This window comes from Camellia sinensis, chromosome 5 (genome assembly GCF_055761805.1).
Source record: "Camellia sinensis isolate YWXY chromosome 5, ASM5576180v1, whole genome shotgun sequence".
Taxonomy (NCBI): domain Eukaryota; kingdom Viridiplantae; phylum Streptophyta; class Magnoliopsida; order Ericales; family Theaceae; genus Camellia; species Camellia sinensis.
Genome location: NC_138965.1, coordinates 176451666 through 176595844, shown reverse-complemented (window position 1 = coordinate 176595844; position 144179 = coordinate 176451666). Strand labels below are relative to the sequence as shown.

At 36.0% G+C, this 144179-nt stretch overlaps 8 protein-coding genes, 1 long non-coding RNA gene and 1 pseudogene across 12 annotated transcripts in view; 6 read left to right on the top strand and 4 right to left on the bottom strand.

Annotated features, from left to right (window-relative positions):
• Positions 1–4093, bottom strand: part of LOC114281328 (protein NPG1-like) — an 8230-nt pseudogene extending 4137 nt beyond the window's left edge. The window contains exons 1-3 of the transcript XR_014330541.1: positions 3818–4093; positions 2423–2672; positions 1082–2290 (exon numbers count right to left, since the gene is read on the bottom strand). The product of XR_014330541.1 is annotated as a protein NPG1-like (transcript). The remainder of the gene's footprint in view (positions 1–1081; positions 2291–2422; positions 2673–3817) is intronic.
• Positions 4094–42250: 38157 nt separating this feature from the next.
• LOC114281688 (protein NRT1/ PTR FAMILY 8.3) lies at positions 42251–48706 on the top strand. The gene is made up of 5 exons (XM_082870519.1): positions 42251–42569; positions 44896–45001; positions 45104–45321; positions 46443–46999; positions 47616–48706. The coding sequence occupies exons 1-5, from the start codon at positions 42495–42497 to the stop codon at positions 48436–48438; spliced, it is 1779 nt and encodes a 592-aa protein (XP_082726645.1). The 5' UTR covers positions 42251–42494; the 3' UTR covers positions 48439–48706.
• Positions 48707–52724: 4018 nt separating this feature from the next.
• On the top strand, positions 52725–60085 carry LOC114281673 (cell division control protein 2 homolog). The gene is made up of 8 exons (XM_082872340.1): positions 52725–52924; positions 53957–54077; positions 54958–55131; positions 56828–56988; positions 57081–57156; positions 57236–57307; positions 57689–57767; positions 59829–60085. The coding sequence occupies exons 1-8, from the start codon at positions 52725–52727 to the stop codon at positions 59855–59857; spliced, it is 912 nt and encodes a 303-aa protein (XP_082728466.1). The 3' UTR covers positions 59858–60085.
• Positions 58421–59548, bottom strand: ATA1 (TAPETUM 1). Its single transcript, XM_028201829.2, has 2 exons — positions 59496–59548; positions 58421–59219 (listed from the first exon to the last, which is right to left on the bottom strand). The coding sequence occupies exons 1-2, from the start codon at positions 59546–59548 to the stop codon at positions 58421–58423; spliced, it is 852 nt and encodes a 283-aa protein (XP_028057630.2).
• A 2526-nt stretch (positions 60086–62611) lies between the features above and the next one.
• On the top strand, positions 62612–62920 carry LOC114281664 (NADH-ubiquinone oxidoreductase B18 subunit). Its single transcript, XM_028224223.2, has one exon. The coding sequence runs from the start codon at positions 62612–62614 to the stop codon at positions 62918–62920; it is 309 nt and encodes a 102-aa protein (XP_028080024.1).
• A 10370-nt stretch (positions 62921–73290) lies between these two features.
• LOC114281660 (uncharacterized) lies at positions 73291–74206 on the top strand. Its single transcript, XR_003635977.2, has 2 exons — positions 73291–73472; positions 73735–74206. It is a non-coding gene; the product is annotated as an uncharacterized LOC114281660 (long non-coding RNA).
• A 4619-nt stretch (positions 74207–78825) lies between these two features.
• LOC114281644 (uncharacterized) lies at positions 78826–85728 on the top strand. The gene is made up of 6 exons (XM_082870518.1): positions 78826–79503; positions 79677–79753; positions 79887–79923; positions 80500–80665; positions 80904–81192; positions 85124–85728. Exons 1-6 carry the CDS (start codon positions 79377–79379, stop codon positions 85433–85435), a joined length of 1008 nt encoding a protein of 335 aa, XP_082726644.1. The 5' UTR covers positions 78826–79376; the 3' UTR covers positions 85436–85728.
• A 1149-nt stretch (positions 85729–86877) lies between these two features.
• LOC114281632 (uncharacterized) lies at positions 86878–93373 on the bottom strand. 2 transcript variants are annotated; one of them, XM_028224186.2, is made up of 7 exons: positions 93030–93373; positions 92359–92405; positions 90566–90725; positions 90258–90456; positions 88294–88423; positions 87561–87737; positions 86878–87454 (listed from the first exon to the last, which is right to left on the bottom strand). In XM_028224186.2, the coding sequence occupies exons 1-7, from the start codon at positions 93193–93195 to the stop codon at positions 87290–87292; spliced, it is 1044 nt and encodes a 347-aa protein (XP_028079987.2). In that variant the 5' UTR covers positions 93196–93373; the 3' UTR covers positions 86878–87289. The 2 variants fall into 2 exon arrangements, with proteins under 2 accessions (XP_028079987.2, XP_028079982.2); XM_028224181.2 differs by having other exon boundaries at positions 90258–90459; positions 93030–93372.
• Positions 93374–96479: 3106 nt separating this feature from the next.
• Positions 96480–103457, top strand: LOC114281614 (uncharacterized protein At4g15970). The gene is made up of 4 exons (XM_028224164.2): positions 96480–97509; positions 100443–100808; positions 102429–102910; positions 103040–103457. The coding sequence occupies exons 1-4, from the start codon at positions 97195–97197 to the stop codon at positions 103101–103103; spliced, it is 1227 nt and encodes a 408-aa protein (XP_028079965.2). The 5' UTR covers positions 96480–97194; the 3' UTR covers positions 103104–103457.
• A 1997-nt stretch (positions 103458–105454) lies between these two features.
• On the bottom strand, positions 105455–137208 carry ARC3 (GTP binding protein). 2 transcript variants are annotated; one of them, XR_014330540.1, is made up of 17 exons: positions 136744–137208; positions 128898–128956; positions 127781–127845; positions 118638–118772; positions 117149–117197; positions 114845–114957; positions 114692–114763; positions 114341–114451; positions 113878–114059; positions 111320–111604; positions 111128–111207; positions 110590–110951; positions 109018–109122; positions 108787–108924; positions 108552–108677; positions 107094–107260; positions 105455–105893 (listed from the first exon to the last, which is right to left on the bottom strand). XR_014330540.1 is itself a non-coding variant. In XM_082870517.1 (16 exons), the coding sequence occupies exons 1-16, from the start codon at positions 137070–137072 to the stop codon at positions 105818–105820; spliced, it is 2328 nt and encodes a 775-aa protein (XP_082726643.1). In that variant the 5' UTR covers positions 137073–137208; the 3' UTR covers positions 105455–105817. The 2 variants fall into 2 exon arrangements, 1 of the variants encoding a protein (XP_082726643.1); XM_082870517.1 differs by lacking the exon at positions 108552–108677.
• Positions 137209–144179: the final 6971 nt, after the last annotated feature.

The following is a 144179-nucleotide window of genomic DNA, read 5'->3' as shown; positions in this document are numbered from 1 at the left end:
TGTGCAAGACTCCAGCCATTTTGGGATCTAGGGACGGTCAGATGTATGCACCGTTAGCTCCACGCAAGAAGGTTGTTTCCATGATTTGAACACATGACACCTAGTCGCCATGGATCAACCTTACCGCTACACCAAGGCCCGCCATTGTATGGAAAAAAAATTGAAAAGATGGAAATGCATTTCACCATTATCTGATTTTAGACCACATTTGCAGTAGATTATACATGCTTTGTAAGGCTAAGCAAAAAACCATACAAAAATCGTAAACCGTTCTTCGGTTTGGTTTGGTATTCTCAATGCACAACTCGGTCCTAATCTTAAAATAGGTGAACTGTACTTAGGAATTCGGTCCACCTTCCATTTTTCCGCCAGTACTGACATTAGCCTTATGGATGAATTACACAAGGACCAAGCCTAAGGCTCCCAACTCAAACATTCCGTTTGGTACTACTATGTGGGTGTTTGGGAAGTAGGTTTTTATGTAGGTTTTTTTAGTTGTAGTATATTATTGGATAAAAAAAAAATTGTGTTTGGGAAGATAGTTGGGTTTTTTTATGGTTGGATGTGATGTTTGTGAGAGAAAAAGTGAAATAATTATGGGGTTGGATGTGATATTTTGTTTGGATTTGTTTTTTTTTTTGTTTTGCAAAAACTTCGTCCTTTAGTGAAAAAAATAAAAAAAAAACCAAACCCAAAACTTGCCAAACACCGCCACTGTTTTAAATGCATGATGAGACGCATACACTGTTTTAAATGCATATATATTCACAAGAGACTTATTAAATTGTTACATCACAAGCAACACAAGCATTTCCGCCTACAATTCTAGAATATTAAATGTACAAATCCTCCATTTTGAGAACCATTATATGTATCATAAAAAAAGCAATAAAATGGTTTGGTGGGCCAGTTTCCATATGGTAATATCACAAGATCATAAAATTGGCATCATCAGATTTGTCACACGACTGGTTACGATAAAATAGATGGAAGTTGCTACATTCTGGTGAGATCCAAAATTACATTTTTCCTATCAAAACGTAGGGAATCAATATGTAAGAATAGAAAAGCAGAATCTAACCTGAGGCTGACTTCGGAGAGGCCCAAATGATTTCCTCTGGGCTTGAACCAATGCCAGGAGATAGCGATAAGTTTCAATTGCATCCATGGGTAATGACTGGGCAATTTTCAACTTTGCTTTCATCCTAAGCAGTGGTCCTTGCTCCCATTTTGAAGTCTCATCTAAAGCAGCATCAGTGACCACTTCAGCCTCTGAAAATCGTTGCTGAGCAGACAAAACCAAGGCAAGCAATCTCCAACCTTTTAGTATGGATCCACCTGTCGCATCAATGAACTGCGTGGAATAGTGCAAAGCTGCATTCAAATTCCGGTGCTCTGCATAATGGACTCCCAACTCAAAAATCAGGTCAGAGTTGTTACACTCGAGATCAATTGCTCCATCTAATGATTTTAATGCTTCAGACTGAAGATGAGACCTCTCAAAGTCTGAAGAAGAGACTTTGGATTGCTTCCCCAAACAAAGACCTAACATGCGAAGACCAACACCTTTTAGGTGTTCATTTACCCCCAACGCATTCACAATAGCCCTTTGTGCATATCCCATGCCCTCAACAGCAAGAAGGGTATACTCACTGCAGATTTTGGCAGCCAACAACAAACATGTTAGATCATCTGGTTTTTCATGATTGTGTAGAGACTTCCTCAATAGATTCAAGGCAACCTTATTTAGTCCTGCTCCACTATAGCAAAATGCCATCACTTTCCAACGGTCGACACGATGAAAGACACCAGGCATGGCCTTTTCAAGTTGTTTCGCTAGAACAGAAGTCTGGCTGCACAAAGACAGCAAATGTGAGGTGCTCCACCACTGATGGATCCCATTCAATCTTACCAAGGTATGACTTCCTCATAAGAATCATCAGAAGTAGAATTGCCTCTTCCAGATTGTTTCTAGGTACATATGATCCATCAATTTGAACAGCTAGACTAGGTGGGCCAGCCTCCACTCCACCGTACAGCAAAAACATGGCAAATCCCTTCTGAATCCTTGCACAGCAGTTATTTTCAAGGTTCCATTGACTAAGGAGGGCTCGTCGGTAAGCGAACATTGCTTCATGATCGCAACCAGCCTGCTTCCAGAGCTCTGGAAGAAGCTCTACAGCATAGCAAACTGTCTCTTGCAACTTGTTGTCCACTAGCACATCTGGTATACCATGATAGAATATCTTCTCCACAGCATCAAGAACACTTTTACACTCATGAGCAGCCTCTGCAAAACCAAACCAAAAGAAAGTTTTGTAGCTAATTACATACAATAAAAGGAAGAGATGGGATCAGAAGAGAACCAAAAGGAAAGTCAATCTCCCCAGGAAATTAATACTCTAGTGAAAAAGCTCCATACCAGTTACTCTACCAAGCTTTTGAAGAGACTTGGCTTTTAAATATATAGCCTCAAGTACCAGGCTAGCAGCATGCTGCGAGATTGTGTGTGTTGAATCAGTGCGCAAACGGCCCTTCTTTGAGGACTGTCTGTGAGCAAGGGGTTGCAACCTCTGTATAGCTGCTTGAAGATCAATACCGTCAAACACACGAAGAGCGCCTTCCACATTTCCCCTTTGATATTCCAGCCTTCCAAGAAGGGCTCGTGCTTCCTGTAATGTTTTTAATAAATGAAACCATAAAGCAACACATTTTATACACACCTTCAAATTTTATCTAGCAAAGCAAATTGGTGGAAGACAAATATCAATACAGAATTTTCATCAATTGCATATTGACTACTATCCTTTCGTATAATTTTCTTGGCTCCAGTCCTTACAAGAAACGTTTCAATCTAGCAAGGTATTTATTTACAAACAAATGATGTACTTTTAAACCTTAATGCCCCCAATAATGAAGTCATTCTTGGAGGTTTTTTTAATTTCTTCCTTTCTTTCAAAGGTACCACAAGGAAAAAAAAAAAAAATCCACAGGAGTACCGATTGAATGATAAGTGAAGACATACTGAACTTAAGATCAAGAAGAAAACTTAAGCCAGGTTAGGGAAAATTGGCGAGACAAGACAATAATCGGGTAACCAAGCCTAAAAAGTTGAATGGTGCTTACATAAATAAGATGACCTGTTAAGGTGTGAAAAAAAGTAATCTGGTTAATTTGGATCATTATAGTACTTCTAAAACTAGAATGCAGGTTGCTAACGAATCCCCTCATACTAAAAGTTATAATGGATGTTACATCCCAAAAGTTACTCGCACTTGACGCGGTAGGAGTGTCAAGTGCAAGTGCGTACCTCTAGGTCAGGCCCATCAAATCTCCAATTGAATGATAAGCAGGCTCAGCATAAGAAGATTTTATTTTTTATATTTTTAATTTATTTTCAGGGATTAACAGGCGTTTCATGTAACATATATTGTCAAAAAGACACTTCATTTTATGGTAATTATGCAGCAAAAGAAACATATAATAACAGTGTTGTTATAAGCAATTCTATAACAAAAAAAATTGAATGGTTATAAGAACCCAAATCGTGCATTCAAAATAAGCCAAATATTCAAAATCTGGACCTCTGACTATCACTCCATCCAAGTTTTTTCTTCTTTTTTTTTTTTTTTTTTTTTTTTGCAGTGTTAAACAGAACAGTACTTACTAATCAAAGAGGTAAATGATAAATGTAACGAAATGGTGTGAGGAATTGTGTTTAGCATACAAGTAAAAGAAAGAAAGAAAGAAAGAAAGAAGGAAGATTTAAGTATTGAGAATGTAGAAGAAAGTAGAAAGATGAAAGTGAAAATTGAACCTCGAAATTGAGGGATAAACCCTCCCGCAATGAAGATTCAGCCTCATGGATATTTCCTTGGTCGAGCTTTGCTTCGACTTGGGTAGTTTTCATGCAGAGTCCATTACCACACACTTCTCGAACCTCCTCCATTCTCTCCTCCTCAAGCTCCGTCCTTCCTTCTCAGGATTCCATTTCTCAACTCTCTTCTCTTTTCTTTCTTTATCAATTTCATTCTCATTTTATTGTATTACTATATCAAAACTCAAAAACATTAGGGTTCATTACACTCGCACATTTGGAAAACACATAGTTAATAATTCACTGAAATAAAATTTCACAATCAAATATATACTGACAATTTTTTTGTGATTCTTTGGCAAATATGAAATTTTTAAAAAAATAATAATAATAATTTATAGCTAAAAGTAAAGGGAAAGAGCTGACAAAATTAATAATTCAGAAGAATAAAGTGAAAAGTGAAATTTCATAGAAATTTTTACTATCATGGTAAAATTTTCCAAACTGAATTGTTTTGCACAAAAGGAGAAATGGGAAGAGAATATGAATAGAGAGAGAGAGAGCAATAATAAAATTAAATTATGAGACAAATTTCACGATTATTCAATAACATACATACATATAATTACATATATTTCTATACATGATGTATGTAAGTGACAGACAAAAAATAAAAAAGCATACTAATGTATGGTAGGACAAAGCCAATGGTAGCATTGTAGGCCACGAGGGAGGTAATGGTTGCGCTGACAATGAGTGGAAGAAGACTAACGACGAGTAACATAGCAACAAAGAAGAGAGAGAGGCAACACACCGAGGAAAAACCTATTGAAAATTTAGGTTTTGGGGGTTATAAGGTCATTTTTTACCATATTTATTAAAATTTATTCTTACTCTTCTAAAATTTTAAACCCTATGAAGTTTAGCTAACATGTAAATATTCGATGTTCTTAAACTCTAACAACATATAGAAGGATGTATCTCTAATTTTTTCTAATTTAAATACAACACACCAAATAATTTGATTTAATTAAAATACAATTCTTACAAAATTATAAGACCCAAATTACCCTATCACATACCCATCTTGATTGTGGTTGTAATATTGGTAAAATAGATGGAACGGAATGCATGTTGGATAACCAAAAGAAAATGGTGTTAATGACGTCAATAAAAGCGAGGTATGCATGATGAAGGCGACGATGTATAGAAGTACTTAAGAAAGAGCACGTGATCTGCATTTTTAGAGATAATGACGATTGAAGAGGTAGAGTGACAATGAAGGGACACGGAGAAAAAAAAAATAGAAAACAAGAAAAATAAATGAATGTCTTTGTAGACAGAAAAAGGAATAGAAGTGTAGTAGATGGAGAAAGTTATATGTTTGAAGGGTAAAAATCTTAAAAGAATATAAAATTTGCTTCGCACTCCATCCTTCCTTATTAGACTTGCGCAATTTGAACTTCTAATTTTTTGCTCAATTCACAAGTCAAAACTCCAAAAGCCCTTCCATACTTATCTTAGAAACCCTAACGTCATACCCTTTCTCATCGCATTGGCCATCCAATTGGCAACATCATTACCACGACTCTCCATCTATCTCCAACTTCTCCCCAACTAACATTATTCTGTCCCTCACTTTTATCCACCACCACGACATCCCTAGCCCCCATTCCTCTAGACTCTAATAACCTCAACCTTGCTTCTTCCAATTCAAAGTCGTTGCCCTTCCTCATTTCAGGCATCACCACCTTATACCCTTCACTTTTCCCTCCTTATGTAGCCCCATTTTTTCCATCTTCAGTGCTTTATCTGTCACACTTTTTGCCTTATTTGCTATTTTTGTCTTAGACCATATAGAGACAAATGTGTTACTTTTTCTCAGTTTTACTATCAAACTCTGGTAATTGGTTCAACCATGAATATTCAAATGACTATTTTTAGGATTTCATGGTGACTAATTAGGTTGTGGTAGACGAGAGTTCTTATTTTGTGGTGTCTAGTTAAATAGTAGTGGAGAGAGGTTCTGTTGGCTACATATTTTGTATAAGCCAATTACAATTCAACGCGTGACAGAATAAGGGTAATACAGGAAGACTATTCAAGTCTTCAATCGTGATCGTACACGTGGCAGTTAGTATTGGTTATTACGAGATCTAAGTAGCATTGGATCAGCAAGGAGATGCAAAGTGATGTGGCTTCAACGGTTACTCACATTCAAATTCAAAATTATGAGGGAAGCCTAACTGCAAGTGATGGCATAATGGAGCTAATTATAAGGCAACATGATCAGCGATCATGGAGGAGCAGGTTTACGGTTGGAAGTACAGTTCGATGGTCATCCTTGAGAAGTATAAATAGCAGAGAAGGCCCCAGAAAAATTCCCCAGACTCAAATCCAAACAAACCAGTTTTATTCTACTTCATTTTTCTTTTCAGTTTTTACATTTCCTGTTCTTTACATTTCTGTACTTTAATTCCTGCATTGCACTTCGTTCATAGAAGTAGTTTCAAGTAGATTGTTGCTGTAAACCTCTACGAGGCTAAATTGGATCATTGTAAGTTTTCATTTTAATGAAATGCTTCAATTGCTCTTCATTGGATTGTCATTTGCTTAATTCTCCTAAATCAAGCCACCAGTAAAAGTCTTCTTCATTGAGGCTAAAAGAACTAAAACACAATCGTCTGATAATTGGTTGGCAATTAATTTTCTGTAAGGACTGATTGATCCTTATTGGTACGCTCATAATTACAATAATCACCTTCGAAAGCCAAAAAGTCAACATATATTTTTGGCACGCCCAGTGGAACGAATTGAAATGGCTAGACGTAGGAAACAAGGAGAAAATGAACGCTTGGAAGAAGGCGTGGAAGGAGAGGTAGAAATACCTAATTCAGAGGATAATGTGATAACACATCTTGTGGAAACACCTATTTTATCAGAACTTATGGTTGAACAGACCAGCACTTCGAAACAAGTATCACATGTTCATAATATTGGACGAAGCCAAGGAATTGAACCATCCACTGTTCCATCTACTCAGCCAATGAATCCATGGGGAGCCTAGTAGATACCATGGGACAGCAATTAATGAACACAATGGAGAGATGGGCAACATCCTTTTTAGATTGACTGAATACCCATCAACCAACAAACACAAGACATATGGAGGAAGTTTCAAATGTCCTTCAACAAAGATTGGCTAGAGATAAACAGCCTATGCAAATTAATGGACATTCCAATGGTCAAACTAGTAGTCAAAACTATGAAAGACCATCACCTCAGTCTTGGTATGAACCTATTTCGAGGCCTATGGCAGGTCAAAATGCCTCAGTATTTAACAGTGAAGCCATGCAAACTGGTGGATCTGGCCCAGGACAAGAAAATGGCATAAGAATGGTTCCAAATTCCATGTTCGAAGCCATACCTGGCACAAGGGGGTTCACTAATCCCTTATTCAAATTTATACCTGGGGGATTAGAAGGTTTTCCTACAAATGGAAAAGACACAACACCTGTTCCAGCACCTTTCGCAGGACAGGCTCAAAAGGGTTACCCACACCCCCAACAGCAATCGGCACCACAGGGACAACCAATCCCAAATATACCACCTTATGGGCCAAGAGGACCACATGCACAAGGTTGTCCACCAAATCTTGTGTTTGTTCCTCTAGTAATGGTTTAACAAGCACAAAATATTGTCCCTAGGGACCAAATTGCTGATATTGTTAGAGAGATGTGTGGACCAATGGCTTGGGGGGTTCAAACTCCTGTGTACAGGAAACCATATCCAGAATGGGTGGATAGGGTACATGAGTATCTAAGAGGATTTAGGATACCAGATTTTGCCATTTTTTATGGGAATGGAAACCAGTCAACAGTGGAGCATGTTGCTAGGTTTACTGCTTAATGTGGTGAATTTACCAATAATGATTACATGAAGTTAAGATTGTTTCCAAATTCTCTTACAGGGGAGCCTTCATATGGTATATTAACCTTACACCTGGCTCCATTCAGACTTGACAACAAATGGAAGAGGCATTTCATGCCCAATTCTTCCAAACGGAGCTAGAAGTGTCCATGGCAGATTTAGCAAGGTTAAGCCAAAGGCCAGATGAAAAGGCTGCTCAATTTATTGCTAGATTTAAAAGAGCACAAAACAAATGCAGGGTCATCCTACCAGAGCCAGAATTCGTGAGATTGGCTCAAAATGTCTTAGAGTTTAGGCTTCGAAAGAAGTTTGACTCAACTGAGTTTAGAGACTTGGTTGAACTAACTTATAAGGTGTCTAGGTATGAAGCATTACTAGAGGAAGAACAAGATCGAAATAATGCATCATACAAGACATATTATAGAGATCCTAATTATGAGATTGATGCAGCAGAGATTGTGGGGAAAGAACCTATGATCTGTGAGGCATTAATTCATAAAGACACAATAATTGACCAGTAATTTAAAAAGAAAGACCTTCATAGGAAATACTCTTTCGATTTAACAAAGGCAGATGATATTTTTGATCGTTTGCTTACTGCAAATTTCCTAAAGTTGCCAAAATGAGTCACAATTTCATCTCCAGAGGGACTTAAAAGGAAAGTGTACTGTAAATGGCATAATTCTTGGTCTCACTCAACTAAAAATTGCATTGTTTTTCGAGACAAGATCCAAGAGCATATTCGAAAAGGAAGTCTAAAATTCCCAGCTAAAACAGAAAAGGCCATAGGGATTGACACTAATCCATTCCCAGAAATCGGAGAAGTGGCAGCCAATGTTGTTGTGCCAAACCTCCAGAACTTGTCCTTGAAAAAATTAGAAGAAGTCAATGTGCAGATACATGTTGCCAGCCAGACAACTGTCAAGAAAGACACTGGAGATCTACCAGTTATTAGTCAAAGTTTCTCAGACCAGAGGGAACACTCTGATGAAGAAGCACTGGATGACGATTCTTTGGAGGCAGTTGTTATGCAAAGAATGTGTCCCAGATGCAGGCTGAGCTACAAGTGGTTGAAAGGGCTTCCGATTGATGGGAAGCAATATTACAAGGATGTGCAGAGGCATCCTAAACCAACCGGTGCTTACAACAAAAGGCCATATCTAACTAGTAGTAAGCAGCAGCCATTAATGGTTGAGCCAACGGCCGCTAGAATGCATTCTAAAGGCAAGAGGCCTTTGTATGAGTCCAGACCACCTAATCATTATAGAATGGAGAACGGTTATCATGAAAGGAGACTGGAGAAGGGTTCAATTTATGGGGTCAAAGTTAGAGATTGGCCTCCTAGACCAGCCTCATGCAAGACAGAAAGTGGCCACCTTCATCGAAGGCCTGAGTTAGGCCCAAAGCAGGGAGTTAGGACCAAGTAGTGGCCTTCACAGCCAGCTTCGAAAATGGCTTCGAAGGAGGAGGGAAACAGTTCAGCAGCTGGATCAATAGGTTCGTGGGTACTTGGAGTTCCAGATTGGTTTGTCATGCAAAACAAACCTAGGGAGATGTCTACCCAAAGGAATGTTGTTGGAAACCAAGGCAGGATGGTCAAACCTCCTTTGGTGGCTCCAAACAATTGGGTATTGCTTAAGCATCCAAAAATAAAAGAACCGAACATGGTCCCAGTGATTTCTAGGTCCCAAAGAAGGAAGATCCAACGAAGGTACACACAGTACCAGAAGGACCTGAAAGAAAGTGGAGAGTGCTCTTCATTGGTCCAACCAAAGAGCCAAGCAGAAATGGAAGAAAATTCAAAGCTAAATCATGATCCAAAATCAACCTTTCAAGACAAAAGGGGATGTAGCAGAGAACAATTGGCCAAAGTTCACTCTAAACTAAAAGCCAAAGAAAAGACCAGTTTGGCAGGATTGAAAAAGGCCCTAATGGAGAATGATAATGAAATAGAGGAAGAAGTTGGCCTAGGCCAAAGAAAAGAAATGGTGGAGGAAGAAATGTTCGAAGCCTTTATGGCTGAACAGACTTTTTTGGTTAAAAAACCGGTAGAGACAGTCCATTCGAAAACAGCTATTGGTACTGAAGTGCCAGAATGCAGTATGGAAGATGTTTCTGAAGCAGCTGAACAAGTCAACCAGGAAATGGAGCAGCTACAGCCAGTCGGCCAATTTGGCTCATTTCCTCCGGTCTCGGTGAATATGGTGCTCATGTTACCACAGGAGTTTCAAGCTGAAGATGACAACCAAGGTCAGGAGATTGACCCAATCCGGTTTCTAGTGAAGACTCGCTAATGAGTATGGTACAAGACGAATCTGAATTGGCCACACCAATGGAAACTGAAGGTGAGAGTGAGGAAGAGGTCAGTATTAACCTCTCATACCCTTTGAAATTCCCTACAATGTCCATGACTCAGTATGTCAAGCCTTTGTATATCAAGGTTTTCTTTGATAGAGTACAGATGAATCGGGTATTGGTGGATAATGGGACAGCAGTAAACTTGCTTCCAAAATCTTCTTTGAAAAAACTAGGAAAGAAGAACCCCAGACTAATCCCAACTAGCACTGCCACTGCTGGCTTCGCTAGTGATAAACAGATGGCCCAAGGTATTTTGCCCATCAACCTGAGTGTGGGAACCAGGGACTGCATGACAACATTCTTCGTTATCGACAGCAATGCTACGTGTAATGCTTTACTTTGAAGAGATTGGATTCACACAAACAAATGTGTGTCTTCCTCTTTACATCAAAAAATCATGATAGCTTTGGGCAATGGAGAGACAGAGGAGATCAATGCAGATCCTTAACCCTTCATAGCCTGTGCAGATTTTGCTGAGGCCAAATTGTATACTGAAGGAGTAGCACCACTCAGTATACTAAGAAAACCTGATGGATCAGCCGAAGTGACGGCTGAGGAGGAATTAGCACACCTGAAGCACTTAGTCCAAGAAAGTGCTGATGAAGAGTTTGTCGTTAAAGATGACAATGATGCCTGGTTGTAGGCAAAGAGATGAAGCCTAAGAAGCCAAGTCTTTGGCTTTAATTAAGTTCTCAATATTGGATGTAAAATCAATAATCCAGAAAGTGCAGGAGCAAAAGAAATAAGCCATGATAATTGGCTGCAAGCAGGAGCAGCAACAGGCCAGAGTTTTGGCCCTTGATAAATACTGTGCATTGGACATTGAAACAAAAGTCCAAGAGATACAGGAAGAAGAAGCCTTATGGACAGACTTTGTCTATGAGGAGGAGGGTAAAGATGTTGAATCAAAGAACCTGGGAGCAAAACAAAGCAAGAAGATTGCTTCGAAGGCAGAAGGAATCAAAAAGGAGCTTCAGTAAGTTCTCAGATACAAGACCCCTTAGAAAAAGTAAATTTAGGGGAGTGTTTTACACAACAGCCCACCTATATAAGTGCTTGGTTGAATGCTTTTTACAGAGACTAGTTGTTGGTTGTTTTGAAGAAATATAAAGATTGTTTTGCATGGTCTTATAATGAACTACCAGGATTGGATAGGTCATTAGTAGAACATAGGCTCCCTATGAGGCCTAATTTCAAGCCATACAAGCAAAAACCAAGAAGAATGAGTCCAGAAGTGATTCAGAAAGTTAAGGAGGAAATTCTTAGACTACTCAAGGCAGGCTTTATTAGAACAATCAGGTATGTTGAATAGCTATCTAATATTGTGCCTGTAGTTAAGAAGAATGGTAAAATGAGGGTATGCATTGATTTCAGAAACTTAAATCTAGCAACTCCAAAAGATGAGTATCCTATGCCTATAGTAGATTTGTTGGTAGACAGTTCAGCATGGCATCAAATTTTATCAATGATGGATGGGCACTCTGGTTATAACCAAATCTGCATTGCAGATGAAGATGTCCACAAGACAGAATTCAGATGTCCTGGGAATATTGGCACATTCGAATGGGTTAAAATTTGCCATTTGGCCTGAAGAATGCTGGGGCTACATATCAGAGGGCTATGAATATTATCTTTCATGACCTCATTGGATGATATTTAGAGTGTTATATTGATGACATTGTAGTAAAATCTCAATCCATGGAGGAGCATTTGTTTCACTTAGAAGCAATTTTTGAAAGAATGAGAAAGTTTAAGTTGAAACTCAATCCTCTTAAGTGTGCTTTTGGCGTATCATCTGGAAACTTCTTGGACTATGTAGTACACAAGAAAGGAATACAGATTGACCAGAATAAAGCCAAAGCCACTGTTGAAGCCAAACCTCCATCAAGTAAGAAAGAATTACAAAAGTTCCTTGGACAGGTTAATTTTTTTCGAAGATTCATTTCCAATACTGCAGGGAAAACTAAAGTTTTTTATTCCTTGTTAAGGCTAAAAGATGAAGAGAAATTTGCGTGGACAGCAGAGTATCAAATTGCTTTCGAAGGAATCAAAGTCTACTTGGCCAACCCTCTAGTGCTGATGCCACCAAAGGGTGATAAGCCCTTAAAGTTGTACATAGCTGCAGCAGAAGATTCATTGGAAGCTTTCTTAGCCCAAGACAATGAAGAAGGCAAAGAACAAGCTGTTTATTACCTTAGTAGGTTTCTAAATTCTTGTGAATGTAAATATTCAGCTGTAGAGAAGCTGTGCCTTGCATTGTATTTTGCTGCAATGAAATTAAGATATTATCTTTTGCCTACAACTGTCTTGGTAATTGCAACCACAGATTTGGTTAAGAATATGTTATCTAGACCTATGTTGAGGGGAAGAATTGGCAAATGGATACTAGCTTTGTCAGAATTTCATCTAGAATATGTTCCCTAAAAGGCAGTAAAAGGACAAGTTTTAGCTAATTTTTTGGCAAACCATCCATGTCAAACAGAAAACCAAGAAATAATGGAACTTGGTATGGTTAGTGTTGAACCATGGCAAATGTGGTTCGATGGATCAAAAGCCAATGGTTTAATTGAAATTGGTATAGTAATCAAGTCACCACAAGGAGTAAAAACTACGCATGGTTTCAGAATGGATGAAATTACTTGTTTCAATAATCAAGCTGAATATGAAGCCTTAATTATGGGACTGAAAATACTTATTGGATTACAAGCTCATGCAGTTGACATATTTGGAGATTCTCAATTGGTAGTTAACCAGGTGAAAGGGATTTTCAAGTGTCAAAGTATAAGTATGTTGCCATACTATATTGTTGCATTACATCTGCTTTCTCAATTTCAGATAGCAAATATAACTCATGTCCCAAGATTCTTGAATAATAAAGCTAATGATGTAGCTCAGAAAGTTTCGAATTTTAAGAGAAAGGATAATACTGGAAGAGACATAAGTCAGACAACATATCAGAAAGTAATACTACCCTTGAATAAAATGAATGTGGTCCTGGAAGTCAATCATAATGACTTACAAGAGCAAGATTTGAGGCATCCAATAATGTAGTATCTGACTGGCCCAACTTCGAAAGCTAGTAGAAAAATTAAATTGCAGTCTATGCAATACATAATATATGGTAATGCTCTCTACAAAAGAGAGGGAGATGGGTTACTGTTGGAATGTTTAGGTCCAAAGGAAGCATTGACAGCTATGGCTGAGGTTCATGAAGGCATCTGTGGTGCTCATCAGCATGGTGTGAAGATGAGATGGTTGCTTCGAAGGCATTCTTACTATTGGCCAACTATCCTTAAAGACTGCATAGAGTATGCAAGAGGTTGCCAGGCATGTCAAAAACATGGCACAATAAGGCACGTGCCCATAACTGACCTGCATGCAGTTGTGAAGCCTTGGCCATTTAAAGGATGGGCTATGGACATGATGGGGAAAATACACCCACCCTTTTTGAAGCATCATTGTTTCATCTTAGTGGTCACTGATTATTTCACTAAGTGGGTCGAAGCTAAGCCATACAAGGCTGTAGACCAGACTGAAGTCATTGGATTCATTAAGGATTTAATCCATAGATTTGGCATCCCACAGACTATAACTGTTGATAATGGGACTGTATTTGATGGGAAAATAGTGAAGTCTTTTGTGGCAGAATTTGGAATTAGCCTTGTTAATTCCACCCCCTATTATGCACAAGCCAATGGTCAAGCTGAATCATCCAAAAAGTCTTTAAAAAAGGGAATACAAAAAGTTGTGGAAGACAATCCAAGGGATTGGCATAACTTATTGTTGGATGCTTTGTGGGCTTATAGAACTTCTCCAAGGTCAAGCACATGAGTCACTCCTTATGCCTTAGTATCTGGGCATGATGCAGTGTTACCTGTGGAAATTAATGTTAAGTCCTTGAGGGTAAGATGCCAAGACCAGTTAGATCTTGAGCAATACCATCAGAGTATGTGCTTGGAGTTAGAAAGTATAGATGAAGCTAGAATTCTGGCATTAAATAGCATTCTTTTTCAAAAGAAGAAAGCAGCCAAAAACTATAATAAGAAAGTCAAACACATTGGCTTTGATGAAGGTGAGTTGGTATGGAAGACAATACTCCCAATAGGGATTAAGAGCCACAAGTTTGGTAAATGGTCACCTAACTGGGAAGGACCATATCAAGTTCATAGAGTCCTGCCTTTTGGAGCATACCATTTGAGAAATTTAAATGGGTATGTACATCCCAAAAAGATTAATGGTAGATATTTGAAGCCTTATTTTCCAACCATCTGAGAAACACAAGGAATAGAATAAATGCTAAGTAAAAGAATATAAGAATATTCAAATGATAAATAAGAATTTATTTTTTCATAAAGAGTTGAATACATTTTACCATAAATTGGCCCAGAAGTCAGTACAATGCCTCAGTTGTTCTTTTACAACAGATGTTCTATTCTTAAATGATGAAAACAACTGGATGGTTGTGGTCATTACTTGTTTTTGATCGGCCAGTCCTTGATTGGTAATCAGTAACTTGGTGTCGGTTCGGACTAAGGCCTGATTAACTGCAGATAGCTCCTCCTCAAGTTGAACTTTCTTCTCTAATAGTTGGGTTCGAAATTGGGAGACAGAGGAATGTTGTTCCTTTAGCTCTGATACTTCAGTATGTACTTTGGAAACAAAGCTTTGGTCTCTTACTAATTTCTCCTCTACAGCCTTGGCAGCGTGGCAAATGTTGATGTAGAAATCGATGGTGGCTGCCACTTGAGATAAATGACTTGAGACAGCCATATCGGATTGCTCAACAATTTTGCAGCTCTGAAGGAAGCCATTTCTTATTATAGGTCTCTCTAAGGCCTCGAAAGGAATCTTCGAAAAAGATTTCAACAGCTCCAGACAGTTGTCCAAGTCCATCAGAGGTGAAGAAGGCTTACTATTGGAGGAAGAGCTCTCAAAAATTTCTAGTAGGGAATTAGCCAAAACTAATGGCTCAGTCTCATCACTAGCCATTGGAGAGGTGGAAGACATGTCAAAGAGACTAGATAGTCTTGCTTCGAAGATGTCTACCTCGTCCATGGACATGAAAGGTGCAAAAAGAGCTTTGGTGGAAGGTACGAAGGACTACATAGGAATATGAGAAATTGGTGGAGCATCTTCAGCAGTCTCTATAGTTCTAGCTACCAATAAATCGAGGGAAGAGGGGCTGGAACTAGGTAGAGGTGATAAACCATGAGTTGAAGGGCTATTAGTACCTTCTATAGAGGAATCAGCTACCATCAAAAAGGAAGTAACAGCTGGAGTTTCCTTAGGAGGAGGAGGAAAAGCAAGGCTCGAAAGGGAATTAAATTGAGATGAATCAAAAGTCAAATGAAGGAGATATGGAATTAAGCCAGAAGGGAAACGAGCAGGAATACTTGGCCTCAAGAAGGGTACAGAGATTGTAGGCCTAGGAAGTGGGAGTATCATCTGAATAGACTTCACATTTTACAATTGATCAACTTCAACCGAAATTGAGGGAGTCCTTATTGGAAGAATAGGCTCAGTAGTTGTTGCTGCAAAAGAAGAAGTACAAAGTAATGTCAAGTCTCAATACCAAGAATTTGACAAGAAAAGAATAGAGGCATGGAAGAAATTACTTGTTTCAAAAGTGATAGCAATGATGGGAGAGCTACGAAGGGAATAGTGCTCAGCAATGTGTTGCCTTCTCGCAGTTTCCCTTTCAATTACATCAACAGCAGCAGCTTCATCTCCTAATAGTTGCTGCTGCCTCCTCTTCTCAGCTCTTTGAAAAATAATTATTTCTCTAGAATGTTCCTCCTCTACTACTTTGGCAACTGTCTCATGAGTAGGGTCTTCAACCAAATCAGAATGAGAGATAGTCATCTTATTTCTCTTTCTTCTCAATAATGGTATTTCCTGCTCTTTATCAATCTCTCTCTCTCTCTTCAATTTGGGATTCAAGCTCTTCGGGAGTAAGTTCATTTTCCACTGCTTTGGCAGCTGTCTCATAAGTAGGGTCTTCGAATGAATCAGATGGAGAAACAGCTACCTTTTTTCTCTTTGTTCTTTATAATAGTATTTCTTGCTCTTTCTTAATCTCTCTCTCTTCAGTCTGAGATTCAGATTCTTCAGGATTGAGTATTAGCTTCCTCTTCTTTTTCTGTTGTTGTTTGTCTTTAAGAGCAGCTAGAGTTTCAGCTCTTTTAGGGGATTCTTCTTATGGAGACCCTGCACCAAGAAGTATGAGTGTAAAGGAAACAAACAAAAGAGTCTAAAAGAAAAGGAACCTGAAAAATACTTACCCTTTTTCGAAGTAGCTCTGGTAACTCTAGCTGGAGAGGGTGAGACTACAGGAACAGTTTGGACAGCTGTGGAAAGAGAGGGTATGTTTTTAACTGTTGTTGGTTTAGCCTTAGAAGACACTCCTAGCCCTATCAGCAAATCGTGAGGGTGTACTGATAGGCGCACTTCCATGTTGGCTGTCCACCAGTTTTGAAATCTTTTCAAAGCCAAGCCAAAGGGAAGGAAGGGGACAAACTTGAACTCACTCAATTCCTTCAACAGTTTAAATGTTGCCTCTTCTAGTTTTAATTTGGGTACTCTCAGGTCTCTGGTTGTAAGATGAACATTCGAGAGGCTGCAAAGTGGAATGAGAATCCCCTGAGTAAACCCAAATTGCCTAGCAAACTGAGAAGGGCAGTATACCTCAGATATACACTTATAAGCTCGAGGGTTTAAGGTACCAATGAACAGCTCCCTCGGTAACAAAATAGAAGCCCACATATCCATATGTGGTGGGGTTGAGCACTTTTTACCATCCAAGAATGTTTGCAGCCAAGCAGGTTCTTTGTTAGCATCAAAGGGGCAGAAGAAGGTGGTAGATGGAGAAATAGGGAGTTGATGAAAAAATGTGAGGTAGCATATTTCTCCCCATAAGTGCTAGGATCCTGAACAAGGAATTTCAAGCATTTGGAATGCAAATCGGTGAAGTAAGCAAAGAGCCAGAGTTGGAGCACCCGAAGGGGACCTCCTTGGTTAATATCAAGAGGTTTCTCACAAAATTGGAAGCAGGCTCTACAAACATGGCCTAAGAGATATGGGGCCAAGGCTATGCGTTTTTTCAAAACAAGGGCCTTCACAAGTGGGGCGAATTCAAGCATAATCCGTTGAGATGATGTACAAAAGAGAAACTTACACAGCCAGTATAAAATAAAGGAAAAAATTTCTCTGTCTCTCACGGGGCCTACCCTGTTGTTTTCAGCCTTTGCAAAGTCACTATAAGAGGAATTTAAGGATGGAAGAGAAAACTTAACAAAAAGGTCCGGGTAATTGGGTGTAAAAGGAGTACCAAGGGGTGAAAGCCCTAGCAGATGGTAGATATCAAGAACGGTGGGGGCCATCATGCCACACCGAAATTGGAAAAGATTAAAAGCCATGTTCCAAAAGCAAAGAGCAGCAGGAATCAAAAAAGGGTCTTCAGGAATGATAAACCTATAAAAACGAAAGGCGTCGAGAATACAGAGCTCTTGCAGGTCATCTTCTCTTGCAGGCACAACTCTATCATACCATTCCTCTCATTCAGCTCTCAATGTCGGCCAGCAACGGTGAGGTCGGGTCATTCTCCAATTTCCCCAGTCGAGCCCTCATTCGTAGAGAAGAAAGTGGTCTTCCAAGCGAGGGTATAAAGCTGGAAGTTGAGCAGAGGCTTCTCGAAAGATGAGATCTAGGACATATTCTTGTTTGTTGCTGTGGCGAGGAACAAAGAGGCGTCCGTCTATGGCACTTGACCCATCAGCTGTTAACTTGGCGATTTCTTCGTCAATACATCTTTTCAAAGCCATGGTTGGGCTTATACGATCACCAACGAGTACTTTCAGAGAAGAAGAATCCACTGGTAGCAAGCAGCAAGAAAGAGAGGGTTAATAGAGGGGAAGGGTTTGTGTGTTAAGCGAGCGAGTGATTTCAAAACACGAAATAAAAGGGTTTTAAAAAAAAAAAAAACCTTTGTGTCTGGAAAATATATCGTGTAATTCGTAAAATACTAAAGGTACAGATATGAGGAGTTTCCTTCAATATTGATACTTTTGGAGGGAAAAACACATCCCAGATATTGATGCTAGCTTCGAAACTAGATTTTGGTGCCAAAATTCAAATAACAACGGCTTTGAAACTGAAAAGCCGGCTTCGAAGCACATTCCATACCTAAGGGTGTAAGAATGCTCAAGTATTTGTTTACTTTAAAGGGATTAAAGAACTGTTTTAGGTTTCTTAATGAGAGTAATGTCCTTCAAAGCAAAACTTGATATCCCTTAAGGATGGGAATTGTTGTTAGAAAAAATCAAAACCAATAGTTGGTTTATATATGTCAGGAAAAATTGCGTTTTTAGACTAAAACAGTGCAGCCCTTGAAAGGGGCTTCCATGTTTTGTAAAGTATGGATTTTTGTTCGAAGCAAAAATGGTCACTTTTAAACTGACTGATCATACTAACCATGACCATATGTTGGTTATGACCAAAACAAGCTTTAGGGGACAAAATTGTTAAATTCGAAGCACTGATTCTAAATGAAAATCAGTAAAATTGTTAAACTGTATTCCATAAATTGGAAAAGTTCGTGTTGATTTTTCAGTGTTTCATTTAAAACGATTGAATCCAGATTCGAAGGATAAGTTTGTTGAGTTCGAAGTCCTAAATTTGCTTGTAAAAACAAACAAAGACAAGATCAAACAATGCCAAACAAAGAGAAGAGACTCAGATGTATTAAAACAAAAGCAATTACATTAAAAGTTCCTCTTTGGGTACAAATTCCAGTTCATAAAAGTAAAGAATAGAATAAATGACGAGATCGTAGAATTTAGTCCAGCTATGGTCAATAAGCTTCTGTTCTTTTTTTATTCTATCCTCTATTTGTTCCAAGCTTGGTTGCTGAAGTTGATGTGCCCTCATTTGATAAAAGAGCTCTTCAGCCTTTATTTCAAATGCTGTCTCTTTTAGCCCTTGTTCCAGCTCATCCATATCCAAGTCATCCCAGTACGCAGAGTCTTTATTCTTGAAATCATTGTATTCCTCGACGAGGTTCTCTACTTCGTATTGGGTATGAACTCGGAGGGATGAAAGTTGGTCCAAAGATTAGGTAGTGGCCAAAGAAGTCCGGTGCCAATGGAGAAGCAATGGGAGTTGGTCCAAAAACATGTGGAGTTCTGCTTAGGCGATGGGCTCGAGGACATGACCCCGAGTCAGAATATCACAAGCCCATTGAAGGCTCTTGAGAGGAACATCATCCTCAAGAACATTGAAAGGCAAGTGAGAAAAGGCTGCAAGCAGAAGTTGGGCTTGCTTTTGTTGAGCTGGAATAGGAGGAGGTAGAGGCTTGTAAGGAGCAAAAACCTTCTCCGCAGAGAGGGTAAGCTTCAATCTCTCTATCCAGGAAGGTTTTTGCGGATGAGGAGGTATAGAGGCTTCCATTTCGAAGGAAGGAGGGAACCGAGGGACATTAACACAATCAAGCCAGTCAAAAGGATGAAGCTTCGCCTTCTTGGCTAAAAATGATGGGTTATACCCCTGTGCCTCTTCTGGGCGAAGGGTAGCTCGTACTATCTTTGTAGGCATGGATGATGTGTACCATGCTACAAGTAGATTGTCCTCTAAACTTCGTCGGCGATTGATGGGCACGTAAGGATAGACCACCGAGCTTCACGCATAGGAAGGAAACTCTAAAGGATCAGTGAACTCGACAAAGTGATGGTTAATCCGTTCCCTCAACTCACATGTCTTAGAGTCCGACCAGCCTCCCTAACCAGAAGCCCCAGAGGAAGAAGAAGCCACGGCCTCATCCCATGCAGAAGATTGTGGATTAGAAGAAGAGCTTCCAATCACTACAAGAAAACGAGGCAAAAACACGGAAGCTTTTGCGACGGCTCGTTTCCCGTCACAAAAAGGACCTTTTGCAACGGCAGATTAACCCGTTACTAAAAAGGTCTTTAGCGACGGCAGTTTTACCGTCGACAATGAACTATACGAGGAGTGTCATAATACGGGAGTATTAGCGATGGCGTTTTCCACCGTCGCAAAAAAAGAAATTTTTTGAGATGGCAGAATGTTGCTGTCGCAAATAGTTAGTCATTTGTGACGGCAAATGTCCATCGCCAAAAAAAAATTATCAAAACGACGCCGGTTTTAGCAATACGTATTTACCAAATGCGACGGTTTAAAATTTACCGTCGCAAAAAAAGTAATAACAAAACTTTTGCCCCGCTCTCCCCAAATTTTTGGCGCTCGGTCATTTCGATAGAAATCCCTAATTCTTTGAAATCCCTAAATCTATTTGGATCGATTTCCCCAAACTTTTGCCCCGCTCTCCCCAAACTTTGAATCATTTGGATCGAAATCCCTAAATCTTCGACTTCGCCTATCAACTGCCACCAGCCATCTTCGACCCAGCTTTCAGAGCTTCTTCTCCGGCGAAGTTCTTCGGCTTTGGTGACCCCTCGACCCAGCCATCTTCGACCCAGCCGTCTTCGTTCAACTTCACTTCGTTCAGGTATCTATTCTTCGGCTTCGGTTGAACTCATTTTTTTTTATTACCTGTGTTTTATATCATGATCCCTTATTGATATGAAAAGAATATGAAGCTCACTGTATATTAACCCTCCATAATTTTTTTTTTCTTTTTTCAAAGTTTCGTTGTTATTTATTTTATTTATTTATTTTTAATTCTTCTTTCTAATATTTTTACTATTCTTTTGTTTTTGTATTTTTTTTAACTTCAACCTACAGTATGTTCTAAGGGTTGGGTTGTTTCGCCCATTAAAGTGGTGCGTGAGTTGGGTTCATAACATCATAAGATAGTTTAGTCTAAAGTTTTATTACTCTTTACAGACAATATAAGAAAAATCACAAGAAATCTTTACCAATGGTGTGAATGTATGAAAATCAAAGTATATATGTATATATTCTTTAAATTTACACCTATATATTTTTGTATGCCATTACACTGAACTTTAAATGAGTAACAGAGACCAATCGGTTGAATGCATTAGACTACATAGATGGGTTTGACTTTTGTTGGTTTCAATATTAGTGATTGAGTTTTTATGCCTATATTATTTTTTATTTAAATATTTTAAAATTAAAGTAGGTATATATATATTTTTAGTATAACATAACACAATTCTAAATGAGTTCTAGGGACGAACTAACTGGATATACATTTAATTGTAACAAGGACATGTTAATAGAGTACATGTGAGAAGTTCTAAATTTGTCGCAAATAGTTAGTAATGATCTTTGAATGTTGTTTATCTGACTTGTATGTTTGGAAATGGTGAATGTTTGTATGTTGGGATATGGAGGCCACGTTGAGGCCATAAGGGCATTGATGTTTATTTTGATAGGATACATTTTAACTAATTTTTTTTAATTTTATTTGAGAATTTCTTGTGGAACCCTCTTGTATAATCGTTTACGAATACTTCAAGCTTTTCAAAAGATGATCTATACTAGTACTCTTCTTTAGCTTGTAGCATAGCTCAAAGCTTTGATGTCATTCCCTTGTAAGGTGAATTGGGTGAAAAATATGTCACTAGCACTATTTTTTTTTTTTTAATGTGATGCCTCATGTCTCGTAATGATGTTGTAATATTTCCATCTAAAATTGAAATTTACATGTAACTCATTTCTGGTGCATTTGCGCAGACATTCTGTTGGAAGACCAGCCCTAGCTAGATCCCTTAATTTGAGATCATCAGTTTTTGATCATCAAATTACAGCCCATTGGTTTTTAGGTTAGCTACAAGATACATATACTTCCATTGTACTTTTTTAAGTTCATTTGCATGTGTCCATGCTTCTCTGTTGGTATTGAAGACATTCAAACTCAAGAAGATCCAATCTTCTTGAGTTGAGCTACAGGATTTTCTCTGTTGGTCTTGAAGACATTAAAGGCCATCTGTAATATCTGTGTATTATTTAAGTTCATTTTAAAATTGATTAACATACTTAATTGACTAAGCATAAAAGAAAGTATTATGTAATAGGTAGTTTCAGAACCTAATAAAAAAAATGAGTTAATATTTTTTTCCTTAATTGATATTCATATTCCGTCTCAAATCAATTCATTTTAGATCCTTAAAATTTAATGAATAGCTATATTCAATGCTATGGAATGGAAGTGTACTACTTGTTTTGAGAGATGAGGGTGTAATACGTAGGTATTATATTTAGAGTTACTTTGATGAGATATTTTTGTGGATGTGTACAGATGATGGATAAGAGTTGGATTGATTTGCCAAATAGGATGTTGAGCGAATACATTAATGAAATTGATGAATTCCTTGTGTTTGCCTACACCAATAGGGTTGAAGGTTCGATGATCAGTTGTCCATGTAGGAAGTGTGAGAATCGATACTATTTTGTATGAGAGGGTGTACGGGAGCATCTGATTTTGAATGGTTTTTTTAAAAAATACAAACATTGGATTAATCATGGGGAATCTTACATATCTCGGCATGGTAATCGAGAGAACGAAACATTAGCTAATTTAGACATTGGGGATGATATGATTGGAATGATACAAGGGGCTATGGGAAATCCACATGCTGGTACAAGTGTTGAGGGTGATGAACCACAGGGGCCTGATCCTCATGCATCTGAACCCCAGCTCGGTCCAAATGCAAAGACTGCAAAGTATTTCAAACTTCTTCAAGATGCACAAAGTGAATTGTATCCGGGTTGTCAGAAGTTCACATCTTTGTCATTCATTGTTCGACTTCTACATTTGAAGGTGCTTAATCAGTGGACAGACAAGTCTATTGACATGTTGCTTGAGTTATTGAATGAGGCGTTCCCGTTGGGTGTGAAACTCCCGGACTCATATTATAAAGCTCAAAAGGTCACAACAGATTTGGGCTTCACGTATGAGACATGGGATGCATGTCCCAACAATTGCATGTTGTTTCGAAACGAGGACGCCAATCTTGATAAATGTGTCATATGCAACAGTTCTAGATGGAAATCAAATGGTGATGGTGGTTCAAATGGTCTTAACAAAGGTGGCAAACAAATAGCTGCAAAACAGATGAGGTATTTTCCTTTAAAGCCAAGGTTGCAGAGGTTGTTTATGTCATCCAAGACGGCCAAGCTCATGAGATGGCATGCAAAGGAACGAACTGATGATGGTGTCTTCAGGCATCCTGCTGACTCCCTTGCATGGAAAGATTTTGATCGTCGGAATATTGACTTTAGTAATGATTGCCGAAGTGTAAGGCTTGGCTTAGCATCTGATGGTTTTAACCTATTCAGGACGATGAACATAGTTCATAGCACTTGGCCTGTTGTGCTCATTCTATACAACTTGCCGCCATGGATGTGCTTGAAGCAACCATTTCTAATTTTATCCATGCTTATTGACGGCCCGAAAGGACCTGGTGAGAAGATTGATGTGTATATGCAACCGTTGATTGAGGAGTTGAAAGAACTATGGAATGAGGGTGTGTCAACATTTGATGCATCAACAAATCAAATGTTTCAAATGCATGCAACTTTACTGTGGACAATTAGTGATCTTCCTGCATACGCAAACTTGTCAGGATGGAGCACTAATTATACATGTCCTTGTTATAATAAGGATACTACATCGTGTTGGTTGAAGCATAGTAGGAAACAATCATACTTGGGTCATCGCAGATTTTTACCTACTGACCATAAATTTCGGAAGGATAAAGTATCATTTGATGGTAGTCGGGAAGTCAGACTCAAACCAAAATTGTTGTCTGGAACTGAGATGTTGCTACAATTAGAATCTGAGGGTATTTTAACCCAATACAAGAGGGAAGACCTTAAGGAGAGGCATAGGAGACAGGTAGAGAAGGAGAAAGTTGGACATCGCACCCATAGCTGGAAGAAAAAGAGTATCTTTTATGAATTGCCATATTGGAAGCACAATCTAATAAGACACAACCTCGATGTGATGCATATAGAGAAAAATGTTTGTGACAATGTGTTGTGGACAATATTAGGGGTTGCAGGAAAATCGAAGGATGGTGTTAATGCTCGGCGTGATTTACAAGATATGAATATTAAAAAACCCCTACATTTGCAGTTAAGAGGGTCGAATAAAGCCTATTTACCACCAGCACAATTCACGATGACCAAGGATGAAAAAGATTTGTTCTTGAAAGTGTTGAAGGAAATAAGAGTTCCGACGGGTATTCATCCAATATATCACGTCGTGTGCGCTCACATGATAGAAGTATTGGAGGTCTTAAGAGCCACGATAGTCATATTCTGATGCAACAACCTAGTCCATTGGCTATTCGAAGATCGTTACAGAAGAATGTAATTGAACCCTTGATTGAATTGAGCAATTTCTTTAGACAATTGTGTTCGAAAATGAATCATGCGACAGATTTGCAATATATTCAAGATCGTATCGCTGTAACACTTTATCATCTAGAGAAAATATTTCCTCCGAGTTTTTTTGATATAATGGAGCACTTGCCTATACATCTAGCTAATGAAGCCTTATTGGGTGGAGCGATTCAGTTTCAATGGATGTATCCAATTGAGAGGTATCTTCTTACTTTGAAGCAATACGTGCGTAATAGAGCTCATCCTGAAAGATCAATTGCTAAAGGATATCTTATGGAAGAATGCATGAATTTTTGTGCACAATATCTCAATGATGTGGAAACCAAATCTAGTCGACCCGTGACGAACTATAGTGGTGCTGATAATTTGGGTCATGCTATTGGTGAAAACACAAGCTTTTATCTTGATAATACTTCTTGGGTATAAGCTCATCGGTACATCTTATTCAATACAAGCGCGGTTCAACCATTCATAAAGTAGGTTAAGTCACTCACTCAATATTTTATTATGTTTTATTGAATTTTCAACAAAATTTTTTGTATTGCTAAAATTTCAATCTACACAGCAAACACCTTGAAGTACTTAAGCTCAAAATGCCTCATGTCGACGATTATCAGCTTCGGCGTGAACATTTTGAAACTTTTCACATTTGGTTCAAGGAACATGTATGTATTTAACTCTATAGATTCTAGTTACTTAAGTCGATCTACATTTTAAATTTTACATTTTCGTGTTAAATAGGTCCAAACTTTGCGAAGGACTATTGATGTCATATTTTCTGAAGAGATTATTCTATTGGCAAATGGTCCTCATAACGTGGCAAGGAGGTTCAACTCGTATATACTGAATGGGTTTCGGTATCGAGTAAAGGCTATGGATGGTCGCCGAGCCACACAAAATTGTGGTGTAGCTTTGAAGGCAGATACCATAAGTTATGTTAGTCGAAAAGACAAGAATCCTCGTGTGGGGTCTGTGTACTATTATGGACAATTGACAGATATTGTTGAGATTCGATATTCCAATGAGAAGGAACATGTGTTGTTTAAGTGTGATTGGATTGACAACATTCACGGAAAGAAAAAAGATGTCTTCAATTTTACGTTGGTGAACTTCAATCATTTGTTGTACCGAGATGATCGAATTACCAATGAACCTTTCATCTTAGCGTCCCAAGCAGAGCAAGTTTGGTATGTTGCAGACCCGTTACAACCAGACTGGTAAGTCGTGGTGAAGATGTCTCAAAGAGGTTTATTTGATATGAGTTCGACTGATCCACAAATCGAGCCATACATGAGCCAACAATTGAAAGAAAATATAATGCTTCGTGATGAAGAAGTTGGTTGGGTGAGGGAAGCCGCAGAAGGGGAAATAATTGATGTTCAAATAGGCTGATATTTAATCAACATTAGTAATTCAATTAAGGCCAAGGTTGTAGTTAATCATCAATTTCTTAATTTACTTTGTCTTTGTAATTGTATTAGTTCAATTAATGTCATATTAGAGTTGATGACAAACCATTGTCTATGTTTCTAATGTCAATTAAAGTTATATTGCTTGCAGATTATTATGGGAAGGAAGACGAAGCCTGACCATCCCCGGCGCATGATGTCTGATGTGCTACATAACAAGACATCAGTAGCACCACCATCAAAGGAGGCATCACATCGGCCACCATCGGAGGGGCCATTAGTGCCACCACCATCCAAGGGGCCATTAGTACCACCGCATCGACCACCATCAGTGGCACCACAGCAGCTACCATGTACTCAGCCTCCACGCCTACCATCGATGCGTCCACCATCAGTGGCACCACAGCAGCTATCATCCCGACTAGAGTCATCAGCTTATGAGCCATCCGTAGGTATATAAATTTGCTTTGATTTGTATGAAAATTATTTAAACATACATTTATTTATGCTCATTATATATAACTTGTTTATTCTCATTGTATTTTGCAGACCCTTCGACTTCTTCACAGCCTACATCAGGTATAAGAATTCGATTTGTATTCACATTATTTAAATTTGCATTTGTTTATTACTATTGCATATTGTTTATTATTTTTGTATCTCGTAGGTCATGTTAGTTCTTCATCAACCTCGACTAGGCGTGGTAGAGGATGTGCCAAGGGCATTAAAGAGTGGGGTACTGGTAAAAAGCTGGACATACAATTTGATGAAAATTACTGCCCAATAGGGGATAACGTCGCTAAGTTAACTACTCAACTTGGCATCATTGTGCGGAATGGTAACATTGTTCCTCTTACTTTTCTTGACTGGAACAATGTGCCTGATGATATTGTTGATTCTATCTGGAAGGATGTGAAGGTAAAAGTATATTTTTGTCCACAAATTCGAATTTCAAAATTGTGTTATTATTATTTACACTTTGAAATTGTGTTTTATAGGACAATTTGAATATATGTCCAGAGGAGTACAAGCCAATCTGCATGAAAAACTGCAACAGCATATGGAAGGATCACAAGAACAAGGTTAAGGCTAAGTATTTCAAGCCTAGAAGTTCTGATCCTAATCTGAAGGATGATGTTCCTTTGCATATTATGCCAAGCCAGTGGGAAGAACTTGTGGAGTATTGGCGTACTTTCGATGCTGAGGTATACAAATAAGTTATATTTATGATATGTAAACATACAAATCATATTTACATACTTACATTTGTTGAACCTGTTATAGAAAATTGCAAGTAGGAACGCTAAAAATCGACGAGCTTACGGCATAGCTCATACCACAGGGCGTACTACTTTCTCTCAGATACAGCATGAGGTTTACATTTTATTGTTTTATTTTTGTATATAAATAAACATTGTATATTTGCAAATTATTTGGATTCTGATTTTCATATTTCTAAAAAAATGTAGATGGCCAATAAGGGGAAGTCTACTGATAAGATGAATGTTTAGCTTATGACACGTAGAGCAGATGACCCAGAGGTTATCCAGACATTGGTAGTTTCCAAACACATTTGATTGTATTTAAAGTTTATTTTTTGTATGTCAACCATCTTAATTTGGCATATACTTGTATGTCTTATTCAATACCGGATGAGTTTAATCGTCAACTCTCTATGCTACCTGAGGATGGTCGGACTTTGGAGGCTAGGAATACCATTTTCCATGAGTTGATAGGTCATGACGAACATGGATATCGTCGCACATGCAGGAGAATTATGCCTCAGAGAGCGGTGTATAAAGATGGTGTTGGGCCATCACAGTCAACACCCCAGCCATCGACTATTGATCAGATCACGCAGCAGGTTCGTGCAGAGCTAAGGGATGAGTTGAGAGAGGAGCTGCGAACAGAGTTCTCTACACATTTACAGCAGATGAGAGCTGAGATGATGGCCTTTGTGTCACAGGGGGCGAGTGTGGATCCCAACAGACAAGTTCGATATAAATTAAATTGTTTGATAGTTCAATTTTTACACAAGATTATGTATAAAATTCGAATATGTTTAACACATTATGCATTGACTATCATAGGTTCCTGATGCATCGAGTGGCCACCGGGCATTTAGGGAATCTGCAGAAGACGAGAATCCATATACACCACCACTAGAAGATCAGGTATAAAATATATCTTTGCATTCTAAGCTAAAATGTATCTTTGCATTCTTTACATTGTAAGTTAAGAGACTTGTGGGAAAAGACGGGACTCAAATCGGGTTCTCGGATTGGGAGTTAGAGCCGGATTTAACACGAAAGTTAGCACACACGACCGCCTAGGCACGAGAGACTTGTGGGTGAAGACGGGGCTCGAATCGGGTTCCCAGTTTGGGAGTTAGAGTCGGATTTCACTTTAGGCAAACTAGTTTCTTAAGAAACTTGAATTCGAGGTATTAATGCCCCAAAATCACCAAACAGCGTCGGTTTAGCGTGAAACTTAGCACACACGACTGCCTAGGCATGAGAGACTTGTGGGAGAAGACGGGCTCGAATCGGGTTCCCGATTTGGGAGTTAGAGCCAGATTTCACTTTAGGCAAACTAGTTCCTTAAGAAACTTAAATTCGAGGTGTTAACACCCGAAAATCACCAAATGGCGTCGGTTTAGCACAAAACTTGGCACACACGACCGCCTAGGCACGAGAGACTTATGGGAGAAGACGGGGCTCGAATCGGGTTCCTGGTTTGGGAGTTAGAGCCGGATTTCACTTTAGGCAAACTAGTTCCTTAAGAAACTTGAATTCGAGGTGTTAACGCCCCAAAATAACCAAACGGCGTTGGTTTAGCACGAAACTTAGCACACAAGACCGCCTAGGCACGAGAGACATGTGGGAGAAGACGGGGCTCGAATTGGGTTCCCGATTTGGGAGTTAGAGTCAGATTTCACTTTAGGCAAACTAATTCTTTAAGAAACTTGAATTCGAGGTGTTAACGCCCCAAAATCACCAAACGGCGTCGTTTTAGCACAAAACTTGGCACACATAACCACCTAGGCACGAGAGACTTGTGGGAGAAGACGGGGCTCGAATCGGGTTCCCGATTTGGGAGTTAGAGCCGGATTTCACTTTAGGCAAACTAGTTCCTTAAGAAACTTGAATCCGAGGTGTTAACGCCCTAAAATCACCAAACGGCGTCGGTTTAGCACGAAACTTGGCACACACAACCGCCTAGGCACGAGAGACTTGTGGGAGAAAACGAGGCTAGAATCAGGTTCCCGGTTAGGGAGTTAGAGCTGGATTTCATTTTAGGCAAACTAGTTCCTTAAGAAACTTGAATTCAAGGTGTTAATGCCCCAAAATCACCAAACGGCGTCGGTTTAGCATGAAACTTGGCACACACAACTGCCTAGGCACGAAAGACTTGTGGGAGATGACGGGGCTCGAATCTGGTTCCCGGTTTGGGAGTTAGAGCCGGATTTCATTTTAGGCAAACTAGTTCCTTAAGAAACTTGAATTCCAAGTGTTAACGCCCCAAAATCAACAAACGGCGTCGGTTTAGCACGAAACTAGGCACACACGACCACCTAGGCACGAGAGACTTATGAGAGAAGACGGGGCTCGAATCGCGTTCCCGGTTTGGGAGTTAGAGTCGGATTTCACTTTAGGCAATCTAGTTCCTTAAGAAACTTGAATTCGAGGTGTTAACACCCCAAAATCACCAAACGGCGTCGGTTTAGCACGAAACTGGGCGCACACGACCGCCTAGGCACGAGATACTTGTGGGAGAAGACGGGGCTCGAATCGGGTTCCTGGCTTGGGAGTTAGAGTCAGATTTCACTTTAGGCAAACAAGTTTCTTAAGAAACTTGAATTCGAGGTGTTAATGCCCCAAAATCACCAAATGGCGCCGGTTTTGCACGAAACTTGGCACACACAACCGCCTAGGCATGAGTGGCTTGTGGGAGAAGACGAGACTCGAATCGGGTTCCCGGTTTGAGAGTTAGAGCTGGATTTCACTTTAGACAAACTAATTCCTTAAGAAACTTGAATTCGAGGTGTTAACGCCCAAAATAACCAAACGGCATCGGTTTAGCACGAAACTTGGCACACACAACCGCCTAGGCACGAGAGACTTGTGGGAGAAGACGGGGCTCGAATCGGGTTCCCGGTTTGGGGGTTAGAGCCGGATTTCACTTTAGGCAAACTAGTTCCTTAAGAAACTTGAATTCGAGGTGTTAACGCCCCAAAATCACCAAACGGCGTCGGTTTAGCACGAAACAAGGCATACACGACTGCCTAGGCACGAGAGACTTGTGGGAGAAGACGGGGCTCGAATTGGGTTCCCGGTTTGGAAGTTAGAGCCGGATTTCACTTTAGGCAAACTAGTTCCTTAAGAAACTTGAATTCGAGGTGTTAACGCCCCAAAATCACCAAACGGCATCGGTTTAGCACGAAACTTGGCACACACGACCGCCTAGGCACGAGAGACTTCTAGGAGAAGACGGGGCTCAAATCGGGTTCCTGGTTTGGGAGTTAGAGCCGGATTTCACTTTAGGTAAAACTAATTCCTTAAGAAACTTGAATTCGAGGTGTTAACGTCCCAAAATCACCAAACGGCGTTGGTTTACCACGAAACTTGGCACACACGACCGCCTATGCACGAGAGACATATGGGATAAGACGGGGCTCGAATCGGGATCCCGATTTGGGAGTTAGAGTGGGATTTCACTTTAGGCAAACTAGTTCCTTAAGAAACTTGAATTCGAGGTGTTAACGCCCCAAAATCACCAAACGACGTCGGTTTAGCATGAAACTTGGCACACACGACCGCCTAGGCACGAGAGACTTGTGAGAGAAAACGGGGCTCTAATCGGGTTCCCGGTTTGGGAGTTAGAGCCGAATTTCACTTTAGACAAACTAGTTCCTTAAGCAACTTGAATTCGAGGTGTTAACGTCCCAAAATCACCAAATGGCGTCGGTTTCGCACAAAACTTGGCACAAACAACCGTCTAGGCACGAGAGACTTGTGGGAGAAGACGGGGCTCGAATCGGGTTCCCGATTTGGGAGTTAGAGCCGGGTTTCACTTTAGGCAACTAGTTCCTTAAGAAACTTGAATTCGAGATGTTAACGCCCCAAAATCACCAAACGGCGTCGGTTTAGCACGAAACATGGCACACACGACTGCCTAAGCACGAGAGACTTGTGGGAGATGACGGGGCTCGAATCGTGTTCCCGGTTTAGGAGTTAGAGCCGAATTTCACTTTAGGCAAACTTGTTCCTTAAGAAACTTGAATTCGAGGTGTTAACGTCTCAAAATCACCAAACGACGTCGGTTTAGTACGAAACTTGGCACACACGACTACCTAGGCATGAGAGACTTGTGGGAGAAGACGGGGCTCGAATCGGGTTCCCGGTTTGGAAGTTAGAGCCGGATTTAACTTTAGGCAAACTAGTTCCTTAAGAAACTTGAATTCGATGTGTTAACGCCCCAAAATCACCAAACGACGTCAGTTTAGTACGAAACTTGGCACACACAACCGTCTAGGCACGAGAGACTTGTGGGAGAAGATTGGGCTCGAATCGGGTTCCTGGTTTGGGAGTTAGAGCCGGATTTAACTTTAGGCAAACTAGTTCCTTAAAAACTTGAATTCGAGGTGTTAACGCCGCAAAATCACCAAACGGCGTCGGTTTAGCACAAAACATGGCACACATGACTGCCTAGGCATGAGAGGCTTATGGGAGAAGACGGGGCTCGAATCGGGTTCCCGGTTTGGGAGTTAAAGCCGGATTTCACTTTAGGCAAACTAGTTCCTTAAGAAACTTGAATTCGAGGTGTTAACGCCCCAAAATCAACAAACGGCGTCGGTTTAACACGAAACTTGGCACACACAACCGCCTAGGTAAGAGAGACTTGTGGGAGAAGACGGGGCTCGAATCGGGTTCCCAGTATGGGAGTTAGAGCCGGATTTCACTTTAAGCAAACTAGTTCCTTAAGAAACTTGAATTTGAGGTGTTAACGCCCCAAAATCACAAAACGGCGCCAGTTTAGCACGAAACATGGCACACACGACTGCCTTGGCATGAGAGACTTGTGGGAGAAGACAAGGCTCAAATCGGGTTCCCGGTTTGGGAGTTAGAGTCGGATTTCACTTTAGGCAAACTAGTTCCTTAAGAAACTTGAATTCGAGGTGTTAACGCCCTAAAATCACCAAACGGCGTCGGTTTAGCACGAAACATGGCACACACGACTGCCTAGGCACGAGACACTTGTGGGAGAAGATGGAGCTCGAATCGGGTTCTCGGTTTGGGAGTTAGAGCCGGATTTCACTTTAGGCAAACTAGTTCCTTAAGAAACTTGAATTCGAGGTGTTAACGCTCCAAAATCACCAAACGACGTCGGTTTAGCACGAAACTTGGCACACACGACCGCCTCGGCACGGGAGACTTGTGGGAGAAGACGGGGCTCGAATCGGGTTCCTGGTTTGGGAGTTAGAGTCGGATTTCACTTTAGGCAAACTAGTTCCTTAAGAAACTTGAATTCGAGGTGTTAAAGCCCCAAAATCACCAAACGGCATCGGTTTAGCACGAAACTTGGCACACACAGCCGCCTAGGCACGAGAGACTTGTGGGAGAAGACGTGGCTCGAATCGGTTTCCCGGTTTGAGAGTTAGAGCCGGATTTCATTTTAGGCAAACTAGTTCCTTAAGAAACTTGAATTCGAGGCGTTAACGCCCCAAAATCACCAAACAGCGTCAATTTAGCATGAAACTTGGCACACACAACCGCCTAGGCACGAGTGACTTGTGGGAGAAGACGGGGCTCGAATCGGGTTCTCGGTTTGGGAGTTAGAGTCGGATTTCACTTTAGGCAAACTAGTTCCTTAAGAAACTTGAATTCGAGGTGTTAATGCCCCAAAATCACCAAACGGCATCGGTTTAGCATGAAACTTGGCACACACGACCGCCTAGGCACGAGAGACTTGTGGGAGAGACGGGGCTCGAATCGGGTTCCCGGTTTGGAAGTTAGAGCTGGATTTCACTTTAGGCAAACTAGTTCCTTAAGAAACTTGAATTCGAGGTGTTAACGCCCCAAAATCACCAAACGGCGTCGGTTTAGCACGAAACTTGGCACACACAACCGCCTAGGCACGAGAGACTTGTGGGAGAAGACGGGGCTCGAATCGGGTTCCCGGTTTGGGAGTTAGAGCTAGATTTCACTTTAGGCAAACTAGTTCCTTAAGAAACTTGAATTCGAGGTGTTAACGCCCCAAAATCACCAAACGACGACGGTTTAGCACGAAACTTGGCACACACGACCGCCTAGGCATAAGAGACTTGTGGGAGAAGACGGGGCTCGAATCGGGTTCCCGGTTTGGGAGTTAGAGTCGGATTTCACTTTAGGCAAACTAGTTCCTTAAGAAACTTGAATTCGAGGTGTTGAAGCCCCAAAATCACCAAACGACGTCGGTTTAGCACGAAACTTGGCACACACAACCGCCTAGGCACGAGAGACTTGTGGGAGAAGACGGGGCTCAAATCGGGTTCCCGGTTTGGGAGTTAGAGCCTAATTTCACTTTATGCAAACTAGTTCTTTAAGAAACTTGAATTCGAGGTGTTAACGCCCCAAAATCACCAAACGGCGTTGGTTTAGCATGAAACTTGGCCCACATGACTGCCTAGGCACGAGAGACTTGTGGGAGAAGACGGGGCTCGAATCGGGTTCCCAGTTTGGGAGTTATAGCCGGATTTCACTTTAGGCAAACTAGTTCCTTAAGAAACTTGAATTCGAGGTGTTAATGCCCCAAAATCACCAAACGGCGTCGGTTTAGCACGAAACTTGGCACACACCACCGCCTAGGCACGATAGACTTGTGGAAGAAAACGGGGCTCGAATCGGGTTCCCGGTTTGGGAGTTAGAGTCGGATTTCGGTCTAGTCAAAATTATTTACTAAACTATCTTTGTAATTATATAGTAGTTAATTTTTTTATATTTTTCTGTAATTAAAATATTAACACCATTATATTGTTATTAATTATTTTTATTTTTATTTTTTTATATATTTCCTGAGTAGCAGCTTGCTTCTTGTGGAATACGGGCGTGTAAAGTTTTTGACCAACTTTTATTTTTGTAACCCACGAAAGAATCAAAACGAAAACTTTTGGTTTTGATTTTGATTTATGTTATTTAAATTTGTGAGCAACATTATGTATGTATTATGCGACATTATGTAGTGGCATAATTTTTATTGTTATGAATTTTTATTTATGTATTGTTATGAATGGAACAACATTATGAATGCTCATCGTGTGCCAACTTTTGTTTATGTATGTATTTATATTATTATGTAATTTTTGAATTTTTTTTAGTTATTTTTCATTTAATACTGGTTATTTTTATATTTTTAATAATTTTAATACAGGGGTTTTTTTTTTTAATTTTTTTTTTGAGAAGGCAGAGCACCCCGTCGCAAAAAGAAAATGGTAGCAAGCTTTTTGCGACGGCACCAATACTGTCGCAAAAGGTAGGAATTAAATTGAAAATAAGGCCTTTAGCGACGGCTCAGGTTGCCGTTGACAATAGTCATTAGCGACGACACTTTTAGCGACAGGATATTGGCCGTTGCAAAAACCTCTTTTAGCGACGGCAATACTGTACTGTCGCAAAAAAACCCAGATTTTCGTGGATTATTGGCGACAGAAATTTCCCGTCGCAAAAAAAAAAATTTCCCGTTGCAAAAACAATGGCGACGACACTTGCCGTCGCTAAAGCCCTTTTGCAACCCCCTTTGTTGCGACCCCCACTTGCCGTTGCAAAAAACCATTTTACCGTCGCAAAAACCTTTAGCGACGGCGTTTGGGGTATTTGTGACGGTGTTTTGCCGTCGCAAAAAATAATTTTTTTTGTAGTAAATGTCCATTTTTACAAAATTTTGGGTTAGAGAATTATGGGTAACGAGTGCGTAATCCAAAGGTTGATAGTTCGCAAAAGCTTCCATGACTTGAATATAGGAAGGTGGGTAAAGGTGACTAATTAATGCATGGAGGTTCTTTTGAGGAGGAACAGCATCATCAGATGACTCTTCGTGTGCTCGATCAATAGAGGAGAAAATTGATTCGGCCATAAAAGATGTATCGGTCTGTTTGAATACTAAGGTGGTCGGGGTATTCAAAAGATTAAAAGAGAGTTTAATGCAAATGATGAATGACGGTTGCATTTCTAGAAGAATACAAAGCCCATGCACGTTCTAAGACGTGGATAAGAGATTTCGATCCACTAATATCACCAAGTATTGGGTATATTAGTGCGGAGGGTAATGTTGGCTATATATTTTGTATAAGCCAATTACAATTCAACGCGTGGCAGAATAAGGGTAATACAGGAAGACTATTCAAGTCTTCGATCATGATCGTACACGTGGCAGTTAGTATTGGTTATTATGAGATCTGAGTAGCATTGGATCAGCAAGGAGATGCAAAGTGATGTGCCTTCAACGGTTACTCACATTCAAATTCAAAAATAGGAGGGGAGCCTAATTGCAAGTGATGGCATAATGGAGCTAATTATAAGGCAACATGATCAGCGATCATGGAGGAGCAGTTCGACGGTTGGAAGTACAGTTCGATGGTCATTCTTGAGAAGTATAAATAACAGAGAAGGCCCCAGAAAAATCCCCCATACTCAAATCCAAAAAAACCAGTTTTATTCTACTTCATTTTTCTTTCCAGTTTTTACATTTCCTGTTCTTTACATTTCTGTACTTTAATTCCTGCACTGCACTTCGTTCATAGGAGTAGTTTCAAGTAGATTGTTGCTGTAAACCTCTACGAGGCTGAATTGGATCATTGTAAGTTTTCATTTTAATGAAATGCTTCAATTGCTCTTCATTTGATTGTCATTTGCTTAATTCTCCTAAATCAAGCCACCAGTAAAAGTCTTCTTCATTGAGGCTGAAAGAACTAAAACACAATCGTCTGATAATTGGTTGGCAATTAAATTTCTGTAAGGACTGATTGATCCTTGCTGGCACGTTCATAATTACAATAATCACCTTCAAAAACCAAAAAGCCAACAGGTTCATAGTGGTGACTTTTCGTGATGATAGTGGTATCCGATAGTAAGAAGGGTTTGCGAAAGTAAGGCCTCATTTGAGAACATGCTATTTTAATAACTTTTAAGGCTAAAATGTGAGGTAAAAAAATCAGTATGTTTGGAACGACTTTTGAATTTTTACAAAAGGATCTACAAAAAGTAGAGAAAAAGAAATTTTTTGACGTTTTCTGTATAGATTGTTGGGTTTTTAATTTTTTTAGTGACTTTTTAACTTTTAGACTAAAATATTGAGTTGCCGAACGAAACTGGGTCACAATAGTGGTGTAATTGGTCCCTGGTGGTAGTGGTTAATTATGATAGCTTTTTGCTAGGGTCTGCAACAACATGAGGTGTTTGGCAAGTTGGATTTTAGCCTGTTTTTTTGGCTAAAATTCACAAAAATATAAAATATGCTAAAATAGTTAATAAGACAAAATGTCACAGCAAATTCATAATTATTTCATTTGTTTTCTCACAAATATTATATCCAACTATAACAAAATTCACCAATCTTCCAAAATATAAAAAATTTAAGGGAGATGCACCAATAAATCCCAAATTAATAACTTATACACTATTTAGTCCCAAATGTTTTCTTATGAACTGAACAGTCCCATTGTAAGCGAATTGACCATTGAGGGCATATACATCGTACGCGTGTGTGGTATAACTGCTGGGCAACGTTGGTAATTTAGTAATGTGAAATTATGGAAAAAGGGCGATCCATCATCAACATCAGTGCTAGACATCATCAAACATCAGGGCCATGATCAACATCATCAACATTAGTTCCATCATCAACATCAGCGACATCCACCACCACCGTATCCACCCTCACGAACGACCACCACCACCGCGGAACCCGTCGCCTCCGCCGCCATCGCTTCCGCGGGACTGGGCTTCGTTGATGATGATGTTACGCCCGTCAAGATCCTGACCGTTCAGAACAGATCCGCGGAACAGATCTGATCTCTGCGACGTGTGGATCAAACAGACCTTCGATTTGATTACTTCACCGAACTGAGAGACAGCGCCATCATCGACATCATCAACATCAGCGCCATCATCAACATCGTCAACATCAGCACCTCCACACCGATCTCTCTCTACTTTCTCTCTGTGTAGAAGCCCTTGAAGATTCTGTTTTGAAGTCTCTGAATCTTTCGAACAATGCCTTGGGCGAGAAGGGTGTTAGGGCATTTGAGAAACTCCTTAAATCACAGAGTATATTGGAGGAACTCTATTTAATCCGTTGGTGATGTATATATATATATATAGAGAGAGAGAGCGAGAGATAGAGGGGTTGTTCAAGTAATCAACAGTGCTCAACAGTGAGGTAAACATCTATATGATGAGGAAAGTCACAAAATGATAAAGGTTAGATATTTACAATTTCTGATCCAACAAAAAAAATATATATTTACAATTTTAAAATTTAAAATTTACTTTTGATTATGTAATAAGAGTGCAGGTCATATATGATTGAGGCTATTTGGAGTTTAGTTATTTTTAGATTTTAAAAAAAAAAAAAATCTGTTTGAGTTGATTATGATGTTGTTGATGTTGGTGATTATGATGTTGTTGATGTTGTTGTTGATTAAAAAGTCCGTTTTAGTAATTGATGTTGTTGGTGATGTTTTTATGATGTAGCGGCCTTTTAGGAAACAAACATTTCACAAAGGGGGTACTATTGTAACCTGCAAAATAATCAAAATTAAATAAACAATATTACCAAAATAAAATAGGACTAAATGGTGCATAAGAAAAAATTTAGAACTAAATGGTTCAACTTTTCAAAAAATAAGATTTATGGATAAATTTTTTAAAATTTAATCTATTAAAATAATCAAAAATTAAAATAACCTATTAAAATAGTAACTTCCCAAATACCCATCGTATAACAATTGGTTGTTGTTGGTTTGAGGGATGGTTTTCGCCATTTGTACGTAATAATAATTTAGTTTATGATGATAAAGTCGTAAGTAAGAAAAAACAATAATAAAAATAATTAATATTTTATTTGAGAATTAAGAAAGGAAATAAAAGAAATGATTATATAAATTCAAAAAGAAAATAAAAAAGAGAAGTAGAGAAAAGATTACAATTTATATCTTATTTGATTTAGTTAAATGGAAATAAAAAAAAATTATTTCTATATTATATTACTAAAATAACATTTTATAGGTATTTCATTTTTTTTTCTAAATTAAAAAGGACAGCTTTAGAATTAAAAAATAATCATAACTTATTGATTTATTTTCTTTCCAATCTATCCATTTCTAAAGATATTCAGGCCTCGTCTGGGAACATGTTATTTTAGTAATTTTTTGATTTTTTGACTAAAATATGAGGTAAAAAAAACTAGTATGTTTGGGGTGACTTTTTGACTTTTTACGAAAAGATGTGTAAAAAATAGAGAGAAAATAAAATTTTTAACTTTTTAGTGTAGGTTATAGGTTTTTTGACTTTTTTAGTAACTTTTTAACTTTTTGACTAAAACGTTAACTTGCCAAATGAGGCCTCAACATGAAAGTAATTTATCACCATTTCTTCACATTTTGTTTGGGATATTCTAAATAATTGCACTTTTTAATTTTTTAAGAAACATGAATTGGATTCGAAGTGATGTGATAGAGAGGTAATGTGACTCAAATAAGATGATGTGAGGCTTAGTTTGGCATAATTCAAAAAAGTCAAAAAGTCAAAAAGTCACTATCCTATTTAAATCATATCATCTTGTTTAAATCGCATCATCTCTCTACCATATCACTTCAAACCCAACCCATATTTCACGCTTTTCGTAAAAAGTCAAAAAGTGCACTTATTTAAATCATCTCAAATAACCTAAGGTAGTAACTTTTTGGATTTTTGACTTTTTTAGGGAATGCCAAACCTAAGTCATTTTTTTTCTCTTTGGCCTTATTTGTGAAGTTGACTATTTTAATTGGTTATTTGACTTTTTAATTATTTTAATCTAACTAAAATAATTGTATTTAGAAAGTTTGCTGATTTTTTTTAGTTGATTTAATGATTGTGAGAGAAAAAATGAAATGATTATGAGTTAGATGTGACATTTTATCTTACTAATTATTTTAACTTATTTTATATTTTTAATAAACTATTTTAGCCCAATTTCTTTCCCAAACACCCCTTTAAATTTAGGGTAAAGCACTAATAAATTCCAAAATATAATCTTATAAATTGTTTAATCCTCTCTTTTTTCTTATGAATTCAAATGTTTCATTAAAATTGAAATTACACAAAAGGATAGTCACTTACATGTTTGAGATTAATTTTTGAGGGATAAAAGTAGATTTCTCCAAATATGAAATTACACATTTAGGCAATCCACACTATAGAGATTTTAGATTTTTCCTCCTTCTGAAATAAATCCGACATTACAAAAAAAAACATAATACTTTAATGTAACATTCCAATAACATAACACTTTAATGTGACGCTAAAAAAAAAAAAAAAAAAAAAAAACTCCTTAGTGTACTTTTTTCAAATGTAACACTCCAATGTAACACATACAAAAATTTCTTAATATACTTTTTCCAAACGTACATTTCAATAAATGTAATTCCAAACATAACACTCCAATATAACACACAAACACTAAAAAATTTCTTAATGTACTTTTTACAAACCTAATAACGTAACACTAAAAAAAAAACTCCCTAAGCCCCGTTTGGGATGAGTGTTTTGGGCTAAAATAGCCATATAAGACAAAATATGTTATTTTAGCCAAATAGGACAAAATGTCACATCCAACCTATAATCATTTTATTTTTTCTCTCACAAAAGTCAAAAAAATCAAAAAACTTATTCCAAACGAGACTTTTTAGCCCCAGGCTAAAATAGTCAAAAAATCAAAAAGTCAACCCACATCCCAAACGAACCCTTAGTGTACTTTTTTCAAATATAACATTCCAATGTAACACACAAAAAAACTTCTTAGTGTGTTTTTCTCAAATATAACACTCTAATATAATACAAAAGAAACTTCATAGTGTATTCAAACGTAACACTCTAACCAATATAATTTCAAATATAACATTCCAACGTAATACACTCCAATTAATACACTAAAATTCTAAAAAACCTCTCAGTGTACTTTTCCTAAACGTAACACTCACAGTTTGAAATTATACATTTGTTCAAAACTTACTAAAGAATTTTTGTAATGTTATTTTGGAATGGTTTGAAAAATCCCACATCCTTTTAAAATGATTTGAAGAATCTCATATCCTTTTTTTAGAGTGTTACATTGAAGTGTTACGTTTAGAAAAAGTATACCAAAGATTTTTTTTTGTGTTACATTTAAGGAGTTTTTTTAGAGTGTTATATTAGAGTGTTACGTATGAAAAAAATATACTGAGGAGTTTTTTTAAAACATTACATTAGCGTGTTACTTTTGAGTATTACATTAGAATGTTACAGTTTGAAATTATACATTTGCTCAAAGTTTACTAAGAAATTTTTATACTCATTTTGATATGTTTTAATAATCTCACATCATTTTAAAATGTTTGAAGAATTACATATTTCAAGTCAATTTTGTACTTCTTTTAAAATGTTTTCCAAATAAAAACGATTTTCATATAAAAATTCATCTAAAATTTGATTATCATAGATTATATATCTTACCTTTTTAGCACAAAAGAAAAAAAAAAAGAATGAAGCATAATAGAAATAAAAATATAATCGTAAATCTAATTTTTAAATAATACATAAAACCTATCTTTCCAAAATCAATGGACTAACTAGTCTATAAAAAAATTCTTAGGACTAAACGAATTACCATTTTTCAAGATGGGATGATTTATAGGTAACAACAATGATTGAGACCCATTTTTTTAGAACTCCACGATCTCCTTTAAATCTCAATAATTGATGGTATAAACTCTACATATACATAAATGAATCTCACACATACATCAATGATTAAAATCTAAAGAAAATTATGGAGTCAAAACAAAAAGAAATCCTAAGGGTGTGTTTGGTAACGTTTACGTTTTCAGTTTATATTTACAAAAATTTTATAAACTGGTTTTTGTTTATTTTTTGAAAAACATAAACTACAAACGCGTTTGGTAATTGACAAAATATTTTAAAAAATTTAAAAATATAAAAAAGAGTGAGAAATGGCAAGTGGCGGCAAGTGGCGGTGGAAAACGGTGGTGGAAAGTGGTGACGGTGGGTGGTGGGTAACTGGTGGTAGCGGGTGGGTGGATGGTGGTGGGTTGGTGGGTGACGATGGTGAGTGGTGGTTGGTAGTGATGGTAGCGGGTGATGATAGCAGGTGGATGGCGAATGGTGGGTGGTGGTGGCGGGTGGTGGTAGTGGTGGGTGGGTGGGTGGTACCAAGTGGGTGGTGGTGGCAGGTAGTGGTGGCACGTGGGTGGCGGATGGCAGGTGGTGATGGGTGGTAGCAGGTGGGTGGTGGGTGGTGATGGCAGGTGGGTGGGTGATGGTAGCGGGTGGTAGGTGGTAGCGAGTGAGTGGTCGTGGTGGTGGTGGCAGATGGGTGGTAGATGGCTGCAGATGGCGGTGGGTGGTGGCGGGTAGGTAGCGAGTGGTGGTGGTAGTGGGTGACGGTGGCGAGTGGTAGGTGGTAGCAAGTGGGTGGTGGCGGGTAGGTAGCGGGTGGTAGTGGTGGTGGTGGTGGTGGTGGTGGGTGGGTGGGTGACGGTGGCGGATGGTAGGTGGTAGCAAGTGGGTGGTAGTGATGGTGGTGGCGGTAGTGGGTGGTGGTGGCAGGTGGGTAGCGGGTGGGTGGTAGGTGGCTGGTGGTGGCAGGTGGTGGATGGTGGTGACAGGTGGGTGGTGAATGGTGGTGGCGAGTGGTGGTAGTGGTGGTGGCGGGTGGTGGGTGGTAGCGGGTGGATGGCAGGTGGGTGGTGGTAGTGGTGGCGAGGGTTAGATGGTGGTGGCGAGTAGGTAATAAGTGGGTGGTGGCTGCTGGCGGCGGCGGGTGGTGGCAAGTGGTGGGGGTAAGTGGTAGGTGGTAGGTGGTAGGTAGTGGTGGCAGAAGACGGTGGTAGAAAATGGTGGCGGCTAGTGGCTAGTGTTGGGTGGTAAAAAAAAAAAAAACTAAAAACTCAAAATGGAAACACATTTTTGTGTTTTCATTTTTTGGCCAAATTTATAAACTGAGACCACTGATTTATAAATCAAAAATTTTACCAAATAAGTTTTTATTTGAATTTTTTAAATTTTATAAATATAAACAGAAAATTAAAAACGTAGGTGTTACCAAAATACACCTAAACATTTTTGTTATAGGTAAATTCCCCTTAAATTTATTAATTCAAAATAAGTAAATAAAATAATTTGTTTTAAATTTCCTGCCAAATCACCCAAAATCCAACCCTGGCCGGCGTAAGAAATGGTGTGCTCCAGCCATAAAACTCGGTTTGTGGCATTCTTTTCAAGAAATATAAATATAAATCTGTACATCTGTACGTATCTCATCGTTTATTTCCTTTAAACTGTTCTTATATCTATCTATATATCTAGAGAGAGAGAGAGAGAGATTGTTGATTCCTGCTCATGGGTACCCAGGAAGATGAGAGATTGGAGGAGAGATTGGAGGAGAGATTGCTCTTGGAAGATGGTCTTCCACAGGTATCTTTCGATCCTTTTGCTCCTATATGCGTGTATATATAATATATACAAGTTGAGGAAGATTTGGACTTTTGATTTTGAACTGTTCCTATTCTGATTTTGAGTTTTTAATTTTGTTTGAGTTATAAAAAAGTTGAGGAAGATTAAGGTTTTAGTTGATGCTAGCTTCCCATTTTATACTTGAGATTGCTAATTGATGTTATGCTTCTCTCTCTTTCTCTATATCTACTTGTGTTTGTATCAAATTCTTATTTTGACTTTTTGCTTTGAGTTTTAAAACAATTGTGGAAGATTAGGGTGTTGGTTGATGTTGACCTTTGATTATATTATTGAGATTGCTTAATTGATTATTAGGTTAATTTATTGGTAAAATTCAGTTTTGGGTATAGGGTTTCTGGAGTGTGATTGGAGTTTAGAAGCTTTGTTTCAAATTTCTACTAGTATTTGAGTGAGTTTATAGCTATACAATGAAAGATATGTTCTTTTCGTAGACCTCAAATCTAAAATTGAAAATTCCAGAGGGAACATCAGTTATAAGGTTAATTCAAACCCAAATCCAGTTCTGCTGGAATGAAATGTGGAGTTCTGAATTATACCCTAAAATTTGAATCTTGTAAACTCATTGGGTTTATATATGTATATATAAATTTGAAGTTGGGAATTGAGGACACAACCTTGGTTTTAACTTTGCCGCATTTATTAGTGTGCAAGATGTTAGCCCATTTTGTTGGTTTGGTATTAAATGTTTAGATAGATTTGCACCCAAGGCTTTTGTCATTTGCAGCAGTTTGGCAATCAACTGTTGTCCTATACTTTAATTACTGATATTTTGAGTACTTTGGCTTCCATCCTGTATTTTAGTTATCATCAATATCACTGTTGATTTTTTGTTAATTGTTACTTGTTAGTGCCATCGTGATAGCTGATTTGCTGCGTTTACAACCTCTTGATCTTGAAATAAACAACACACTTGTTTCGCTGTTGGTCAGTTACAACTGTTTGATGCGGAAGATGCCCATTTTTTTGCATGCAGCAATTATCACCAGAGCTAGGAGATTGATTTTTTTTCTCATACCAAACCTTAAATAGCATCATAATGCATAATAGGGGTGTTCATGAACCAGATTGGTTCGGTTCTAAGGTGAACCCAGAACCAAACTGGTTGTTACGCTTTTTGAAAATTTAAGAATTGAACAAAACCGTGAAACCTTGGGACCCAATCTGATTGCCAAAAAATGGTTCGGTTGGACGGTTCTAGGACTAAAACAATTCATCATTATATTTAGACTATTCATTTTTTTTTTTTTTTTAAAAAAAAAAAAACCACTTCATTCCACCTATAGAAACATTCCAAAAAGTTCACAGGCATACTTCAAATTCTTAGAATATTCTCCAAACCAGTTTTTATAAAATGCATAAAGACACAACAAATTCTTTATATTATATAGTAATTATTGTAGAAATGCAATTTTTAAGAATATAAATAGTTTGAAAATCATATAAACAATAAAAAATAATACAATAAAGTATCTTGTGAATATCATGAATGAAGGTTTTGTCAATGTTGGAATGGGATTGAGATTTTAGGATACTAATAAGAACAAGTGTAAAACCTCTTTGAATGTGCTTTGCAAGCTGTTCCTTGGTCTTAAATGTGTTGGAATCTATGTTACCAGAAAACGCTTGTTCCGAAACATGATACACTTTAGTTCCAAAATGGTAAATCTAGTAATCTGAAACGATCCCTAAAGCTTTTTCTAATATATTTCCTTAAATTTTACCTTAAGAGGAAAAAAATCAAATGTAATGAATTAAAATCTAAGGTGACTTAAGTTTTGACAAGACAAAAACTTCAAAAATGAAATATATATATATATATATGTATATATTATTGGATGCCCAATAGTTAAAAGAAAATTACTCTAGAAATACCTTAAATTCTTAAGTGTAATATATGCAAGTCTATTCCTATTGTACCACATTTTAGAGCATGTGGCGTACCATGGTTTTGTTCCCATTCTACGTATTGAAACAATCCATGTTCCAGGTAACATAGGTTGGAATGCCAAATAACATTCTTTTCAAACCCAATTAGGTGTTATAGCAGCAGTATTTTAGGTGTTGTTCAGCCCAGATTATCATGTCTACACACACTACATGTTATAAAAGGTTGTCAAAAGCTTAATAATAGGCCAGAGAAATTACCTAAATATGGAGACTCTTTGGTGCCAGAACTTGCTACCCACCCACCCACCTACTCACACACCAATATTTTTACTCAGTAAGGTTTCTGCTCTCTGCCTAACTACCCATTTTATGTCTTCAGAATGAAAGCAGTGGACTTTACACAGGAGATGGTTCAGTGAACATTAAGGGGGAACCCGTGTTGAAGAGCAACACTGGGAAGTGGAGAGCATGCCCCTTCATTCTTGGTAGTTACTACTTCAACAATGTCTACAATTCCTAATGTTTTTGATATTCCATCTTTTTTCTTCTAACATCGTTGAATATTAAAAAAAAAAAAAAAAAAACAGGTACTGAATGCTGTGAACGCTTAGCTTATTATGGGATTGCTACAAATCTTGTCACTTATCTCACCACAAAATTACACGAAGGAAATGTCTCTGCTGCAAGAAATGTTACCACTTGGTCAGGCACTTGCTACCTAACACCCCTTATCGGAGCAGTCTTGGCAGATGCATACTGGGGAAGATATTGGACAATTGCTGCCTTCTCTACAATTTATTTCATTGTAAGTATGAAATGAAGTTGTCATTGTGCTCAAATCTTAGTGCCTTCATGAATAATTGGATGATGATAGATGAACAACCTTAGTTTTTTCATACTGGCTTGAACCTTCTTTGTATTGGACATGTAGTGCATCATCTTATAGTTTTCTGCTCAAACCATGTTTGTAGTTTGAATGATCTTTAGCTTCCAATTACGTATTACCTACAGCATTCTGTTGAACAATCTCTTCCTACTATTGGTCATGGTTCTATTATAGAGGTGAGTGACTTACTAATTATTGGGTGGTAATGAGGTTATTTTGGGTCATTTCCATTTAGGATATTTTAGTATTCCAGAAATTTACTGATTGTGACGATCTCTGTTCAAGGTAATGGTTTGTAGGAGTTTGATATATTTTTTATTTTTTTTCCAATTCAGTAAGAAAAAATATCAATTAAAAATTTATAATCATAGCTATTACCTAGATTTACCTCTTACTTAGTTAATGATTGAGCTGGAATGGAACCATTAAGTCTGATCTTACTTGAATCATGGGTCACTATGGTAGTGGATTTTTAAGTAGAATGTGTTAGCATTTATCATCTTACAACATGGTGCAAAGGACAATAGACCTATATATGTCACATAAACTAGAGATTTAACTATAAGACAAAAAGAATCTGGACATTTCATTAATACCACCAACAAGGCGAAGGAACGGGAGATGAGTAGTATGTGAAATTAGAGGCAATGGTTTACACTACTTTCTTTTTCGAAGAATCCTCAGTTATATTTTTTTTTTTCCCATTTCTTAAATGCTTAATATAAAAACAGGGATAGAACTTAGAACTAAATTTCTGGATAAATTTAATGTTCTCAAACAGAAACTTTCCCCATCTCCGATGTTGTGAAATATAATTTGGATAACGTGGCAGTTGGGGATTTATATTGACTCTGGTCTATCCAACTTCGTTGGGATATGGTTTCTTGACTTAAGTTAAAGCAGACAATAGCTAAGCATTTTTCCTGTGGTTACTAGGAGATAATTACATCAATCTTTTCTGTGTTGTGTCTTCTCAAAATTTGTAGGAATGGATGTTCATGCCCCTCTTTTACGTTGTTGAACTGTGTTATTTTGTATAGGGAATGTGCACATTGACTCTCTCAGCAACAATTCCCGCGTTTAAGCCTGCTGAATGTGTTGATTCAATATGCCCTTCTGCCACTACCCCTCAGTATGCAGTATTCTTCCTTGGGCTATATCTAATTGCACTTGGAACCGGTGGGATCAAACCATGTGTTTCTTCCTTTGGGGCTGATCAATTTGATGATACTGATCCTAAAGAAAGGGTAAAGAAGGGATCCTTCTTTAATTGGTTTTATTTTTCTATCAACATTGGTGCTCTTGTATCAAGTAGTATAATTGTGTGGATTCAAGACAATGCTGGGTGGGGCCTAGGTTTTGGCATTCCAGCATTGTTTATGGGTGTTGCTATTGCAAGTTTCTTTGCAGGCACTCCTCTGTATAGATTTCAGAAACCTGGGGGAAGCCCTCTTACAAGGATGTGCCAGGTTTTGGTTGCATCATTCCGCAAGTGGAATTTGGAAGTCCCTACAGACAATAGTCTCCTGTATGAAACACCCGATAAAACCTCAGCAATTGAAGGAAGCAGGAAACTGGAGCATACTGATGAACTGAAGTAATTTTCTTCCTTGTTCTCCTGGTTAAACACTTGTATCACTTCTGAACCATTTAAACTAATCCACTGTCAGTTTTCTTCTGCCATCTCAGAAGCTTTCACCTACTTATCAATTGATTTTTGCCTTAACATGTATTTTAGAGTCTTTTGGACACAAACAACCTTTTTCAAATGTTTTCCGTGTTGAAGCATACAAGTTACCACCATAATTATCTCTTATACTGCTAGTAATGAGACTGTGTATTGCTCTCTTGTGGAAGTGTTGAGGATAAATAATAGATTTTCATTGAATTAATTTAAAAATATAATGGGCTTATCTCACTTGCTTTATGATGACACAATAGGAAGTTTAATTTTTGTTACGTGTCTTGGAAGCAGTATCTTTATTAAGACTAACATTGCTCCTCCTTATCTTTACATCATTCCTTAGAGAATGAAATTGCATATTTTGTCTGATATGTTTTCTCTTCTTTCAGATATTAACTATCCATAGAATTCTCTTTTTCTGACTTCTTTTCTTTTACATTACTACCTTCTGATGGTTTTATATACTTGATAGTTCTTCTCCTCGGCTGCATATTCTGTCAAATTTTCACTAAAACTCTCTCCTGTGCAGGTGCCTGGACAAAGCTGCAGTAGTCTCAGATGCCGAGAACAAAAATGGGAACTTTTCCAATCCATGGAGGCTTTGCACTGTAACTCAGGTAGAGGAACTAAAAATCTTGATGCGCATGTTTCCTATTTGGGCTACCGGAATTCTCTTTTCTGCTGTTTATGCACAAATGTCTACAATGTTTGTCGAGCAAGGGACAATGATGGACACGGCCATTGGCTCCTTCTCCATCCCTGCAGCCTCTCTTTCAACATTTGATACCATCAGCGTTATTTTTTGGGTCCCTGTCTACGATACCTTCCTCGTCCCAATTGCAAGGAAATTTACGGGAAAAGCAAGGGGCTTCTCAGAGTTGCAACGGATGGGAATCGGTCTCTTTCTTTCAATCTTTTGCATGTCCGCTGCTGCTTTGGTGGAGATGAAGAGGTTGGCACTTGCAAGGGAACTTGGTTTGGTGGATGAAGATATTCCGGTACCATTAAGCATCTTGTGGCAAATACCACAATATTTCTTGTTGGGGGCTGCGGAGGTATTTACATTTGTCGGGCAGCTTGAGTTCTTTTATGACCAGTCTCCAGATGCTATGCGTAGCTTGTGCAGTGCATTTTCTCTTCTGACAACTTCATTGGGAAATTACTTGAGCTCTTTGATTCTGACTGTCGTGACATCTATAACGACCGCAGGCGGGCAGGCTGGGTGGATACCGGATAACTTGAATGAAGGTCATCTTGATTATTTCTTCTGGCTTTTGGCTGGACTCAGCTTCTGTAACTTGGTGGTTTATGTCTTCTGTGCCAAAATCTATAAGCAGAAAAAGGCTTCTTAAAAGCTTTGCTTTTTTTATCATGGTATCTACCTCCACCAATTCTAGTCAAATGTTTGAATATAATCGATACATTTTTATTGGAATTTCATTTCATATTTCAATCCAAGTTCAAAGAATATGTTTGTAACATAAGTTGGGGTACAAGAGCATTGTCTACTTGTAACTGTATTGCACTGATATTTACACTTACACGGTGTAGAACTTCATTTTCTTCTTCTTATGTACATTTTAAAAATAATTTGTGTAATTGATGGTTTTGTTCTCTGCATTTGCATTTTAAAACTATAAAGAGAGATGTGCTCACAACTGCCTAGGAATAGCAAGAGGGCGGGGCGAGACCGGGGATCACACTCTCTATTCCTGATCCCCGACGGTGAAAATCCTTCCGTCCCCGGCCCCGATTCCCGACAGGGACCCTATATCTACCCCCACCCCCGCCCCCTAATGAGGATCGGGCTTCTCCGACTCCGAAAATTCTCCGGCCAAAAAAAAAGTTAGATCCAACCCATTAACAAATCTAATGAGCTCAAATGTAAAAAAAAAAAAAAAAATAGATCTAACAGATCTATTCTTCTTCTTCATCATCAACAACAACATAGAAAGAGAGGGATATAATCATCAACAACATAGAGAGAGACAGAGATCTAATGCTCAAATATAATATATATATCTATATATAACAAATCGAGAGAGAGAGAGAGAGAGAGAGAGAGAGAGAGAGAGAGAGAGAGAGAGAGAGAGAGAATATTCCAGATCTAGGGTGAGGATCGCGGCGGAGATTCGCGAAGCTTGGCCTCACTGCCGGATGGTGTCACTGTCGGATCGGCGAAGCTTGGTCGGTGATGATGGCGGTGATTCGGCAAGCTTGGCCTCACCGTCGTTGGAGAAAAAAAAGAGACGGTGGAGTTGTGGTGGAGTTGAGGTCAAGGAAAGTGAACTGAGATCTCGGCGATAATGGGAGGAGGTAGAGAAGGGAGATCGGCGGTGGGAGGAGAGAGATCGACGGAAGGTTTTAGAGAGAGAGAGACAGAGAGAGATGAGAGGCGGTGATGATGAGTGAGTGTGAGGTTTAGCCTATGTGAGTGAAAGGGTTGGTTTATATATATATATATATATAGGGGTAAAATGGTAATTTTGCTTCGGGGGAAATTCTAGGACGGGGACGGGGACGGGGACGGGTCGGGGCTTGAACACTGATTACCGTCCCCGGCCCAAAATTGATCAGGGTTTTAATTTTGAATACCATTCCCGTCCCCACGGGGGTATTTTTCAAGGAAAAACCATTCTCATCGGGGTCGGGAGATCGGGTTCCCGTGGGGTCGGGTTCAAATTGCTATCCCTACAACTGTCCCATATCATTGTTTTTTTTTTAGTAAATTACAAATATACCTCCTGAAGTTTGTTTAAAGTACAAATTGTCCTCTGTATTTTGAAAAATTACAAATACTCTTGTTAGAATTTTTTATTTAAAATAATTAGTTAAAAAATAAAATTCATAATTGTTCTCCTATACAATAAGAAAATTATCTAAATTATTAATTGAAATTTATTTCTAATTTCTTTAAAAACTGTTAATTGACTTGATGATTTATTAATAAAATAAACGATTTATTATGAAATTAGAAATCTCAGGTGCTGAAATGTAGTTTTCAAAACTACAGAGAATAATTTGTATTTTAATCAGATTTTAAAGGTGTATTTATAATTTATCCTTATTTTTTTTTTTTAGTCTTTGGAGTAAAATATTTGTTATGATGGACCTGAATGCTAAGAACGTTTTTGTGGTTTAGAGTTGGGGTTTGAAAGATATTTGGAAAAAATATTTGTGGAACAATCCAAAAATAATGGCGTAATATATGAGAATCTTTTAGGTGTACAGATATAGATTTGCACTCCTATAAAAATAAAAATAAGATTATTTTATCACTATTCAATTGATTTGAGATTTTCCTATATTTCTCACCTGAAAAATGTTAGGCCCAAAGAGATTAACCAAATGAATGACCGAACATAACACTAAAATCCATATGTTTTTATAAATTATAAAATAGCCCTAACTAAATCATAAAGGGTGAATTATATTAGTAATTTTTACATTTTATCTATTTATCATTTTGGTCATTATAATTTTAATTTGTTTGATTTTGACTCATATTTTTTATTTCTTCTCAATTCGATTCAATTGATAACGTCGTTAATGATAATTTTCGTTCAAAATTTTTAAAAGTATTATCAATTGGATCAAATTAACACAAAATTTAAAATTAAACTAATTGAAAATGTAGTTTCGAGAATGACATAGTAGTCAAAATATAAGATCTACTAATATAATTTGCCCAATCATAAACTATGACCCGTTAAATTATAAATTATCTTTTATGATTTTAGAAATTACATTCTGTCCCTTTAAATTTTTAATCACATAACAAATGACCACTTTCGTTAATAAATCATTAAATCTTTTATCAGTTTTTAATGATATTAGAAATATGTTTCAATTAATAATTCTAATAATTTTATTGTTACATAAAAGAGAAGTTTGGAATTTTATTTTTCTGTTAATTTTGTTAAATAAAAAATTTCAATAAAGTGATTTTTGTAATTTCTAAAATAAAAAAAGGACAATTCATATATTAAACAAATCCTTTTGTAATTTATCCAAAATTTGCTGCTTTTAGTAATCTGTTGGAAGAAGAGTCACTAAACAGAAATTAATCACTCGAAAATGTCTATGCATGCAGGAATTTTGACTCCAATATCTGAATTTGACGTTTTGATTTTATGTTGGGTTAAGTTAAATACAAGGGTTTAGTACACTTTCGACTTATAAATTATCGTTAAATTATTTATTTAGTCTTTAAATTATCGACTGAATCTATTAAATCGCTAAAATATTTAATTCAAACCTATTTAGTCCTTAAAAAAATTATAAAAATAAAATATATTTCTAAGTATAAATTAGCAAAACACCTGCCTAATTAAGATTTTATTATAGAAAAATCTTAAACGAAATCTAGTATATAATAGTAGATAAAGGTAAGCACATAGTTATTGTAGAAGATAAGTAAGAAAATACTATAGATAATTACTCTTATTGTTATATAGAAAATTCACCATAAGGACTGATGCCATTTTAAAAAAACAGAATAAAAATTTCAAAATTTTTTTGAAATAAAATTTTAATTAGATTTGGTATTTTACTATTTTATAATAAATATTTTATTTTTGTAATCTTTTTAAAAATTAAATAAATTAGAATTAAATATTTTAAGATTTAATCAATTCAATCGATAGTTTAGAGATTAAATAGATGTTAATTTTTAGGGACCTAGTAGACAAATAAGGGATTAAAAATATAATTTGATGATAATTTAAGAGTATAAAGGGTAATAAACCCTGATACAATTTTCATGGGATAACTGGTGACTAATTCTAAGCATGGAAATTGTGTTTGAATTATAAATTTTGATAAATTTTAAAAAGGAAAGAAGAAAAGAAAAAGAAAGTTGATAAATTGTTTTTATTGTATTTGATTCACATTCCCTTTTCAAATCCTATGCCCCATTGTCTTTCCAATTTGTTTTTCTTTCGGGACAAAATGAATTAATTTCTTATTGGGTAATGATTTTGCAAGTTTCGTTGTTTATATTGGTTTTTCCAGTTTCTGGCATGTGGTTTTGCTTTTTCATGAATTTCTTCAGAAATTGTGATCATCAATTGTCTCAATTGTATAACAGCTTATTGATATATATATATATATATATATGCATTGCATCTCCAATCCTTCATCAATTTTGTTTATCTAATTTGATTTCAAATTGAGTAAAAATGTTTGATGCGATATGAATTACTCCAATCCTCTCATCAAAAAAATTTCAAAAATTCAGCTCTTATCTCAAATTTATGTTTTGATCAAATTTGATGAAATATATATTTCCTATGTTTCTTCTTTTTAAATTTTCATCAAATTCTAATTTGATGGAGGATCTCAATTTGATGAAAAAAATGTCTCTCCCTCCATTTGCCCAACATTTGATGAATGGATTGGAGATGGATTTTGTGTACTTTTTCATCAAATTTAAATTTGATGCAAAACAAAATTGAGGATTGGAGATGCTCTTGTTAATTGAACTTGTTACTGAGACTGTCTTTTTCTTATCTTCAGCTTGTGTTGTTGGGGGGACTGGTTGATCTAATCAAATGGACAATAAGGTAGAGTTTATTCGATTTAGCATTGTTTGACATTTGTCCATAATCTATTTCTCTCTCAACTTACAATTTTAGTGATGCAATTGGGTTTGCAGTATGAGCTGATTGAGAAGATTGGAGAAGGTGGGTTTAGTATGATTTACAAATATCGAGACTGTGTGACCAATGAGACTGTAGCTGTGAAGAGAATTTTTATTGTAAATGAGAATGGTGTACCTAGCTCTCTCATTAGAGAAATTTCCCTTTTGAAGGAACTGGATCATATCAACATAGTCAGGTGAGTGAGCCTTCTCTTATGGATTCCTTTCGTTTTTGACAGACAAGTTATGTTATACAGACTCGGATGCAAGCATTGAATGCGAGTACATATATTGAGATATATATCTATTAGTTGAGTAGGGATACAGGACACATTTTAAACACATAAACATTGCATATCATATAATTTTATTAGATAGGATATTGTAAATTAATTAGAAATGTATTTCAATTTAAATAAAATTTAGGAAAAATATGAAATTTACATATCCTATTCATGTAACAAGTTAGAAATGTTTCTTTACTAGTAAATCATATAAAATTAGAGAATTCAAGTGCCTAAATTAAGCAAGAGTGTCGGGACACGTATCTCACACCCGGAAAAGTAGAAGAGTCCATGTGGCATAGTTGACAAGTAACAAAAAATGATATTAAATAGTCACAAAGGACAGGTTGGTTTAATTATTTCTGTTGGTCCCCTCCCCCCTCCTCCCCCAACTTAATGTTCTTTTACAGAAAAACGCATCAAAACTTAGCTTGCTGTTCTGACTGAAACACCTCCCATGGTCTTGGTTTTTCAAGATTTTGATAAATTTCTATTCTTTTTGCCTATATTAGTAATTTCCTTGTTTCTTTTTTGTGAGAGTGGGGATTTAAAGTTGTTTTGCCACATAAAAACTACATCTATTGCTCCATATGTCGTCAGTTGGAGGTGACACCTGCCCTGCATGGCTTGCAGGAGAAGCCACCAGAGGGTGATGTGGTGATGCCACATAGCGGGGGTGAGTCCATGTACCTACAGGTTGCAGTAGTGAGGGATGTATGTAAAATTTGACAGCTTTGCATGTAGGATGCAATCCTATTATCAGAAGGGTTCTTTTCTATTGAATGTCCTTTTAAAATGTGATGGTTCCATGTAAAAGCAAGCTCAATCTTAGATCTGGTTTATATGCTGCCTTGATTGAGCTGTCAATTTCTTTTTATAATTGGTTATATATCACTTATTTAATGAACTTCTCTGAACAATTTTTTAATGGAACTTTGGAAAAAGGTTGCTGAATGTACTGAGCAATGGAGAAAGTGTTGATCTTGTCTTTGAGTGTCTAGACCTGGACCTGAAGAAGTTCATTAATTCTTATCCAGAGATTGCAAAGGATCCACATATGATAAAAGTGGGTGAGATCCTTCCGCCATTTGAATTTTTGAAATGCATGGTACTTGATGTCAACAGCTTTGTGTTATATTTTGACTTTTGAAGTTAATTTTAGTAGGGAAAAAATACATTGAGCTGCTTCCATAGACTATAATATCTTTCTATAAATTAAATGTTGTTCCCTTTTGTTCTTTTTTCTTTTTGATATTTTTTTGCATCTGGACTCTTGTGACCATCATGTCATTGAGCCACGGTATTAGTCTACATTATTTGATATATCTAGGTGTCATCTCGATCTTTTTTTAAAAAAATATATTTCGCAACATTTTTATTGAATTTTGATCTTATCAAACCGAGTCTTGAACTAAAATGATTTTGATAAAATAGAAAAATAAGCCGGCCATATTGTCAAACACTTTGTTCAAGAGATGAATGCGGGTGCTTTTATTTCCACACACCTCATTATCTTAGTTCACACACTTGATTTCTGCATTTTTGGTTCAGATGTTGATTTTAACCACATACTTTTGTTTGTAAATCAACTTCCAAACCAAAAATTCAGTCAAATCAAATAGTTTTGTTCAGAAGTTGATTTCCAAACCAAATAATTTTATTTGAAAGTTGATTTCCAAACCAAAAAAGGTATGTGCATTAAGAGGAAATAATGTGTGGAAATAGAAGCTCCCGATGCATGCAGATGTGCACACAGAATATTGAGTTTGTAAGGGATAGGAGAATCAATATCCAAGGGTTGGCCCAATTCCCCTTATTGTTTGTCTTTCCTTTGTTGGTCCGATAGTTTCTTCTTGCCTGTGTGATAGATTGTGGGTAGTTATTGGAAATAGCAACAAAATTTTATGGGACTATGTCAATTGACTTCATTAAATATCTATTTGCAGAGATTTATGCATCAGATTCTTCGCGGAGTCATCTATTGCCATGCTCATGAAATTCTACATCGAGACTTGAAACCTCGGAATCTTCTGATAGATCTCAATAACAAAATGGTGAAGCTTGGTGACTTTGGGTTGGCCAGGACATTTGATGTTCCTCTCGGGACCTATACTGGCAATGTATGTCACTCTTCAATGCTATTTGTCCTAAATTTTGTTTTATATCTGACAATTTTGTTGAATAGAAGTTGATAGTACCTGCAAATACAAAAAGTTGTTTATGTAGCAAAAGAAATAGTTGTTAGCTTTCTTCTAGGATTTTCAAGCCTAATAAATTCAATATTGCACCTGATGTTACATTTGGAAGTGCATTTGTCATGCATAACCAAATCAAATGAAACTAAGGCCTCGTTTGGCAAGAGGCTATTTTAGCCAATTAGCCAAAAAGTTACTAAATTAGCCAAAAAGCCAACAACCCATACCAAAAAGTCAAAGATTCTCTTTTCTCTCTACTTTTTGCACATCTTTTCGTAATTAGCCAAAAAGTCATCCCAAACCTACAAGTTTTTTTTACCTACCTTTTTAGCCAAATAGTCAAAAAGTTACTAAATTAGCCTGTTCCCAAACGATGCCTAAGTCTTGTGTCCCAATCAAATGCATTTGTAATGCATGATATACAAAAATAACTCTTTTCAAAATTTGCATATGTAAGTGTTCTTTCTGATTGTTGGCTGGATAATTAAAGCAAGTTTACACTTTGATATATTGGGGCATCAGTGAAAGAAAATGTCTTCACGGGATTAGGCTGAGACCTTCGTGAAATTAAGTAGGGAAGTTACTTTTCACTCAAGATCATATTCAACAAAAATGGTACTCTTATTTTTTTTTTAACTCTTTTTCCAAAATGCCAATAGGAAATTGAGAGGTACGTAAAAAAAAAATTCGTTTGTCTTACCATTAAAAAACTGGAGCTTCTTTTCTCACTCTTTCAATTCAGATTGTCAGTGCAGAAAAGGGTACACTCTCTCTCTCTCTCTCTGTGGTCCGCAATTTGACCATCTATAAATTTGTCAACACAACCACTACAGGGGAGAAAAAACGGCTTCAGAAAATTCTTATCTCACTCCCAAATGACTTGGAGACATAAGAAGAAAGATATTTTACTAGCAAATAATAACCTTCTAAATTTTCTCTCGAAATTATTTTTCCATTAAAGAAAACAGACTCCAAGGGACATTTAGATAGGTTTTCTGTGTAATAGTTAAATGATACTTTTAAATTCATTAGATGAAATTGTTACATTTCCTGAATGTTGACTTAGAAGATTGAGAGCAATTTAAAACCTTTGGAATCCAAAGGATGATGTACCCTCTCCTCCAACTAAGATAACCAACATATGTTTTATTTCCTTGTAAAATTAGGTAAATTTTCTTAAAAAATTCTCCTGAAATTGGGCCTACCCTTTTGAAATGCTTCTGTCTGGATCCTCTTTTTTTTACGTAGCTCATTGTATGTATAAATAATACTTGTGATAACAAATGTTATTCCTCCAGACTATTACGTTGAGCAGAAAGGCTACAATTGTAGATTGGGGCTGTTTTGCCAAACCCTTACTGGGAAATTTCTTATCTCTCCCAAATTTGCTTACAGAAAATGTTATCCTTCTGGACTGTGTATTAAGAAGAGGTTCTTGACTTCTAGTTGGTTTTATTTTTTTATTTTTGATAAGCAGAGGTTATTTCTAGTTTGTTTTCATTTTAACTGTACTCCAAGAAACTGCTTTGAATCATATGAGTAAAATCCAGACTTCATGATTGTTAATCCGAGGTGGTGTTCAGTTGTCTACTATTCTCACACTTCAACTAGTTCTAGCCAGGTGGGAACTCTACCATACAGGGCACCAGAACTCCTGCTTGGTTTGAACTACTCAACCCCAGTTGATGTGTGGTCGGTTGGTTGTATATTTGCCGAGATGGTGACCCAGCAGCCTCTGTTCACTGGTACTTGCGAGATGAACATATTGATTGAAATGTTTAGGTACTATAAAGCTTAAGCACACAGACTTAAATATGCAAGTCTATCTTTCAATTCTATTCAGTCCTATTCACATACAATTATTTTATGTGAAGCATGTTGGGTGTGCCAAATGAGGCAACATGGCCCGGAGTAACTTCATTATGTGGTTATATTTCTACAATGACTGAGGTAAAGGACATTTTCAGGTTTGTTTTAGAAATTTTTTCGAAGACATCAATTTTTACTTTGCTCTTCTTCTGCCTAACAGTTTCCCTCTCATGTGAGAAGTCTTGCAGAAGTTGTCACTGGTCTTGAACCTGCTGGATTTGATCTTCTTTCTGTAAGTTTCGGTTTTACTATATTTCAGAGTGACAATCAGAACACTAGTCCACCATGAGAATCAGGAATCTTTAACAGACCGGCACAGTTTTTGCAATGATAGATTCCCATACAGAGCTCATTGCTCCAGTTTTAACCATATGACCATTGTCTGGTCATTTGGTAGAGTAAAATGCATCTGATCATCACTTTTATGAAATTAATTTAAGCTTTATAATTTTTGAACATCTGTACATGCTGAAGGTGGAAATTTAGTCCCCATTTAATGGAGGACTAAATTGGGCATTTATTTATTTATTTATTTTAAGCTCGTGGTAGCTCCAATAGTTAATTAAATTCATGATTCACTTCTTTTCTTTTCTTTTTAATTTTTATTTTCCAGAAAATGCTCTGCTTAAATCCAAGTGGAAGAATTACTGCTGAGGATGCACTCAAGCATTCGTACTTCGGCAATGTTGCAGGTATAGCCATCCCTCATCCTATCTGCTTGCTGGAATGGACAGGTATAGCAATTAGGTTATGATTTGAACTAGAGTACGCAACTTTATGGATTGCATTTTCACCCCTTGAATTAGATTTATAGTCTCTTAGTAGGAAAACTCCTAAGTTTTCTTTGCTAGGACAGGTTACTTGAGTCTTCATTTTGACCATTGTACATCCATTGCAAAAGCATATGGAGGTGGTGATCGTTTACGAAGGTGATGTCAACAAATTTATTTTGAATATACATGGTGCATCAGTACGTGTGTGTGAGAACATAGATGCACTCTTCCATGAAGAGTTGAAAATCAATCTACAAGCGCAATCTCATTCTCCCAGTTTTGAATTCTCAATCCATTTAGACTTTTTAAGATAGGTGTCATCCAGTGCCTTCACCCCTAGCGTGTTGAAGTCGCAACTTAATAAAGTTGGGTGGGTACTACTTATGCTCTGAAAATGAAGTGAAAAGGTTACCCTTTTATAATTGGGGACGTTTTGAAGAATAATTTGAACATTATGCACTGTAATGATGAATTAGATCACTTGGAAATCCAAACTAAACAGCTAGCTAGAATGAAAGTTTTGATTCGTTAGTACTCCTTTGTAGTGCACGTCCTATAATGCAGCCACATATTTACCCTTGGTAGATGTGACTCATTTGACTGCAACCAGAAGTATAGCCACCATCAACAACAAGATTGTGTGCTGTTATGAATCCAGCATCATCGCTCGCTAGAAACAAGGCAGCATGCGCAACATCTTCCACACTTCCACTTCGCCCACGCAGTAAACTTCCCTTTTTGCCCACTGTCTTACTCACTTCTTCGGGACTCAAATCCATCTTCCCTAGGAACGTCTGGTAGGCACTCACAAGCATCTCCGTAGGGACACCATGTGGCGAAACACAATTCACGCGAATCCCGTGTATGCCTAACTCACAAGCACTGCTCCTTGCTATTCCAAGAATGGCTTCTTTGGAGAGCGTGTAGGCGTGTGATGCTAGGCCTCCCATGATGGCTGCCGAGCTCGATGTGCATATGATGGAGCCTCCTTTTCCTCCCTTGATCATAGCCCGTGCTGCGTGCTTTATTCCGTGTACAATGCCGTTCATGTTAATGGCAAGTAGAGCTGTCATGTGGTCCATTTTGAGGTTGGTGATGCTCCCAGTGGGTCCTCCAATGCCGGCATTATTGAACAGGATGTCTAGGTGGCCTTTCCACATCAGCGCTAGTTGCACGGCTGATTCCATGTCCGCTTCCTTTGCCACGTCACAGTGTACGTAGCGTCCACCAATAGAATCAGCTAGGGTTGTCCCCAGTTCATCCAGTATATCAGCGATGACAACATGGGCCCCATTTCCAGCAAATAGTTTTGCGGTGGCGGCTCCGATCCCTCTTGCACCACCAGTTATAAGTGCAACTTTCCCTGTCAACCTGGCAATACATAATCAGGGAGGAAGGGAGGGTATCAAGTTTGATTTCTGAGAAGCTAACAATGAGAAGGAACACAAAGAAAAAGAAATGCATAAGGAATCATAAGAACCGAGAAAGAAAATCAAATGTTCGATAACTGGCTGCATTTAAATTTCGAAAAGAAAAATGATTAACCAAATCTTTAGAAACCAACTGGGTTTCTTATTTAGAAACATGTTGGTTTCTATAATCCATAAAAATGGCTCTGAAGAAGATCAACAATAGGACAGGATAAACCTTTTTGCCGATGAGCTGTGTCCATTGTCATGCATATCACAATTTAGCTCCATTTTTGTCCTTAGAAATTTACTAAGTGGTGTTTGTTATATATATAAATGGTTCAGAATTCATAATAAAGATTTAAAAGAAAAAAAAGAGTGTGAAAATGAAAACGAAAACGAAGTAGGTAGTGTTTATTCGATTCTTTGCTGTTGGATACACACCTTTGTCATTTCTTACATCTACTTTCAAACCATGAGATTTGTAACTTTTATTATTATTATTATTATTTTATCTTGGTGAATGAATGAATGAATGTTTTAGTAATATTCATATTTGATTAATTTACAGGTACAGGTGGTGATCTACTCCTCAACTGAACATTGCCTGAAACGCAAGGAAAAGATTACATTTTACATGTCCCATTCATTTTTCACTGATTTTGTATTTTTAATAATGGAGGGGTATATGAATAGTCTTGGACCAAAAAACATAATGTAGATATGGAAAACAAAAGGATTGATAAAACTGTCAAGAACTACAGGATTTTCTAAAGGCATAGCCATTGTGGCGCGATGGTGCAAATTAGTAATGGAATCTCCAAGAAAGTCTATGCTCTTCACTGTGGCCCTACATTGGATGAATTCTTTCCAAATGTTGAGATATGATTGTCAACCTGACCTTTTTATTTTTTTAATTTATGAAAAGTGTCCGTGTGAGGCAATTTTGATAAGCGCATATTTGAGAGAAACCAAACTCTTTCCAAATTAAAATGATATTTATGACATCAAAAGATAAAAATGGGATCTAAATATGTGTGTTAAGTGCTTGTTAATTTAGGAAGTGTGTATTCCAATGGTGTAATTAAGATGTTTGTTGAATATATATAAATTAGAAAATAGTAGAAGTGTCAAAAATTAGCCATACTCTCTTCTCTCATTCTGTCATATCTCCTTCCATTTTCTCTCTTTCTCCCCCTCCTAACAAATTTATTAGTTGGGTAACAAATTTGTAATAGTTACTGCCTTGGCTTAACCATTGAAGTGCAAGGAAGTAAATCTGGAGAATTTAGACGGGATTTAAAAGATTCCTTTAATGTCACTTGAAACAGACAAACAATTCTGGTCGGTGATACCGAAATTAACACTCCGACGGTCTAGTCAATTCTATCTCTGAGTTCTTGATATTTTATCTTTCTTAGAATATAAGTTATTCTCACATACCTCTTTCCTCAGTCTCTTTCCTTTTTTTATAGAATCTTTCTCTAGTCCCACTTTCTTATCATGCTTTTTTGGAATGGGACAGCATAGTTGTTCAACAGGACCCTTCTGACTACCCTAGACTACTCGGCTTCGGCATACGGCATGCATATCCCTAATTTGGCATTCAATATGATTCTCAAAGTTTACTCGGCTCTAATTCAACCCAATAAGTTTGCCTAGTGAGCCGATCTCAGATTGGTCCCAGTTGAATTGGACTTGTTTCGGACAGTTCACCTTTTTGGGCATCTATTTAATTATGGGTCCCACTGGTACTTGACTCACCTATTGATGCTCTTAGAAGCAAAAAACAAAGTAGTGTGTAGCATACCTTGGGGTACCTATTTTTAACAGTGTAAAAATGGCTCGTGGCTTGGGGTGGACCCAACCCATTTAGGCCCGTTTGGGCCCGAGCCCAGCCCGAGCCCCTAGACTGGGCTTGGACCATCATTTTGAAACCCAACCTGTGGCCTGGCCCATTGACCCGATTAAGGCCCATTCAAGGTCCGACTTGCGCCGAAGCCCTATATCTTTTTCAATGGAAAATAATAAAATTTTAGTAGAAAAAAATTTGAAAAAACAAAAAATTTGCCAGGCCCGCCCAAGACTCGAATACCTTAGGCTTAGGTCTGGGCTTAATTTTTTGGCCCGTGGGCCACCCGGCCCGATCCAAATTTTGGCAGGAACCTACGAGGGCCAACATGGGCTGGCCTGGGCCCAAGCTCGAGTGAGACGCGCCAGATTTATACCCCTACCTATTTTGTAATATCCATTTGGCATATATGAAAAAAGTTCAAATAAATTGATTTTTAAAAGGGTTTGACTCCATCAATTTAAGAGTGCGTTTAAGTTTGGTAAGTTTATTTTGAGACCGATTTTGATGATTTGAACATTTTACTTTTCAAAAGTAAAATATTTATGTAAAAAATTAAGAAGAATAGATATTGATAATTATATGTTTGAATCATATTTATTTTAGAAAAATTGATGACAAATATAATTTCAAGAATATTTATCTATTTTTTATAATACAAATATAATTCAAATATATAACTATCATGTCTGATCATTTTAATTTTTATATAAATATTCTACTTAACGATTCCTTAAAAACTTGCAAAATACAAACAATCTCAAAGGTCTTTTTTAGAAAGTGGGTTAAAAGTCACTTCTTAATTTTTAACACATTCTGAATCATATCATATCTCACATTTTTTATACATTTTCTTTTTAAAAAAATAAAAATAATAAAAAAATTAATTTTTAATCATCTCTCAAAAACACTCCAAAGTAAAAATATGGAGAATATATGGAGGATGATCAAATGTGTAGACTTATATTTTTTAACTTTTGTACTTCTTTTGCACTAAAAATAAAAAAAAAAATAAAAAAAAAAATGAAGAAGAATAGACATTTGGTGAGCCGAATAATTTTTAAATTCTCAGAGACATAGGACTTGTTTCGCGTAATTTACCTTAATATATCTTTTTATTTTATTTACATTACATCAATTATTATTTAAATCATATTACTTCTCTATTACTTTTTATATATGTATGTATAAATATATTTTTTTTATAAAAGATAAAAAAAAAATTATCCTTATCCCAAACAATCCGTTAAGATATATTTTGAGTAAAATGAGGGATGATAATTATAATTTAAGAATTCGTTTGTCAATTATATATTTTAATAAAAAAAATTAAAATTTATTAAAATTTATCATTTCATTTTTTTTTTATTTCTTTTATATTAAAAAAAAAAACTAAAATAACTAAAATAACCTGTCGTCAAACAACCCCTAACAATACTTAAACGCAAGGCAAGGCAAGGCAAGGCATTACTGGATCACAGAGAGAGAGAATCTGCGTAAAAATGGAGGAGATGAGAGGATCGTCGAAGAAGATGATAGCGACGCAGGCGGAGATGGTGGAAGCGAAGGTCCCAATAGCATACAGAGACCAGTGCGCACACCTGCTGATACCCCTCAACAAGTGCCGCCAAGCTGAGCTATACCTCCCATGGAAGTGCGAGATCGAGCGTCACTCCTACGAGAAGTGCGAGTACGAGCTCGTCATGGAAAGGATGCTCCAAATGCAAAAGATCCGCGAACAAGAGGCCAATTCCAAGCTCTCCCACAAACAGGGCACCATTCCTCTCATTCCCAAGACCGCCAATGCTTAATCCCCCCCCAAAAAAACCAACTACTTCAATAAATCCCTGGTCTGTTCTACTTATTCAGTCAATCTGTGTTTTTTTTTTTTTTTTTATAAAAAATCTCTACACTGTTTTGATTTTTCAATAATGGCTATTATGCACAATCTAGGGTTTCTTGATGGAAGATTACTTGCTTGTGTTTTGGGGTTGTTCTTTAATTTAGTGTTTGATAGTTCATGAGTTTGACTCAAAACTTGGATACTATAGTGGGTATCGAACGATTTGTTCTGTTTTTTATAATCCTGTGTGTCTGGATGATTATGCCTTTGGTGGTAATGCAGCTTGTTTATGGTTCTAATTGGAAAGTTGAATGTTTTGAATGTGCAAATTTGTGGCTGCATGGATAATCTATATCCACTTTTGTTTGTTCAGTTAGGCTTGTGGAGCAAAGTCTTATATATATATATATATATAATCTTAGAATATCATATTACTTAAAGAATCCCCAAGCTATTTTTCCTTCTGGTGTAAATGGCTATTTACTTGGACATATTTAGACACAAAAAAGGGCTTCTTTGGGTAACCCTAGTTCGGGGTCATTTTAGTTCAAAACTATTAATTGGGTGGTTTGTGCCTTAACTGATTTCACTGTTAATCAGATCAAATAGTAGCTTAGTTGTAATAGAATGTTGTCGCAGCTTTGGTTTTCTAGCAGTTCTATCAATTATACAATGAGTACTGGATGTGTTCCTTTTGGTGTAAATGGCTATTTACTTGTACATATTTAGACACAAAAAAAGGCTTCTTTGGGTAACCCTAGTTCGTGGTCATTTTAGTTCAAAACTATCAACTGGGTGGTTTGTGCCTGAACTGATTTCATTGTTTATCTGATCAAATAGTAGCTTAGTTGTAATAGAATGCTGTCGTGGCTTTGGTTTTCTAGCAGTTCTATTAATTATACACTGAGTACTGGATGTATAGGAGGGTACATCCATACCATACACTTAGAAAATATGAGGAAGAAGAACTCCGAAAATATGAGGAAGAAGGAATATATTTCTGTTATATTCAAAACTTCTTATTTTACAAGACCAAATGACACTCCTTATATAGGAGATATTACAAATATCATTATAACCCATTATATGCCACTTACATATTATATATTACCACTATCTACCACTATCATATTATATACATGCCACTATCTACCACCAACACCACTATCATATTCTATACATGCCACTATCTACCACCAACACCACTATCATATTCTATACATGCCACTATCTACCACCAACACCACTATCATATTATATGCATTAACACAAATTTCCAGCACTCCCCCTCAAGCTGGTTTGAAGATATCTTCCATAGCCAGCTTGCTAGTCAGCTTATCAAATTGCTTCTTGTGTAGTCCCTTCGTTAGCACATCAGCTAATTGTTCACCTGTTGGAAGGTAGGTCATACAGATTATGCCAGCATTGATTTTCTCCTTGATGAAATGTTTATCCACTTCTATATGTTTTGTGCGATCATGTAGAACTGGATTATGAGCTATAGATATAGCTGCTTTGTTGTCACAATAGACCTTCATAGGTGTCGGGTGAGAAAGCTTTAATTCTTCAAGAATTCTTTTAATCCACATTACTTCACAGATTCCATGGGCAACAGCTTTGAACTCTGCTTCTGCACTACTTCTAGCTACCACATTCTGTTTTTTACTCCGCCATGTAACTAGGTTCCCACCTACAAAGGAGCAGTATCCGGATGTTGATCTCCTGTCTGTAACACTTCCTGCCCAGTCTGCATCTGTGTATACTTCAACTTGAAGATGTCCATGTTTCTTGAACAGTAAGCCTCTCCCTGGAGTTCCTTTCAAATATCTTAAGATCTTATAAACGGCCTCAAAGTGCTCTGCCCCTGGTGAGTGTATAAACTGACTTACCATGCTGACTGCAAAGGCAATATCAGGCCGCGTATGAGACAAGTAAATCAATTTCCCGACAAGTCGCTGATATTGTTCCCTCTCTTTGACTTCTTCAGCCTTAGCAACTTGTAACTTCAAGTTAGGCTCGATCGGAGTCTCCACCATCTTACAACCAAGCATACCTGTTTCTCCAAGGAGATCAAGAACATATTTTCTCTGATTAACGATATACCTTCCTTGGATCTTGCAAATTCTATTCCGAGGAAATACTTGAGAGCTCCCAGATCCTTAATGTGAAATTCTTTTGCGAGTTTCTCTTTGAGGGCTGCTAACTCTGCTTCATCATTACCAGTTAAAATGATGTCATCAACATAAACAATCAAAATTGCAATTTTACTGTTTTTTGAATGTTTATAAAATATTGTGTGATCTGCTTGACTCTGCGAGAAGCCACAACTGATAACTGCATTCCCAAAGCGTTCAAACCACGCTCTTGGTGATTGTTTGAGTCCGTATAATGACTTGTTCAATCTGCATACTCTGTCGCTTCCAAGTCTCTGCTCAAATCCCGGCGGTAGGCTCATGAACACCTCCTCTTCAAGATCACCATTGAGAAATGCATTCTTAATGTCAAGTTGATGTAGAGGCCAATCTAAATTTACTGCAAGAGATAACAGTACTCTGATGGAATTTATTTTAGCAACAGGAGCAAACGTCTCCTGATAGTCGATCCCATAAGTTTGAGTGAAGCCTTTAGCCACCAATCTCGCCTTGTATCTCTCAACGCTTCCATCTGCGTTACATTTTATCGTAAACACCCATTTACACCCAACTGTTTTCTTGTCTTTGGGTAGATCAACTATCTCCCAAGTACCACTTCTCCTTAAAGCATTCATCTCCTCCATGACTGCTAATTTCCAATTCGGATCATCCAATGCTTCCTGTATATTTCTTGGAACAAACAAGTGTGAAATCCTAGATGTGAAAGCTCTATGGTTTTTAGACAGTCTTTGATAGAAGAGGTAATTTGCAATAGGATGTTTAATGCAATTTCGGACACCTTTCCTAATTGCTATAAGAACATCAAGGTCGGAAATAGAAGGAATAGGATTACCTAAAATTTCGATGCCAGAACTCGGGTGGACATTCGGGTCATTAGGATGGACATTAAGGTCATTATTCTTCAGATGAAATCGCTTCCTAGTATAAACCTGAAGCTCAGGATTTAGATCATTTTGTAGTACTTCTCTCCCTAAATAAGAATCTTCTTGACTAGGCACCATAGAACTTGGTTCTCCTAAGTGATCATTATCAGACCGATGTGGTTTTTGTGTAGGATAAATGACATTGGGGAGCGGGATAGAAATATCCCAAAAACGGTCTTCTACTCCACTTCTCTCCCCCTGAAGAGAAGTGTTGGGGAAATAGGATTTTGTTTCCACAAATGACACATCCATACTCACATAAAATTTCTTGGTTTGAGGATCGAAACACTTATACCCCTTTTTGTTTGAGGAATAACCCAAAAAAACACATTTTATAGCACGGGGGTCAAGTTTTGAACGAAATTGACTAGGAACATGAACATAGGCAGTACATCCAAAAACTTTGGCGGGCAAATCAGAAAACAACCTCGTGTCAGGAAAAAAAGCTTTGAGACAATCGAAAGGTGTTTTGTATATTAACACCTTTGTAGGCATCCTGTTTATCAAATAAGAGGCTGTTAAAATTGCTTCACCCCATAAATATTTAGGAACATGCATGTAAAACATTATAGCACGTGCAACTTCAAGTAGATGTTTATTTTTTCGTTCTGCAATGCCATTTTGTTGAGGGGTATCCCGACATGTAGATTGATGAAAAATCCCCTTTTTTTCAAAAAACTCACCCAACTGCTCATTGAAATATTCTGTTCCATTATCAGAATGTAAAATACCAATTTTGGTTTGAAATTGGTTTTCAATCATATTGTAAAAATTTGTGAATAAATTTTTCACGTCAGATTTTTTATTCATCAAATAAATCCAACATAAGCGGGTATGGTCATCAATAAATGTAACAAACCATCTTTTACCAGAAAGAGTAGTGATTTTAGAAGCGCCCCAAACATCACTATGAATCAAATAAAAAGGTTTGGAAGTCTGGTAAGGTTTTGGCAAATAAGTAGAGCGATGAAATTTTGCAAAAATGCAACTTTCACAATGAAAAGAAGAACAATCAATCCCTTTAAATAATTCTGAAAATAAATGTTTCAGATAAAGAAAACTAGGATGTCCTAGCCTATAGTGCCATAGCATTATTTTTTCTCGAACAGAGATTGAACTAGTACTATTAAAGCTCTGAGCTTTTTTATTACTAACAGGTACTTCATCAAAGTAGTAAAGACCTTCAAGCATCCTAGCACGCCCAATCATCATCCCCGAGTTCTGGTCCTGAAATTCACAGTGGGATTCAAAAAATGTAACACGACAATTAGAATCGTTAGATAGTTTACTGACAGACAAAAGGTTACAGGCTAAGTTGGGGACGTGAAGAACAGCATTGAGATTAATTTTCTCAGTTAGTTTAATAAATCATTTTCCTGCAATAGGTGAAAAACTACCATCGGCTATTCTGATTTTGTCATGACCAGAACAAGGGAAATAGGTACTAAATAAATAGGAAAAACTAGTCATGTGATCGGAGGCACCGGAATCTATGATCCACGGAGAGAAGTTTAGGCAAGAGAAGGCTTTAGGATTTCTACCTGTTTGTGCCAACAAAACACTAGGAGTACCGGATGAGGAGTTGGATTTTATCAGCTTTAAGAGTTGATCAATATGCTCTTTGTGGAAGGGACCTGAATCGGCTTCATTAGCGGTAAGAAAGCCACGATTCTTCTCTCCTTGTTTGCTGCTTTTCCAGTTGACAGGTTTGCCATGGATCTTCCAACACGTTTCGCGTGTATGGCGAGGCTTGTTGCAAAAATCACACCAGACCCGTGGCTTATCATCAAACCTGCGCTGGTAATTTGCAGCCTTGTTGGCCGCAGCATCGCTAATTAAAGTCGAAATTTCAATTGATTTACCAGTACCTTTTTTCTTAAACATGACACTCCTTCGGCTCTCTTCCCTTTTGACTTCGGCAAATACTTCGCCAATGGATGGGAAAGGAGGTCTGCCAATAATTCTTCCTCGCACTTCATCGAACTCAATGTTGAGGCCGGCAAGAAACTTGTAAATACGGCTGTCTTCCACAGTTTTCTTGTGGTGGTTGCAGTCGTCAACCGATTTCCATTCGTATGTGTTGAAGATGTCAAGATCCTGCCACAACCTTTTCAACGAATTGAAATATTTGGTGACGGAATCATCTCCTTGACGAATCTCTCCCAACTTCAAAGTTAATTCGAAAACTTGAGATTGATTTCCTAGGTCAAAATACATCTGACTAACATTATCCCACAATTCTTGTGCAGTAGGATAGCACATGTAATTAGAGCTTATATCCTCCTCCATAGAATTGACCAACCATGTCATAACCATGGAGTTTTTAGCGTCCCAACTGTCGAACAGCGGATCATTAACAGCAGGAGCCTTCTTGTCACCAGTGATGTAACCGATCTTTCCTTGCCCACGGATATACATCCGGACAGATTGTGACCAGCGGAGAAAATTATCACCATTTAGGCGGATGGTGGTGATTTGGACAGAGTGAGAGTTGGACGTTTTCACCGGAATGGCAGCGGCAGGGGTTGAAGTGGTTTCGGACGTGACTTCCGACATGGCTATGACGGTTTTAGGGCTGCTGCGTTTTTTGTTGCTCTGATACCAACTTAGAAAATATGAGGAAGAAGGAATATATTTCTGTTATATTCAAAACTTTTTATTTTACAAGACCAAATGACACTCCTTATATAGGAGATATTACAAACATCATTATAACCCATTATATGCCACTTACATATTATATATTACCACTATCTACCACTATCATATTATATACATGCCACTATCTACCACCAACACCACTATCATATTATATGCATTAACACAAATTTCCAGCACATACCTACTGTGAGCATCTGCACCAATGCCTGAGATAAAGTTTTCTAAGTTCGAAAAGTCCACACAAAACCCTTTTATGATGAATAGTCAAGATATACCAATTGTTCCTTTTAATATTTTTTGACAAATTTCACTTTACTCCCTTGTAGTTTAGCTCATATGCAGATAATCTCATTTTTATCTGGAAATAATCACATAATCATATGTGGTTTGTCAACTAAACCGTACCGTTACATTTTCCATCCAAAATAATTGGAGGTGCAACACACACACGATTATTGAGATTTGCTGTGAATAAAATAAATTTTTAAAACAAAATTACTCTCATAATTGTTTAAAACTACAAATATGCCATTTTCTTTTTCCTTTTTTTCCAACCAACACCCCCCCCCCCCCCCAAAAAAAAAAAAAAAAAAAAAAAAAAACTTCATCCCTCCCTTCCAACACTTCACCATCAAAGTTCTTTTCTGAGGATTTGTCAACAGTCCTTGGGGATTTTAACTCCAAGTAAGAACCCGAATCATCATCTCTCCAAGCCCCCCCACCCCAATAACCTCATCCCTCCCTTCCAACACTTCATCAGCAAAGTTCTTTTCTTGAGGATTTGTGAACAGTCCTTGGGGATTTTAACTCCAAGTCTGCAAAGCAGCAATCCCTACGTCTTATCTGGGAAGCTTGTCTAAGATTGCACAAGATTTATTCACTTGTGTTATATTCAAACTTAAAAATCCATTTCAAGGGATAAAAACTTCTAATTGAGATGTCTAATTCACAAGCTGTTCCAGCCAAAAAGATATAAAATAAGAACAAGAGCGAAGTTTCTTATTGCAAAATCTTATATCTGTATATACACCCAAATCCTCTACCTATATGTGTATTCTAACCAAAATTTTAACCTCTTGGCTGTTGATTCAATTGCATGTATGTAGAATCGTAATTTACTATGTGTTGATTCAACTGTAGCCCCCTCATTATTCAATTTGCAAGCTTTTGATTCACTTGCGGTGAGTTCCAGCAAGAATGTTCCACAACAACCCTTCTTTGAATCCATTCTCCAAATCCAACAAGCATGCTCCACGGTAGCACCATCTGTGGAGTGATGTTTTGCACCTCTGAATCGTGTGCAGAAGGCATTGGGTGGGGTAATGGGGATTGAAGGGAAAAAAGACAAGACAGTCCTTCCACTAGTGTCATCTTCTACAACATCTCTTTGTACTGCTGTCCTTTTGGGAAGCAACAAGTGCAACAAACTACTAAAGGCCTCACAACCACGCAAGGAAGGAAGAAGGGTGAGAATATGGCGGTGTTTGGGAACAAATTTTTTGGTTTTTTTTTTTATTTTTTTCCACTGAAAGACAAATTTGTTACAAAACCAAAAAAAAACAAATCCAAACAAAATATCACATCAAACCCCATAATCATTTCACTATTTCTCTCACAAACATCACATCCAACCACAAAAAAATCTAACTATCTTTCCAAACACAAGAAAAATTTCTCCAATAATATCTTACAACTAAAAAAACTTATAAAAAAATTCACTTCCCAAACACCCACTATATATATGTGTGTGTGTGTGTGTGTGTGTAAAATTAATTCAGAAGGAAGGAAAAAAACAGATATAAATGCCAATTCACATATTCTGTTAAGAGAAGTTATTGTGCGTTTTAGTTCACAAACCATACGGAGGTTATGTGATTATTTTCAAATGATTGGGAGGTGATCCACATATGGGCTAAATCACTAGGGGGGTAAAGTGAAATTTGCCCTAATTTATTAAATTTATTTCATTGATAATTGAATATGTTACGTACAATGATTTACAAAGCTCAGGGTACTCCCATCATATTTTGTTCTATAGGCTCTAGAAGTGTACTCTCATCTTTTCCTACCAACTAAAAATGGTTATCTAGAACAGCTGGGAATACAAGAAAACTGAATTTGAAAACAATGTGCCTGTTTGGCAGAAATTATTTACAACTTATTTCAGCTTTCAGCTTAATTTAAACTATTTTGATGTGTTTGGTTTAGCTTATAGCTTATAACTTATAGCTTTGTGGAAGTCAGAAATCAGCTTATTCTTTGAGTGGGGCAGGAGATGCTTTAAGAATAAGCTGGAAATCAGCTTAAGCTGAAAGTTATAAGCTATAGTTATAAGTACTTTCCTACAGCTCTACCAAACAGGGCTAATGTTGTGGCAAATCCTCCATTAGAATTTTATGCATTCCACAATTTTGTCAGAATCTGTTTTCAGGACTCTTGATCTACTGCAGAAGGAGAGGGGAGGCACAAATTCAAACATAGTCTTTAATTCTGTCAACTGTCTTGAACTTATTTTGCTTATGACCATCCCTAAATGTTAGTGCTCACATGTTTAGAGAATCAAGCACAGGTTTGTTGAAATTTCCAGAACGACAGTTACTACCATGGGATTGAAAATCTTGACGAACTTGTAACCATGTTTTTCTTGATATGTTGCTACATAGGGTACAATCATGTGCAATCAGTGAATTCATGATGAGCACCATTTTTAGAGCCTTTTTATTAAATAGTTTTTTGATGTTTTGACTATGTTGGTTTTGACAGTGAGTGTCAACTGATGCTTAATGAATCTATTTTGCTCAAGGGTGCTGCAATTTTTGAGATAAAATTTCTGAAGACATGATTTTTATTGATGGATTATGAGGTAGGAGAATGAAAGTGCAAGGACTAAGCTGGCTAGCTAAAAGGGTCATGATTTTTATTGATGGATTATGATTTTCTCTTTCAGTTTTCACTATCTTCTTTATTTATTTAGTTTTATTTTTTATTTTTTGTGCAAACAGTAAAAAAATTTAAACTACTGATTCCACTCTTTCCTTTTAAATGTCATGAATGCACTTGCTACAACAGCTTTCAACAATACTTGGCTTAAATTGAAGAATAGTGAAGTCAGAGATTGCTAAAGAATTCTTTCATTAGGATTCAGCAGAACTAATTAATCCTTAGTAGGTGAATGCAACCACCTATTTTTATTAGTAGAATAGTGTCAGAGAATGTTAGAAACTATGGTGTTTGGATTGAGAACAATATTTGGTGTTCAACTTATTCCATAAATGGTATGTAGTGGATATGCTCATTTCAATCACTTAGTTGGACTTTAGTGGATAGTTTTCATTTGTGTTACCATGCACTCCCCTATCAGACACTTGACATTTGAGTAAGAGTATGTGATGTGTGTTTGGCATGCTTAGTTGGACATACACCAACAATATGTCAACACTCATTGTGAGCATCTGTGCCAACATTAGGTACAGAGTTTTTCCCTTCCAAATTTCCCAATTTGTAGTCAAAAGGTGAATATTCACAATATACTAATTGTAAATTGTTCCTCTTCAATTTAACGTAGGTTTTTTATTTGTATTCAATATACCTATGTTTCACAGCAGGCGTACCAATACGTAATTCGATAGGGTATTAACGTTTCCAGTAACATAGAGGTACACGGAGACCATCGAGCAATTTATGGTTAACATGTTTCTTCTATAGCATCAAGAGTCTATTGCTAGTGTTGTTCCTTGAGCATTTCACATGCATGTTAAAGTTTGGACCAGTGAAGTTTACGCTGTTTTGAAGTGTAATTGTGTCTGGCATAGGGCCACAAATGGCGGTGGTCAAAGACTAGTGTAGGAGCTATTTGTGTATATAATGACCACAGGATGTTTAGGATGGTAGCAATGTGGCAGCAGAAATAACTTGAACAAGAATCTATGAGTTGAGTGTATTTTAATTGTTAATTCATGTTTGAAAAAACAAAAAAAACAAAAAAATAATTAATCTTAGTTTGACAATACCACAAACTAGATCATTATCAATACCTACAACAAGGATCTGCCTATGTCTGATATTAGAGTTTTCTTCTTGTAGCACCCCACATCAAATACCCACTTTCTGATGAATAGTCATGATATCCTCATTGTGCCTCTTATTGTTATTTTTTGGGGGTGACTTAGTTATGTTATTGCTAATAGGATATGTATAGTAGTGAGTTACAAAGGTTATGGTATTCCCATCACATTTTGTTTTATTGGTTGGAGAGTACACTGACATCTTTCCTGTCTTACAACTAAAATGAAACTCTGGATTAGCTAGGAGTACTACAAAACTCGATTACAAACATCATTCTAGCTAATTGCACACCAGAATTTGGAGCATCACGCTGTTGCAAGTCTGAATCTGTTTGCATGATTCAGTTGACTTTGTTTCTGCTGCAGATGAAGGTTCTGAGGCCAAAATTCAAACGTGTTTTATTTATTTATTTGTAGTTCATGATCAACTTGCAAAATGGAAAGTTTTGTACAAGTTATATGTTTCGTCACCACCGTCCTCTTAATGTTAGTATTCACACCTCATTCAATTAAACATTGAATTGTTGAAATTTGCAGAATGACTGAGGTTTTAATGTCGGAATTGAAGATCTCGGAGTCACAACTATGATTTTGAGAAGCCTTATTGTATAGGGTACAATCATGTGCAACAAGTGAATTCTTGATGGGTCATTTTTCAGTTTCCTTTTCAGCTAACCTGAGAGATGGTTTTATGGTGTTGAACTCTTCTGGGTTTGACAGTGAGTGTCAACTGATGGCTAATGAATGAATTTTGCTCAAAGATGCTGCAGTATATTTTTTTTTTTCAACTTACAAGAATATTTTTGTCAAACTACTTTCAATAGAAGATCTTGAAGTCATTTTCATATAGTTTTACATTTTTTGAGGTTAAAAATAATTTTTAAAATTTCAAAATATGTTTTTGGTGTTTATTTTGTCTACCGTATTTCTATTTTTTCAGAAAAAATTCATGAAACTGATTATGAAATTCGAACCAAACAGAGCCAAAGTGATGCAAGGACAGCTTAAAGGTTCGTGATGAGTTGATGACCTTTTTAGCTCTTAATGAAGCCTAGTTCTCCTCCTTTTTTAGCTGCTTCTTGCCTCTTAGAAGCCATGAATGCACTTACTATGACAGCTTTCAACAACACTGGGCTGAAATTGAAGAACAGTCAAGTCTGTTAAAAAACATTCTTTTAGTAGGATTTAGGAGCTTAGTAGGTGAATGCAATTAATCATTTTTTTAAGTGTAGGACTTGAATCATTATGGAATGTGGATTGGTGTTTGGAGTGAGAAGAGGATTTGTGTTATCTGTACTCAAGAAATGTATGGTGGATCATATGCTCATTTCAGTTACTCAGTTGGAGTGTAGTAATTTATTTTCATATATCCACAGAACATGATTAGTTCAGAAGCTCTTGTATGCTTATGCTGGCTTTGACATTTACAATGAAGGGACTGGGTTAGGAGTTAGATTCTTATTAGTGTTGATCCAAACATGTGATGGTCTAATTTGGCCTTTTGTTTTTGGATCCATTTGTCCAAAACATGGATGCTACTCGTAGTCAATTTATGGAGACATTAAATGTTGTAGGGATCAAGACTAGTAAGCTTTTGGTTGTCGATTTATGGAGACATATTAAATGTTGTAGGGATCAAGATTAGTAAGCTTTTGATTTTATAGTGCGAACATGTGTCTTTTTCATTTTTATTAGGTATGGGTGTTAATCAAATGAATAAAGATTCTATGTATTTGCTAATTTGTAGTGTAATATGTAGTTCTTTTATTGTGAGCCTCCTACCATGTCAAGAGAATCAAACGGAGGGCAGAGATGATGCATTACTAACAAAGGAAGAAGGATGCAACGGAGGAGAGGTTGAGGCTGAAGGGAAAGGAAGATGACGACTTTGATGACGATCACGACCACATACACCGGTGAGTAGCAAGACTAGACTCGACTTGACTCGAACAAACCGACCGGAATACGAAACTGAATATCCAGCATTCCCGTCTGAGTGGCATTAAAATGTAATTATTCCTGTAAACAAATAGTAATTAGTTGGTTTGGAGTCGTGAGAAGAGACAAGGGGTTTCTCTGTTTTTCCCCAATTGTGTCATTCCCTTATGCAACAGCAAAGCAAGCAAGCAGGCAGGAATTTCCATCATTCCCTTTCTGAGTCGCCTCTGCCACCGTCATAAAGGCTCTTTGCCAATCCCCTGCCACTCTGTAATCTGTTCCCTTCCCTCCCCTCTCATCATATTTTTTTACTATTTGTTACGTTTCAAAATATTAGTTTCCCATCTTATTTTTTAGGGCAAATTACATATACACCCCTCGAGGTTTGGCTAAATTACAGATGCCCCCTGAGGTTTGAGAAATTACGAATTCCCCCCTGAATGCTATATTTGCATAAGAAATTAGGGGGTAATTTGTTATGAAATATAAACCTCAGGGGGTAAATTGTTATGAAAATACAAACCTCAGGGGGCGGGATGTAATTTCCGAAACCTCAGGGGAGTATCTGTAATTTAGTCAAACCTCGAAGGGTGTATATGTAATTTGCCCTATTTTTTATTGTCCTAAAATGTTAATTTCTTTTCAAAAATCAATAACTAAAATAAGATGAATTTTTTATTTTATTCTTTTTTTAAATTCATTAAAAATACAAAAGGTATAATTATTTTTTAAAAAATATATTATCAAAGAATAATTTTAAAAAATTAATATTTTTAAAATATAGCCTTCGTTTGCGAAGAGTTATTTGGGATTTTTTTTGGTTATTTTAGTCACAAAAATAAAATATCACATTTAACTTATAATCATTACACTCTTCTCTCACAAAAAAAATCAAACCAAAATATTATTTCCAAATTAAATTTTTTAACCTAAACTAAAATAGTCACCCCAGCACAACCCCCCTCCCAATCTCCACGTGGGAGGCTGCCAATGACTGAAAAAAAAAAAAAAAAAAAAACAATTTTTAGACCAATCACACAGGACCCCAGCACCCCCCACTGGTCTCGTGCATTTTCCATGTTAGATTTGGCAAAATGGACTATTAATAATTTCTTTATTCAAAAAGTCAAATTTCTAAATTCTAAAAGATTTGTGTCCTGTCTTTTCTGTTGGCAACCACACCCAGTGTGTGCTCCTGACGAAAGTTGATGTGGTGTTCTAATTTTGACTGTGGGTTGTTTTAGCTAAAAGTTAATTTTTAATTTATTTTGGTCTTTTTTTTAAATAAAAGATGTTTAGTAAAAGGCATTTTTTAATTTTTACCTATTTTAAGTTGTATTATCTCTTTATTTTTTATATATATTTTTTAAAAAAATTGCAAAATTGGTTTTTAATTATCTTTTCAAAATAATCCTTTAGGTCACATTATTTTTCTATGTTTTATACTTCTTTTTAAAAAAAAAAGTCAAAACAAACTAAAAAGTTGATTTTTAATCCAATTTTCAAAACAAGTATGTTATTAGTTGAATTAGTGAGATCTATCAGTTTTCTGTCTCTTTTTAAGAGATACTACGGGACTTGTCCCTTAATAAATGGTGTAGAGCAATACTTTCAAACTAACCAATATGAGATGATATTAATTACTCCATACTAGGGGTGCTTAGTGAGATTCAGACTATTTAAAAGTAAAATTATAAATTAAATTGTGAAAGTTAGATTGACAAATAATCAAATCATATTTTAGACGATTTGAGATGGTTTCAATTTAAGTTGATTGAAAAATATTCTTAAACAATTATCAAATATTTATATAATATATAATACTAATTTTTATAATATTTTTTATATATATAATTACTAATTTGCAATCGTAGGCTTACGTCGGGTGTGTGGTTAGAAGCTGCATTTGTGCGTTTGTTAAAAAAAGCCAAATGTTGGTTTTTTTCTGTACAAACCCATTTGGAAGGCTAGTTAAACGCAAGATGGCAATTTACGAATATACCCTTCATTCACTTTTTAAAGTGTTGGAGATTGAGAGGGTGAAATTCTGTAATTACCAAATAGGAAAGGGGTATTTTGGTCTTTTACATTATATGTCATAGTGATATGACATCATAAATAAATATTGACTTAAAAAGTAAAAAAGTAACTTTTTACTAACTTGTCAAATTACTTTTCAAAAAAGTCAAAAAATTTGATTAGAAGTCAAAAGCCAACTTTTAATTATCTTCCCAAAACACCCCTTAATCTCTCTCACTTATTTTTACTTTGATATTTTATAAAACTAAAAAATATTTATATATTAATTATAGTGGAGCGAAATGAAGCGATTTTTGAAGATGAATTATAAATTTCAAGATTTTTAATCTGCGGTTAGTGGAATTGGTGCTTTAGCAAATTTCGTGGTATTTTGTATAATTCTACTCCATACTATTTATTACTTAATACTTGTCAAGTTATTTTTTAAAAAGTAATTAAGTATTAAATTTCATAATTTTAATCAATAAGGTCTCGTTTGGCAACTACATATTTTAATCAAAAATTCAAAAAATTATTATAAATTATCACATCACTATCACTATTTTTTTTATACATCTTTTCATAAAACGCTAATAAATTATTAAAATAATATATTTATAAACGAGGCCTAAATATCAAATTAAACACCACATAGATTTGTCTAAAAGCAAAATATAATTTCTCGTCATAAATGATACGTGCCCATATGACTTCCATATGTCATTTGATAATTTCGTCCATTATAAGTAGGGGGTAAGAAAAATTGATGAACGAAATTGCAATTTTTTGTTTTTTTTATTTTTATTTTAATAACATATGGTTTGTTTTGATTTTGAAAATTTTTATATTAATACAAATTGAACTAATTGAATATTATATTTAAATATTTTTATATTACTCCCTCCGTCCCATAATATTAGTCCCTTATTCCATTTTTCATTGTCCCAAAATATTAGTCCATCTTCAAAAATCAAGTACAAAAATAATATAAATTTCCCATTTTGCCCTTCTTTTAAATTCATAAATAATATAAAAAGTACAATTATGACATTGATATTCTCAAAAAAATGTACTATCAAAGGGTAATTTTGAAAAACTAACTTTTTAAAAGTACAATAATTGTACTACCAAAAAAAGTTGGATTCCCCAAAAAGGACCATTATTTTGGGACGGAGGGAGTATAATTTTTTGAATATTATATGATAAAAAAATATATAGGTGGTGTTTGGCAAGTGGTTTTAGGGCTAAAATAGTCACAAAAAACAAAATAGGTTATTTTAGTCATAACAAACAAAACATCACATCCAACCCATAATCATTACATTCTTCTCTCACAAAAAAAGTCAAAAAGTCCTTCCCAAACCAAGCTTTTTAACCCAGGTTAAAATAGCTAAAAAAGTCAAAAAGTCAAAAAATCAACCCACTTTCCAAACGGAAGCATAATATGATTTTGTGATAAAAACTAAGAAGAGAAACATTTATAAAGAAATTTTCATACATTTTCTTTATTTATTTTCAATGTAAATTTTTTTTAATTTTCTATAAAATCTTTAAAAATGTTATACAAATTTCTTTTCTGCATCAAACAAAATCAATACAATTGAACTGTAGTATATGGTTTATTATATCGATTTTTCAATCATAAAATCAAAAGAATCAATTCAATGTTAAGTATTCTCTCAACACCAACCAAACCGAAGTATTTACTCCCTTACTATATTATTTCTCTTTCTTTTCCGTTTCTCATGAAAATAGTTTTAACTTAAAAAAATAATTACAAATTTATGATATGACCTTTTTCATAGTGACAACCCTTCATGAGGAATGTGGTACCTTTAAAAATTAATTACAAATTTATGAAATAATTTTAATTTTTAATATTTATATAATTTTAGTGATTTAAAAATATTTTTTAAAATCATGTAAAAATCACCCCAACAAAACAATAGATAATAATGTGTGCACAGGGGTAAAACTGTGAATAGAAAGGGCGTCCTCATAAGCTAGGCTACAAACAGTGGAGTGAGGAGGGTCGTCAACATCAATGTCCTTTGTTTCATTTATTATCAAAGAAAAAAATGAGTATAAATTCTTCATGGGCTTGCCTTTGTGATCATGACGACGTTGGCCTATATATCACAATTCTAGAGAGAGAAAAAGAGGGGGGAGAGAGAGAGAGAGGAGAGAAGGTCAAAGCAGCAGCAGCGAGAGCAAGAGCAGAAGGAGGCAGCGCAGCAGAAGCAAGCAGTAGTTGTAGTTGTAATGATTTCTGGGTGGTGGGGAGAGAGAGATATCAGAAAAGCTCGTGATGAGAATTTTATCTTTGCAGGCTAATTATAATTTACAAACAACAGAATAATAAGCGCATCACGAGAGACCCCAAACTCCTTCAGCTTCTTTCTTTCTCTCTCTATTTTCTATATTGCGCTACCTGCCTGCCTACCTCTCTGTAGCTGAAAATCTAGACAGTTCCAACGGGACTGCATAAGATAAGAGAAGAAAAAACGAACAAGTCTGTTTTCAGGAGGTGAAATTGAATATTTGAAAGGTGTCCCAAGGGGTTTTGGAGAAGAAACAGGTGGTAGAAAGAAAAAAAAAATCATCAGTAAGGGAGGGAAAACGAAGAGGCTTTTGAAGATCCAGACTCAACACAGAGAGAGAGAGAGATGGGTAGTTGTGGAAGGAATGGAGCTGTGAGACAGTATATAAGATCGAAGGTACCTCGTTTGAGATGGACTCCTGATCTTCATCACTGCTTTGTTCATGCTATTGAGAGGCTTGGTGGTCAACACAGTAAGATCTCTCTCTCTCTCTCTCTCTCTCTCTCTCTCTCTCTGTTGGTCCTTCATGTCCTTGTTTTGGTCTTTGATTTCTTCTTGTGTTTCATATGGTTTTTCTTGATACAAAAAATATCATTTTACTATTTCTGCTTCTTTTTTTATTTTATTTTTTTATTTTTATTGTAGAAGCCACACCAAAGCTTGTTCTTCAGTTGATGGATGTGAGAGGACTCACCATCTCACATGTCAAAAGCCATCTCCAGGTTATCATTTTTATTTTCTTTCATTTTTTGCGCCTCCTAATTTTTATTTTTTTATCAGCCCTAATTTATATATATACACAATTGATGCATACTTATTGTGATTCTATTTTGGTTAATATTCTGTTCCTATCAGATGTACAGAAGCATGAAGAGTGACCTGATCAGACAAGGTATACAAAATTTGTCATTACTTATATTTGTTGAAATATATATATATATATATATATATATACCACCACAAACACAAACCCATTTATGCTAGTTCATGTTTTCTGATTTAACCCTCCGTGCATGTGTTTCTCTGACCTGTGTTTCCTCTATTAGCTTAGCACTCGTTCTTGTTGGAGATCAATCACACTTTTGCTATGTTTTGGAAATGAGTTGTTTCCTAACTTCATTTATTATTATTAAATCATTGCCAATACAATAAAGTTGTTCCCTAGCCAAAATAGATGAGCACAGAATAAAACTACTATTCTTATAAATCTTCTAATATTGGCATTTCTTATGAAATCCACAACCCTAATTCCTAGTGCATAGTTTTCTGAATCAGAACCGTGTTATAAATGCTACTATGCCTCATTTGGATTTTCTTGTTTGTTGAGAGACTCTGATCAAGTCATGCACACACACACATACATACATACATACATACATCAACAACAAAATAGAAAAAATGGGCATGAGTTATTTTTCTCTTATATATTCTCTTTGACCAATTTGTGTTGTGTTAAAAAAAACAACAGAGAGGATAAAACAATCTTTTGAAGATCGTGATGATGATGATGAAGGGTGTGTTGATCAAGAAAATGAAAATGATGTGGATAGTTACCATCCATCTTCAAAGCCCATTGAAAATGAAGAATCAGATTCTCACTTCATGTACAGCAGCAGTCCTTTCCCTACAAAAAGGTAGGTGAGCTTAGCCTTAGCCCTTTTAATCCTTATTATATGGGAATAGGAGAGGAGTATTGTTTCAGACCCAAGTCTCAAAAAAGGTTATGCCAAGAAACAAAAAGGATTTTGCATCTACTATACGCTTGCATTTCATTGTTGTCTTTACTGTTTCCAAGATTGTGTGTGTGCGCGCTTTTTGTATCTTTATCTTTTTTTTCTTGATGTTCTTTTTGTATTGTTTGCTTTGTCTCAGAGCTAGAATCGAGACGACGATGAGTTCAATCCCAGAGAAGCAGCAATGCAGCCAAAGAAGAATATGTGGGGGAACAGTCACAAATCCGTACTTTTTTGATGATTATACGCAGCAGCAGCAGCAGCAGGAGCAGACTAGTGTGGCTGAGAAAAGTGGATTAATAGTAGTAATAAAGGAGAAAGAGGGAAAAGAGAGTTGTTACAGATGGCAGACCCACGAAGCAGCAGCAGCACCTCCAATACCCACAGCCACAGATGCAGATGCAGTGCAAGAATCCGATTTCCTTAAGGTACAAACACACTATAGCCTCCCTCCTCACCACGCATCTATGTATTCTCTTTCTACTCTCTCCCTCTTTCTCTCTCTACAGTATTAATCTTGTTTTTTACCCAGCTTTTATGATGGTGTTGGAGTGTCTTGTTGGTTTTCTATGACAACTTTCAAGTTTCAATTTCAAACTCTTAAGTCATTGTTCAAAAATAAAAACTAGGTCATTGTTTGTAGAGCATGGTTTTCATTTTTTTTTTCTTATTTATTTATAATATTACTAGAAGATGCCCTCTTGATTGACCAGCGCATATAACCCTTTGGAAAGGAAAAAAATAGCCTAATTTAGGTTAAAATTCACAAAAAGATAAAATAGGCTAAAATAGTTAATAAGACAAAATATCACATTAAACTCATAATCATTTTATTTTTTCTCTCACAAACATCACATCCAACCACGAAAAAATCCAATCATCTTTCAAAATACAAAAATTTTAACCTACTAAAATAGTCAAAAATTAAAATAAACTACTAAAATAACCACTTCCCAAACAAGGCCAAAAAGTCTACTAAACCGTGAAATATGTTGCGAAAGATATAATATTATAAAGATGTGGGGCTGAGATTTAATTGATATATTCACAGTGTGTACCAAGTGCATTTAAGGTGGTGTTTGGAAAGAATTTTAGTTGGATTTTTTTTCATTTTTTTTCACCAAAAGACAAAAAATTTGCAAAATTAAAAAAAAATACATCCAAACAAAATATCACATTCAACCTCATAATCACTTCACTTTTTCTCTCACAAACATCACATCCAACCATAAAAAAAAACTCAGCTATCTTCTCAAACACAATAAAAATTTTCTTTAATAATATCTTACATCTAAAAAAATCTACGTAGAAATTCACTTCCCAAACACCATCTAAGTCCCACACATTGATCATTTTATTTTGGATAAAAATTTTAAATTTTTATTATTACCATGTTAAATAAACATCACATCCAATCATAAAAAAATCAAACTATCTTTTCAAACATAATAAAATTTTTCTTTAATAATATCTTACATTTAAAAAAATTTACATAAAAACTCACTTCCTAAATACCATCTGAGTCACACACATCGATCATTTTATTTTGGATAAAAATTTTAAATTTGTACTATTGCCATGTCAAAATAGCACAACAAAATAGTAAATGAGTGGATTACAATTATTGTCTTTTGTGGACTAAAGACTAACCAGTGCAGTCTTTCTTTCATGGTTGCCATAAGTTGTTATTGTTGGGGGTGGTTTGGACATGACATATTTGTTTATTATGAAAAATTATGTAAAAAAATAGTGAGATAATGTGACAAAAATAAATTATTTAGGCCTCGTTTGGAACAGGTTAATTTAGTAACTTTTTAGCTATTTGGCTAAAAAGGTAGGTAAAAAAAACTTGTATGTTTGGGATAACTTTTTGACTAATTACGAAAAGATGTGCAAAAAGTAGAGAGAAAAGAGAATCTGACTTTTTGGTATGGGTTGTTGGTTTTTTGGCTAAAATAGCCTCTTGCCAAACGAGGCCTTAGTCTCTGTTTGGGAAGAGACTTTTTGAGTTTTTTTGGCTAAAATAATCACAAAAGACAAAATAGGCTATTTTAGCCATAACAAACAAAACATCACATTCAACTCATAATCATTACACTCTTCTCTCACAAAAAAAGTCAAAATAGTCAAAAAACCAAAAAGCTCTTCCCAAACCAAGCTTTTTAACCCAGGTTAAAATAGCTAAAAAAATCAAAAAATCAAAAAGTCTACCCACTTCCCAAACCAACCCTTAGGCCTCGTTTGGGAACATGCTAATTTAGTAACTTTTTGACTATTTGGTTAAAATATGAGCTAAAAAAAATTAGTATGTTTGGGATGACTTTTTGGCTTTTTACAAAAAAAATGTGCAAAAAATAAAGAGAAAAGAGAATCTTTGACTTTTTGGTATGAATTATTAATTTTTTGATTAATTTAATAATTTTTTGATTTTTTTGACTAAAAATGAGAGTTTTCAAACGAGGCCTTAGTCAATAAACAGTTTATTTGACTTGTAGCCAAACTCTTACAAGGAGTATCTGCAATGCCCACTTTTTTGTTTTTAAGTTTGGTATTTTCTTGATAAACTATTTTATTATATGGGGCACTTCTTACTGTTTGGGTAGATGGTTAAAAGTCATTTTTTTAACTTTTAATATATTTTTGGTCATATCATTTCTTTATTTTTTTTTATATATTTTGTCAAAAAAATCAAAACAAATCAAAAAATTAATTTTTAACCAACTTTTCAAAATAATCTTTAGTATAACGAGCTGGTTAGAACTTGACCGCAAGGTCATAACTTTGAATTTAGCTAGTCACTTGGTGCATATAATAATGTTAAGCTAAGAGGGGGTGGAATGCCAAGTAAGATTTAAATCCTTGCAAGGAGAGGGGAGAGTGAAATGGGAGACAACTTAAATTCTTGCAAGGAGAGTGAATTCAACTCCCAGAGTATTAATTTAACAATTAATCACTAATTTTTGCGAATCGATTAGATATTCAATTTGTATCTAATATCCTCTTCCAGGCACCCTTATTTAATGGGGTCTCAACTTGGCAAAAAAAAATTAAAAATTTTCACGTGCTTTTCATTTTAAAAAAATTGTTTAAATGTTTTTTTATTTATTTTTTATGTCTTTAGCATTTTTCGTAGCATTTTGTTTTTCAAATTTTCTTTTACATTTTATTTTATATCCCATAGTTTAGTTGTGTGGGGTTGGTGGGAAATTAGGCACAATAATACATTGGAGGGTTTGACACTTTCTACGTAGCAGTTTGGTTGGTGGAATTAGGTTTTCTACACTTTTTTCAATGCATGGAAGAATTTTGCATTTCTCAGTTTTCACAAGTTCCATCACAACATCTCATCATATGCTTTATAAAGCAAATTGATGAGAAATGCGGCGTCCAAACACACCTTTTGCTCATTCTCAGTTGAGTTTTACTACTGCCTGCAATTCTATAGTCAGTCAGTCATGTATTGTCATTTCAATTTATCTCCAGTACATAAAAACTGTTGTGCTTACCAATATTCATTAACCCTGTTGTGATTCATTAAAACATTTTTTGTTTTGAATTTTTCTCCTGTACTATTTCCCCCATGAAATCATTTTATACAAAATTATATTACTAAAACTTATTAGTCCATTTGAGTTTTTCCCTTTTACCAAGTATTTCAATGGATTTGAAAAATAGAAAAAAAATTAAAATAAAATAAAGAGAGTAAAAATAAAGTTCTATGCCGAATACTGTGGTCCACTCCATTTTTGATACACAACAATGGGGGCCCCTACTAGTGATATTCAAAAATGGCCCTTTAAATGCAGGGTATAGGACTTAGCAGTTTCTTTACTGTAGTAGGCCACCTCATTCTTCAAGTAATAGTCTTGTCCTATTTTATTCTACTAATTATCTAGTCAATTATTTCTAAGCCTTTCTAATTTTAAATTTCAATTGATCAAAAAGTATACAATTACTTAATAATTTATGATCATATTAAATTTAAGCCTGCAATACCATTAGTCATTCTTGTAACTCATGGAAGTTTGGTTTTGAGTAGAGCATGGTTTTTACTGACTAGTATTCTATTTTCAGTTTACAAGTAGAACAACAGTCTTTTGGATCTTGTTAGATTGGTTTTTTTTAGGTGCTGGAAGAGGTACGTGTGGCATTACCTCACACAAATTATCAATTGTCAACACTAACATGAAAAATGACGAGTTTCACTGTATATACCAATCAATCACCTTGAAAATGGGCAAGACTCAGTACATGTGAATCTCTCCAAATCTCGCGCACACTAGGACTCTCCAATACTACATTAAAATAAGCATGTAATTATGGTAGATTTGGGTTGATGAAACATGTTTTCTTTCACAGGTAACCTTGCAAGAAGACAAAAAATGTGCATCATCAAAGAGGTGCAAATTCGATGATTACTCTAGACATGGACATGAAGATGACGATGAAGAAGAAGGTGGGGGTTATGGATTGTCATTGTCACTCTCACTGCGTCATCATCCCTATAGACAGAGAAGTAATGCTTCATCAACAAGTGAGATTAGTGAGGCTATCTCATCATACTCTAGGAGGTCTCATGTCATCAATGACTACTCTGGCTCCTCCTCCTCTTCTCATCAAAACCATACCATTAACTTAGATCTCTCTATGGCTTTATGTGGTAGTACCTAAGAAGAAGAGAAGAAAAAAAATTGTTTCAGTGTAATTCTTTCCTATTTTGCTCTTTTGCATGGTTGAATATTGTATCCCGCTTTCGGGATTTGAAATTTGCTGAGGAAATTTTCTACGTATAATGTAAGTCTTATGTTAAGAAGTAGAGATCGTGCAGAGTTTACATTCCATTCTTTCTCTGATATTAATGGTTATTTTTCTGTAAAGTTGGATTGCAAGCCTGCAACAACTTGAACTGGATCTTGATTTTGTATTCTTAAGTTGACTCAAAAAAAATGCCTTTGTTCCTGTTTGTAGTTTTGTTGTTTTTGAGATGGCTTTACAAAGCATTATCTAACTCAAGTCTATGAAAATTTTGGATGTTTGACAATAAGCCATTTATGAAATTTTCTTGTAGGCTTTATGAGATATAGATCCCGTTTGGTAGAGTTGTGAGAAAGTAATTGTAGCTTATACTTTAACAGCTTATAGTTTATAACTGTGAACATAAGTTAATTTTTGACTTAAAAATTAAATTTTTTCTCTCCTACTCAAAGAATAAATTGATTTTTGACTTACAAAAAGTTATAAGCTGTATTATTAAGCTGAACCAAATATATCAAAATAGTTTAAATTAAATTAAAAGTTAAAATAAGCTGAAAATAAATCTTACCAAACAGCGTCATAGCCTAATTTTGTTGTTTTCTGTATTTGTTTTTACAAATTTTGAGACAGCTGTATAAAACAGTATCTAACTAAATGTCTTTGAAAACTTTGGATGTTTGAAAATAAGCAATTTATGAAATTTTCTTGTGGGCTTTATGAGATAGCGTAAGTAACCAAATCATTGAGTCACATGTTGCTTCCGACCTTCTATGGATGAGAGAGAGAGAGAGAGAGAATAAGATACTGAGTGCAAAGAAATAAAAGTGTATATAAATAAAAGCTTCCTCTTGGTACTTTTTAGGGGAAAGTAAAACCTATAAAGCAGACATGATCTTGCTTGAAATTGTGAGTCTGATTTTGTGCATGATATACTACTGCAATGCAAGTGAGGTCCAAAGCAATGAAGCCCAACCAGTCAAAAAGTATTCACTTCACACCCCATAGAAATAGAAACGTGTAAAAAAAAATTGTGGGGCCGTTGCTCCAAATATCTAAAGATATACACTTGTACACATCCTCATAATAGCCCCAAATCCAAAAAAAAGAAAAACAATAAAATAACGAAAAAATGCATACAAAATTAAAGGCCTTTTAAACTTCTATTTCTTACCTCATGTGAGCAGCAATTTTGACGTTGCGTAAATATAGTGCATTTTATTTTATTAGAGGGATGTGCCAACATCACGACTGCATGTAATTAAGACTATTCGTGTATACAGAGGTATATATATATTAATACTTCCTACCTAGTGCTAGAGATAATCAAAGGGAGATATTGCCTACTAAAACTGGCCTAGTTTGGGGATGGAATCAACTTTTCACTTTTGTGACTAAATGATCATCATATTATTAGGATACAGATCCAATCATGTGGACTTATATTTCTCAACATGTACTAAAGTTGAGCGAAAGTAAAGAATATGAAGTAAATCTAAGTTCTTATCAACATGTTCTAGTTGACTGAAAATAAGTGTGTCAAGTATAATCCACATTGAAGCGAAGCAAATCATAGTCTGTCAAGGAGCAATCCATTCTTCATCACATCTTCCTCTGGGTATCATCACCAGACAAACAGGGTTTCAGAGATCTCCATAGCAACCAGAACCACAGATCTAACCCTAACCCGTTACTAGAAACTAGCACCAGATTAGTCTTTTGACTTTTTGAGTCCTGCTTGTAGAGAAGATGATGTCCCAAACCATAGAACCATTATTGATTCTTACTTCCATTTCTTGCCTTTGTATTCAAAAGTAGTGACTTAATGCAGAGTCGTGGCTTAGTAGTAATAAGGTTGAGCGGAAGAACTGAGATAGCAACCACCAATGATCCATTGGGTAATCCAGAGATGGGTAGCAGCTCCACCAGAACTGATAACTGTAAATTTATTTCATTTATTTATCATTTAATCACAAAAAGAAACTACACAACTCAAAAGAGATTAATTTATGACTATAAAGTTGCAAGGTTTTTTTTTTTTTACCTCCGGAGATTTCAGGTCCACAACTGAATCTGGTACAACATCTTTAACTGCTGTGGCCACAACGCTAAAGCATTTGTTACGGTCTAACAAAGCTATTTCTTCAGAATCTTTAGAAGTATTTCTTGAAATCTTCAGCTCTGCCTCCTCAATTCCCCTTCTGTTATACCCAACTGCAAACTACAATACTCATATATAAGAATTTTTTCCCTAGCATATCTAGAATCATTGTGCACACACGCACACACATGCACACACAAAAAAAAATTCTTGCAAAGAGGAAAAGAAACGAAAAAAGATCATACAACAATGCTATTGCTTAAACTTATCAAAATGAAACAAAAAATAGAGAAAAATCCATTGTTGATAATGGTCTCCTATCAAATATGTAATTCTATACAAAAACAATTTTCAGGTTTGCTATGAATCCCATACATACAACAGTGCACTGGAGGCCAATTGTGTCAGTTCCTGCCACTCTCCATATAGTAACCTATCACAATTTTTTTTCAAATGCCCCATCCAAAAACAAGACAAACATTAATCATGATGAACCAGGAACGTAGTAACAGTCATGAATCCCATACAAGTGATGTGAAGGTGCACTGGAGACTAGTGATGTCAATTCCTGCCAATCTCCATACACAAACCTATCACAATGTCTCTCGCTTCAACCTCTTCGCTGAATGTACATATGAAAGCTGAACAATGCAGTACCAATAGAATCGATTCATACCTTTATAGGTCGTGCAAGCTTGTTCCGTTTATCATTTACAAACTGAATAACAAGCTTTGACACAATTGCACGCAGTTCCTTCTCATTCAAACAACAAGTTGCTTGGATAGGAAAAATGCGATGACACCAACTGCACCAAACATATGACAGCCACTAGTTATTTGGTAATGCCTATAGCAAGATCATAGTCAAGATAAACTAAACCACAAAAATCAATAACATGAATAAGAAAGGTCCAATTTTAATGCACCAGATTCCTTGCCTACATGAATAACTAAAATTTTGTAAACCACACCCCCCCCCCCCCTCCTGGCTACGATCCAGAGTAACTTGAGTTGAAAAAAGGGAATTACAAATACGGCACGAAAGTTTATCAAAAATGCATATTCCCTCACTCTTGTTTCAAAAATTATAAATACCCCTGCTAGATTAGTCACTTTAATAGAGTCAATAACAAAAATTAACTAATTTCCCTCCAATAACCAAAAAATGATAATTACCCTACTATCCTCGTCTCTTTTCTCCATCACCAAACTCCTCTCTCCACCACCACCATATTCCCCAACCCTTCACCACCATCAATCGCCACCTATGAAAGGGAGTGATACTCCATAGATACTTGTGGATACGTAGCTAATACATCCCAAGCTTATCGGATATCGGATACTTTTTGAATACTCTAGGTCACGAATCTCAACTATTATTAAATTGAGATTGTAATAATTCCTACATAACATTATAGTATAATTGTTAGGATAAATATTATAATGGTTTTTCAATACTTTGCTTGCTTCTTAGGGAATGAGGGGGAAAAACAGTGAAATTAAAGTAGGACACTACTTTTATCAAAATTTATTGAATTGATGTATACTTGACGTGTCATACAAGTGTCCACAGTTGTCAAATCATGAATAGAAATCCTAATTTTGCAAATCGTGAACCGAATCAAATCGAATAAAAAATCGTTAAGATTTAGTACAAACTATAAAAATGATGTTAAACAATCATATATATGAAGAAAAAAATTTAAATAAATTGATTTTGGAACATGTTATAAAATAATTCTTTTAAAACACATGATTAAACTGTCTAATTAGGAATACATTGTCTTTATAACAAGAGATGTGAATACAAATCTCACCAATCATAATATAATCTCTTTTGACATTCAAAAAATGGGTGAACCCTACATATAGTATAATAATAAAAAAGAATTAAGTAGAATCCTTTATTTTAAAACCTACGTAGAATCACATAACAACCATTTGAAAGAGATTAGTGCAATCCAGCAGTTTGACACACCCGTTTTCCATTTGTAGCTTATATGATGTGTCTACAAAATAACCTACCAAAAATATATTAAAATGCTCTGAAGGAAAAATAGCTAATATAATACTAATATATAATCTGAGGAACTACAATCAACTGGTAGAATATCTACATTAGCATCCATGTCAATGGGAAGGTGCCTAATTACCATGGAAGATATCTCCTTCCCACATGGAGAAAGATAATCTAGCTAATTTGTTGATCTTTTAGTTTCTCTGTACTTTCTAGATCAACCAAAGGTAACTTTTTCAGCTTAGAAAGAACCCAAATAGTGTAAGCACTGTCGAGAGACTCATGCTCACTGTTCTTTATTTAGTCTTCCTATCATGTGAAAATAGATGCTTTTTTTGTCTAATAGTCTCCTCCATTTCTCCATCCATTTATTATTGAAGCAATAAGCAAAAGAAGCAACAGGTGCGTACACAGGCCACATTTAAAGAACTAAGGGAAGCAGTTAAAATAAAACAATAATAAAAAGTGAGATTAACTACCTCCACCAAATTGTTTGGGATATATAAGAAAATAATTTTGTAAACTTGTTTCAGAAGATTATTCACATAGAACAGTACTACAAAGAAAAAGAAGAGACAAAGAGCCAATAATATTAAACAAATTAGGGCAAGTAAGCAACTTACAGTGGTGAATTTAAACTCCCAGATTCCAGAAAACAAATAATTTTTGACACAGTATCAACAACATCAAGAGAATCATTTCTAGGAATGGTAAAAAGAAGCAACCCACTCCCTGTCAGCTTAACTAGTGAAAGGGTAGGACTTCTTTCTTCATTTGTATCTGATTTGGCAGAGGTCAAACAAGAATCTTCTAACAGTTTACCTGCTGTCAGGAAGTAAAAGTCAATCAATTCTTTATAATAAAAAAATTAAAAAAAATTATATCACCAGAAGTGCATTTGAAATTTATGTCACATTGTCCATAGAATTACCACTAGAGTCCCCAAAGTTAGAAGCAGCGCTCTTGCTTTCTATACTGCTGGGGCATTCACTGTCTAATTCCAAAATGCATAATTTCCTTCTCTTAGCAGCAACATTTGCATCAGAGCTTTCCGAACTTACATAGATGCTACAATTAAAGATTCCAATACACTGCAAAAGTCAACAAATGGACATGGTTGCTGAGAAATATTAAAAGAACTTCACTTTATTCATGTATTATTTTGAACTGGAAACATGGTCTAATGTACATGAGAGAACAAAATGTGGGTGTAATAGAAATTCAAACCATAATGGATTCAAAACTTCCCCATTCAAAAAATAGCATGTTTATATTATCCTGCTGAGCCTGAGGAAATGTTTAAATTTTCATGAGTGATATGAACAAAAACATGACTGTCATTGATAATTTCTTTACTGTTTGTTCAAATACTAAAACACTTATCATTTTTGGTATTGCAGGTCAGTCAAAACATCTGCAGAAGCATCAGAACACATGTAACAAAAGCTTGAAATAAGGTTGCCTAGCAACACCAAAAGGACATCTCCCTATTTACTCAAACACAATAACCCAAATGAATGCCATTAAATCAGTAAACATTTTCCAAACTGCTTTTGTTTTCCTTTTTTTCCCCTCAAAATAACAAACAATTGATCAGTAAAAAGGAGTTTTGATTAGTTAGTCTAATGCAATTGGATTGATCATATGAGAAGTAGAAGAACTCATAGTTTGTCAGCTCCTCATACAAACTCTCAAACCTGAATAGCCCTCATTGCATTCATGCATGGCTGAAACATGAAGGGGAGCAAACGTCAACTCAACCCCAGAAGGGAGCACAAGTTGGCAGGAACCCTCCACCATGGCGGGTGTTAGCACCCTAGACTTGAGGGCTGCATGATTGGCTTCTAGTGGCACCTTGAGCCCATGTCAACCAGACCAAGGCATGAGCGAGGCATGCCTAGACAACAAGATGGGAGCATGATAGTGTCCATATTGCAGTGACACTTAACCCATGGACAAGTGTGGGTGGCATAGCAAATGCAAGGCACAAGATAGACTTGGACCAAATGCTTGGCGTGGCATACTTGTGGGTTCATTACAACCAGTATGGCAAGACCTGATCTAGTGGCCAAGGAAAAACCACTTTGTGGTTGGCTTGCACTGATCAGACAACAAGGTGGTTGGCAGCAGTTGTGTTTCTGACAGTGGCTATAGCATTATGGTAGCATCTATTTCAGTTGGCAAAGGTTGATTGGGTAGTTCTGAATTTGTGTACCCACATGTTAATTGCTGATTATAGAGATTTTGGTTATACTAGAAAGGCCCGATTCCTATGGAATAGTGTGATTTGTATTGTGGTTCGGGTTATTTGGACAGGAAAAAAAAATTGTGAGATTTTTTTATGACAAGTTTAAAGATGTTGGCAAACTATGGAACAAGATTTGTTATTTGTCATCTTTTTGGATTTTGGGTAATTTTTAGAAATTGGAAGGCTATTTGCCATGTGTTATTGTTATTTCCTTTTTTTTCTCTTTTCTCTTTCTTGGTGGACTTCTTGTCCTCCTTGATGTGCTTTGTAACTTAGTTACATTTTTTCTGAACTTATCTTTACTATTGCTGATCAAAAAAAGTTATTGAAAGTACGTCTATAAATTGTTTTCTTTGTTTGAAGTGGTTCAGTATTGTTCCATCTGTTGCAAAGATAACAATAAATCAGCTCTGCAAAATGTACAACAGCTAACAATAAATGTAAATAGCAACAGATAGAGGTCTTAAAAGATAAACCTTTTCAAGAATGGACATGGCTTCTTTTGTGGCACTTTTTTCCCTCTCTGAAACAACAACAAAGTTTTCAAACTTCAGTTTCCAACGTAAACAAGTAGTTACATATATGCATACAAAATAAAAATCACTATCTATATATCACAATCTCCATCAACTAGATTTGAGTGCTTAAATATATAAATCATGAGAAATATTAAAGAAAAAAAAAAAACACTTTGCCAATCAAACTATCACATTTGTGTCACTTTACCCCTTAAACTATCAATTTGAACAATTACCCCTTAAACTAGTGACAATTAGTTCACTTTATACCAAACCATTACCAAAGTTAATATCTTTGACGAGTTTACTACAGTTCAGCTTAGGCACCACAAATTACAGCAACACAAAATTTGGGGAAAAACAATTTTGACCAAGGATTCATCAAAAGAAAAAAAATGGAAAAGTTTGACATACAATATATTCTTTCAATTAAATTGGATGATGAAAAATTGAGTTATTATTTAAAATATTGCTGAAAATGTTTCCCAAAAAAAGTTCCACAAAACAAAAAAATCATGCCCACCGCAATCAATTGTCATATACATATACACAGGCAGAAAGAAAGGAGATTCAATGTGAGAGAGAGAGAGAGAGAGAGAGAGAGAGAGAGAGAGAGAGAGAGATGAAACTGATGGGGCAGGTGACGAGAAAGCCAGATTGGGAGTGATAGAGGAGCGAAGAGGCGGCGTTGTAGTCGAAGCGAGGGATGCTTATCACTGCAGAATGCTGCTCCCATGGCTTCATGCTCACTCTCTCTCCTTCTTCTTGCACTTTCACTTCCATTTCTTCAGCCATGTTTGTGTTGTTTGTAATTGCACTTTTCACAGAGCACTCACTGCTTACCCCCCCCCGGGGCAAAAAAAAAACCCTAAAATTTGAAGATATTTCACTGTCTTTGTGTTCTGTTTGGAGGGAAATTCTACGGAAGAGAAGAACTACCCTAATGATTCATCTTTCTAAATTCTGAAAATTAGAAATTTTTTTTATTTTGTTTTTTAAATATATATTTTTTGTTTTTAGTAAATATTTTTAAAATTTTAAATAATTTTTTAATTTTTTTAATTCACCTTACTGAGATATATCTAAATAGTAAAATATTTTAAAAAATTAATAAATACAATAAAATATACTAAATTTTGATTTCTTTTTTCGTATTTTTAATATTTAGTAAATTTTTTAAAATTTTTTTTGACAAATATGATACAATATTTATGTTATGTGTATTTAAAAATTTTAAAAATTCATTGAAAACAAAAATAAAATTTTCTGAAAAATATTTCCTAAAAGCCAAAACTCTGCATCTTTTTCATATTTCTCCAGATTAATGACATAAATTTTGAGGAATTCTAGAATTTTTTTTCAATCTGTTATAAATATTTTCGAAATGCAAGGATAAAAGAATAAAAAAAATTTGACAGAATGAGTTTCACTGTATCATATAATAGAATAAAAAATCAACCGTGCTGGGACCCAGTGGGGTGACCCTAGCAACCCCAAATGACAAGAAAAATAAAATAAAATAAAATAAAAATTTCGACCAATCAGATTTCACTGGGTCCTGGGATCAGCCCCAATGGAGGTCTGATGCATTTCTCATAAAAAAATATATATATTTGCAAAGAAAAAATTATTTATATTATACTGTGTAATTAATTATAATGAAATATTAGGCTCCATTTGGAAATAAATTATTTTAATTGATTATTTGATTATTTTAGTTTAATAAAAAAAAATTATATTTGGGATTTTTTTATTTTTATTTTTTTGTAATTGATTTGATGGTTGTGAGAAGAAGAAGAAAATTTGATTATAAGTTTGATATGATATTTCATCTAGTATTAGCAATTTTAGCATATTTTAGTCTCGTTTTGGAACTTGGCTATTTATTAATTAATTTTTTGACTATATAATTATTGAGCAAACTTTACTTTATCCTCCTTTTGGTTTTGGCCATTTGTGAATTACCCTTAACGTTCGAATATCACCACATAACCTCCTTGTGATTTATGGAATAATGTGCACAGTTAACACCGTTAATGATAAACGTAAAAAGACTAATTTATCCTTGTATATATATATTTAACATTGCTTATCATTTTCACTTCTACAGTCGTGCATCTGAGAAGAGAAAAAGTGGAGTTGAACAAATTAGGGTTTCAAGTTGAATTTGCACTATGCTAATCCGAAATTATTCAATTACACTGAGTTTCAAGCTAATCCAATGGCCCAACAAATCTGTGCTTCCAAGAATATATATACAAATTATATATAAGTTGGAAGGAAGAACAAAGAAAGTATGTGTGTGTATATATATATATGTATGTATAGGTATGTGTGTATATGTATGTATATTAGCGTTCCAAGTGCTATGGGTTGTTTCTAGGAGTGCTCGTTTGTTCTAGGTTGTGACAGTGACGATCATGGTGTCGTCGGTGGTACGACCTGTTCTTGGAATTCTCCAGCAATGGCGTCGTGACTGGTTTATCATCGGCGGTGTTGGTCTCTGGTTTGTGGTCTGTTCGTGAGTATCCCGGCGATGCTGGGTTTATCTCCAGCGTCGCTGTTACAGTGAGTGTGAGTGTTGTAGCATGGTGTAGTGAGTTTGATGATCTCGTAAGCTACCGGTGGTGACATGTAGATGACGTGTTGGTTTTCTGTTTTGTGGTTGTCGTTCATGGCTTCCAGCGTGTATTGTCAATGGATTCTTACTGAGTCACTAGTTTTGGAGATAGTCATATGATCGTGTTCTATGGCAAAGGTATTGGCTACCTCACCAGAGTTTGTTTGCCGATGTTGTTAACAGGTATGAGATATGGAGGCATTTTGGTCTTTTAATTGTAAGGGAACATCATCAATTCATGCCTAATGGCATCACACTCGTGTGCACTGCACAACCGATTAGAATAGATGGAAAAGTTAATTATGCGCATTACTCCATCAATCACATGGAGTTATGTGGTAATATTCAAAAGTCAAGAGGTAATTCGCACATGGCCTAAATCATAAGGAGGTAAAGTGAAATTTGTCCTTAATTATTTTAGATTAGTTAAAAAAAATTATGTTTGAAATAATAATTGACTTTTTTTTTAGTTGATTTGATAATTATAGGAGTAAAATAAATAATTATAATCTATATGTGACATTTTGTTTTATTATCTATTTTAATCTCTTTTGGTTTTTTTTGAGTAAGTAAAAAAAGGTCAGTTTATTGACTTATTAATTTATTTAAACAATCCTGGTAGGTAGTTCGAAAAATGAGAGGCTCGAGTGGCTTGAAATTCAAAACGATGTCATTTTTTTTTTGTTTTTTGTTTTTTCAGAACTCGCAAGTTTCATAGATAATAAAAAAAAAACAGATGAGAGGAGAGGAAGAGCAGAGAGATTCAAATCCAAAAATCAAAAATCAAAATCAATCAAACAAATCAAACCCAAAACTCAAACTTAAAAATCAAACCCACAAATAAAACTCACACATTAAAACCAAAAATCAAAATTAAAAATTAAACCCACAAATTAAAACCAAAGAAATTCAAACAAAATCAAAAATTAAATCCAGAGAAATTTAAATCAAAACTGTGTGTGTGTGACAGAGAGATGAGGTGAGATGGGAGAGAGCCATAATAATAGAGAGAGAGAGCCATAATAATGAGAGAGAGAGAGAGAGAGAGTTTTTTATCCATGCATTTAAGAAAGGGTGGCTGTTTGAATCAAAATAAAGAAAAAAGAAAGGGTGGCTGACATTGATGGCCATTGCATGCTGGAGTTATGGGAGCGTATATTTGTACACCCCTATTTGCCGTCTTTTCATATATTTAATAATTATTATTTTTATTATAATTTTATTTTTAAATAAAATTATTATTATGAACATTAAATAAATATATTCAAAAGTTGAATGTCGAAAAAATAAAATAAAAATTAAAAATTTTACTTCTAAACAAGTTATTTGCTTTTAGAATGTTATTTTTAAATTAATTATTTATTATCGAAATATTACTTTCAAACTAATTATTTATTAAAAAAATATATATAAAATGTAATAAGCATGTGTAAATAGAAGCTCCCATGCATTTAAGAAAGGGTGGCTGTTTGAATAAAAAAACAAAAAGAAAGGGTGGCTGCCATTGATAGCCATTGAATGCTTCAATGGCCCACCTTACCTAAACTTTACTAATAAGTGGCTCATCAATCTCTCCACCTCTGTCACTGAAGTATTTGACCATAAGTATGCATTCCATACACTCCCTCGTAACACACAAACACGCCAGAGAAAGGGAAAAAAAGTCTCCTTTGTGTGTACACAGAACTATTCTCTCCCTCTATTTTTCTTCTTCTCTTTCTCTTTCTCCTTCTCTTCATCTTTTCCCTTTCTCTCTCTTTCTTCTGTCGATTTGAGAGAAAAAATTGATTTATCGATTTCAAATTTATTCCCCTTCTCTATAAACAGGAAAGAAATTTTTTTTAAAAAAAATCAAAAAATAAAAAAAATCCATTTTGATCCAAGTGTCTTTTAACTACGAAATATTTTTTTATTTAAATCATACCACTCATTTATTTTTTTAATAACAAACCAATAAATTAAAAAAAAAAAAAAATTACTTCCCAAAATATTTTATCCAAAAAATCCATACCGCAAACAGGGCCTTGGTCGAAAAACATGACTCTCACAAAATCAAACACCCGTCATATACTTTCTAAAATAGAAGAGCCTCACACTTCACTATCTACTTTCTATGTCGCTATACACAGAGAGAGTCATGGTTCTTCGATTCCGATCCCAATCCATTGTCGTCGATGAGATTGAAACCATTTTCGGCACAGAGAGGACTGCCATTTCACCGGAGGCCATCTCCGGCCACCATACGCCGTCGTTCCCTCTCCGGTAAATCCCTCTTCGTCATGCTGCCGGACTTCTCCTCCGCCGCCTTCCTCCGCCGCTCTCTCATCGTCCTTAGTTTCTTCGCCGCCGCCTCTCTCTCGTGTTTCGTCCTCTACAAAGCCGCCGACTCCGCCGGATTACGACTCCCTGAATCGTTCGATCCATCGTTTCGCCTTCGCTACGTTTCCCCCTCCGTCGCTGAAGATTCTACAGCAATGAGTTCAACAACGGTATTATTCTAATGATAGCGTAGATTGTGTTTTTCTGCTCTATTTTATTTATTTATTATTATTTTTTTTAAAAAAAATTGCATTTTCAAGCAACATTTAGGGTGTGAAATGCACAATTATTGTTTCTTTTGGTATCTCTTTAACCTAAGATATGAATTTTATGGCACCTGATGAGTTGTTTAATGTCAAGTGGGGTTATAGTTTGGTGTTTTTGGTGTCTCTTTGCTGTTGTAAATTTATCATGGTGGGAGGAGAGATGACTGTTTTTGCTGAACAATTAAGTTTGTTCTGTTTCATTTAGGTAGTATTTGGTTCACTAGAATGGAATGGAGTGAAATGAAATCAAAATATCTATTGCCATGTTTGGTTGAATACAAAAATAATGAAAAATATTTTACAAAGGCAATCATCATTCACCATGTAAGAGCCCAAGGAGTAAGCCATTCCATCTCATTAGTGAAACCAACTAGAGCATTAGTTTGAAACTATGGTACATATTATTGGTTCATAGATTCCTAATGCTGTGTTTGGTTGTGAGATTTGGGAAGGGAGGTAGAAAAGGAAAAGAAATAGGGGTGTGAAATTAAGTGAAATGTAGGTTTATTTTATTCACATTTCACTTTCCCTTTTCTTTTTTCCATTCTCTTTTCAAATCCCTTTTCAAATTCCTCAATTAAACACAGTATTAGTAAGCTATTTTAGTAAGTTAAAATTTTTGTGTTTGAGATGATAATTGGATTTTTTTATAATTGGCCGTGATGTTTGTGGGAGAAAAAATGAAATGATTATGGATTTGATGTGATATTTTGTTTTATTAGTTATTTTAGTCTATTTTGCTTTTTTGTGAATTTTAGCTTAAACAAGGCTAAAAATTTTCTTGCCAAACACTCCCTAAGTAAATCTTTAGCTAAATTAGATTTAATAATGACAATAATATGTTTTATTTAAGGGTAAATTATACTGATCTCTCTTAAGGTTTAGAAAAAATACAGCAAACTTTACAATTTTGACATAGTTATACTAAACTTCCTTTTAGTAATGTTAAATGGACCGAAACTAATCTAGATGGTGTGGAAACACAAAAATAAATACCGTAAAGTGTACATTTTCGTGTAAAAGAGATGAAAATATTATTTTTTCATTTATATAATTAACAAATTATTGATGAAAAGGGGGTTAAGTGCGATTATATCAAAATGTCAATGGAGCTAATGTAATTATATCAAAATTGTGGAGCTTACTCTATTTTCTCTTAACGTCAAGAGAGGTCAGTGTAATTGACCTTATATTTTATTTTATTGTTGAATTTGTTATGCAATTATCGTGTTTGACAGTACCTATTGGCTAGGATTCAAAAACTGCAATCTGTACTTCATATTTGGAAGTTTTCAGTACTTTTCAGCTCCAAATAATGGATCACTTAGGGTATGTTTGGTTTGTGTTTGAGAGATGTGTTTTAGAGATAAAAAGTACGAAAACATGTTTGGTTTGGTTTTTTTTAAAAGATGTTTTGGAAAATTATTTTGAGATAGAGTTTTGGAAAAAGTGATTGATTTGATGTGTGTGAGAGAGAGATTTGTTTGGAAAACTTGTTTGGTTTACAAGTTTTGGGAAATTTTTTTGGAAAAATTTGTTTGGTTTGGTTATTTTTGAAAACTTATTTGTAGAGAAAATTTCCCAAATTTTTTTCAGAAAATCAAACCAAACGAGCCCTTAATAGTTGAGAACTTGAATGTTAGAAAAGAAGAGAGAGAAGAAAAAGAACAACCTATGCATCTTATTAGATAAGAGAGAACAACCTCTGCTGTCATACCTATGTTCCTATGCATTCACACCTAAGAGAAGATGCATTGCACATTTCCTGCAATATGCTTTAAAAGATATCTTCACTCACTGCCATAAAATAAAGCCAATACTTCTAGTTATATATGGAAGACTATGGTTTGGAAGCTAAGGAAACTAGGTACGAAACAATTGTGGAATCCATGAATTCTTCAACCATCTTTGCAGCCCACTTGACCAATTAAACTTCACTAAAAAAATATGCACACAAACAAAAACAGCAGCACATTCTAGAGTCGAAAACAAAATTACCATAATAGCTTTCATGTGAATAACATCTTTTTTTCTTTGATCACCCACCTTAATTCTAACTATACACCTAGTTCTTTTTACCTCCACCCCCGCTACCCCCTTACTCTAGTAGTCAACCTCACCACCCTCCCCCGCCAATCCCCGCATGTCCGATAGCCTCCTTCTTAGCATTCCCTGCCACCACCTGATGTAGAACGCTTTAGAGAAAGAGTAGAGAGAAGAAAGAAAGGGGAGGAAGAAGAGGGCCACAACCCTAATACAATGGCCACAGCCTAAAACACTAAAATTTGCATTATTCAAAGCTAAATAATACAATGTAAAGCCTAATGTTTGTAAGTCAAGAAACCTAAACAAACTAGGTAACGGAAGCCTAACAGAATAGGAAAACAAATATTATTAAAATCCTAATCAAATTAAAACTCTAATTAAACTATTATTAAAAATAAAATACTAAAATAAATTAGACAATAACTATTAAAGACAACATTATAAAATATTATCGGTGCGTACACATTCCCGTCACCCCCACGCCCTCCCAGACCCTTGTATATGTGGGATCAACTTTGAGGTTTGCCAATGCCAACTGATGTTTTGTCATGATCATTTCTAAAAGCAAGCTAAGTGCAACATATTTTGTGCTTATGGTCCAGTCATTATTTTAATGTGTATGGTGTTACTGTGTGTGTGGGTGTAAGCCTATTGAAAAGCATATAATATTCATTAGGATTTTTTTCTCTTTTATTTATTGATTTCAATTTACTTTCATTTCTTTGATTTAGGCGTTAAATAATGTTTTGCGCTGTTTTTGCTTTTGTATTGAATTTTCTCAACTATCATAGGTTAGTGACAAGTACAAGCTTGAAAGAGTGTTGAAGAATGCTGCCATGAAAGATGGAACAGTCATTTTAACAACTTTAAATGAAGCTTGGGCGGCTCCAAATTCAATCATTGATCTATTTCTTGAGAGCTTTAGAATAGGATATGGCACCCGTAAACTTCTGAATTATTTGGTGATTATTGCCTTGGATGAGAAAGCATTTTCTCGTTGTTTGGTTGTACACAACCATTGCTTTTCCCTTTTCACTGAAGGGGTTAACTTCTCTCAGGAGGCATATTTTATGACCCCTGACTACTTGAAGATGATGTGGAGAAGAATTGATTTCCTACGGTCTGTACTTGAGATGGGATACAACTTCGTTTTCACGGTACTCTCTTTCTCATTCAAACACATTATCTTCTTGAGCTTGAGAAAACAAGTTGGGTTGTTTTATCTTGTTTGTTCAATTTTTTACGAGAATTCATTATTGTTAAACCTGTTTTTATGTTGTATATAAATCTTCCAAGTTCACCTACGTCTATGTGATCATATGAAATATGATCAAAATTGGAAGATGCTACCTAGTGTTACCAAAAAAACGTTAACACCGAGTTATCAAAATTTGACTTTTAGAACACACATTCTGAGACATGGTACACTTTCATTTCAAAACAGTGAATTTAGCATTCCAAAGCAATTCCCTAATTTTTTCTGTTAAATTCTCCTTACTAAGGAGAAAAAAGTCAAATATAATGAACTAAAATCTAAATAGAGGGGAGTTTTTAATTGACTAAGTGTAAAATAATGGTTCATAATGCTCAGGATTGTGTTGTTAAAAGATTAATTTGAAGAAAAATATACTATAATATATTAGATGTCAAATTAAGAAGTCCACCACATTCACGGTGCCATTCCTCGTACTAGAATGATTGTATTCTAGGTAACATAGATGCAACCATTTTAATGGCTTTGATTAGGAGCATTCAGGAAAACATATATTGTCTTCTATAATATAACCAAACCAAACCAAGCCTTAAGTCCCATCAAATGGAGTTGGCTACATGAATCCTTCTATATTTTCTTTAAATGTTTTGTTTTATTGTAGTGCCTTTGTCTTGTTAAGTGTTTTATTACCCAAAAAATTGATATTAAAATGCTTGACACATGTACCCACAGGCACACAACCCTAAAGGGCAGACATATCACTCATAACCTAGCCTACTGGAAAGAGCCCTCTCACAGCTCGTGAGGCTAGGCCAAACAAAGACCCGTGCCCAGTTGGACACACTGCCACTCGATAGTTGGCAAGGAAACAAGTTAGCACAACATGACACAGCTGCCACCAAAAGACATGCACTATCCATTACATGTACACCCATCAAGCCATGAGTCCATGACACAAACAGCTGGCCCTTGGAAACCAGCTGTACTGATTAACAGAAACAGCGGAATAAATAAATGCCTTGAAAACTTAAAACTCCTAAGTGGTAAGTCATAACAACCAGTCAATGCCCACTCATCCAAGCACCACTTGCATAGGTGTGTGTGAGGCAACACACATTTTTACCTCTGCCTCAAAAGTGAGAACAGCACAATAAATAAGCGAAACGTCTACCAGATATACACCACAGCCTCTTCTCCCTTTCTCCGTTGAGATATGACAACAACGCATCTGAAACCCAGGAGACAAGTAAGTCCATCACTACTGAAGACAGGAGTTCACCATTTGCCAAATTGCCTGTAGACCTCATTCATTTTTGTTGAGAAGCATAACACAGTTGGATTATGGTAATGTGGTGTGTATGGAAGCTTAATCATCTAGAGATCAGTTTTGGGAGGACTCTTGTTTATTGATGGAATGCGTAATGCACTAGTATCCAACATATGTGAGCTTTTGCCTGTCGACTTCCCTGCTTACTGTTATGTATCTTATTCTTTCCAATCTGGTCAGCCCTTAGATAAATTTTTCTTCATATGCAATGTCTTTTGGTTGGTTTTCCTCTTTCAGGATGCTGATATCATGTGGTTCAGGGACCCATTTCCACGGTTTTATTTGGATGCAGATTTTCAAATTGCATGTGATCAGTTCTTAGGCAGCTCTTATGATTTGGAGAACAGACCAAATGGAGGATTTAGCTTTGTCAGGTCCAATAACCGGTCAATAGAGTTTTACAAGTTCTGGCACTCCTCACGAGAAGCATATCCAGGATACCATGACCAGGACGTCCTTAATATTATCAAATATGATGCTTTCCTCATAGATATTGAATTGAAAATGAGATTCTTGAATACTGCTAACTTTGGTGGATTTTGTGAACCAAGCAAAGATTTGAATCAAGTTTGTACAATGCATGCAAATTGTTGTGTTGGTATGGGCAACAAGGTTCATGATCTTAAAGTCATGCTTGAGGATTGGAAACAATATATGTCTTTGCCACCAAGCTTGAAGAGATCATCAATGTCATCCTGGAGGGTTCCTCAAAACTGCAGGTACATTATTTGGTGTTGTAGTCAAATTTGAGCATGTGGTCAATATATAAGAATACCTTATTTTTTTACTGTGCCTTAGATTTTATGCCTAACTGTAGTCTTTTGTTTAATGGTGTAATTCTGTTCCAGTGTTGAATCCATCCATCGCTCTGAATCGCCTCAAAAGAGTGTTGAACAAGCAGGGGAAGATTGAGCAGCTGTAACCAAATTGGAGGCACATATTCTGTACAAGCTAAGTTTGTGGTTTGAGTGCATCTGAATGATTTTGTTACTTGTTAATTAGTGTTGGATGTTGAATGTTGATTTGATGGACCTGCAATTTCTTATATAATACCTCCCAGTCCCAGTAAGTTTATAATTTGTTGGAAATCTTAAAAGTCCTTTCAGTGTGAAGAATTTGCAGATAACCATGTTTTGCTTTATATTTATTACTGGCACACCTCATAACCACCATCAAGCTCTGTCAAACCACGCGTAGATGCAATGAAATGTAATGTAACAACAGCCAGTGGACACACAAAATAAATTGTGACGACTCTTTCTTTCACATGGATGTATTTTGGCGTAGAAGTGCCTTTTTTTTTAACTTGATATGATACGTTCACACATGATTTGCTCTTAGAGCACATATCTTTTTGGTTTAGAAGTCAATTTCTGAATAAAATTATTTGGTTCAGAAATTAACTTTTGAACAAAATTATTTGGTTCGACTGTATTTTTGATTCTAAAGTTGGTTTCTGAATTATATAGTTTTGCTTGGAAATCAACTTTTGAACGAAAAATTTAGAAATTGAGTGAATTGAAATAATGTGGTGTGTGAATATAAAATTATGCAAAACTCAATATATTCAACAAAATTTTGATATAGATATGCATATTCAATATAAAATTCAGGCATAATTTATATCAATTAGTAGTTTTGATATAGATGGCTATTTATTCAACATATTCAACAATTCATAATTTTTGATATAGATATCTATTTTCAATCAAATTAGTAGTGTTAGAATCTCTCATTTCAATCAAATAAGATCCAAATTAAATATAAAATTATGTAAACAAAATTACAGTAAAATTTTACTCCATTAGTTGTTCTCAAACAGTAAAATTTTACTGTATTTAATCTGCAAACAAGTTTTAAATTTTTTTTCTATGAGTTCCACCCACAATGGTAACAATACTGACTGATTTTTGTTACCAACTTATTTGAAATTTTAAATATAAAATTCAGGCCCAAAAAACCCCACATTTCACTAAGAAAATAAAATAAAATAACTTGAAAAAATCCTAAAATTAATTATGGACGTATATAAGAAACAATTGAGGAATTCAATTCTGTTTAATTGATAAATTTATAAATAAATAAGAAAAAGGGGGATGCACCAATAAATCTCAAATTAATAACTTATACACTGTTTAGTCCTAAAAGTTTTCTTATAGACTGAAAGGTCCCATCACAATGTTTCAAACATCAGATTAATGTTTCGAACATTAGATTTCAAACATCAGATTAATGTTTCGAACATCAGATTAATGTTTCAAACATTAGATTGATGTGCAAATGGGACTAAATGGAGCATAAGAAAACTTTTAGGACTAAATGGTTCAACTTTTCAGAAACTAGGACTTATGGGTAAATTTTCCTAAAAAAAATCTATACCAAGTAAAATTTTACTATTGAATAAAAAATGATTCCACTAATCTTTGGTCATGTGGGGGAAAAGGAGTGTCCCATGGCTATTCGAGATGCACGCTATTTAGTGTGTTGGCTATGGTGGCAATTGAATTTTAAGTCAAGTTTGGCAACTCTAAAATAATTCATCTTTTTATCTTTTTTTCATCACATCACCTCTCTACTTTTTTGCACATCTTTTCGTAAAAAGATAAAAAGTACATTTATTTAGATCATTCCAAACAACCCCTTAAATTTGGGCTGCATATCATGTTCCAATTGACAAAGAAAGGCTCAATAAACGGTGTGCTAAAGCTAAGAGTTCGTGTGAAGTAGGCAAACTACAAGTTGAAGGATACATTTACGTTGTATTTGGATCTATTTCTTTTTTTTTTAACTTTTCACAAATCTCGTATATTCTATTTTTCCACTACACAAACTCGAGCTTAATAAACTAGATTAATAAAAGACAAAACATTGAATATATGAGCCCTAACGATAATTGTTATAAATTTTCCCTGCCAAGATGAAACTAACCAGAGGAAAATGTAGTCAAATCTCATTTTTGCAAGTCTCACGACTCCATGACCAATCAAAAGGTTTATACAGACTAACATTTCTTACTTACTATTTAATATGGGATCCACTAGAATAGTATTATAGGGATAACTCAAATAAGAATTAGTTTATGAGATTGTTAGTTTGTTGTATATAGCATTACTCATTTTATTATCTGTGCAAACAACTTTTCCTGAATGATAATCTTTGACAACTTTGGCCACTCTAATGAATAGACAGCCAGTAAATGTTCGATGTTCTTGCATTTCTCAGTTACACAAGTACAACAATGCATTATGAAAAAAAGGCAAAGGTTTTCCAATGTAGGTGGATTTCAAAAATATATATATATATATATATACATACAAGTTTGAGGAGACTTACATAAATAAGAAGCTGCTCCACTCTTTATAAAATCAAGTGTTGACATACAATTTATTTTCACTGAACTGGGAATATTGTTAATAACTTCACTTACCTAGGAATTTGGAGCAATATTAGATGAATGGGAAGAGTGCAAGTGAGACATGTGCCCCGGTGCAAGTGAAAACTGTACAAAATGGGGGTACTTCTCACTTGTAATTACTTTTCACATTTCCCATTTGTCCGATACTTTTCAAAGAAATTTTCAGGCATAAGATGTACGAACTTGCACAACATTACAAGCTACAAACGGTTTATTCAGCTCCACCATCATCTGAGTCTAGCTGCTTACGGCTTACAAGAACACCTTCATCCCAAATCTCAAGACACCTGTAGTGTGAGCAAATTGATCCATAACAGGAAGTAGATGTTAGTTAGACATAAATGGTACAAGAATTGGAAAAGCTGAGTAGAAAAAATATATTAAAATCTAAAGTGGAAGCTTTAACAAAAACAAAATAGAAAAAAAGAAACTACAGCGAAGTAGAAGCATTCAAGCCATATGGCCTTATGGTTATTATAAGCATAATTGATGTTGAATAATATCAGAAGCCTTTCTATATATACACAATGCCGAAACCAGTAGGAGTCAGCGATAAGTAGTTAGTCAACTCAGTCCAACAATTAGTTTACCACCTGTTGAATCCTGCAGTACAGACAAACAAAGGCATCCTCAAACTGTACTTACTTCTAATGGCAGTTCTATAAAAATATTAAAATAAAATTTAAAAAGGGGCACAAAGGGAAGGGAAATTATAGATATGACTCCTATTTTAACTTCAGATACTAGTAGATCATTAACATCAACAAGAAGGAAACGCTTAAAGAATATGGTCGACTGCCTTCGGATACTACAAGAAGCAGAAACACCAATTTGTATGAAAAATTATGCACACACAAGTTGGCATGAATTCATACACTTAATACTTGAAAAATCAGTTTGAGCATACTAACGACACCAATTCACCCCCTGAAAATTGATAAAAAAAAAAAAAATTGGATAATTAAGGGGTCGTTTGATGACATTGTCAGTTTCCATTTTTCAATTTTCATAAAACAATACACAAAAGTTCTGAAAACAAATGTGTCCAAATTTTTAAAAATTGTCACTTGGAAAAGAATATTTTACATTTCTAGAGCTTTTTTAGACCAAAACCAAATAAAAATGCACGGATATAAATAAAGACCACAATCCTTGCGAAGTCGAGAGAAGGGGTAATCAACAATTTGTATCCGTAATTCCGACAGAGTGTAGAAATTTGGGGCACTATGGGGATTGCGACTCTGTGCAAGCTAGTCAAATGAACAATAATTTATCAAATTTGACAGAATTTAGAACACCCAACTTAAATTCTAAATAAGGAACGGCCCCTAATGCAATAGCATTACCAGGCCAACAAAACAGCTATGTCCATGTTTCTGCCAATATTTTGACTATGATTTATATGGTACAAACCTTGTGTATACCAAGGAAATTACAAACCAGGAAAACAATTAAAAGGGAAAAAGTGAAAACTAAAAAATACAAACCTTGCTCCGTCAACATTGATACAAAGAAAATGGCCATGTCGCCATCCATCTTTAAAATGGCCGAAAAAGATTTCACCCCGCTTTGAGTAGAAACGCCCTTCACCATTGGCCTTTCCCTTCCAAAAATTTACAAACCATCTATCCCCAGTGTGGAAGTACAACCAACCCTACAGGATTACACAGATCTATCTCAGGGAGACCAAGAGTAATTCTTCAGAATAAAATTCTTAGCAGCGACATCAAGTATTTTCTTCTCCTGCAGCTAAGTTTTAAAATAAACTACCCAAAAAAAAACCATTGTTGAGAATTTATATACATAGTAGATGCAGGAAATGATCCTGTCGTCACGGAAATTCACACGTATAATGGCCATTTCAGTGTTATGTAACGGCTGCAGCGATATCGTAACGGTCGTAACGGTCCATTATACACCGTTAAACCCTTTTACAATATTTTGAATAGCTCCCCCCCACAAAAAAAAAAAAAAAAAAAGAAAAGAAAAAAAGAACAGAAGTTTACATAAAAATAACAAGTACTCAAGTAATCCAAACCCAAAGAAAAAATCTTACATGAAATTTTTTTCTTTATAACTATTTAAAAATTTATGGCACAATTTTTATTTGATAATCCTTTCATTTAATAATTGTGAATATTTTTTATTCAGTTAGTTAGGTATTGGTAAAAAATAATTTGTAGACATTTAAAATCAATTATTCTTAAAATCATTAACTATTGAAATAAAATGTAAAAAGCTCATTTTCTAGTGACTTGAAAATATGAAATATATTATATCATACTTAAAAATTAACAAAAATTGATAAAAAATTTATTTTAAACCCCAATAAATGTGATTCTAATTTTTTTTTTAAAAAAATTATGCATATCGATAAGTTTTCTTCAAATTGTACAAAAAATAAAAAAAATGTTCTAGTTACCGCAACCGTTACGCTACGGCGCAACTGCTACCACGTCACCGCAACCGTTATGGTGACCACAACTGCTTTTCAAAACCTTGGTTGTAGTAGTTGTTGTGATGGTAATGACAATGGTGACTACGGTGGTGGTGGTGATAGAGAAATGATGATGGCGATTATGGCACGATGACAATAGTGATAGAGGTGGTGATGGAGGGGTTGTGGCAATGGCGGTAGTTGTAGTGGTAGCGTGACGGTAACAGTGGCGATGGTGGTGGTAATGTAGTGGTGGTGATGTTATAAAGGTGTATGTCAACGCTTATGCATAAATATTTATAAATTCGATTGGTATTAAGTAAGTTTCCCCTCACTTAAAATTTTCTAAACTTTTAACCTACTTTTAAAGTGCCACTTAAATTTTTAAGTGATACTAATTGTGATTATCAAACAACATTTCAACTTAAAAAATTCAGCATTCAATTTTCAGTTTTATCAAACACCACTTTAGAGTAATGAATTATCAATCTTCTCTTCCTAAACTTACATGATATCAGAGCACATTGAACATATAGTGTCTTTTCTTTCAAGCTGTTATGTAGCATTGCTTAATTTGTCTTTCCCATAACATTATAGCTACATGGATCACACTTGAGACAGTTTGGGGAGGAAACTGGTTCGTATGCAGCAGAGAATAAGATTAGGCCGTTCTTCTGATATTACTTTAAGGACAATGTCTCAAGTCAGTATATATGACCAGGGCTTCAAGAGATCTGTATTACCTTTCCATGCATGACGTCATCCCTCCATGATCCCTGGAACACATCCCCATTTCTGAAGTATAATGTACCTAGACCTGATCTCTTACCATAGCGCCACATGCCATCATAAATGCTCCCATCCCCAAGAGACAGCCGGCCCTGTAAAGTCTGGCTTTCAATTTTTCCACACAAAAATAACTAGACAAACCCAGAAAAAGGTGATTTGCCTAATGTTCCGGGGAAACACAGTACCTTCCCTTCAGGCAGACCACCCTGGCACCGCCCTTTATATGTTCCTCCTCTGTATTTCATCTCCACTATAGGGTTCCATTTCTTTTGTGTATCTCGTTCAGCTTCCTGCATGAAGGAAGAGAACACAATCAGAACTTCTAAAGGTAAATAATCCAAACTCTACTAATTAATAATAACAGCAGCACAAACAACAACAATCAAAGTAAAATTGCACGACCAAATGATCATTACAATATATGCCCAAAAGAAATGCCCTTCAACTCCTTGTTCATGGTCATCCAAATAATATGTTGTGGGGTCTAATTGATGCAACTAAGTTGATATCGGACTTGCAAGAAGATTATATTTATTGATATCTCAAAGTCATTAAATTTTATTAGGACTTTTAAAGGCGCAAGTATAAAATTTTAGTGTGTATTAGATTATTTTACTAGTGCCAAAGGGAAAAACACAAGCACAAGTTGTGGATTATTCTATTATTGTAATATAAACATATTAAACTTGATATTGTAATGAAATATTTGCAAGACCTATTGAAAATTTAAAAAGTAAACAAGCCACTATCTTAAATTAAAACATAATTCTTAAAGGTTAGTGTTTTGCTTTATAAAATTATGTGGTTTCTCAACATTCTTGAGTTGCTTGTGTAACTCACTACTAACAATTTTTTAAAAAAATATTTTTTTACAAACATATCCTAGCCGTACCCGTATCTGTTTTTTTAGATTTTGTCGTATCACTACATCCGTATCTTGTATCCAAATCTGTGCTTCCCACAACAAGGATTTTCAAAAAAAATAAACTCTCCCAATATTAATTCATTCAAAGGTAATTGTTTCTTTAAATAATCTCATATATATATATATATATATATATTAATAGTTTTCCAGAACCAATAAGGAAATTAAAAAAAAAGAAAAAGAAACAGGAAATCAATAAAAATTGAAATTATCCTATTAACTAAATCTCCAAAATTCTATTTTCCTGACTGATGTTTCCTGCACCTCACATATGTCTCGATTCTTCCCTTTCCTTGATCCCCATCTCCTCAGCTGAAAAGGACATCCTCCGGAGAGTAATGACTAAGATAATGCTCCAACAACCCAAATTTTGAAGGAACCAAAAATAGAATGGATAGGATTTTTTAAAATAATGCCAAATTACGTTAAAATTAATTTTCTCAATTGATATCTAATACAAGTTATCCCTAATTTAACAACATAATCTTACACATTCTAGGAGCCTTACTAATGGTTGACACTATCTAACATCCCTCATCTAAGAAATCCATTCTATGAGGGTGATTATAGTATTTCTACTTCAACTACACCACAAATTTAAATTATAAAAAATTACTCTACAATTTTATTTCTATACCTAGTACATTCATTGATCAAGCATACTGACAATTTCATTCAACTAAACAGTTTGCATGCAAGGCCCCTAGAAGCTTATTTGATACCAAGCAATGAGCACAGTGCAACAATCAAAACAGAGAGCCTTTGGAAATTTGTAAGCCTTGTAACTGGAACACTGTACATCAATTAAACCTTGAGAAGAAACATTATTTACCAACATAGATGCTGCACGAACAGAAAGAACTCCTTGCTTCTTAGAAACATCAGTGTCATTACCCTTCAACAAGGCAGAAGCATTATCATAAAATTCTGAAACTACTTCAAAACCTGCATCAGTTAATGCATCCCATGACATCCTTGGAGTAATCTGAGTTTGGGCCTTCATATCATCCCCAGTAACTTTCTCCAAATGAACAGTATTTGAGATACTGAGAATGTTTTCCAACTCTTCTGATGGCTTTACACCAACTGGAAGTCTGTAGATGCTTAGATTGTCAAGCGTTGGAGTGGCTCCAGAATCATTGGCTGGCCCCAAATTCTGTCGAATGAGCGGCTCCCTTTGAAAAGCAGGTGCTCCTGGATAATGCGTTTTGATAATGAGTATTCAAATGCATCAATCAGTTAAAGGCCTGGATGTGATTCTCATAAATTAAATGAAATAAATGAGAAAAACACAAATGAGTGACTTGTTATAGTACAATTAACTGATCAAATCCCAGAATGTAAAGAAAGTCATCCCATTTCACTTTTACCTTCAGTATTTGGGTCATAGAAATTTGATGAATCAATAACAGTCTCTGAAACTTCAACCTCGTCTTGCTCAGAACTACAACTATAACCCCCACAATAAAAATTAATTATGAATTCTGTAAAATATGCATGGCATTTAATACAATGAAAAAGTCTTGAGATGAACTGAAGCAAATGGAGAGAAATAATAGAACCTCAAATAATCTATTTCGTCGCTATTGTTGCTGAATAGTGTCTGGAGTTCAGCAGAATAAAAACCAAAACCTTCAGCCATTCCATCTGCAGGAATGACATTTGGCACTTCACACCAGTCTTGTGAATTTGTCACCTCAGAAACAGATAGATTTTCAGGTAAATAGCTTTCTTGAGTGTCATCATATTGTGAAGGTTGCCTCCTTAAAAGATTGAAAATGAAAGGAAAATGCTGGGCCAGTCTTGTGAATATGCTACTTTCTTGAGAAGCCTGATGTCTGATGTGACTGATATATGCAAGAAATTTATGAATCAAAGTCAAGAAAAGGAAAAGCATAAATTAATCAAAATTCACAATCGACCTGTGCTTAAATACTAAGCACACAACAGTTATGATCTATGAGCAACAGAACAAGAAATTGTGGTAAGGAGCACTAAGCCCAAGACCCATACTACCTGTGGAATACAAGGCAGTTAAAAATATATATATATATATATCTATATCTATATATATTTATATATATCAATGCTATCATGAACTAAGTAGAGGGTCCAGACATTCTTTTAATAACGTTCATGTAGGGGTTATGCACGGGTCATGTAGGACTAGTGACTATTTTATTATCTAGCTCATGCATTCATTGTATTATTTTTACCTAACCAGTTGGGTTCTGAGGTGGATATTTCAAAGTGGGCTAGGTTTTTTCCTCTCTTATTGAGGGGATGTGTGCCTTTGGGCTCTGTATGTACCTATGGGTACGTGCAATTAGCTTCTTTGTACTATTTTCTTTATGGTAATAAAATGCTTGTAAGAAAAAATGTGCATGTACGAGAACTGTAGTGATAATTTATTTTTGTACGGTTCAATCATTTTGGTATTATGGTAGAGCTTAATGTTATTAGTAGAGTAGGATTGAGTACAATGTTTCACTGGGGTTCAAATGCTAGTGATTGATGTTAGACGGTTTGACCTTAATAGCAAATCCTGAGTTCTTTGGAATTGTGTGATTTTTACGATTCTTTGGATAATTAGGTTGGAAAAGAATTCAAAGAAATCTGAAGATCATGAAATTTGGAGGGAGGAAGTTCGTTTTACACCTCATTTTGGGTATCATTTTCTCGTGCTTTTTTATTACTAGTGATTGGAGAGTGGTTATGGTTTCTAAATATTGTACATCTGTTTTTTTTTTCCTTTACTATTTGGGAGACTTCTTGTCTTGCTTTGTATTCTTTTGTGCTTTTTCCTCATCTATGGAAGCTTCTATTTGCGCACCACTATTTTTGCTTTCGGTACTTGATATTAGAACCATTGATTTTTGTTTGGTAGTTGATAATCAAACAAACAGAGTTAACTGAGGAAAACATGAGTGTAAATAGAGCTACCCTCATCTATATATTAGTATTCTTTCTTTGTTGCTGACCAAAAACAAAAAACATATAAGCCATGTCATCTGAAAAGGAGATTCTCAACAAAGTAATGGAAACCAAGAGCAACAATAGTACTGATAACTAGTTGAAAAAAGGAAGAACAAGTACCCAACATTGATATTTGCAATTTTACTATTATGTTTCTTGTAGGTTTTCCATTATTCAAAGATAAAATTGTCTACTAGAATCTTCAATAGTCATAGATGTGGGAGACGTTTTCGAAAGCTATTGTCCCTCATAAAGTGAAGCTTTCATGTGGTCCTTGGCTCAAAAGTTACAACAACTAATGATGTTTTCCAAAGGAGAAGGCCTAATCACTCTCTTTGCCCTCAATGGTGTGTAATGTGCAAGAGGAACTCGGAGGTAGCAGATCATCTATTCCTTCATTGCCCGGTGGCTTGTGCATTATGGCAGCGTCTTTTTGGCTTATGTGATGAGCGGGGAGTTGCTCTGCGGGACTGTATTCAAATGCTTCTTATTAGGTTTAAAGGCTTTGGAAGAACCAAGAGAGCCAAAACAATGTGGACAAGCATTGTTTTTGCTATTTTCTGGGCTATATGATTGGAGAGAAATTCTAGAATCTTTGATGGCAAGGAAGCAAGTGTAGAGGCTTTGTAGGATAGGGCGGAATATTTGGCTTCATTTTGGGCATTTGTATCCCCTCCTTTTAAAGGAGTCCCTTTGAACTTGATCTCTAGGGATTGCGTTGTTGTTTGCCATCCCTAGGGCTAGGAGTTTTGTGCTTTTGTTTTGCTCTTTCTCTTTCTTTGTATGAGGACTTCTTGTCCTCTTTCACTTTTCTTCATTAATGAAATTTTTGTTGATGCTCAAAAAAAAAATATATAGTCATAGATGTGGGAGAAGATGTAAAATTTATTTTAGTCACAAAACAAATCTCATATATTATTGTTAGATGTTACGTCAGTAGTCTAAGGGGTAACCACTTCAATATATAAATACATAAGTTTTATGTGAAAACCCTAAGTTTTGGGTTTTCTCTCAATAACTATATATATTTGTTTCTTCTTCTCTCTCTGCCTTATAGTGTATCAATTCAAAACAAATGCAGGAGAACAAATTGGAATAGAAAACTTACCAACAAATATTTACACTTAAAAACAAGGATTCTTACCCTGCAGTAATAACTGTTGCCATTATTAGGCCGGGATCCCGATTGGGTTCATGGACTGTAGAGATTACAATTTCCCTTCTGCATTCAGTAGTTTGCCGAAATGTATGCAAAAAGGCATTGACATCACTGCTATTGATAACAGCTGAACTTGCTAAAATGCATATAACAGTGCCATCCAAATCCTGAACACAAAAGACAGTGAAAAAAAAAAAGTGTTGTGAAACACCGACACACCCACATTTCAAGAAAATAAAATTTAAATTGCTTAGCACAATAATAACATGATACTGAAAGTATAAAATTACTAAAGAAACTAAAATTTAACAGCTTAAAAACCAACCAGCAAAAGGAAAGGGAAAGAGATGTTGAAAAAAGGAATAACAAAAAAAGAAGACAGATTTCTGTCTCTCTCAATAAAGACAAAAACAATTAAATTGTGTCTCTCAATCTAATCTGTGTATACCTTTAAACCAAAACCCAGGAAAGGGCAGTCATATATAGCTCGCATGATTGAAGTCTGAATGTTGTAACCAGCTCCAAATCCAATTTTTACTTCTTTATAACTTTCCAGAATCTGTAATGGTTGAATTAGCCATCCATAGGTCAGGGAAAGAAAAAATCAGAAAAGAATAGAACAGAATGCAATGTTGAAAATTAGGAGGACAAACAAACATCACAGTTCCTGTCAAAATAGATCAGGTTTGAAGATATTGGGACGTACTGAGGTGCAAATGAACCAAGCAATAGAATGAAGTACAAATAAATACAAAGATCAGTTATAATGCACACAAAATGTGATGATCATAAAGCTTACTTTTATTACTTCTGAAACTTTGAGTTCTTTTGTACTATTCTGTGGTGAATCTAGAAACTTCTTGTGGTTTCCCTGTCAATAAAGCAGTAGTATGAAAAAGCAAGGGCAATAAAAACCTGAGAGCGACACAGAAAGAAATCCAAGTGAACTTACAGATATAAGAGTGGATATGGCATTTATAGCCATCAATACAGCATTATTTGCAGTCTTTAAAGCCTCATCTAGAGTCACTAGATCTTTTTCTAGAAGCAAGTCTGTGTCAATCACTGTAGGACAAAAGAAACAATGCAACATACAGCATGAAGGTTAGCAGGTCTACCGGCAGCAACAATTATTTCAAAGTTGGTTATTTAAACTTGCTTGGCACTGCTCTGTGATTATCGTGTTTGAACTTGTTACTTTGAGTTGCTGATAATGAATCACTTGTGCTGGGTCTTAACTTCAATCCCGGTAATAAAGGACAGCTATAATAGAAATTAGACACCAACTAATGTAGCCTGGTTATGGATCCAATGGCTACATGTGGAGGATGGACCAAAAATGATAAGGATAACAGGCTGAAAGTTGCAAAGCTAATTTATATTATATTTATACATTTTTAAGAAATAAGTCATGAAACAATGAGCTACAAGATCCACATTTAAGCCTTAATGTATTAAAATAAAGAACCAGACACAGAGTAAATAATTTTATTCTTCAAAAACATTATCCACTATACAAGCATATAGTTCGGATTTAAGTTTTTTTGTTTTTCACACTATTAAAAATGAAGGTTTAATGACCATACTCTTGGCATTAGAGACAGTAAACAGAAAATGAGGTCACTCTTCAAAGCTAATACAAGAATATAGCCAATAAACTTCAACTCAACAGGATTTTTTCAGTTTGCCTTTTTTTTTTTGGGTTAGAAATGGGGAGGGATATCTTCCTCAAGGATACAAAGAATCCTATTAAATACAGTGAAAACACACGCCCGCACACACCAACAAAAAAAAAAAGAAGGAACAAGTGGAAGAAAATGCTTTAGGGAAAGAAAGAAGAAAAGAAGGAATGGTAACAACCCAAGCCAATGCAAGTTAAAAATATATCACTCCACCTGCCAAAAACATAGTGAAAGAAAAGTATCCTATTAGCTGTGTAGCCATCTCCTCTGATAAAATCAGACCACACTACAAAAAAATAAAGTAAATTTATATAATATCATTAACACGTGTACTGAAGAATTGTGTGATCATCTTTTACGAAAGACCCAGCCTAGCATCCATGGGTGATGCAATCAATCCTAACAGATGAAGAAAGACCAATAAATGAGAACTAGCTGGAGATAGTTAACCCTTCAATAAAATCAACACTCCTAGATTTAGCCCTACCCGCTTTCTTTGTCCTTTACTTTGCTGGCTTGGCAGAGTAGAGCTAGCATTCGCTTTAACACACCGTCTTCCTCAAAGTGCTTACCGTACTGGGCTTGAATTGCTTTTCTTGAGTTTGATCTTTGAATGAGATGAAAGCACTGCCTATTCTTTGACTTGTGAGTCCAACCTTTCACTATCCTCTCTTTAGCCACTTTAGCAAGGAATAAGGAATCCATTTGCTTTCCTCCACGCCCTATATACTCTCCTTCTTATCAGAGCAACCGGCTAACCACTCGCTCCCTATCTGCTCTTCCTCTCTAGCTCCTTCTTATGGTATTAGGCCCTTGCTACTATATTACTTCCTTGCAAGTCTTGGGATGAGAAAAGAGTCAAGAAAAGCAGCTCGAAAAGGCCCTGAAGACCGCTTTGCCGCTAAAAGGACTTTATGCAATCCACTGAAATTGCACTTTTCTGGCATCACTGGAACAAAGAGTACACTACTTTCTTCCACGTAATGAATTCTAACAATCTCCCTCGAGAAGTTCTCAAGAATCTTATTACAATACATGAAAGACCTTACCATCATAGGCCTAATAATTGAAGGAGTTCACAGTGAAAGAAGCTGAAAAAGCTAGTCTGAAAGCGCTCGAAAGAACATCCCATCTTTTTCAATGAAAGGACTCAAGAATGGAAGAAAGTGTTGAGTTGACTCAAGTGCCTTACTATTTATTATTTGTTGAAGTGAAAAGGTAACGTAATGAATCTAGTCTAGTAGCTCGGTATCCAGATGAGTATATATACGTAAAAGAAGAGCTCTTCCCCCTGGCTTTCGGGTTTAAACTCTGCTCTCCTCTACTTTGAATTAGGAATCATCATATTCTCCTTCCAGGATTGGAAAAAAATGTATTCATAAGGGCACCCAATATGTTAAAGGTCATATTGGTAATAATGTTTTTAAGTTCAAATATCACCACTATCGAAGGAATCTCTTAACAGCAATAACATCGGTAATATACAATGTTAATAACTCTAGTATCCACAGCATCTGACATCTATTAACTGTATTAATAAATGTTCAACTAATACAAAGCAACATACTACTCACCAATACAAAAGTTTGTATGCTCTTGTAGTTTCTCTACCAAATCCTTCACCTGTAAATAGGGTTAACAGCAACAATTTGTAAATACTTGAAAGCAGATGCTAGAATAATGTTGGATTGATATCATAAACTCAAAACTTTTGAGCCTTTGAGAAGAGTTTAATCTTTTTGTTTTTTGATAAATCCTTTTAGATGAGTTTAATCATTAATGAAACTCCAGTAAATGGTGGATTTGCAGTCAAAGAATGAACAAGTAAAAATCAGCATACATCCAAATATCGATATTTAGCAATACCAAACATGAGATATTCAGAAATTATTGTGATCATCACCAAAAAAATATTATAATTGATTTTGTATGAAAAGTCTAGCAATGCTATTTTCACTTATGCAATAAATTGTGGTCGTCGTGGAGGCATTTTTTATTTTTTTTTCTCTCTCTCTATAAATAGAAGAAAATGGAAGTACAACAAGAAATGCTGACAATGAACCCAAAAAAAAAAAAAAGTATACTGAAGTAAAAGAAAATGGAAGTGACCAGAAATTTAAATTATCAAATAGTACAATAAGAAAGAAAAGAAAAGAAAAGAATGTGTACAATAAGAAAGAAAAGAAATTTAAATTGTCACATTATTATTGTTCTAATATTAATGTGCTAAGATGGGAGGGTTTGTTACACACTCAACCCATTCATCATATTCTTTTATCTTTGCTTCTTTCTTCTCTTCTCTCTTCCTTTTCTAACCTTAATCCTAATCAAATAGACTTTACACTTTAACTAATTTCAATTTTTGTTTCTTGAAGAATTACCACATCCAGACAATTTTTTAAACAAAAATTTATTTGACTACACCCATCTTCTTGGACCTAATTCCTCTCACATTCCAACTAATGATCATCATTTGGAAACATACTTAACCCTTCCCTCCTTTGACCCCTCTCTCTCCCACTCTGCATCTAATTTTTCTGAGTCTCTCTTCTTCTACTTGTCATCCGTGTATCCAGAATGGGTACGCAAACAACAAAAAATGGGGATACAACCAAACACGTGTCAATACATGCCAATGTGTGTCAAATGCATGTCCGACCCATGTTAACATGCATGTCTCCCTAGGAGCCATGTTAGTGCTTCTTAGAACTGAACAATGGCCAAGGCATCACAATTTGTACTTCCTCAAACAAATAGGCATAGTGATTAACAATAAAAATAAAAATAAATAAATAAGAGGGAGAGAAAAACCTAAAACCCATCCACAACATGTATAAGTTGAATGCAACGCAATAGAATAATTAAATAACATGCAAACTCAAAACAAATGCCTTGAATATTATGAACTACTTCCATATGACTACAAAGTGTCATATTCCTCTATTTAAAATCATGAAGAGACGATAAGGAAAAAGGAAGAATAAAAGTGAATTCTTGTTATGCACTTTCTTAAAATTTTCATAGGAGAAGAGCATAAGAAATCAGTTCGCAAGAAAACCCAACCTCATCTTTGCGCCTTCTTCCTTCAAAGCTGAAGGGTTTGAGAATGATGCCAACAGCCAATCCATTTGCAGATTTTACTCTCTTAAGAATATCAGCCACTCTCATGTGATCCGAGCCATAAGCTGCACTAGCCACCTTCAAAAACAGAAAATGAAATAAATTGATATTATCCATTTGTAATTAGGTATTGGGGTGGTTAATCTCTAAATGAATCAACTTTTGGATTTCATAGTCTTCAAGTCAAGGAAGATGTATAGGCCATTTCAGTATATATATATTTTTCTTTTTATATAAGGGGCATCACCTTTTGATGGCAAATTTAATATACTTAACAAAAAGAAAAGAGCCCATTCCAATTTTCCCAAAGTACTAGGTACCGCTGAGATAAAAAAGCAATTAAGCACCTTTTGCAATCTCAAGGTGTAAGAAAAATTGATATAGAGAGAAATTGTATGTATTATGATTGATGTTATTGATTTATATTACAATGATTCATGATTCCTATATATAGAAGAGGGTGAGTGTGTAGTAGGTAAGGAGTAGGTGAAGTGGAGGTGGTAGTGGTGTAGTGGGTTAGGTTTAGTGGAGTAGGTGAGGTGGTAGTGGTGTAGTGGGTTAGGTTTAGTGGAGTAGGTTTAAGTGGGTGAAGTAGGTGGAGAGTAAGTGGATTTTAACAGCCCCCGCAAACTCAAGGGGGATAGGAACTAACCAACTTGAGTTTGGAGAGAGTAACAAAACAAGAAAATACATAAAAATAAAAGAGGATAAGAGACACTGTATGGTCGTGTCAGACCATTGGTGAAGACACTGGATGGTGGTGTCATAACGTTGTAGAGGACACTGTATGGGGGTGTCAACCATGTAGAGGACACTGTATGGTGGTGTCATAACGGTGTAGAGGACACTGGATGGCGGTGTCAGACCGATGTAGAAGACAGTTTATGGGGTCATGTCGGACCGTTGTAGCAGACAGTTTACGGGGTCATGTCGGACCGTTGTAGCAGACACTGTTGTGACAGTTTGTTGTGACAGTTTACGGAGTCTTGCTGGACCCTTGTAGAAACTAACCGGAATCAATGTCGGGACAGTTTACAGAGTCTTGTCGGACCCTTTGAAGGAGCGAACCGGAATCAATGTCGGGACAGTTTACTGAGTCTTGTCGGACCCTTGAAGGAGCTAACCGGAATCAATGTCGGGACAGTTTACAGAGTCTTGTCGGACCCCTGAAGGAGCTAACCGGAATCAGTGTCGGGACAGTTTACAGAGTCTTGTCGGATCCTTAAAAAGTCGCACCCTCAAAAGGTGTGCCCAATCTTTCAAAAGGCGTGCCATCAAAAGGCGTGTCCAATCCATAAAAAGGCGTGCCATCAAAAGGCGTGCCCATTCCATAAAAAAGTGTGCCGGACATGATGGCGAGACGCGTGACCACATTGGCTGGCGCGCCCGTTTTGTCATCTGGCGTCAAGTGGCGCGCAATGCGCGTGACTGCCTTGGCTATTTAACCTAGGCTGAGGCAGAGGCTGAGACAAAAAAACCTGCTAAAATCCTCTAAAAAAAACTCTTCCTTTTCTGAGAGAGATACGCTGTAACACTCTGTTGCCCAGTCCTTCTCTGAAAGTACCAGTCGGAAATCGCTGCTTCGCTGAAACACTCAGCAACCCAAAAAACATGGCCTCTTCTTCCCGTCCAGCTACCCAGAACATGGCATCCTCTTCCCGTGGTCTGCTCACGCTCTTTCCAGACCTGAACGAGTCCACAAGAGAAATAACTGGTGCGGTGGCACTGGAAACTCAACCAAGCGCCCCGGAGTTTGCTCCGTTGAACTTTCCTATGCGGTCTGTGGAGCAAAGAATGGCAGTGCAGTCGGATGTGGAGGCCAATCAGTATACATTGAAGTCATGTGTGGAAACCATGACTGCGGTTACAAATTTGTCGAACCGGCTGCAAAGTAGGACAAATGAGGTGCAGCAGTTAAACGCCCAACTGGCTCTGCTCCAACGCATGTATAAGGATGCGCGAGCAGAGATAAGTGTGCTAAAGGCGGAAAACAAGGAGCTGAAGCGGAAGGCCACCGTGATGTTCCGATTTGGAGGGCCGCCATATGCTGCAGTGGAGGAGCAGGGAGTAGTGATCGTGCCCAGTGGAGTGGGAAACACGGAGGCCGGACTGGCACGGGACACCCAAGATAAAAGTAAGAAGAAGAGACCTGCTGTAGAGTAGAGAAGGGAAAAGAAAAATCCCGCCTGTGGGTGGTTTTGGTTGGTTTGGTTTGTTTGTTTGTTTGGTTTTTTTTTTTTTTTTTTTTTTTTTTTTTTTTTTTTTTGGTGTAAAATGGGGATCGGGGTTGATCCCTGAAATGAATAAAATATGATTTGGTGTGCAAAGCTATATTATTATTATTTTTTATTTATTTATTTTTTTTTTTTTTTGATTGTGAAAAAGGGGACACAAAAAAAATAAGATAAATAAAAATTCTATGTTGTGGTGAGGAAGTCGGTGAGGGAGGTGCAAAAGGTGATTAAAAGAAATAAATAAAGAAAGAGTGTGATGATGGATATGGGTATAGATGTAATAAAGGAATGAAAAGAAAGAAATAAATAAAGAAAGAAAAGAAGAAAAGAAAATGGGTTTGTGCAAAAGTAGACAGAGTCGGTGCAATATATTATAATAAACATAAATATATATAGATATATTAAAATAAAAGAAAGTTGAGTGGGTTGATTAAAAAAAAAAGGATTGTGTGTTTGAAAATGAAAAATAAAGAAAAGAAAAGAAAGGGGATCATGTGGTGAAAGAAAAAGGAGCTGTGGGTTTGAAAAAGTAAAGGGAGAGAGGAATTTCGATGCAAGTTTTCTGACTCTTCTCAAAAACAACACAGCAGTTCCACCCACCTTATTTCACACTTTTCTTTTATATATATATATATACTAAAATAATGGACCATCAAACCAAAACCAGAGGTGAAGGCAAAGCCTGTTGTTGAGGAGGTGAAAGATGAAACTACTGAAGCTACAGATGCACCGGCTGATCCTGCCCCAGCAGAACAGGCTCTAGAGGTGAAGACAGAGGCAGCTGAAGCAACGGATGTTGTAACAATGGTGACGATCAAAGCCGTCAAAGCTCGCCAGATCGTCGACAGCCGTGGAAATCCAACCGTCGAAGTTGATGTCATTTGTAATGATGGACCTTTTGCTAGGGCTGCTGTTCCTAGTGGTGCTTCCACAGGTGTTTACGAAGCTTTGGAATTGAGAGATGGGGGTTCAGATTATCTCGGAAAAGGTGTCCTCAAGGCTGTGAATAATGTGAATTCAATCATCGGACCTGCATTGATTGGCAAGGAACCAACAGAACAGACCAAAATCGACAACTTCATGGTGCAAGAACTCGATGGGACAGTTAATGAATGGGGCTGGTGCAAATGCTATATTGGCAGTTTCACTTGCTGTATGTAAAGCAGGAGCTATGAAGTGTTGTTGAAGAATCTGCCATGAAAGAAGAAATCGAGGAAATTTGGGTTTGTCCGGCGGGCGGCCAAGGCGAGATTGCCGCCCGCCGGTGAAACGAAATTACTAGGTTCTTAACCTTGCTCTGATACCATGTAAGAAAAATTGATATAGAGAGAAATTGTATGTATTATGATTGATGTTATTGATTTATATTACAATGATTCATGATTCCTATATATAGAAGAGGGTGAGTGTGTAGTAGGTAAGGAGTAGGTGAAGTGGAGGTGGTAGTGGTGTAGTGGGTTAGGTTTAGTGGAGTAGGTGAGGTGGTAGTGGTGTAGTGGGTTAGGTTTAGTGGAGTAGGTTTAAGTGGGTGAAGTAGGTGGAGAGTAGGTGGATTTTAACACAAGGTCCCCTCAAACTCCCCAGTAAAACCATTAAGCCCTCTTCCATAATGAACGACAACATGATAAATCACAAATCCCACATTGATTTTCATCAAATTTCCAGTTTGCTGGCTTCAGATAAATATCTGTACATGCTGGAAATTGTGTTCATGTATAGAATATGATAGTGGTGTTGGTGGTAGATAGTGGCATGTATATAATAAGATAGTGGTAGATAGTGGTAATATATAATATGTAAGTGGCATATAATGGGTTATGATGATGTTTGTAATATCTCCTATATAAGGAGTGTCATTTGGTCTTGTAAGATAAGAAGTTTTGAATATAACAGAAATATATTCCTTCTTCCTCATATTTTCGGAGTTCTTCTTCTTCATATTTTCTAATTTGGTATCAGAGCAACAAAAAACACAGCAGCCCTAAAACCGTCATAGCCATGTCGGAAGTCACGTCCGGAACCACTTCAACCCCTGCCGCTGCCATTCCGGTGAAAACGTCCAACTCTCACTCTGTCCAAATCACCACCATCCGCCTAAATGGTGATAATTTTCTCCGCTGGTCACAATCTGTCCGGATGTATATCCGTGGGCAAGGAAAGATCGGTTACATCACTGGTGACAAGAAGGCTCCTGCGGTTAATGATCCACTGTTCGACAATTGGGACGCTGAAAACTCCATGGTTATGACATGGTTGGTCAATTCCATGGAGGAGGATATAAGCTCTAATTACATGTGCTATACTACTGCACAAGAATTGTGGGATAATGTTAGTCAGATGTATTCTGACCTAGGAAATCAATCTCAAGTTTTCGAATTAACTTTGAAGTTGGGAGAGATTCGTCAAGGAGATGATTCCGTCACCAAATATTTCAATTCGTTGAAAAGGTTGTGGCAGGATCTTGACATCTTCAACACATACGAATGGAAATCAGTTGACGACTGCAACCACCACAAGAAAACTGTGGAAGACAGCCGTATTTACAAGTTTCTTGCCGGCCTCAACATTGAGTTCGATGAAGTGCGAGGAAGAATTATTGGCAGACCTCCTCTCCCATCCATTGGCGAAGTATTTGCCGAAGTCAGAAGGGAAGAGAGCCGAAGGAGCGTCATGCTTAAGAAAAAAGGTAATGGTGAATCAATTGAAATTTCTGCTTTAATTAGCGATGCTGCGGCCAACAAGGCTGCAAATTACCAGCGCAGGTTTGATGATAAGCCACGGGTCTGGTGTGATTTTTGCAACAAGCCTCGCCATACACGCGAAACGTGTTGGAAGATTCATGGCAAACCTGTCAACTGGAAAAGCAGCAAACAAGGAGAGAAGAATCGTGGCTTTCCTACCGCTAATGAAGCCGATTCAGGTCCCTTCAACAAAGAGCAGATTGATCAACTCTTAAAGCTGATAAAATCCAACTCCTCAACCGGTACTCCTAGTGTTTTGTTGGCACAAACAGGTAGAAATCCTAAAGCCTTCTCTTGCCTAAACTTCTCTCCGTGGATCATAGATTCCGGTGCCTCCGATCACATGACTAGTTTTTCCCATTTATTTAGTACCTATTTCCCTTGTTCTGGTCATGACAAAATCAGAATAGCCGATGGTAGTTTTTCACCTATTGCAGGAAAAGGATTTATTAAACTAACTGAGAAAATTAATCTCAATGCTGTTCTTCACGTCCCCAACTTAGCCTGTAACCTTTTGTCTGTCAGTAAACTATCTAAGGATTCTAATTGTCGTGTTACATTTTTTGAATCCCATTGTGAATTTCAGGACCAGAACTCGGGGATGATGATTGGGCGTGCTAGGATGCTTGAAGGTCTTTACTACTTTGATGAAGTACCTGTTAGTAATAAAAAAGCTCAGAGCTTTAATAGTACCAGTTCAATCTCTGTTCGAGAAAAAATAATGCTATGGCACTATAGGCTAGGACATCCTAGTTTTCTTTATCTGAAACATTTATTTCCAGAATTATTTAAAGGGATTGATTGTTCTTCTTTTCATTGTGAAAGTTGCATTTTTGCAAAATTTCATCGCTCTACTTATTTGCCAAAACCTTACCAGGCTTCAAAACCTTTTTATTTGATTCATAGTGATGTTTGGGGCCCTTCTAAAATCACTACTCTTTCTGGTAAAAGATGGTTTGTTACATTTATTGATGACCATACCCGCTTATGTTGGATTTATTTGATGAATAAAAAATCTGACGTGAAAAATTTATTCACAAATTTTTACAATATGATTGAAAACCAATTTCAAACCAAAATTGGTATTTTACATTCTGATAATGGAACAGAATATTTCAATGAGCAGTTGGGTGAGTTTTTGGAAAAAAAGGGGATTTTTCATCAATCTACATGTCGGGATACCCCTCAACAAAATGGCATTGCAGAACGAAAAAATAAACATCTACTTGAAGTAGCACGTGCTATAATGTTTTACATGCATGTTCCTAAATATTTATGGGGTGAAGCAATTTTAACAGCCTCGTATTTGATAAACAGGATGCCTACAAAGGTGTTAACATACAAAACACCTTTTGATTGTCTCAAAACTTTTTTTCCTGACACGAGGTTGTTTTCTGATTTACCCGCCAAAGTTTTTGGATGTACTGCCTATGTTCATGTTCCCAGTCAATTTCGTTCAAAACTTGACCCCCGTGCTATAAAATGTGTTTTTTTGGGTTATTCCTCAAACAAAAAGGGGTATAAATGCTTCGATCCTCAAAACAAGAAATTTCATGTGAGTATGGATGTGTCATTTGTGGAAACAAAATCCTATTTCCCCAACACTTCTCTTCAGGGGGAGACAAGTGGAGTAGAAGACCGTTTTTGGGATATTTCTATCCCGCTCCCCAATGTCATTTATCCTACACAAAAACCACATCTGTCTGATAATGATCACTTAGGAGAACCAAGTTCTATGGTGCCTAGTCAAGAAGATTCTTGTTTAGGGGGAGAAGTACTACAAAATGATCTAAATCCTGAGCTTCAGGTTTATACTAGGAAGCGATTTCATCTGAAGAATAATGACCCGAATGTCCATCCTAATGACCCGAATGTCCACCCGAGTTCTGGCATCGAAATTTTAGGTAATCCTATTCCTTCTATTTCCGACCTTGATGTACCTATAGCAATTAGGAAAGGTGTCCGAAATTGCATTAAACATCCTATTGCAAATTACCTCTCCTATCAAAGACTGTCTAAAAACCATAGAGCTTTCACATCTAGGATTTCACACTTGTTTGTTCCAAGGAATATACAGGAAGCATTGGATGATCCGAATTGGAAATTAGCAGTCATGGAGGAGATGAATGCTTTAAGGAGAAGTGGTACTTGGGAGATAGTTGATCTACCCAAAGACAAGAAAACAGTTGGGTGTAAATGGGTGTTTACGATAAAATGTAACGCAGATGGAAGCGTTGAGAGATACAAGGCGAGACTGGTAGCTAAAGGCTTCACTCAAACTTATGGGATCGACTATCAGGAGACGTTTGCTCCTGTTGCTAAAATAAATTCCATCAGAGTACTGTTATCTCTTGCAGTAAATTCAGATTGGCCTCTACATCAACTTGACATTAAAAATGCATTTCTCAATGGTGATCTTGAAGAGGAGGTGTACATGAGCCTACCGCCGGGATTTGAGCAGAGACTTGGAAGTGACAGAGTATGCAGATTGAACAAGCCATTATACGGACTCAAACAATCACCAAGAGCGTGGTTTGAACGCTTTGGGAAGGCAGTTATCAGTTGTGGCTTCTCGCAGAGTCAAGCAGATCACACAATATTTTATAAACATTCAAAAAACAGTAAAATTGCAATTTTGATTGTTTATGTTGATGACATCATTTTAACTGGTAATGATGAAGCAGAGTTAGCAGCCCTCAAAGAGAAACTCGCAAAAGAATTTCACATTAAGGATCTGGGAGCCCTCAAGTATTTCCTCGGAATGGAATTTGCAAGATCCAAGGAAGGTATATTCGTTAATCAGAGAAAATATGTTCTTGATCTCCTTGGAGAAACAGGTATGCTTGGTTGTAAGATGGCGGAGACTCCGATCGAGCCTAACTTGAAGTTACAAGCTGCTAAGGCTGAAGAAGTCAAAGAGAGAGAACAATATCAGCGACTTGTAGGGAAATTGATTTACTTGTCTCATACGCGGCCTGATATTGCCTTTGCAGTCAGCATGGTAAGTCAGTTCATGCACTCACCAGGGGCAGAGCACTTTGAGGCCGTTTATAAGATCTTAAGATATTTGAAAGGAACTCCAGGGAGAGGCTTACTATTCAAGAAACATGGACATCTTCAAGTTGAAGTATACACAGATGCAGACTGGGCAGGAAGTGTTACAGACAGGAGATCAACATCCGGATACTGCTCCTTTGTAGGTGGGAACCTAGTTACATGGCGGAGTAAAAAACAGAATGTGGTAGCTAGAAGTAGTGCAGAAGCAGAGTTCAGAGCTGTTGCCCATGGAATCTGTGAAGTAATGTGGATTAAAAGAATTCTTGAAGAATTAAAGCTTTCTCACCCGACACCTATGAAGGTCTATTGTGACAACAAAGCAGCTATATCTATAGCTCATAATCCAGTTCTACATGATCGCACAAAACATATAGAAGTGGATAAACATTTCATCAAGGAGAAAATCAATGCTGGCATAATCTGTATGACCTACCTTCCAACAGGTGAACAATTAGCTGATGTGCTAACGAAGGGACTACACAAGAAGCAATTTGATAAGCTGACTAGCAAGCTGGCTATGGAAGATATCTTCAAACCAGCTTGAGGGGGAGTGCTGGAAATTGTGTTCATGTATAGAATATGATAGTGGTGTTGGTGGTAGATAGTGGTATGTATAGAATATGATAGTGGTGTTGGTTGTAGATAGTGGCATGTATAGAATATGATAGTGGTGTTGGTGGTAGATAGTGGCATGTATATAATAAGATAGTGGTAGATAGTGGTAATATATAATATGTAAGTGGCATATAATGGGTTATGATGATGTTTGTAATATCTCCTATATAAGGAGTGTCATTTGGTCTTGTAAGATAAGAAGTTTTGAATATAACAGAAATATATTCCTTCTTCCTCATATTTTCGGAGTTCTTCTTCTTCATATTTTCTAATTGTACATAACGGAATGTTGACTGTAATTTGATATTATTTGCTAATGCAAGATCTATTTACACCATCCTTACTACATCATATTCTACATTTATAAAGTTTTTCCTGATAGTATATATCAAAAAATAATATAGTAATTACAAGAGTAAGAAGTAAGGAAAGTACAAACAAGTATAACTGCTTTGGAACGTGACTGAAAGGCTAATGGAGCTTCCACAGCCATTGGCGCGATATCTGCAAAGAAACATAAGAGAAGAAGTATTAGAAACAATTTCATTAAAAGAAGCAAGAGAAAGTTGAGAGAAGTCCACAAAAATGCTTGGGTGTCAAATCAAAAGATCATATGAGATATTTAACTTGAAATAGGTTAACATATTTGTGAAGCACATACATTATACACAATATTTTATGATGTTGGGATCCCATCCTAAACACCGTAATGCTCAAGTGAATCCCATAAAAGGCTTAAAAAAAGCAATCTAAAGCTCTTAACTTGTGCCAATTGACAAAGTTTAATCCTAGCAATAAAAATACTAAAGATGCACTAATTAGTAGAAGAAGACAAGTCTCAAGAAAACTAAAAATATCATTTTAGCAATCCAATTTTCTTGAATTTCTGCATTCTCTAGTTTCCTTTTAGGTTTTTTTTTTATAATTGCATTTGAAAATTGGTTAAGAATCTTTTCATGAGTTGCAATCCCACCAATTGCGTTTACAAATTAATTATTTTTCAGGGTTTTGATTCTTTTATTGTTTCTATATTTGATGAGCAATTTGTAAAAAGTTTCTTTGTCCTTAGGGTTTTCTGGTATAAAAGACCTTTTGTTGTATCACGAATTTAGAATTGGAATGCAACGCCCCACCGCCTGCTGGCTCAAGACACTGATTATTTGCAACCCTAATAGTGGATTTAACTCTGTCCTCCATAGACATTGGCCAATTGTCAAACAGCATGAATTCTTGCTTCCCTTTATATGATTGTGGTTTTTCTTCACTGCTTTGCTTTCACACTTGACCCAACACATATGCATGACATAAGTCAATGAAGAAAACGTTTAATTTAATCGGCTACATTGTTGTCCTCCAACAAACTAATTTCTTCGTTATTAAATGTAGTGGTACACCACCACTCAGTGACACCTACTTTTACTATCTTGTTAACGTGGAAAGACTTCAATAATGCTTTGATTGAAGGAGTTACAAGAAAACAAAAATGCCAAATCAAGAATAGATGAATTTGAGATATAACTACGGACACTTGCAAAGTTGTAATGCAAAAACTTAACCTTTTCCAGAGAACCTTTGTTGTAACTGGACCTTCATTGAATCTTTAATTAGAATATTCCTGCAATATAGTTAACTTAATAAACAAAAACAGATGCATGATGGCTGCCTAACAAATGTTCAAACTCATCATAATTAGTTGTAGAATGGATGTTGATTAAAGGCATTAAAGCAACATAAACCACAAAGCCAAATTGAAACATCCTTTTTGAAAATATCGTGAGAGCTTGATGATAATCAATTGCATTAAGAGACTAACAAAGTTTTGCTACCAAAGGCACCACACAAAATAAATTCTAACGTAGACTTGCTAGTTTTGTGCCTCTAAATTTAAAAGATCATTGCTCTATGCATGGAGGGGATTGCATTCTTTCATATAAACTGTAATTTTCATTGAACTTTAGTCACTTTAAAGCATAAACAAGTTACACAGTTCATAGAAATCTATATTACTTAAAAACCAAAACATCGCAAATAGGTATACCAGGTCATAAATTTCATCCAGCACTTATCAGAAACATGAAATCATTCTAAAAAAATATGGAGCAAAAACGGGTATGAGCTCAAATTTGAAGATTTTTAAGCTATATCATATATGTTTATATATATATTTATATATTTTGGGTAAGTTTTAAGCTATATGTTATTTGAGCACTTGTCATGGAAATCAAAAATCAGACCAACAAATGTACATCGGATGTCATAAAAAGATTCTGAAAATTAAACCGAATATAGGTGGGGGAAGATTCTGTTAATGTAAATTGTATAAATTTACCATCACCTACCACACACTTACCATCACCTACCACACACTCACCTACTACACTCACCTACCACCACCATCCACTACACCTACATCTATATAAGGAACCATTTGTAATAGACAGAACACATCAATCAAAACATCAATAATAATATACATCTCAATTTATTATTTTACATGGTATCAGAGCAAGGTTAAAGATCTTGGTGTTCTTCGCCTTCCGGCGGGCGGCAACCTTGCCTTGACCGCCCGTCGGATCTCAACCAAACCTCCCTCTCCCTCTCAGCACCTCACTGAAACACACCACCATTGCCATCACTCGATACATACACACAAATCTCTCTCTCTCCAGTTTCTGCGTCTGGCTACCAAATTCATTTCCTCGTTTATAGCTTGAATCTGATATGTTGAGCTTGTAATCATGAGTTGCAATGGATGTCGAGTTCTTCGAAAGGGTTGCAGCGAAAACTGTATCCTCCGACCATGCCTTCAGTGGATCGACTCCACTGAATCTCAAGGCCACGCCACCGTCTTCGTCGCCAAGTTCTTCGGTCGCGCCGGCCTCATGTCCTTCATCTCCTCCGTTCGATTCCTTACCACCATCTTGGTGCCTTCTTTTGCTACCCAGTGCTTGCTCACAAGCCTCTCTCACCTTCGGCCACATCTCCGACTGCAACTCCGGCTCATGCTGTTCGGCGTCCGAGTCAAGGTTGATCCGATGAGGAAGCGCGTCAGTATGACCATTTTGTCGCAATACGAACCGCCTCAGTGTCAGGACTCCTCCAACGTCGCCGACGTTGCCTGCAGTGGCGGCGGTTACGCCTCCGCCGACGAGGCCGTTCACCCCCAGTCCTCCGGGAGTCGCGAGCGCAAGCGAGGTATTCCATGGACTGAGGACGAGCACAAGTTGTTTCTCTTAGGCCTGCAAAGAGTAGGGAAAGGAGACTGGATTTCAAGGAATTTCGTGAAGCCTCGAACACCGACGCCAGTCGCTCGTCACGCTCAGAACTACTTCCTCCGGCGAAGCAACCTCAATCGGCGTCGCCGTCGATCCAGCCTCTTCGACATCACAACTGAATCGGTCACTGCTATTCCAATGGTTCTGTTTTTATTACCAGTACAGATTGAGAATCCAATGGAAAAACTAACCCTGGGACAGTGGATTCTACCTTAAACACACTGATATGCACATGCATCCACAAGCACACACACGGCACACACCAAACCCAGCACATGGGGGCACCCACTCACTCTCTTTCTCTCTCTCTCTGGTCCCTTTCTCTCCACCAGACCCACTTTAATTATATTTATCATTATTCTCTCATATTTTATTAATCTCTCTCTGTCCATCCAACCTTCTTTTATTTTATTTAATTTTTTTTTTTTTTTAAACACACTGTGATCCACCACTCCATGATACACCATCCGCCAACTTTTGTCCCCCTCTTTTCCTTTCTTTTTAATTTCATATTGCCCACCGACTCTTTTTTTTTTTCATCACACACAAAACCACTCTTCTTTTTTTTTTCTTTTTTTTATTCCATTCCCACTGCCACCTTTATTATTTTTATTCATCATTTTCTATTCATCATCACCATGCTCATAAAAAAAAAAAAAACAAAAAAAAACAAAAAAAAAAAAAACAAAACAAAACAAAACAAAAAAAAAAAAAAATTCAAATTTGCACAACAACCCATATTTTATTCATCTCCGGGATCACCCCCGATCACAATTTTCCACAAAACAAAAAAAAAAAAACAAACAAACAAACACAAACACAAACACAAAACCACAACACAACAACCACACCCACAGTGGGATTTTTTCTTCTCTACTCTGCTGCGGGTCGCTTCTTCTTGCCTCCATCCTGGGCGGCCCTTGACGGTGTTGCCTCCGTGTTTCCCCCTCCACTGGGCACGATCACTACTCCCTGCTCCTCCACTGCAGCATATGGCGGACCTCCAAATCGGAACATCACGGTGGCCTTCCGCTTCAGCTCCTTGTTTTCTGCCCTTAGCACGCTTATCTCTGCTCGCGCATCCTTATACATGCGTTGGAGCAAAGCCAGTTGGGCGTTTAATTGCTGCACCTCATTTGTCCTACTCTGCAGCCGGTGCGACAAGTTTGTGACCGCCGTCATGGACTCCACACATGCCTTCAACGTATACTGATTAGCCTCCACATCCGTTTGCACTGCCATTTTTTGCTCCACCGACTGCATCGGAAAGTTCAACGGAGCAAACCCAGTGGTGTTTGGTTGAGGTTCACTGGCCACCGCACCCGTTATCTCTCTTGTTGACTCGTTGAGGTCGGGAAAGAGAGTCAGCAGACCACGGGACGACGAAGCCATTTTCTCTCGCAACAGAGTGTTACAAACTCTCTCTCTTAGCACAACAGTGTTACAGACTCTCTCTCTCAGCACAACAGTGTTACAGCCTCTCTCTCTCAGCACAACGAAGAGTTTTACAGAGGATTTCGCAGGTTTTTTGCTTCTGCCTCGGCCTCAGGCTCTGTCTTGGTTAAATAGCCGAGGCAGCCACGCGCATCGCGCGCCTCTTGACGCCGACAACCTGGCACGCCTTTTCATGGCACGCCTTTTGATGAATCGGGCACGCCTTTTGATGGCACGCCTTTTGAGGGTGCGGGCACGCCTTTTGAGGGCACGACTTTTGAGGGCTCGATATCTACATCCATGTATATCTTTTGGGCAGCCTATATACACACTCATACAGTGTCTTCTACACCGGTCAGCTTTATCAATCCCTTTTCAACCTCAAATAGGTTTTTATCTTCACACCTATTTGAGTTTGAGGGGGGGTTATACACAGTATCATGTATAAGTCGCTCATGGCGCACTGTGCATCACCACAACCTCTGCTACAACGGTCCGACATGACCCCATAAACTGTCTTCTACAACGGTCTGACACGACCACACAGTGTCTGTTACATCGATCCGACATGACCCCGTAAACTGTCTGCTACAACGGTCCGACATGACCCCGTAAACTGTCCTGCTACATCGGTCCGACATGACCCCGTAAACTGTCTTCTACAACGGTCAGACATGACCCCGTAAACTGTCCTGCTACATCGGTCCGACATGACCCCGTAAACTGTCTTCTACAACGGTCCGACATGACCCCGTAAACTGTCCTGCTACAACGGTCCGACATGACCCCGTAAACTGTCTTCTACATCGGTCTGACACGACCACACAGTGTCTGCTACAACGGTCCGACATGACCCCGTAAACTGTCTGCTACAACGGTCCGACACGACCATACAGTGTCTCCTATCCCATTTTTAATTGTCAGCTTATTTTTCTGTTTTGTTACTCTCTCCAAACTCAAGTTGGCTAGTACCTATCCTCCTTGAGTTTGAGGGGGGCTGTTAATGTAAATTGTATAAATTTACCATCACCTACCACACACTTACCATCACCTACCACACACTCACCTACTACACTCACCTACCACCACCATCCACTACACCTACATCTATATAAGGAACCATTTGTAATAGACAGAACACATCAATCAAAACATCAATAATAATATACATCTCAATTTATTATTTTACAGATTCATGGGGTGCGAGGACTTGAAAAGAGTTAATCCCACAATTCCAATAGTTGATCCCACCAAGGCTTACATTCTAAGAAGTCTTCTCCCACCAAAACTCTTTGAATCAAGTCACTGTATGATCCCAAAATTTTAGTGTCCATTTTTTCTTTGAAGCTCAAAGTCATGTTTTTAAAACACCAAACCAAATCAAACCAAGCCAAACCAAGCCTTGCCTTGCCTTAAGTCCCATCAAATGGGGTCGGCTACATGAATCCTTCTTCTCCACGCGGGTTTGATGTCGTGTTTTTAAAACACAACTTCAAAAATAACCTGGGTTTGGGAAATAAATTCAAAAGTACTTGGATGTGAGAAATAAGTTTTTTTATTCACGTGGGTTTGGTTAAAACTCTCATCTTATATTTGCATCTAGATGAAGTCTTAGATAAATTATGTCCACATTTCAATAATCATGATTTGATCCCTCAAGTTGAGTGGGAACCTTCAAAATAATTCTCAGTTGTGTGACATCGGAAAATATTGAAGGGATAAAAAAAATGCTTCCAGCAACTGGAGAGGAGATACTCCCATTCAGGATTAAAATTTGTGATAGGGCTCCTTGGACACTAGACTTTATTCATAGTCAGCAAATGAAGAACCTCTCCTTGGACACTAGACTTGAGGGTCCGTACAGGAGATTCCTTGAGGGCAACTTCTATACTACAATTCCTTTCTGAAAGTTTTATTACTTCTGTTTTGGGTTTTATTTATTTATTTATTTTTTGGTTGAGGGTGAGAGGATTGGAGGGAATGTTGTGACTTCATTCCCAGATATGTTTTTCTCAGAGGATGTCACAATCCCCTTTTTGCTACATCCTAGTTTATACTTTTCTGCTCAAGAAATTGTTATGAGAATGAACAGGATTAAGGTTTGAAGTGTAGTTGAAAACTATAGGCACTAACATATTGGAAAAAGGTGCATGATAGGCTTGGTTCTAAAGGTGACTTGAGTAAGCTGCTGGAAACTTATAAAATTTCAGCAGAATTTCCAGACAACAACTATTACTGAGTGTTGGTTTAAATGGTGGACTAAAAACGTATAGGGTGTAAGCCGGAAGGAAAGGATTAGAGTTAAATAGAAAAAGTAGACTTTTGAATAAAGAAATCAAAAAGACGAAATAATTCATTATGTTAAAGATGAAGCTTCCCTATGATTTACTCATGAATCCCTCAGGAAAAACACACCCTAAAAAGCTTACTAAACTAGTAAAAAATTGTTTATACAAATCTATGTTTAATTGAAACTTGGAAGAGTAAGCTTCTAGATGTCCACCCTAAAGAGTTTACTAAACTAGTAAAAAATTGTTTATACAAATCTATGTTTAGTTTTTTTTTTTTTTTTTTTCTTTTTTTTAGATAGGTAAAAATCTATGTTTAGTTGAAACTTGAAAGAGTACTGAAATATTTTATAAGCTTCTGGAGGTCTTCCTAACCAAAACTAGGATTTCAAAACATGAAACTTATAATAACTAATAGTAAGGTAAAGGTTCACCGGAGAATGGCAAAGCACGTTAGACACCAAGACCAAAAGGACGGCTGAGGGAAGAGACGGAGCAAGCTAGCTAAGACAGAGAGAGGTAGTTGAGTGCTAGAGCTCAAAATACAGAGCCCAAGGAAGCCATATTTGAAGGTGATGTATCACACACCTTGTGATGTAAGAAAAGTACCTACTATATATAGAAGGTCACTCACGTAGCCATAACTAATTGCCTCCAGTTTTGGGGATTCTCTTAAGATTTGTTAGAGGACAATTAGGTGTTAAGATTTGTCTTGATTTCTAAGATTCCATATCCTAACTCTCTGGTGTGGTCACTCTCTTACCAGGACTTCCCCAAGGTAGTTGTACCCACCAAAGAATAGTGTCAAGACCCAGAGAGCAAATCCTCCATCTCTAGCCTTCAAGCCACAAGACGCCTCAAGTCCCACGATACATGCTGAAGACTTTAATGCACCTGGCCCTTGCCTCTTGGCCTACGTAGAATGGTGTGATATAACACCAACAAGATTTAGAGCGGTGTAGCGACCCAAGTTAAATGAGTCGTGTGGTACCACTTATGTGGTAATGAGGCATAGGATTATGAATGTCTATGTTATACAATGGTCTAAACTCCAAACTCCCCTGGGATGTCAGATTTGACAAGGCTTCACAGAAGTGAAGTTTCAGGACTTAATATATGAGATGCTTGCAAGTACATTGATCTTACTCAATTACAACAAAACACATGGACCATTCATGTGTCCGTCGAAGGCTTTAACAGTCTGTAAAGCTTTATTGGGTTCTTCCTTGTATGTGAACCCTACCCCCTTTTTCAAGAGAAAGGAGAAAGGAGAAAGGATAAGTGATCTACCAACATAAGAATGAAACTTCTCAAATAGAAAGCCTTCCCGAGAAAACTCTTAAGTGCTTTGATGTTTAAGGGCGCCAACATCTATAGGATAGCTTGGGCTTTCACAAGATTTGGTTCAATTACATGCTATTGCATCATACACCCAAAGAATTCTCCTATGGTAACTTGAATGTTCGACATTGGGCCATTAGAGATTTGACAACATAGCACTTTTATGGAGATTATATCCATGTGCCATAGAGTGAAACAGAAACTCCAACTCAACACCTAAATCTTGCCCAAATGATATAGAAAGAATAGTATAGTTGAGAAGCAGATGAATAGAGCAGTATGGAAGCAAAGGTGCACACTTGCTGATGATTATGGAGATTCAAAAATGGCCCTCTATTCATAGGTGAGTTAAGTAAACCTTTACAGCACTATGAGGTATATAGTAACCTATATTGGACTCTTGTACATATCTAGAGGTTGGACACCCTCAAATTTAAGGGTATGTGAACTCGGCAAAAAAATGTTGTAATTTTAATCTATTATATGTAACATCTAATGTCAAAAAAGTATTTTACTCCTTTAATAGAAATTATACAATAGTATATACATATAATGATATTGTTGTTAAATACAAATACAAAAGATATGTCCGATAAAAAGCATTGGACACATATTCCGAACCCTTGTCCAAGTTTTGGGCGTTTGACGCAAGTATTTGATTTATTTCGAAAAGTCCATGTACATAGATCTTAACACGTCCAACTAATATAAATTGAGCTCTACGCGTTGAGCATCTAATCTCCTGAAAGTGGACTGACCCATTACATTAGGCTCATGAATTATGAAATACAAAGTGGGTGTTTTTGGGGGTGAATCATTTCATTTCCGTTACATATTACGGAGGAAACAAGAATAATCTTTATGAATTCAACAACATAGTCTCTAAATGAGTTCAACATTCCAAAAAATAGATAGATAAATAAAATGGAGAATTAGTGAACACAGCTGTTTGCATTGTATAATTTTGGATCTCCAGTACCATTCTTTGCTGATGGAACTAAATTCACATAAAAGAAAGAAAGAAAGAAACAAAGAAAGAATAACCAACTAGGAGAAGCATATACCAAAATCTGGAAGAAGAAGAAGAAAGGAAAGGAGAATCCAAACAGAAGTCGAGAACAGCGTCTTTTCTACTGCCAATTCCAATGACTTCCACAAACTGGGGGGAATCTTGGAAGGAATTCTGAGGAATTGGATTCCCATTCATCGAAGAAACTTTGTCCCAACTCAGTGACACTCGGAGGAGGAGAGGCTTCAAATTGGAATTCAATCTTGCTTTTTTTAGCAAGTTTATGCGATGATGAACTGAGTGACTGTTGAAGAAGAACCATTTTGAAGAGAAAGGGTGGTACAGGGAGGAATAAGTGACTTGGCGGAGACTCGTCGAATCCATAGCAAATTAGCGGACTTGCTTTGCATCAAGAAATCAGTTTTGAGGGCACTTGAGGAAACCTTTTGGGTATAAGGGTATCTCCAAGGGTTCTGCCTTTTTGTTTCACCGAATTTGAGGGTTTTGTTTGAAGCTTTGGCTTCCTCTTTGAATGTGCTATTTTAGTAAATTATTTTAGTTTTTAGTTATTTTAGTAGGTTAAAATTTTTATATTTAGAAAAATGATTGGATTTTTTGTGATTGGATGTGATGTTTATGAGAAAAAAAGTGAAATAATTATGAGTTTGATGTGATATTTTGTCTTATTAACTATTTTAATCTATTTTGTCTTTTTATAAATTTTAGCCTATACTAGGTTATTTTTTTTCTTCCTAACACCCCCAAAAACCACCGATTCACCGAGCGAATGATCGGCCGGTCTAGTGTAATTATTTTATAAATTTGGATAAATTATAAATATGTTTTTTAAGATTTGCTTAAAATATAAGTTGTTCTATGTAATTTAAAAAATTATAAATATTCTTTTGTTAAAAAATTTTATTTAACAGAATCAATTGAAAAAAGAAATTTATAATTGCTCTTCTATATAATAATATTAATTGACTTGATAATTTATTAATAAAATATACAATTTGTTATGAAATTAAAAATCTCAGGGGTGAAATGTAATTTTCAGAACTACAGGGAGCGATTTGTATTTTAATCAAACCTCAGGAATGTACTTATAATTTATCCTATAAATTTTTATCTTGTGGTGGTCATTTGAGAATATTTGGTGGTGAAAATTTAATGACAATAAACAGTAATTTAATGAAAGTTATATCGGTCCTTAATTCGATAAAAGATTTGAAAAATCTTAAATTTAATGATAGATTTGATGAACCGTTAGAAGAGCAAAAAATAAGGTAGCGTTTTGGTAGACTTTTAGAAATATGATTTGAGAATAGAGTTATATTTTGAATTTGTGAATTTTAGAATTATGATTTGAGTATGAAAAATTTGTTTAGTTTTGAGTTTTGAAAAGAGTTTTGAATTTTTGATGTGATGTATGATAGTTGATTCAAAAACCATAAATGATACCGACTCTTTTTTTTTTTTGGACACCCACAGACACATGTCAGCCAGAAATATAAGGGGAAAAAAAAACAAAAACCAAAATTTGGTCAATCACAATGCATTGGGGGTGGGGGTTCCCCAAAAATGGGATCTCAACCTTTTTCCTTCAAAAACTTACAACTCATAACCAAACACACAACTTAAAATTCTATTAAATGCTCATAAAAAATTAAAAAAAAATCAAAAAATATTTTTTATTTAAAATATAAAAAAAATAACAGGTGTCAATTGTCAAAAGAAAAAACGAATGCTATTCCGATCAATTGGCCGGACATCCGGGTAGGCCAAATTTCAAAATTCAAATCCTGCCTGAAAAGTGTTTTCAAAAGTGGTGTAAAAATGTATTTTAAAAGCTCTATCCAAACGCATAGCTCAAATATGATTTGAAATCATAATTAAGACTCCACACAAAACACAAGTTTTTTCATTAAATTTAAATTTGATGAACTATTAAAAATGGTCTAACCAATTTTGTTTTCTAGTTTTTACTCATAAAAAATCCAACAAGTCTAGCGTCTCATATTTTACCTCCACAAATATAATAATATATTTATAATGATGTAACAAGGATACTGAGTCTTATATTATTGAGTGTTTAACCAATTAAAAATTAACACTTGCTAGATATATGATTGTGAGTTGAATTGTAAAAAATTTGTGAGAGTCTTAAATGTTTTTTATAAAAAAACTGTTTGGAAAGTAAAATTAGCAACAAAAAAAAAATCAATATAAAAAGACAATCCGTTCTCTTTTAATTTTTTATATATGTTTTTTTTTTTTTTGGTCAACAATTTAAAATTTATTTAAAAAGTTAATTATCAAACGAATCTTAAATGTTACTAATAGAAAAGTTACATTAGATGTCCGCTCTATTAGTCTCAAATCTCATCACACCCTAAAACTAAGGCAAATGCCAAGGTCTTATCGGGGCCAAATGTTGACATAAAAAAATTATTGTATACATTGTAGTTTATAGGTTGCTTTTTTTCACGCATTAATTTCTTTGTGGAGATACAATTAAATTCCATTTGGATAAATGTAGATTCAAATAAAGAAATTTGATGATAGATTTTATAAAAATATTAAAGAATTAGCTATTACAAGTAGATAGCAAAAGGTATTTTTACTCATAAATTTCATGGCGGAATAAGAGATTTGGTGAAAGAAAAATTGTGATAAAGATGGACATCAAAAGAAAGGGGTATTTTACAAATTATGATGGGGTCCAAGGAAAAAGAGATAGAGGAACAATTTGGGTGGTAAGGATCAAAAGAAATGAAAGGTCTTAAGAAAATTAATGAGGACTAATAGTATCACTATTTGAAAAAATGACTTAATCTTGAAAACAACTTATAATGAAACTTTATTAATTAAGAAAAAAACCCATCGAACTTAATAGCATACAAGTGCATAAAATATGATTTATGGGTAAAAAAAAAAAATCCTAAAAATAATTAATAAATATCAAAAAAATTATTATGATTATTTTTATTGATATTAGTTTTTACTTTGGTTGAGTTGAATTTCTCCATTGCATAATATCCAATACTACCAACACTTCTAATTACCATGTACACATAGAAGAGTTATTGATCCAGGTTATGTACTTTAGTGATGGAGACAACCTTTGGCCTAAATATATTGTTCCATATCCTAGAAAATGCAGTGAAGTTGGTGAAATTTCTCTCACTTTAGTTAAATATATATTTTTTTTCTTTTAATCAGTGATAGTGAAATTTCTCTATTGTCACTTATTAACAAAAGTTAGTGAAATTTCACTATTCCATGATAGCAGCTCGATGACAAAATATATAAATATATATTTAAGAATTTCATATTGATCATAGGTTTTGTTCAATAGATCTTAATGAAAGAATTTCAAAAAGTACAAATTTTATCGAGAAAAAAAATTCTAGATCAAAATTTATAATTTAATAATTTTTGAGTTTTACTCTAAATATGAATAAAATGTCGGTGCTATATTCCAAGCTCCAACCGTCAATAATGCATTTTAATTAATGATAGTGAAATTTGAAAGTCAAAGAAATTTCTTTAAGCGATTTCATTGTCCTACAATAGAGAAAATTTTATTATTTATTTTTATTTTAAAAAAATTATATTTATCATAAATCTTATTTGATAGATTTTGAAAAGAGAATTTTAAAAATATAAATTTTGTGAAGAACATATGTCTAGATAAAAATTATTGAATTTATAAATTTTGAAATTGATTCCAAATATGAAAATAAAGTCGGTGCTGTATTCAAGCACTTAACTATCAATAAGGGTGTTTTCATCCACAAAAAAACCAGTGTATTATTGGAGGACTTAAACCAGAAAGTTTTGTCTTTTATTTTTATACTAATAAGTAGGAGTCGGTGTATGGTCACGATATTTTTAATTCGTTATTTATTTGTCAAATTGATGAATTAGAGAAAATTAATTCGCATCCATCTGTTAATCTGACGGATATGGATTGAGCGAATTGCCGGATTAGCGGTTTAAAATTTTATAAAATTTTAACATAATTCAATTTATTTACTTCCTCAAAAAATAAAAAATAAAAAAATTACAGTCAATAACTTTAAAAGGTATTACAATTATTGATTGCCTCATTCAAAGAAAAAAAGTTTGAGATTTTAGAATATTACAATCACTACATGCATCGTCCACATATTACAATTACATCATGCCTCATCCATATAAAGTATTACAACCTGTGGTTCTTAAAATATAAAAACAATTCAAACCACCAAAACCATGAACAAAGCAGTAGTAGAGATTGTATGTATATGTATTGTTACATCTATATCTGTTTTTAAAAATAAAAATCAACCAGCATATATCATCTTTTTTATTTATTATTTTTAGAGTTAGATTTAAAAACCAAAAATTAAAGATAAATAATACACTTATTTTTTTAATTCAAGAAATATATTCAAGTTGAAAACTCTTTTTCAAGAGAATATATTTAATAGAATATTTAAACTCTTTTTTAATTGAAAACACAAATAAAATATCTAAATAAATTGAGAACGCAAAGTCTTACAAATTACTAGGGCTGCTCACGGTTTGGAAGTTCGGTTGCGGTTAAAGGAACCTCAAATCTACCATCTGTCCAAAACTAGGCGGATTGAAAAAAAATCAATGCGCAACCGTTTGCTCGTCATCATGTTGTTGGAAAATGGCTTTTGTATTGCCTTATTTTTGGCTAACTTTAAGTACTAATTAAGGTGGGACCCAAACGTTATTTTTAACGTTTCTAATTAGGTTCATGCTTAATGTCGTGTAGTGAATAAATTCATGTATTTGGTTGCTCAAAACCATTTTCGGATGAATGAGAATTCACCGCGCGTTTTCGGGTTCGTGGAACTAGTTTTGGTGGGCTTTCTACACATTTGTGAAATGTGCTTGTCCTACATTGGAAATGCTTGAGGTTTTGAATGGGTTTATATACCTTAGCTTGGGATACTTGGAATGGGCCCCAAGGGGTACCCAAGTTTGTGAAAGGGTGAGATTATGCGTGAAGTGGACTAGACCCATTGAACCCAAAATTAAAACCAAACGGGCACGCTGCCACCGCCGTCCGTTCGGTCGGACTTGGGCGCAGGTGTGAGGTTGGGCTTGTCCGGCCCAATACTTATCTTTTTGGGCCAAAAACTTTTGTATTTTATTTTTTATTTTGGTTTCAAAATTCAAAATAAATTGGTCCATAATTTTTCTTCACCTAAACAGGTCCCTAACAGGTTTAACCCACCCGAACAGTTCAAAGGGTTCAACACAGATTCAGATCTGTTGAATTCAAAATTGAATTTGTTCAAAACAGATTCAAATCTGTTGGTACCTGTTCAATCTGTCCAAATAGGTCTTTTACCTGTTCGGACAGCCACGAATCTGCCTATATAAAGTCTGCTCCAGCAATTCATTTTCAATCAGAAAAATTTCCAGACTTCTTCCCTTTTTTTTTCTGTTCGTCCTCGGTTGCTCTTGCTTCTGTTTCTACATTTATTTTTAAGAAAATAAAGAGAAAGAGTTATTACATTGTTTGGTTCGCCAGACTTGATTTTATAGTACTATAAAATCAAGTGTTAGTCGTTGTTGTGACAACCCTCACTTCTGATTAGCGTAAAATTGTGATTAGGCATGTTAAGTAATTGATTAAGATGAAGTCCTAAATTGTTGTGTGAGTGTGTTGTTTAGAATGCATTTCTATTTGTTTATTACTGAATGATCTGTTCATGTTTTAATTTCGAATTGCAAATTGAAAGCCTTATCGGCGACCGATTCAGAAATTGATTAGTGTTATATGCTAATTAGGATTTTATAGAATTTTATGATAGGTTTAATTAAAATTTGATTTGGAATGATTAAATTAGAATAAACAATGCTAAATTAATTGAATCTAGGTTAATTACATGTTTGCCATTAGTGGGCCTTACAAGACCATTTATTTTAGTCTTGATTCATATATGTTGGCACACCTCTTTTCATCCATCTTCTTGAAAAAAACGTGAGAGAGAGAGAATTGGAAGAGAAATTGAATTCATCTACAGATTGGCTTGAAAAATTAGAGGAATTGAAGGAGAATTGCACATTTGAGCTACCATACTTGGAATTCAAGACTTAAGGTAGGAAGTACACTCCCTTAATTATGAATTTAAGTTGTTTCTTACTTGGTTCATGGAAAAATTGGTGATTAGAGTCAAGAATTAGCTTAAAGTGTTAATTTGAGAGTCCATTCATGCATGCATGTCCATATTATAGAGTTTTGAAGTTGTTTTGCATGAATTCTTCCATGCATGTCTAGATCATAGTTGTAATCTAAGAATTCATCATGTTTTTGGGATGAATGGTGCCACGACCCAAACCCGCCCCTGTAGGTTTAGCACCGTAACCGGCTAATAACCCGTGGATTACCAAAGGCCTCTGAACAGATTAGCAAATAATAAGAGGCTGAGGAAGTAATAATACAAAATAGACAAGGTCCAATGAGCTGTGATAATGTACATGGGACAGAACTGGCATGAATACAAAAAACAGCCATGGCTTTAGGCTTCGTTCGGAACCTCCTCGGGAGGCACAACAGTTGGCTGACAAAAACAAAACAGAAGGCCGTCAACTCTGGCCCTGGTCATGTGCCAGCTCACCAACATACATAATATAAACTGTGAGCGAAAGCCCAGTGAATAATAATAGAGTAAAGGGGTTTTATGAATGATGTCCAGCACAAGTTAGGATCCAGTATTTAAATCAGAACATATTCAGACTTCAAAACAGAAATAGATTTAAATACACACTCATGTTTATATTCAGATTTTGCATAAGATCATGCGTGGTACACCCATTAGCTATCAGATCAATTTGATCCAGAGACCCACATGCATAGTTGGTACCAACGACCATAAAGGTCCATATCTTGCACGTAAGTAGCCATGATATTTTTACCTCCAAGTAAGGGCCACGTGCAGATTAGCCGCGGTATTATTACCCCCGGGCGAGGGCCATGTGCAGATTGGCCGCGGTATTGTTACCCCCGGGCGAGGGCCGCGTGAACTAAGGGTGCCATAAATACTTTTCAGAAAATTGGACATTCGTTCATAATTCGTAAGATAGCATTTCAGAAAACAGATCATACCATACCAGTCAGAAAATACTTAAGTTAAACATAACTTTACAGGGTTAATACTCACAGTAGGCCTTGAGACAGACAGATGGAGTAAACTTGGTCAAACGATACGTGGCAGTGACCTACACAACACATAACAGATGCACACTTGAAACACACATTCTAATTGTACAAAACTTATTTCGTTGGCTCTTAGTGTGTTTCTAATCTCTTATCCTCATTAAAGGGTCTTAAACATGGCCTATGAATGCCTAGGATGGAATGAGGATGCAAGAATGCATTGCAAACCATTTCTCAAATTTTGCTGAAGATAAGGTCCATGCTCGTGCGTGGCTTTCCCCGCTCGAGCGGACATGTAGACAAAAAAA

Coding starts and splice junctions, on each gene's coding strand:
- LOC114281688 (XM_082870519.1), top strand. CDS start 42,495: ATGGGTACCCAGGAAGATGAGAGATTGGAGGAGAGATTGGAGGAGAGA. Junction 45,322..46,442: donor TCTCTACAATTTATTTCATT/GTAAGTATGAAA, acceptor TATTTTGTATAG/GGAATGTGCACATTGACTCT. Junction 47,000..47,615: donor GAGCATACTGATGAACTGAA/GTAATTTTCTTC, acceptor TCTCCTGTGCAG/GTGCCTGGACAAAGCTGCAG.
- LOC114281673 (XM_082872340.1), top strand. CDS start 52,725: ATGCAATTGGGTTTGCAGTATGAGCTGATTGAGAAGATTGGAGAAGGT. Junction 57,157..57,235: donor ATATTTCTACAATGACTGAG/GTAAAGGACATT, acceptor TCTGCCTAACAG/TTTCCCTCTCATGTGAGAAG. Junction 57,768..59,828: donor GTACTTCGGCAATGTTGCAG/GTATAGCCATCC, acceptor ATTAATTTACAG/GTACAGGTGGTGATCTACTC.
- ATA1 (XM_028201829.2), bottom strand. CDS start 59,548: ATGGAGCTAAATTGTGATATGCATGACAATGGACACAGCTCATCGGCA. Junction 59,220..59,495: donor CACAGCTCATCGGCAAAAAG/GTTTATCCTGTC, acceptor ATGTATTGCCAG/GTTGACAGGGAAAGTTGCAC.
- LOC114281664 (XM_028224223.2), top strand. CDS start 62,612: ATGGAGGAGATGAGAGGATCGTCGAAGAAGATGATAGCGACGCAGGCG.
- LOC114281644 (XM_082870518.1), top strand. CDS start 79,377: ATGGGTAGTTGTGGAAGGAATGGAGCTGTGAGACAGTATATAAGATCG. Junction 79,754..79,886: donor ATGTCAAAAGCCATCTCCAG/GTTATCATTTTT, acceptor TGTTCCTATCAG/ATGTACAGAAGCATGAAGAG. Junction 80,666..80,903: donor AGTCCTTTCCCTACAAAAAG/GTAGGTGAGCTT, acceptor GCTTTGTCTCAG/AGCTAGAATCGAGACGACGA.
- LOC114281632 (XM_028224181.2), bottom strand. CDS start 93,195: ATGGCTGAAGAAATGGAAGTGAAAGTGCAAGAAGAAGGAGAGAGAGTG. Junction 90,726..92,358: donor CCATGTCCATTCTTGAAAAG/GTTTATCTTTTA, acceptor TGACTTTTGCAG/TGTATTGGAATCTTTAATTG. Junction 87,455..87,560: donor TGGACCTGAAATCTCCGGAG/GTAAAAAAAAAA, acceptor ATAAATTTACAG/TTATCAGTTCTGGTGGAGCT.
- LOC114281614 (XM_028224164.2), top strand. CDS start 97,195: ATGAGATTGAAACCATTTTCGGCACAGAGAGGACTGCCATTTCACCGG. Junction 100,809..102,428: donor GATACAACTTCGTTTTCACG/GTACTCTCTTTC, acceptor TTCCTCTTTCAG/GATGCTGATATCATGTGGTT. Junction 102,911..103,039: donor AGGGTTCCTCAAAACTGCAG/GTACATTATTTG, acceptor ATTCTGTTCCAG/TGTTGAATCCATCCATCGCT.
- ARC3 (XM_082870517.1), bottom strand. CDS start 137,072: ATGGATTCGACGAGTCTCCGCCAAGTCACTTATTCCTCCCTGTACCAC. Junction 127,846..128,897: donor ACAAAGGTTCTCTGGAAAAG/GTTAAGTTTTTG, acceptor GTTTCTTTGCAG/ATATCGCGCCAATGGCTGTG. Junction 117,198..118,637: donor GAAGAAGGCGCAAAGATGAG/GTTGGGTTTTCT, acceptor CCCTATTTACAG/GTGAAGGATTTGGTAGAGAA.